A 121,896-nucleotide genomic window follows, 5' to 3' on the forward strand; every position below is an offset into this window, starting at 1 on the left:
TGGAAGCCACATTAGCCTTATGGTGGTAATAAAATCTACCTTAAATAGACTCTTAATCTCCTAATCCTAATTCTAGCAATCTCTTCCTCACTTATTTCCCAGCACAGTTACTGCCAACGAACTCAAACTAGTTAGTTGCCTCGTGTCAAACCAGGATCTGGCGGCCAGATGAATGTGACGCTGACCGCCAGCAAACGGGTGTCTAGGCCTCTGGCCCTGTCCCCTGGCGTGTGCTTTGTTTTGCCCTCACGTTTCTCTATCTGAACTAATGCAACCAAAATAAACGTCCTTTGCACAGTGGACTGCAGCTGTGTTTGGCCTTCCCTTGGTGCACACGTGAGCAACCAAACCCACCAACGACATCGTGGAGACATACAAAGGGGTTAAGCCATGCACCAATACCAGGTCACGAAGGTGGGAACCCACATAATATAGATCAGATCATATGAATGCTGAAGGACTTCTTATCAAAATGGCAATGTAGACCTTCAAGAATTAAGAAAAAGGCCCTGAGCCCCTGATCTCTTTGCCTGCTTAAGGGCCTGCGCACTTGTCACCAAGCCCCTCCCAAAAACGCAGCCAGGCACCAATGTGCTGAATTACCACGCACGGACCAGGCATGATCTTAGAAGCTGGAAGTGCAACTATCCAGCCACCAGGGACTATTAAAGTTCCATTCCCAGCAGCGCACACGTCAACCTGCGAACCGGCTCACTGGCTTTGAAATAGTTCCATAATTTTGGCATCTTCAAGGGCTTTCCAAGGATGAAGATGTGATGGATGCCAAAGGTTTAGTTAAAAGTTATGGGAGAAAAACTTATACTTGAGAACATCTATCCACTTTCTTGAGTTTAGGTTGATATGGACAAGAGGGCCCTGGTTCTGTTTTACAGAAGACTTCTAAGCCCTGGGCGACAGGGCTGTGGTTGCCTGCAGGTGGAGTCCTTCGGCAATGCAGCCAGACCCTGGCACCCTGCCCAAGTGCTCGTCCTGAACTGGCACCCATCTATTAGGTGAGTGCCAAGACCAGACACCTGGAGGTAGGACACCAGATTCAGCTGGCTAAGGGGTCAGCTGGCCCAATCTCCTGTCTGCACACAGGCCCCTGGCACAATCATGAGACGTGCAGATTCTCCTCAGACTCAGCTTCTGGGGACATCCATTCTGGAGCAAAAACAACTCTCCTCATCATTTGTGCCTCCCACTGGCCCTCAGTCTTTGCCGAGGATTTTCTTCAGTGCAAGGACAGCCTGGGGAGGAAAAACTCTGTCTGTTCCTCCTTATTCCGGAGGGAGCAGTTCTCACAGGGCCAGCAGGAACATCGCTGCTCTGGCGGCTGTCACATGCGCAGAGGGCCAGCCCCTGCCCCTCTCGGTGGTCTCTCACACACATCCTCATGGCTTCCACCCTGGTAAACACAGCCTCCTGCCCCTGTGGCTTCCAAGACGAGGAGGGAGTGCCCTGTTTGCTGAGAAAGCACAGCTCTGTCAGTCACCTCTGCTCGCCGCTCAAGTGTGAGGGGGAGCCAGGAATGTGCCAAGGCCTGGCAGCCCCACCAGCTGCAGCAGCAAGCAGGTCACCCAGGGCTTGGTGTCAGCAGGAGGGACGGGCCTGGAATTTGTTCATCACTGCTCACCTCCCGGGGACGGAGCGCACTCCCAGGGGCACCCGGGGCTTGGCCCCTGCCCGCCTACCCCTCAGCTGACCTCACGTGCCCTTCCATGTTGCTGGTGGCCCCAGCATGCCCACGAGCAGGCCCCAACTTTCACCTCGAGTACCCTCAAAAGGAGACTGGGGTCCCAAGAGGAAAAGGGGCTCATCACCCCCTCCTCCCACCTATCCCCACTCTTGATGGGGGATAAACCAGGCCTCCTTCCAGAAACTTTCCAGTTCATGCCTACATTCTTTTCTCATCTCTTTACTAAAAAGGCTTTCTCTGAGAAACCTCTTGACAACCACTGTCCTTTAAGGAAGGGGGATTTAGAAATGACAAGTGTAAGCAACCTGGTCAGGCCACTCACCCCACAGCAAATCTTCCCCTACAGCTCCCCAAGCCAGGAGGCTGAGGGGAGGACAAGTCCTGGGCCCAGCCCCATGGTTGAGGGTGTGGCATCTCAGGCCATGACCCCCAAGTGACCCCTGTGGGATGGTGGGGGAAGAGCAGGCTGGATCCTGCCTTATCCAAGTCATGGGCACAGTGAGAGGTGAAGGTGCATCTTGAGTTGGGAGGGGCCTTGGCAATCACCCCACCTCGACCCAAGGGCACCTCAGAGAGGCTGTGAAGGAAAGGGCTTGGAAAGGAGGAGGTTGGGGGAGATTTGGGAGGTCCGATGTCAGACGGGACCCTTGGGAGGGGTCATCAAATAGCACAGGGATTGGTGGCCTCCTCTCTGCCTCTAGTCACTGGACAGTTTTACATACATACCGGCGCTGTGCTGGGCCTTCTACCCACATTCAGTCCTCGCAACAGTGCTGGAAAGTACATAGCGTTCCCAGTTAGTAAATGAGGTAACTGAAGCTCAGAGGTGGGTCTCGGTTTGCTTAATAACTTCATCACTTAATGGGTCCTTAGTAACTGGTCCATGGTGCCAGGAAGCACATGGCAGGGTGCTCTCAACAGCCCCTTCTTGTCTCCTGAGGCGGAAAAGCAGCTCCTCCTCAGACCTTGGGCACCAGCTGAGGGAGAATGGCTGAGCCTGGCTCTCCATCTGTGGCGCTGCCCTGAACCAGCCCTCTTTGACGCTGGTGTCAGACTACGTGGCCTCACCCCGGCCTGCCCCACCCTGGTCTAGCTCCATTCACGTGCTCTGCCCCTTCCTTCCCCACCTTCCTGAAGTACAGTTCTGACAGCGGCACCCAGCTGCTCCAAAAGCTTCCACGGATCCCTGTTTTCACAGACTAAAGTCCAGGTGGGCCAGTCAGTGAAGCCCTTGTATAGTTAGGCAGCCACCTCTCCTCTCTAGATGTCTTTTGTGGGACACTCTCCTATATATACACTATCTCGCTCTCACACAGGATTACCTGCTGCTAAATGTGCTGAAACACTGGGAGCTCATCTGCCAGGTACGGGGGGTGTGTGGGGAGATGGGCGGGAGAAGACTTGGAAGGTGCACGAGCAGTCCGCCAGGCCGGGCAGATGGCACTGCCCACTCTCCACTGCTGTGGCTCTCTGCGGGACTCTGCACACACTGCCTCGGCCCTGGTGGGCTGTTCCCACCACATCGGCCTCCCTTGGCAGCTCCCCGAGGGGCACAGCACTGCTGAGTCAGCCCTGTCCCACAAAGAGCACAGCGCTCTCCGTTCTTACAAAGTCACAGACGCACAACCACTGCCACACAGCTCTTGCGCAACTTGGCACTGGCCTGGCAGTGTGTACTCAGGGATTTATCTGTGGCCACACCCAGGGCAGGTATCCACACATGTGCCCAAGCTTGGAGGGGTGGCAGCTGGGGGACCCTGGGCTCTGGAGAGGCTGCCATAGCCCTCAAAGGGGATTGCTGGGTGCAGGGGTTCCTGGGGAATGTACAGTGTGGCCACCTGCGCCCGGCTGAGGCCTCTTCCAACAGCAGTCTGGCCTCTCAGCAAGGCCACTCTCTTCACTACATGCCTTCATTTGCCCATGCACAACTATGCTTCCCAAAGTCACCGAGGTCCTGGAAGCAGGCTTGCCATGTGAGGGGCTAGGGACCACGGCCTGAGCTCCTACTCTGCCGCTGGCTCGGAGTGACTCTGGTAAAGTCCTTGTTCCTCTCTGGCCTCTGCTTCTTCACACATGAGATGGAAGCTAGGACTGGAATGGTGATTTCCCCACGTTGCTCTTGGAAGCCCTGTGACCACACTTGGGGCCTGGAAGTCTATCGGAGCTGAGCCTTCCTGTCCCTGGTGCATGACCCTGGGTAAGTGTTTCCACTTCACAGGACAGAATTCTGGAGCCACCCTTCCTTCCCATCCAGATATAGGGCCCCAAGAAGCTACAGAAAAGGAGGTCTGGGCCTGAGGTCAGTGGGCCCTCCGCCCTGGGCAGGGCAGGGTGAGCAAGGAGGGCTGGCAAGAGGAAAAGCCAGCCGGTCGGCATGTGGTGCTGGCAGAGGCAGGAGGGGCCGGCTCTGACCCTATGAATAAAGGAACCACATAAAAATGGGTCACTACTTCGGCCAAGTACCTGGCCTCTAGAAGACAGCCCTGATGGGATGGCAGACAGGGGACCCAGAATTGGCTTGGGAAGTCACCAAAACCTCAGGGGTCTAGGGTCCATGCAGGCAGAAGCTGAGTTGGAAGGCCAGCAGACATCAGGTCTGGCCAAAGCTCTCACCTCCCCGGGACCTACCAGGAGGCTCCTCGTGCGCCTCACCCCTTCCCACTCCAAGAGGCAGGCTGGATCAGTCAGGACCTGGTCAGGAAAACAGCCCTTAGCCCACGCTCAGTAAGCCATCACAGTGACATAGTTACAGAGCTGGAGGAGCTGCAAAGACAAGCAGGGAACAGGGATACAGAGATCAGCCTCCACGAGAGAGAGCCAACACCAACCCTGGGACTGGAAGAACAGCATAAGGAAGTGCTTCCAGAGCCCGGAAGCCAGGGTCATCCAGTAGGAAATAAAATAAGAGCCTTCTCAGGCTGCAGGAGCCAAGAGCACGGAGACAGGCTGATGAGTGACAGCTGGGGCCACGGAGAAGGCAGCTGCGCCGCAAGACAGTACCACCCAAGCCAGAGAAGGGAAGAGGCGCCCTTTCCACTCTCTTCCTCCTAACCGCCAATCTCCTGTCAGTGCCTCCCATTGGCCAAACCGGGCCAGAGCCAGGTGCCAAGGAAGCCTGGGAACTGTAGTTTGCAGGGCCGGCCTCGTGTTACTAGCTGACTGGATCTGAGAGTGAAGAGGCAAATGACAGCCGCATGGACACTCTCAGACTCCCACCTAGATTCCTACACTTCCAGATCCTGCCCACACTTCAAAGTTCAGCTAAAATCACCTTCCCTCAGGAGGTCTTGGTTGCCAGTTCTGGGCCAACTCTGATCTCTGTTTCTCTGGCCTTGATCTCTTCACCCACAGGGGGTCGAGGATGTCCCAAAGATGTCCCAACAGCTCACGCAGCTGAACACAAATTCTGATGTCCCTTTTTGCCCTAAACCCCTCAACTGGGCTTATTTCCAAGAAAATCTCCCCCCCACCACCACCAAAAAATAAAAATTCCTAGGTCATTTATTGGGAGTACATATGTTGTCGTTGCTGTGGAGTCACTGGACTAGATGTGTAAAAGGAAGCCAAGTGCTCCCACGTGACCTCATGTAGGCCCAGCCTGACCTCAGAGAGTAAAGTGATCTGGGAGCCTCCAGGGCCTCCAGCTGAGACAGACATTTTTAGAACAAGAGACCCATGAGGCTTCCACAGAGGGAATGACATTTACTTCACCCAAAAGGAATATGAGGGGATCTGGCTTTTCTCTTTCAAGGACCCTCTGCCCAACTGCCCCAAGCCCTGTCCCCTCCAGCCTCTATGGGCCAGCAGTGGCCTCCTCACTGGCCCTTTTCTCAAGCCTCTTTTCCCAATACTAGACAAACTCAAAGTTGCATTTTGAAAAAGAGTCCCAACAGAGATTTCCCCTCCTCTCACGTCTCTGCGCTCTCTCGAATAAACTGCAAACTGCACAGAGAGATGAGGCTGCTGAATGCTGAAGACAGCTCACACTGGGGACTTAGGGTTCAGTGACATCACACTGATAACTTGTAATAGGCCACAGTGGGAACATTTACACCACGAATATTGGCAAACACTTCAGACGAGGGCTTTTTTTTTTTTTTCCTGGAAAGCTGGTTGTTCACCTCTTCCAAGCACACCACTGAACGAGGTCTTTGACATTCTGGGCGCAAGCTGCCACCATCACCACCAACCCCAGCCTCATGTCCTGCCACCTCCTCGCTCCCACCCTCTCCCTCCAAACCTGCCAGGTCCTCCGGGCCTTCCCCAGGGCTCATGCTTTCCCCCAGGTGCTAGAAGGGAGAGGACACGGGCATGTTGCGGTCCTGAGTCCAGATCCGCTTTTGTGACCTTGAGGAAGTCGTTTCTCCTCTCTGGCCCCACACCAAAAGGCAGATAGCGGCACCAGGCTGTGAGGAGCAGGAGATGAGAGCATGTGTGTCACAAGCTCGGCGCATGCTCAGAAACAGAATTGCCCCTTTCTCTGCCAACAGAAATGCTCCCGGGCCTCAGAGTTCAGCCTAAATCTTACCTCCTTGGTAAAGCCCGACCTGTGAACCCATAAGAATTCACCTGTTCCCTTCTGGGCAGCCCATTCCCGGTGACCAAAGGCTCAACGACATAAGACCAGAGCCCTCTGCGAAAGCAGGCCAGGCGTGACTGCATGCAGCTCCAATGAGAAGCAGGGTCATATGACCGCTAACGCAGCCAGGTCCTCACCTCAGACCAGGTAATGTGTGCTCTCTCCCTTTCTAAGACCCTCTTGTTCAGGGCACCTGCAGGCACCTGCCCGACAGTGGCAGAGGGTAGAGGTAAGAAATAGGCAAGTGGCCTCATGTGAACCCTGGGTGAATCAGCCTCAGAGGGCTCACCTTCAACCACCAGCCCATTTTCAAAGGTGAGGGAAACTTCTAGAAGATGGCACGCCCGACAGCTCAGCCTGGTGCTGATAGCTAGCCAGCCCACAGGAGCTCTGCTGTCTGTAAGAAAGTCAATTCTCCACTCACCACTTCCCCCTGCCAGGCTTGGACAAGGTGCTGACCAAGCTGAGCAAGGCTAATGTCACTTAGCCCTCTCAGGAGCTCAAAACCCAGGGCTGGGCCGCACCCACCTGGCTTCCTGGCAGGAGTTAGGGAAGGTGGAGGGGGCACCCCGCCTTCCTGTGAGAGCTCAGTACATGCCCAGCGGCTGGTTATTAGGTGTCGTTATTCATCACTTACTAGTTGTGACCCTGGGTAAATTAGTTAACCTCCCAGGGCCTCAGTTTCCTCCTCTGTAAAGTGTGGGGGATGATAGTACCTCCTCCTGCGTAGTTATAAGCAAATAAGCGCTTCAAGCGGCGGCAGGCACACAGTAAGAGCTTCGTAAGTGTTAGCTATGGCTACTGTGTCCATCACCCCCATTTTACACAGAAAGAGAGAGCTTTAAAAGAGAACCCAGACAGACACAATTTGGAGTTTTTGTTCCGAGTCCCCTGGGGGATTAAATATCTTAGGGAAGCTCCATGCCTAAACATAAGCCTGGAACCTCCAGAAGGGAACAGGGCACCACCCCTTTGGCCTTGAGCAAGGACAGCAGAACAGGGTTGCTGATGGGGACTGTTTGAAGCCCGGTGCGGCATCTTCTAACACAGGTGTCCTTGTAACTCTAAGTCTTCAGCCTAACCCGGCTCAGACGCCACTTGTGGAGCATAAACTGCAAAATCTCAGGTTAACAAAGAACTTGTGACCATCCAGGCCCACAAACTCCCTCAAAACCTCAGTCAGGACACTGTTCGAACACCTCCAGTGATGGGGAATGCCACGCATTCTACCACAGGTATACCAGGAGAGAGGGGAAGGGGAAATAAATGAAGAAATAGGCTGAAGGCCAATCCTGCCAAGTTCTCAGATGAGCCTGAGGCAGGTCTAGCCTCTAACCTCCTAGCCGCTGTCCCCTGCCTGAGAAGTCTGGTCCTCTGGGATTGATGGCGCCTCTGGGAAGCCGGGCTTCGGTGACAAGGTGTGGAAACAGGCCAGCCACAAACCAACTGGTTCCACATCGCCAGGCAATGGGAAAGAAGAGAGGAAGCCCCTGGCCAGCCCAGCAGCCCCAGCCTGGGAAATCAAATCACCCAGGTAATGAGCCGAATTCTCGCAGAGACACCAGCTAATGAAGGCAGCACAGGAAGCCCCATGTCACTGTTTATACAAGTGGTAAAGTACATTTCAAAAGAAAGCAGGGAAGCCTGAGGAAAAGCCTCTGCCGCCCTCGGTAAATGATTTCTGAAAACCACGTTAATTTGTTTTCTGAAAGGTGTTTGAAGTCTCTTGGTGTACCCCTTGGGCAACTTTAATTCCTCCTCCTAATCCTCTATTAAACCTGATGCTCACCAGCACAGCCCGCTTAAGGGATTATGATTTTTATTCTTAATTATACAGATATATATTTGGGTCCATGTGCGTCCCTCTGTTTTTACGTAAACTAAAAAGGCACTGTCAGCCACACTTCTCCAAGATGCCCTGAATAGCGTGAGCTTCATTAAAGCACTAGGGGGACTTAAAATGAAGTTTAAAGGGTCAGAAGAGTATAATTTTAAAAATCAATTTCGAAGGCCTTGTAACCTTACAGATAGAGCTGAATGGGTTTGTGGGAAAGTGTGAGAAGCAAAGCTTGAAGAAGTGTGCCTGGAACGGGTGGGGGTGGAAGTGGGGGTGGCAGAGGTGGTAGGATCCCCAGGAAGCAGCTCCACAGTCCCAGTGGGGTTCAGCAGAGGACACAGGATACACAGTGATAATTATCAGTAGCAGCAGCAGCAGGAATCTCTTCTTCTTGAATACCTACTATGTGCCAGCTGTCATATTAAACTCTTTGCACATCTACACTCATTAAACTCAGAGGCCCCATAAGAAGGGTACTAGTAGGAGCCTCGTTTTTCAGATGAGGAAACTGAAGTATAGAAAGGTCAAGTGACTTCCTTAAACTAAGGTCCCACTGAAAAAATGGTAGAGACAAAAATAACATCAGTAATGGTGGTATTTATTAAGTGCTGGTAACATGCCAGGCACAGTAGCTCAGGTGATCAAGGCCCATTTCTCAGCAGCCGTTCCCCAAAACCCTTCTTGCCGGGAGGCCACGCTCCCTGGGGCTCCCTCCCTCCCTCCCCCTGGCTGTTCCTTCCCACTCGTACTCACTGCTCCCTCCCACATCTACAGATTGCACTGCCCAAGGGCTCAGGGTCTGAGTCCTTTCTCATTTCTCTCCGTCCACCGTCCCGTCCAGTCCTGCAGCTTTAAATACCACTGCCACGTCAGTGATGCTCCGTGTCTGTCCCCTGCCCCTGCCCTCCTCGCAGCTCCACACGCATGACAGCCACCTCGACGTCATCCCCTGCGTGTCTAACAGGTCTCTCAGACTTAACAAGTCCCCAGCTGCACTCCTGATCGCCCCCCAAGCCTGTTCTTCCTCTTCGTTCCTCTCCCAGCTCAGCAAACGGCTGTGGGGCTAAGGGAAAGAGAGAAGTCAGGCATAATTCTCAGCTTGAGCCACTGGGTGGACGGAGGACCAGTCTGCCAGGAAATCTTATTAACTCTACCTCCAAAACATACCTGGATACAACCACCTCTCTCCATGCCCACTGCAGCCACACCAGCCTACACCACCATCATTTTGTACCAAACCTCCCACGCTAGCCTTGTAACTGACCTTCCTGTCTTCATCTTTGCGCCCTACAACCCACTGTCCATTTGGCAGTCAAAGGATCTTTTTAAAACACAAATGTAATCATATCACTACCCTGCTTTCTGCCGTACTTGGAATCGCACCCAAACTCCTAGATATTGATCCGTATAGCCCCATCGAATCTGAACTCTATCTCACCCATGTCATGGTTTAACACTCCCTGCTGGGTTCCTAAAACCGGCTGCCTTGTCCACTCCGCAGTTTCCAAACACCAGACTTATTCGATTCCAGGGCCTTTGCACTTGCTCTTTCATCTACCTGTAATGCTCTCCCCTCCCCTCCCCCCCCCCCAATTTTCTCATAGCTGAAGCCTTGTCATGCAGATCTCAGCTGAACTGTCACCTCCTGGGGAAAGCTGTCTCTGATCATTCAGTTGAAAAGAGCTCTCCATCACACCGCCCAATTTTAAATCTCTACAGCAGACTTGTTACACTCCATGATTTTCTTGTTTATGTATATATGTGTACATTGCCTGTGCCACCAGAATGTAAGCCCCGGGAGGGCAGGGACCTCGTCTGTCACGTTCACTGCTGTACCCACAGCATCTAGCACGGCAGCTGCCTCAGACCCGACATTCAGTCACTGTGCCATGAATGATAGTTTCCTCCCGTCTCCTCATCCCTCCTCCCCTCGCCCCTCCCACCTCCCCAGGAGACCTGGCCTTTCCCACTAGGCCCAGCGTCCACATGGTAAAGATCAGTGTCCTGACTATGTCGGGGCTTTGGGTTGAGAATGAAGGGAAGAGAGAATCATGGTGGCTGTCTTTTTTTTCCCCAGCCTTAGTCACCTCCTGCTGCCCTGTGCCTTACGTGCCCTAGGCCTGGGGACTAACTGCTAAGTAGACAGCTTTGTGCTTGAGAACACCAGCACTGCAGTCAGATAGGCAGAGCTCAGATCCTGGCTCCTCATTTATGGCTGAGGCCCTGAGCAAGTCCTTTCACCTTTCTGATCCTTAGTTTATCCATCTGGAAAGTGGGAACAAAAAACCACCTTCCTCTTGGATTATTATGATCATGTGAGTGAGATGATCATTGCAAGGAGGGCCTGGCACAAAGCATGTGCTCGATCTCAGTGAACAATAAGTGGTGTTGATACTATTGACCACATCGTGGGATCCAGGACTGGGACCAGAGAGAACAGAAGCCCCACGTACATTCTTCCTGGAACTAGGCCAAGTGTGGCTAACAGATCTCGAGACTGAGAACCCAATGCTGTCTCTGCTAATTCTACCAGCAGCTGCTAACATCCTCACTGCCTCTCCCCCACATTCCCTCTCAGGGGAGTGATGAAGTCTCGAGTTTGTTCACGACAAGGTGGCATTACAAATGACAGACCCATTTATGCTGATACCACACTTAATCCTGCACTCTCCCCTGACAAAGGGCCAAGTTTCTCCCATGCATTGACCCCCTCCTGGATGCTAGAGGCACTGAGAGGGCAGATGACTCATGCTCTGTGAGAGCAAGAGCCAGGTCTGGGCACCATCCCCTGTCTGGGCACCATCCCCCACCACCTGCCCTTGGACCATGGTCTGGTCAATGGGATGGAGGGACCATTCACAGGATCCCTCAGGAAGGGACGGTGTCCCAGGCAGCTAAAACACAGAACCTCAAGAGAATAAAGATGAGCCACACACTGGGAATGCAAAAGACCTATCTTATAAAGAGCTGTTATCCAAAATATACAAAGAACTCCTAAAACTCAACAAGAAGAATATCAACAATTCAAATATGGGCCAAAAATCTCAGCTGACACCTTGTCAAAGAAGACATAGAGATGGCAAAAAAAAAGAAAAAAGAAAGAAAGAAAGAAAGAAAAGAAAAAGCACATGAAAAGATGTTCTACGTCATATGTCATTGGGAAAATACAAATTAAAATAACAGTAAGATACCACTGCGCCCTATTAGAATGGCCAAAACCCCAGAATGCTGACACCACCAAATGCTGGCAGGGGTGTGGAGCATGGGAACTCTCATTCACTGTCGGCGGGAAAGCAAAATGGTACAGCCACTTTGGAAGATGGTTTGAGTTTCTTACAAAACTAAATACACTCTTACCATATGATCCAACAATTGCATTTCTTGGTATTTATCCAAATGAGTTGAAGACTTTTGTCCACACAAAACTTGCACATGGATGTTTACAACATCTTTTTTCATAATTGCCAAACCTTGGAAGCAGCCGAGAAGATGTCCTTCAGGAGGTAACCAAATTAACTGTGGTGCATCCGGACAATGAAATATCATTTAGTGCTAAAAAGAAATGATCTATTGCATAACGCGAAGACATGGAGGACCCTTAAATGCATATTACTAAGTGAAAGAAGTCAGTCTGAAAAGGCTATTTACTGTATGATTCCAACTATATAATATTCTGGAAAAGACTAAATTATGAAGACAATAAAAAGATTAGCAGTTATTGGCAGGAGCGGGGAGGGAGGGATCAACAGGTGGAGCACAGAGGATTTTTAGGGCAGTAAAACTACTCTGCATGGTGGATACATGTCATTATACATTTGTCCAAACCCATACAATGTACAACACTAAGACTGAACCCTAATGGACCCTGGGTAATAATAACATGTTAATCAATTATAGGTTCATCAATTGAAACACTCTGTGGGGGAGGTTATGTATGTCTGGGGGCAGCAGATCCATGGGAACCCTCTATACCACCCCCTCAATTTTGCTGTGGATATAAAACTGCTCTAAAAACTAAAGTCTATTAAAACAGAATGAAACAGAAAAGCAACACCAAGCCTGGCCCCCAGGGTTCCCTTCTGATATGAACCTGGCAACATGTGACTAGGCCTCTTTTTACCTCCAGTCTACCAAGTAGCTAAACCCAGCCCTTATACTATAAGTTTTTTGCCCTACAGTTAGAACATTAAGTTATACCCCAAAACATGCAAAGTATGAGCTCTAATGACAGCCCTACTGATAAACCTTTGGTCCACTCAGCACCTCACTGCCAGACTGAGCCCTATAGCCTGGTTAGCTGACAGGTTGCACCTGGGCCACAGGAGCATGTCCAGCTCAGAATAGTCCTCAGTTCTCTCAGAGTTGTGCCAAGATGTCTGGACCCGAACCCCCTTCCCAGTAACCAATGCCATCAACACCAGCCCAGTCCACTCTCATGGTGCTTCCAGCCTGTCAAAGCCTGTGCGCACACCACCCACCAGGCTCTGCACGGCCTGGGGAGGAAAGCAGAGTAGGAACTGCTGGTCCATCTTCACAGATGGGGACACTATGACCCAAGGACACGCAGACTCATCCAAGGCCACAAAGAGTGGTAGGTTGAGGAGCTCAGCTCAGCATTATCCATTCATCCATCATCTGTCCACAGCAGCTCACACCTTAACCTGCTGATCTCTGCAGAGGCCGGCCTGGCCTGGAGGCCTCACCAAGCCCAAGCTTTATCCAAGGCATTTTAGCCTAGGCATCATAGGCTTATAATACCCCCTCCCGCCACCCTACCGCCACCCCCAATTCCAGGCTTGTCTGTGATCACTGGTCAAGTGTAAGCACTTGGGACACCTTCTCCTATCTCTGGGACATCCAGCACACAAGCCTAAGCCATGAGTGAAATGTGCAGACAATGGCCCCTGGGGTTATGGTTTGGGTTGCTGACCCTGGGATGGCTCAGCTGGGCCAAACGGCTCTGGTGGGAGTGGGAAGGGGCTTGTTCTCTGGGAAGACCTAGGCCAACTTTGGCAGGGTGAGACAAGGCGAGGAGACAAGAAGCAACAAATATTTGGAAGATACAAACACCCAGGAGATACAGAGTTTCCTTACCCAGTAGCTAAGTGCTTGAAGGTTAGGCAAAACCTTGATTGTAATTTACTTCCTTCCTAAACATGAGAGTCTCACCAGGGGTGGAGATGGCTGGACATTGGGCCCATGCCAGCAGGGTGGAGTAGACATATGAATGTCCACATCACCCACATAGGACTTCCTGGGACGGGGACAATAAAGAAGATCCACATAGGCAGAGTCTCCACCTCACCCTAGGTGCTGGGCTTCTAGGAAGTGCAGGAGGAATTTGTTCTATGCACCTCCCAATAGTAGGGGCTCATGCCACAACAGAATCTTCCTGGAGAGAGGACAACTACAAGCTCCGAGCATCCCTGAGCTCATCATACACGTGGAAAAAGCGAGGCCCAGAGAGAGTCAGGGACCAGCCCTGGTCACACAGGGCGCGGTGAGAGTGAGAGACGCTCCTTGTCTGTGCCGATGCCCAGGGTAGCACACGCCCCATCGGCGGGGCTTTGCACTCTTAGTTTTCCTTGGGTCCTGTGCAGCTTATTAGGTTACTGCAGACAAGAGCCCTTTGCTTCACCAAAGGAGCCTTCCTACGAAGCGTCCTCAGCCCCCTAAACACGGTCTCTCCAGGGCTGACGGCACATAGCAGAGCACAAGCCCACAGAAAGGACAGGAACATGGGTATAAAATTACATAATAATGTCTGATTCACACACAAAGTTCTCTCAACCATGGAGACCCACTGGGAAAAGTCAAAGCAAGATGACCAAAGGTTTGGTGGGTCTTTTAAAGCTTTGTTTAGTCAAAATGTTTGCTCTTATTTTAAAAACTTCTTTGTCGCAGATAAAAATTGTTCTCTAATTTGGTCATACATTTGGATTTCATTATTTTCAGAATGTATTCCAGACATCTAAAATTAAACAGATGTCATCAACCCCGTTTAGACCTAAAAGACTTGTAACCAAACAGTGACTTCAACCCCAATGCAACACCGACTTGGAACACTGTGTTTTAGTCATTAAAAGTTTTAAAACTCAGCTCCATTTTTCTCATTTCCTATAATGAGATCTCTTCCCTCTCCTTGAAATACGCCAATTTTTCAAGGGTCAGTGGAAAGTCAAACCGGGGAGAAAAGTGAATTTAAATACGAAAAAATGGAAGAGTGAAATACGAAATCCTTATCCACTGAAACCCTGACCGAGACACTGAACCCCCACTTTACCGCGAAGGAGGGAAAACGGTACGGGAGAAACCGTGTGAGCGCAGGAAGGGGATTTGGCTTCTAAAGCCTGAATTGTTTTATGGTTCCTTTTCTGACAGGGATTAGATTAGTGAGAATCCTCCAAGCCTGCTCAGTGTGTCCTGGGGACAGTTAGGAAGGAAAGACAATGCTTTCTCTCCTCCAATCCTCATCTCTGAGCTCACCCCCAAATGAATTTATTAAACGGCATAACCAGGTCAGAGGAAAGGGCCTGTGTGAGAGGCCCTGAATCCACAAGCAGGGGCACGTGGCCCCTGGGACATGCCTGGGGCGTGGGGGAGGAGTGCCGGGACGTGGGGCTTGCAGACTGCATTTGAGGTCAGGCCCATGTGGCCACATAACATCATTACATCAATTTCTTAAGCAAAATGAAAAGCATGAAATAGAGAAGGTGAGGAGACGAGTACAGAGACCAGAGAGGACCTTCGCCTCTCCCACGAGACCTCGGACAGCTCGGTTCTAAACAAGGAGGCAGAGCCCCAGCAATCAGGCCGCTGCCCCCAAGTTCACTCCCCACTAGAGAGAGCTGGCTTCTCGGCCGGGCCTGCTGTCCTCGGGAGCCCAAGTCAAACGGTGCAATGTCCACCCAGCTCCCCACGCCTGAACTAGGCTCCGGTCCCCCTTCTTCTGCAACCCACCCAGCCACTCCTCCGGGGGAGGAAGGCAGGGAGATGAGCTCCGAAGCCCTCGCCTGAGCTTCCTGAAGCGCACAGGGCAGCAGCGTGCCCCACCCACCCCTCCTGCCAGATAACTGTCCTCACTCCAGGCAGAAAAGCTCCTCAAAAGATGGGAAGCCAGCCTGCTTCCAACAGGTGGCATCCCTAGGGCACATAGCCTCAAATGCCTGTTCTGAAGAGGGGGCTCAGGCCCCAGACCCCGAGGAAGAACATGGCCATGGACTGGCTTCCACCGGGACTGGAAGGGTCCCTGTTGGGGTCTGTGATGCTCACCCCACGAGGAGAGGCAGGCAAGCAAAGGAACACAAACACAGCGACCTCTGCCAGAGGACAGAGGGCCTCCTGTGAAGTAGGCAGGAGAGAAAAGTGATGGCTTCAGAACGCACGAATGGCCCACGTGGGTCCTGAGTCGGACTCGTGTGGTATGTTCCATGCATGAGACCCCACCCAAACTTTCTCCCCCAAGTCCGCTGTAAGTTCACAGGTGTACTTACCCGCAAGTCTTGGGCGAGTCGGCGCCTCTGGGCCTGGATTCTCGCGTCTACACCTCGTGGATGATCTGTGAGGACTGCCTCTCCACAACTGGCAAACAGCTTCGCCCCCGAACCAAAGCTGGACAGATTAGTGCTGGCTGGCTGTCGGACGGCTCCTTGGAGAGGATGGCTTTCTTCGAGTTCATCAGTGATGTCTGCCTGAACTGTGGAAGGACAGAGACAGATGGCATTTAGTGCTGCTACGTGCCAACCCAGAATCAATCCATCTTGTTTCACAAATGTGGAAACCAAGGCCCAGGGAGTAAGGTGATCCTGTGCAAGAAGGTCACACATTAACACAGAAAATCAAGCATTAAAAAACCTTCGCACTAGAAAACTAGATTTTACCAACTGGTATATTTCAATCCTCAGGGTTCCCTGAATTTGAATAATGTTAGACTTTTCAAAGCACCTTTAACCCACTATCTTAGAATGAGCCCCACAGCCCTGTAAGGGGTGTATGCGGCAGGGAGAGACTGAGGTCAGACAGGCGAAGTAACACTCCAGCTTACACAGAGAGCCAGTGACAGAGCCTGTGGCAAGCCCAGGACAGAAACCTTCCCACTGGACCACCTGCCTGTCAAGGTATCATCTTCACCCATCAATACTAACGGGCTGGAGCTGCCAGAGGGCATTATATGTCTGAGATGGATACTCGGAGGCATGGGGGAAGGGCGGATGCAGAGAGAGAATTAGCTCTTCAGCTCACTACAGAGGTAGCAAACAGTGACAGTTTATTTGTGGAAACCACCAAATGCCCCTTACATCACTTCTGAGACTTGTAGGGAGAGTCAGGTGACTGAGAAGACACCATTACCACCAGGGCCTGTTACCCATACCCCCACAAAGACTTTCTGGCCAGTTAATGCCACTTGTTTGTCTAATAGGTGACTAACGAAGCTTTTTTACTATATACAGTACACTGAAGTCACAAACGGGACAAATTAACTGGTAATTATTTGCTTTACCAAAGGATTGTTTTTCCTTTACCCCCGGGTTCCCATAAATAGCGAGAGCCCTTCTACTAGCATTTGGGTCTAATCCTGTGCACAGAGACTCCGAGTGCCAGCCATTCAGAAACACGAAGCCACTGTTGGGTCAGCACTTGACAACCGGCCTGCACAAAGCGCCAAGCGAATGGCTCACGGCTGGTCCAAACGCCAAACCCGCCTGCAAAGCCGATCTGAGCGGCGAGGGGAGCTCAGCCGCAGAAAGGCTGGCACGGAAAGTGGGCGTGGGCCCGAGACAATCTCCGAAGGCAAGGCCGGAAAGGGCCCAGGCCTGGTCAGACCTCGGAGACACACACTCACGCTCCAGGCGTGGACAGAGTCCCTCCTGCATGCCAGGCACTAAGCTAGGCGCTGGGTGAAATAGGCACCAAAACCACCCACAGTCCTGCTCTCCTAGAGCTTGCAGTGTGGAAGGATGTCAGACCAATATCAGGCAAATAGCCATGCTTACGAATGTCTAATTATAAACTCACCTCGAGGCTCTGAAGGAAAGGAACTCTGGTTTAGGCAAGCTTTTAAAGCTTGAGGGTCAGGGGAGGCTTTGACGGAAGTAACCATTGAGTTGACATCTAAAGGATGAGTGACAGTTAACCAGGAAAAGACAAGGCAGAAAGTGGCCCAGGAAGAGGAGAGAGCATGTGTCTGTGCCCTAGGGTAGGAGAGAACATGGCGCATTGGAGGGACCGGAAGAAGGCGGCTGAAGTGGCTGGGAAACAGGGAGCCAGGGGCAGCATGACGACAGACAGGGGTTCGTAGAACACACCAGGAAACGTGGTCTTTATGCAGAGGACAGTGGGACGCCATTGGATTGGTTAAGCAGGTAAAGTGCAAGGTTTAGTCTGTTTTGCAGAGGCTCTGGGTGCTGAGTGAAGAAAGAACCTGGGAGACGGGGCAGGTGACTGCTCTAGGGTGGCAGCAGTAAAGAGAGACAGATATGAAAGGATTCCATAGCTATAGCATATAAAACTAACAAGACTTAGGGCTGGATGTGGGGCTAGAGAGGGGTCATATACGGGAGGCCTCCCAGTTGCCCGGCTGTGTGAATATATGGCCAGAGATCCATGCCCTGAGGTGAAGGACTCTAGAGGAGGTGCAAGGCGGGCATGCTGGGGTAGAAGGTCAGGGTGACACTTAGATCCCTGTGAGACAGCCAGATGGAGATGTGGAGAGTGCAGTTGAGTATTGGAGTTCCAAGGGAAGATACAGGCATGTATACCAATGTGACTCCTTTCCAAAGGACAAAGGACAAGTCAGGGATGCCCCACCTCTCTCTCTATAGCACCTCCCCCGTCCTCTCCGCCCCCCCCGCCCCCCGCCCCAAACACACACCAACACACACCCATTTCCTCCTCCTGAATCTTCTTACACGGTGATCTCATAGGGAGATTACAAGATAGATAGAGCTGCTTGCCACAGAAACCAGACATTTTCTAGCATGAGGAAAATCTCAGTCTTTTCCCCCTAAGGAAGCGCCAAGAGAAAATAAGCTTCAAATCGGGCAACGGGGATTAAGTGAAGACACTCTGGAGGACTTCCTGGCTCCAAGGGTGAGACACTGGAATGCATTAGTAAGCAAGAGTCTGGACCCTCCTTCCCCTGAGGTCTCTGAGATTGGGGTGGGCGGTTTTCTTGTAGATACCTGGAATTCTGCCCTGCCAAGAAGCAGGGGATTGGACCCAGGGAACCACTGAAGCTCCCTGGGCCCAGGTGAGTAAGGGCTAGTCACAGGAACCCTATACACTGGGAACAACTGCTCCATTCACCAAGCACTCCCCCGGCTGTAGCCATGGTGCTCAGAGGTTTTACCACATCCCTTCCTTTGATCCTCACATGTGAAAGATGCAGACACTGAGGCTCAGAGAGGTTAGGTAACCTACCCGAAAACACACGGGGAGGCAGGTACGCTGCTGGGATGTGAACCCTTGACCGACACCAAAGCCTATACTTTTTCTTCTTCCTTCTTCCGCATCTCATCCCTATTCTTGCCTTTAATTCCATCTGAGAAGAGCCCAGTATCAAAGTGTTCTTAGAAACATTAGTAAAAAATAAAATAATTTTAAAAAGAACCATCGGTAACATGGAACACAGGCAGGGCAGAAAGGTCTGTAAACAGCATTTCAGTACAAATTGTAACATAAATATATAATTATATTTTATTTGTAACTGAAATATAAAAGTGAGAATAAGTATGTCACACAACTGTAACCACAGAAGGAAAATTTGCTGCTCATTACCAGAAAAATTAACTGGGGGAAAAATCTGTAAGAAACAGAGCTGTGTAGAAATAGACGAAACGTAAAGCTTTGTGCATATCTTGAATTATTTAACACGTTTTGATAAAGTGCCTTTCAGAAACACCGTGGCCATGTGTACCCAGCATTATATGAGGGTTCTTATACCTTCCATCCTCCTATGAAAGAAATTCCTACTGATTGGTGAGAACTCTCATATGTTCTTCATCTCTCGATGATGCGAAAGTAGTTTCCTTATCTTTTGTCTTCATGATTCTTTAGGCTCCTTTCTAGAAATTCAACTTTAATAAGCTAGTTTACAAAGTTAATAATTTAAAGCAAAATATGCAAAGGATCTCTCACCTGCAAAGACACCTCTTTGCAAGATTTGAATCCTGCTCTCCGTGGCTGACCATGCCCCATGTCTGGAGAGTGAAAAGAGGACCCCTCTGAAGGGAGGCAGGTCTGCCCTGGGCTCTTCCGGAGAGGAGCTGCTGGCTGGCAGGCGTGAGCCCTCTCAGAGCACCAGAGTTGACCCAGCCTCTGCCTCAGCCGACAGTTGCTCTCCTGCCTCCAGGGTCCTACAGCCACCTGAGGCTGCTGGACCTTTGCCTCCCAAGGCCCTCAGCCAAACGTGGTAGCAGAGCACCCAAACGAGAGTCACACGGGGGCCTGGCTGCACCCTTCCAGGGAACCCCCCTGGAGGCGGCCCCACGCTGATGCCGGGCCTCTCCCTGACCCAGTGCCCTGTCACGCAGATACACACGTGTGTGCTCAGCACGTCTCCAGAAAAGCGCCTGATCGAAAAGAGTGCACGCGACTTGAAGTCTGCGCCTAGGCCTTACGATGCAGAGCAGGGAAACTGAGCCGCCTGTCTTGCCCTCTGTCCCCCACAAGGGAAGAGCTGGGAGCCACGGCATGCCTTCGAAACACACCTTTCTTGTCCTTCCTACATCACGGGAAAGGGGCGCCAGGGAAAAGCTGAGAAGCACGTGCTCATCTGTCCCCAAATGGTGGCAGAGGGGACAGCTTAGAGGCCTCTCTCCATAGTGCCCCTTCCTTCCCTTTTTGTCACCCCTGAGATTTCAGGTGGCTGCTGCCACGGGGCAAGACCCTCTAAAACAGGAGCAGGGTGTGGGGCGAGGCCCCCCAGCTGTGCTGAGGCAGCTGCCCTACCCGGGGCTGGAGTTTAAAGTCAGAGAAGGTCTGTGAACCATGGGTGCACAGTTGCCAGTGTGGGGGGGTGGGGGTGGGGGCTAGAAACAGCCCACCTAAGCCAGGCCTGGGGGACTCTTGTCACCAGGCTTCTCTGCCAAATCAAGAGCCCATTCTTTCCTGGAAAAGGGGCCTTTTGACTCTGCAGCTTTTACTCTCCCCATGTTGCCCAGCTATGCAAACAAAGGCATGTTTAGGGAAAGAATGGGCTCAGATTTAATAACCCTCAAATCGGGCTCCACATGTGGCTATTGTTAGGTAGATTTAAACAGCAATTATGGAGGTACCTCCTTCCTCCTCCGCAACAACCTAGGCCCTTAATCCAGCTAAGACCAGAGAGTTTAGGGTTGAGCTCACAGAGATGAAGGTACCAGCTTAAGCAGGGGCTGCTCCAGGCTGGAACGTGGACAATGGCTCTCCCTAAATTTACTCCTTATTGCCAGCAAAAAAGGGGGGGAGGGCAGAAAGGAGACTGCCAGGCTGAAGTCTCCAGGATAATTCAGCTTCTAGAGAATTCACATGGAAAGTCTGCACAAATGAATGGATGAGCATTCAGAAAGAAAGGCTCCCATGGAAGCCCCAAGCTCGGGCTAATGGAAGCCTCGGGGGGAGGCAGGTTCCTCCTTCTAGAACACTGTGGCCCCTCGCCCTGCTCCCTCAGCTCCACGGACGACAACCCAAATGCCTCAGCTGGGAGTGCAGGGTTGCCCATGGCTGACCAGGGTAGAGAATTAGTTCCCGGAGGGCAACCAGGGGAGACGGGCCCACATTCGGAGGAAGGGCCCAGTGCCTCAGGAATGCCATGTGCATTCCCTCGCCCTGAACCTTTGCTGCACTGGTTCTGCTGCAAGAAAGCCCAGCCCATCCTCCAGTGTCTGAATCCCTCCCTTCCTGCCAGGTCCAGCTTCAGGGTTCCCACCGCCTCCCTGGAGCCCAACTCCCTGGTCCCCCATGATTGCGCCCACACTATCTGTACAAGCTCGGGGTGTTCACGGTGCAGACAATCTGTTCTCGGAGGCACCAGATTCCCTACCCGAGTTGAGAAAAGAGGCGCAGAAAGACAGACGGCCGTGACTTCTCCCTGCTGGCCAACACTGGCTCCAGTGAACCTCCACTTCAAAAAGGAAGCTCTTTCTCAGGGTCCCGGCTGTCAGAGAAGTGAGCTCTCCACACGGCTGAGAGACCCTTGCTGGGGGTGTGGCGGGACACCGAGTGCAGACTGGACAAGTGATCCCCCAGCCCTCCCGGCCCCAGAGGCCCATGACTGTCTGATGACTCAGCACCCCTCTCTAGGTGCCCATCCTTCCAAGCCTGGATTTTCTCTTCCAAGTTTTCGAAGTCCTGTTTGGTTCTGCTTTATCACAAAATAATAATGAAAACCATTTGGTGTCGACTATCGTCTTGGATAAAGGCCAGTTTTGGGTCAAAAGAGGTGAAAGGACCACAGCCAGCATTGGAGCGCCTCCTCCCTGCCAGGCAGGTACCCTGTGGGGACAGACACACACACACCTTCACGCCGAGTCTGGGGACAATGACTTTGGACAGCACAGACCTGGATTCTAATCCTGGCATTACCACCTGGTGGCCGCGTGACCCTGGGCAAGTCACTTCATTCCTGAAGTTTCCGTTTTCTCAGCAGCAAAGTGGCAATTGCAATACTATCAAGTTTACAGGTTGTCATGATGACCAAACTAAATGACCTCATGCGGTAATTGTCAAAGTGTGGTCCTGGGGCCAGCAGCACCTGGGAACTTGTTAGAAGTGCAGATTCTCTGGCCGCCCCACTTAGATCTACCAAATGGGAGCCTCCGGAGGTGGGGCCCAGCCCACTGTGTTCGTACAGCCCTCCAGGTAACTGGTGCACGCTCGAGTTTGAGAATCACTGAGCTTCGCGTGGAAGGTGCTTACGGACAAGCACCCGGCAAGCAAGCTATCGTCAGTATTTTAGAAGTCGCCATCTGACTCTCCCCTTTCCCCGAGGATCAGAAGAGTTAAGTCACTTCTCCCAAGTCAAACAGCTGGAACCCAGGCAACAAGCCTCTGGAGGCCGCAGCCTTCCCTCCACACTCTAGCATCTTCCATTTAAAGCCCAAACCTCAAAGCAAACTAAGTTCTGGCGGTGGCCTCCACACTGCTAAACAGAGGGTAGCATGGCTCACAGCTACCAACGCTTTACGTAAACCCACAAGGGGAGCAAAGAGACTAAGAATGGAACCGAACCCTCCAAAAATATCAGGGTGCAGCCTCCCTGGCCAGAGATGACTCCGTTTCTCAGGCATAAAGAACATGGGGTACACAAACCAAGGGCTCCCCAGGACGAAGCTATGGGATGCTCTCGGGAACACCCAACCTCTTCCCGGCACTAAACGTAGTTATTTGAGCTGTTCAGGTAAAGGCGTCTCTTTCCTTAAGTATGTTTCAAACATGCGACGAAAAATACAATCATAAGCTGGTCGGGAAATGTCATGACTTTCTCTCAAGGACTCGATTTCTCCATCTGCATTGCGGGAAGCAGTGAGCACCCAAATGCTCTAGTGTTCAGAAGAGCTGTTTCTCTTTCTGCACCTGCAGTTCAGGCTGAGGCCCGAGGACAGGCTCTCCCTGGATCACACTCCGCAGAGTCTGAGTGTACTATGCACCTACTGTGCGTGGAGCATGGGCCACATCTGCAGCCAGAACTTAAATAAGCCCGAGCCCGAGGCCGGCAGGCGGAAAGCGGTCTGGTGGAGGGCGGTGCTGGTATCCGGAACACCACCGCACGGAGAGCTCATGGAAGCCACTTCCACTGCTGCCGTCCTGCCTCTGCGCGTCACCACACATTGCAGACCCCTGTGGGTTCTTCTTTGCTTCCAGGAGATGATCCAACTAAGTTTAAACTGCCTCAGCACTCAGCACAATGCCTGACAAGTACGAGGCCCCCAATAAATGCTTAGGAGCAACTGCGACAAATGAGCCTAAAGTGACATTCTCAGTGGACCCCATTCGCCCCCACTAAACCCAGCTGCCTCATCAGAGGCCTTTAAGCTCCTCCGTCCACCAGACTGTCCCAGGGCCTGCACTCGCCTTCACTCGCCACACACCAGCCATAATAATAGCTTTTAATTCCGTGAGGAAACCAAGCTCTGCCCCATCGCAGGGCCTTTGCATATGCTCGTCTCGCTTCTGGAGTGCCCTTCCCGCTGTTCTTCACGTGGCAGAGTCCTTCTCAGTCTTTAGGGCCTCAGCTCACAAGTCACCTCCCAGGCAAAGCTACTCTGTCCAGACCAGGTCCCTTCGTTACCCTCCATCTCCCCTTGTTTCTTTAACAGCACCTTCGCAACCTGCCATTATCTTTTAGTTTCTTTACTCATACTGTACCCGACTGTGTTCCCCCCTCCAATGAAAGGTCAATTCTGGTGAATCAAGGATGGTGTCTCTCCTGCCTCCCCTGTATTCCCAGTGCCTGGCACACTGGGTTTGTGTGTGTGTGTGTGTTTAGAATGGGTAGGTGAATGAATGAAATGAGTTTCAAGAGAGAGAAAGAGAAAAAAACAATAATAATAATGATGAAAAATGAGTGAGGAGAATGTCAGTGTCCTCTGGTTGCGGAAGGGGTGGGTGCAGGCTGGGCAGGCCCCTGCCTCCTCCCTCACAGAGCCTGGCTGGAAGCAGACGAGACTGCCGTGGTGGCTTTGGACCTAGCGGCAGGCAGAGAGTGGCACCTGAGAGCTTGCCACAAATTGATGGTGACATTCTGTCCTGCCTGTCACCTGCTACCCCCGAATTAGGGCACCTCAAATAGCCAGTGGGCCATGACCACCAAGGGTGGGCTGGGGACCGAGCCCTAGGGACCCTTCACTGCCAATTTGTACCTTCTCGAGGTCATCCGTGAAAGTCGTGGCCGGTGGCAGGAGATGAGAAAGGCACCCAGGAGAGGGAACCAGATATCGACCATGTTGCCTCCACCAAAACAGGCCGCCCAACGGGAGCCTGGTCTCCTCCAGTGTTCCCTGCTCTCTGGGTGGGGAGCACCCACAGAGAACATCAGGCCCTGCACCCAGCCCCCCGGGTAGATCCTAGCCTGTCTTCCCAGTTGGTGAGTTTCTCTAGGCAAATGTGTGCCAGACTGAGCTAGATCATCATTGGAACTTTTGCCTTTCATGGGAGTCTCAGCTTCTCCTTCCCAGCCTTATATTTGAAACAAGTTGTGATGGATGGTCATGCTAATAGGAAGACGAACAAACAGCTGGTCACCATTTATTTATGCAAAGAACCTCATGCCGAGAGCGACTTCTACATACCACGTACATGGCAACTAAAAACCATTCTGCATCATGCACAGGCCGGCTGCGGGTGGCTTCCCACGGAACTGGAGTCCACACTCCCGCTTCAGCTTCTAACGCCCACGAATCCCATGCCAAGGACGAGGAAGGGAGTTCTTTCTCCTTTCCTGCCCGCCCATCCTCACTCACTTGTGGCCTTAGACCGGAGTATTTATACAGCGCAGCCAGCAAGGTCCATTAGTGGGGTGTAAATAGCTCTCAGCTCTTCAAAGGCCAGAGTGAGCCATTCTGTGAGGTCTGAGTCAGCCCTGCCAGGGGCTCAGATTTCCAGCTTATTCATCTTCCTGATAATTTCCATAAAGGGCCAACACTGCCTTTTTGGTATGCTGGGCCCACTGACAACACCCGCAGTGGGATTTTCACGAGAAATTGGCATTTGCCGAGCTCCTACTGTATACACAACTCTGCTCCAGTCACTCTGGGAAGGAAATAAAAAGCAGAAAACACATTCGTGATTTTTCTAGGGATCAAGACCCAACAGATAAGATATACCGTGGGTCAAATCATACAAAAACCCTAAGGAACCAAGGTCAGAGTGGCATCAGGGATTGCAGGGTGAGCCAGGAGGAACCTTGGCCTGATGGCCAAGACATGGCCCTTGCTGTCAGAGAGCCTGGGGTTTGAATCCTCTCTCTGCCTCTAACTGTGCGACCTGTGACAAATGGCTTATACTCTCTGGGCCTACGTTTCCTCAACTGTAAGATGGATTTAAGACAGTAATAATAAGCCTCCTGTGAGGACTAAATGAAATAGTGTATGGAGAGCACTTCACGTGGCGCCTGGCAGAGAGCAAGCACTGAGGAAACATCAGCCATGCTTTGTTGTAAGGGGAAGCTTTCCGGAAAAAAAGCGCGTTTTGAGGCTTCGGAAGCAGAGAGGGACATAGACTCATTCCCTAGCTTGTCATCCCGCTATTGTGGGGTGATGACGTGGGCACATGCTGCCTGCCTCTCTGATCTGAAGTTAGAGAGAAGGACCAGCTGCTGGTCCTTCAACCACGGATAGAAAAATCCACTCCCAAGCGCCACTCTGTCTTCCAGGAAAAAGGAGTCAAAATCCCAGAGCAAGTTAGACCCATGGAAAAGACTGCCCAAAAGCACAGGGCCAGACAGTCCTTGGCTGGGGCAGCCTGGTCACTCAAGGCAACTGAGTCCGCGCCACGGCTGTGGGTCAGACACGGGGTGATGGGTGCAGGGGGACCACCTGCCTCTTGGCGCCACTCCCATTGGCTTGGCTGCCGGAGGGAGCATGGAGGAGAGGAGCACAAGGCTTGTACCCTGACAGGGAACTGTCACTGGCCTCTGTCCCAGACCAAAAACCCCTACTTTCCTGGCTAGACTCTAAGTCAGAGTGCAAGAGGTAACAGCTGCAGCTGTGTGAATCTTTACAAAGCACTTTCCCACCCTCTAAGGACGCCCTCACAACTACCCTGTGGGACAGGCGGAGCAGATATGATTATCACCTGCAGTTCGCAGATGAGAAATTGAGGGTCAGAGAAGTTAAGCAACCAGCCCAAGATCACAGAGAAAGGCAGTGGCAAAGCTGGAACTCAAAGCCAAGTCTTCCGATGCCTGATCCAGTCTTCACGGCATTTCTCATCTGACTCCTCCCCTACCAGTCCCAGCTGCCAAAAAGCAGGACGCTTTGGACAGTTAAAGTATATCCTACAACACAAAACATCTTTCGACCAAGCAGAAGACTCCGTGGGCGCAAAGGACATATTGCATATGGCAACTTCTCAGATGTTCCCAAGATGACTCGCGATCTCCCCAGGTGAAGACAAGAAGGTCTCAAGAGGGAAGGGATTTAGGTTTTTGTCAAGAGAGAATGGCAAAATAAACCATAGTAGAATACCATCAGGCAGACAGACAGGCAGACACACAGAATGAGATTGATCTCAATCTACAGGCATGGAAAGAACACCAAGATACTGATGAGTGGGAACCACCCACCAGTTGAACAAGGCAGGCTACATAACCCCATGAACATTAAAAAAAAAAAAAAATGAAAACAAAACCACATATCGTAGATTCATACACACATGCAAATGCACAGAAAAACATCTGGCAAGACCCACACTCCGCTAGCTATTTTCCAGGAGCCCCTGCAGACCCGCCTCCAGACGCCACCCTGCATGCACCCTGGGAGGCTGATCTGAATGAACAGCACCAGGGAGGCGCCCGCCTTCCAGCCGGTGGTGAGCTGGTGAGCGCTGTAGCAGGAGAACAAAGGAGTGGAAGAGAATGAGATCGGACTGTTTATTTTCCCAGTTCCCTCTCTATGGGGTCTCCAAACACTGGCCACATCCCACAGGTCACAGCTCCTTTTCGAGGTGCCCACAGCTTTCTCTTTCCAGGTTCCAGAAAGGTGAGAAGGGCTTCCTGGTGTTGCTAGTCCTGGTGCTGTGCTATGGTTTCTGGGTTTCCTTCCCACAACTGTGTGTATTGTCCCTGTATTAAAACCTCCTCAAATTATCCCACTTAGAATGGGCCATCTGTTTCCTAAGACAAACCCCAAACTGCTAACAGTGGTTAACTGGGGTAGAAAGTGGGGGAAGACGGGGCAAATACAAATATCTGAGGTTTAGTCAGTTGAAGTCATCCATAGACTTTAGCCTTTTCAGTAACTATGTGCTGCGTAGTTGCTTTTCATCGTGAAATTTTCAAGCATAGTCAAAAATAGAGAGAATACTATAAAAAGGTCCCAGCTTCAACGACCATCAATTTATAATCAATCTTGTTTCAACTATGGCCCCTGCCATTCTCCACCTCATGCTGTTTTAAAGCAAATCCAAGACATCATATCATCTGTGATGTTTTAGATTCATAAGGAAACACTATTTCTATATTGCCTGGGTAGTTAAAAATTAATTAAAAACAAAGGAATTCCTAAAGCTAGAGAGGGAGGAAATTCTTCCTTGCTTTTAGTTTGTGTCCCAGTCAAGGCCTTTCCCCTCCCTTCTGTCTTAGTACCATGGCTCAAGCTGGACAGGTGGCCATGCTGGAGGCCTGGTTAGCACTGAATGGCCTTGTCAAACTGTTCTCAGTGAGGAGGATATTATTAACACAAAGCCACAGGAATACCTCCCACCTGAGCATTGGCTTTTGGGTTCTGCTCAGGCTAATTTTTTGTTTTTGTTTTAACTTTTTACTGAAGTATGACTATGTTTGTGAGTTTCATTCCATATTGCTACATATAGTTGTAGACTGTTCATTTTCATTGCAGTATAGTATTCTACTGTGTAATTTATACCACCTTTCATTCATCCATTCTACTCGTAATGGGAATTTGGATGCTTTCTGGTTTGGACCTATTGCAAATGGTGCTGTTAAGGACATTCTAATTTATGCCTTTTTATGCTCAAATGCATGCATTTCTGTTGGGTATATAACTAAATGGAATAGCTGGGTCATAAGAAGGCATATCCTTAACCTTGAAAGATACTGACAGTTATCCAAAGTGTATGTGACTTTTGGTATTCAACATCTTTGCCAACACCTGGGTATTTTCTGGGTTTCTTTGTTTGTTCCACTTTAGTCATTCTAGTAGATGTAATGTATCTCATTGTGGTTTTAATTTGAATTTCCCTGATGACTGATGAAGCTGAACACTGTTTCATGTGTTTTTTTTTTTTTTTTTTTGCCATATGGATATCCTCTTTGATGACGTATCTTTTCAAGTCTTTTGTAGGCTGTCTTTTTTCCTTATCAGTTTATAAAAGTTTTCTATTCTGGATGGAAATCATTTATCGGATGTAGGTTCTGCAAATGTCTTCTATTCAGTAGGATTGCCTTTCCAATTTCCTAATGGTGTCTTTTGATGAAAAGAAATCTGTAAATTTAATATGGTCTAATTCATCAACTTATTTTCTTGTCTGCCTAACAGGTTTTGTATCTTGTTCAAGAAATCTTTGCATACACTGCTCTCAATTTTTATGAAGATCCTTTTAAGGGGAAAAAAAAATCTATTGAAAATTGAGTAAGAAAAGCCAATCTCCTATTTTTTGATTCTCCTATTAGCAGCCACTTGTAAGAACCAAGGCTCTTCTCATCTATAAAGGTGAGAAGAGAAAACAGCTCAGACTAAATTCATCTCCACCAAGAGAAAAACATAAGAGCTTGGAGTATTTTGTGGGTTTTTCTTTCTTTTCTTTCTTTCTTTTTTTTTTTTTTTTGATGCTGAAAAATAACTACAGAATACTTAACCATATGCCAGGGACCAACAAAGATGAGAGCAGGGGTTCTTGAGTCTTAAGGAATGGTAGAAAATACCAGCATTGAAACTGAAATGGCTTCCACGGGATAAATGTTTTGAGGAGGAGCAATGCCTTTGGCTATGGGAAGAGATCTCCCTTCTCCCAGGAGAAGTTTACAGCTTATCCTATATGAAAATATTTCTAAAAACTTCCACCAGGGGGCACTTCTCCCACTGAAATTCATAAGTGAAGTGATTAACACGCTTGGCGTTATTACAGAACCAAATATATTAAAGAATTAAAAATTTTTTTGTTGAAATGACAAAAGTTTCTTTGAAAAGCAATATTTTACTGTTTAACAGCAATAAGTCTGGGATGTAATTAATGGTGGCTTTCTAAATCCAAACGTCTCCTCACATCTAAAAAATAAAACAAAGTAAAAACAAAAAATACGAAACAAACAAAAAGCCAGCATCTACAAGGTGAAAAACACCAAGCCTCCACCAAAAAACCTACAGATGATCCTGGCCATCGGCATTACTAGGCATTAGATAATACTAACTATGAACCTCAATTACTCAATTACACATGAGCACGAAATTCCAACACAGCACCTACCACTGCTGTAAGTCTGTGGGTATAGTGCAGAAAAGGAGAGTCTTAAGAAATTCCAAGAAAAAAAAAGGACAGGGGGTAGAGGAAAGAGATGAAGCATAGTCAGAATCATCCCGGAAAGGAAGGACAAGTGCAACGCTAAATGCAAAGTATTTGTCATTCATACCTTAATAAAGCTGAAAAACATTCAATGCAAAATAATGAACATGAGTCTGAAACTTAGTGGTCCACGATACTGGCTGCAAGGAAGGTGAGTCGTGTCAGGGGTAGCAATGTCAGAGGGTAGCAATATCAGAGAAGTATGGCTCCTGGGAGGAGAAGGAAATAGAGAAGGGGTATTGCCCCTTAGAGATATGACAGGACAAAAAAAGAAGAACGTAGGAAGGGGAAATTAAGAATCCTGCAGAAAAAAAAATTTTTTAAAAAGAGAAACGAAATACACCAAGCCTCCCCTCCCTTCTGCCACCACTATCCATTCAATAAACTGCACTTCACTATACTGACAAAAGAGAGCACTCTTGAAATGGAAACCTCCCCCCTTCCACCCCACAAAATGCCCGAGTTGGGGTTAGAAATTAGACCGACTCCATACTAAGCTACTATAAAAAAAAAAAAAAAAGATAACATTTGAATCAAGACATTTCAGCTAATGAAAAAAATTTCCCCCACCAATCAACTATGAAGCAAAAGAAAACTATAAATATTTCAAACTGAATTGACTATTATAAAATATGCATTTGAAGTTTCTTTTTTTAAACTAGAATCACATATAAAAACTGAGAAGAGGACCCCCCAAAAAAATCAGGAAGACTGCAATGGGAGTTGATCAAAGTCAGGAAAAATTTTGAAGAAAAGTCAAAACTATCTCAGAAATGAATAATAAACTACAAGATGATCAAAAGAGAATTGGTTCAAATGAAAATTTTAAAAAGAGACACTGAAGAAAGGTAATGGAACAACAATAACAACAAAAAACAGAATGAAAATGAGTTTAAAGAGAAGTTTTAAAAAATCAGAAAGTAGTTGAAATCAAAGGTAAGCAAAGAAGGTCCAAAATATGTATAATTGGAGTCCATGAAGAAGGAAATTAAAACAATGGACCTGATATACTGTTTAGAAATACAAAGAAAAGTTCCCAGAAATAAGATAAATCCTAAAGTAACATACTGAAAAGGCCCTCGAAACACTGATCTGGAATGGTCAAGTCTGAGATGGATTCTAGTAAATGTATCCTGTCAGACACTAATAGATGTGTCCTATTAGACTTCAGTGACAAAGAAAAAATCCTCAAGACCTCCAAGAAAAAAGATCAAAGTTTTATTTAGGTAACAAATTTAGGCTGACACCAGACTTCCTAAGAACAACATTTAGAACAGTGCAAGAGCGAAGCAGTATTTTCAAGACACTCAAGAAAAGAGTACAAGCCAAGGATTTAATATCCAGGCTTTATCCGACCAAGCTTTACCCATCTGAGAGATAACTTGGGGAGCTTCAGCAACAGGAATGAGGTTGATCATTTAATATATTTGACTACATAGAGCTAAGAGTAAAACAAGGGTACAGTCATTGTAACAGAAGAGTATACCAACGTTACCTGTTCTGACAAAGTAGAAAGAATATAACTTTTAATAAATTGTAACAAAGGGGAGAGAGAAAGGGGAAGTGGAACATGGCCACTGATTATTGCTTAGGTAAAGGTGGGGGTCAAAGGGTACCATTTAAAACTGATGAACCAGGTAGTAAATGTTTAAGAAAAGGGGAGCTTAAGGGCAGTATCAAAGGTATAAATACAAAGGCAACCAACAGATCAAAAATACAAACCAAATTCTAAACACCAAAAGGGTTTTAGGCAACAATGAAACTGCATCAGAGAAAGAAACTCAGTTAACATAATATATACAGTCCTGAACCAACATCTCAGCATGTTACTTAATGGGGAAACCTTAGAGGCATCCCACCGAAGTAAAGAATGAGTCACAGACACCCACTTATCCACTACTAGCACTGTACTGGAAGTCCTGACCAATGGAATGAGATGAGAGAAAATGATAAGAGGCTTGAGAACTGGAAAAGAAGAAGGAAAGCTAACTCTGGTGCCTAGAACATGACAGTGTTTCTGGAAAACCTGAAAAAAATGGCGAAACTCAGAAATTCTCAGACTCTTTGATCTCAGAACAGACATTCCTTGTTCATGGTCGGGATATCTCAACATCATTAAGAAGTCTGTTCTCCCTAAGTTAATGTATAAACTTAAAATGGACCCAATAAAATTTTTAACAGGTTTTTTTCTATAGCTGGACAAGTTGATACTAAGGTTCACACAGAAAAATTAACGTATGAGAATAGGTAGGAAAACATCGAAAATAGAACTAGCCCTGCCAGATATTTGTAAATATTGCAAAGCCTCTAAAATTAAAACAGTGTGATAATGGTACATGAAGAGACAGACAGACTAATGGAATAGACACAAAGTAGAGAAATCAACTTTGGATTTTGAATGCAGGGTATTGGTACATTGGATTGACATTTGGAAAAAAAATAAAATTAGATCCATTTCTTACAAAAATAAATTCCAAATACACTAGAGATCTTAGTGTGAAAAACTAAATTATGCTTATACTAAAAATCAAACATGAGTGATTTTTTTTCTATAACCTATATAGCAAAGCTTTCAAATTATGAATCAAAATTCAGATAAAGTCAAATAGAAATTTGATAATTTTGACTAAAAATTAGTTTTTCAGTTTTGCATGGCAAAAAATACCACAAGGAAAATCAAAAGACAAATATCAAACTGGGAGAAAATATTTGCAACAAGTATCACAGCTAAAGGGTTAATCCTAAAAAATATCCCCCAAAAATCTTATAGACAGGTAAGCAAAGTCATAGACAATTCACCAAGAAGGCATAAAAATGCTTCCGAAACCTACAAAAAAACTATTCAACTTTACATATAATCAGAGAAATGCAAATTAAGATTTCTCTGAGATACTACTTTTCACCCACCAGACTAGCAAAAATTCAAAATCTGGACAACATACTCTGCTGGCAAAGCTGTAAGGAAACATATAAGCTTATACATTATTGGGGAGAATGCATACTGTACAACCCCTATAAAGAGGAATTTGGCATAGTAACAAAAATGCATATTTAATTACTTTGACTCAGCAATCCTACTTCTAAGAAATCACCCTAAAGATACACGTCCAACAAAAAGAATATAGATATTCACACATAAAGTTTACTCACTGTGCTATAATATTGGAAACTACCTAAATTCTCCAATACAGGAAATTCGTTGAAAGTAAACTGTTACATATGTACAGTGGAGTAATATGCTGCTGTAAAAAAGAATGGGAAAGATCTCTATGAACTGATATGGAGTGATTTCTAGAATATATTAAATAAAAAAGCAAGATACAAAAGTATAGAGTATGCTACCTTTCATATAAGAAAGAAGGGGAAATGGGAAAACATACATGTGTTTGCTGATTTAAAAAAAAAAAAAACTAGGAAGGAAAACCCCAAATAAATTAAAGTTGGTTACCACTGAGGGATAGGAGACAGAGTGAACAGGATATGAAAAAGAGTGACACTTTTCTAAGTATATTTTTTTGCATAGATTTAGCTTTTAGAAGTATGTTAATATTCTACATAATCAAAAACAAAATTAAATCAACAAGGATAAGAACAAAAACTAAAATTGAAAGCAAATGGAAGTGAATGAACGGAACTATATTTCGAATAAATCTAATCATTAGAAAACATTGGACAAACCTAAATTAAGAACCACACTGCAGAGGAAAAGAAATAAGAACTAATCTGAGCAATTTTTGAACAAAGTACACTGACTATATACCCTAAGCCTAGAGGGAAAAAGAGCTGCGGACTTAATCATAAACTCTTTTTAATTAGGTTTGTTTTCCATAGCGGTATGAGTGTAGCAATTTTTAAATGATTTTATGTATGTTGTAGGATTGAGGATATATATAAATGTGTGATATTTCTGGGAGAAGGGGTCCTCACTCTGGAAGGAGAGAGATTCAAATATGGGATGTAGAGAAGCAATGAAGAATTCGTGGGGGTGGAATGGATTTTAGGGTAACATCACGGAAAAATGTGTGTATGTGTATATCTATAACTTCGAACATGTATATTATATATACACGTGTATAATATATATAATATCAAATGTGTGTATTTATATATTTCAAAGCTAAGACATATGAGTATATATGTGCATAATATAGATCTCCTAGATTTTAAAGGGTCTTGAAGCAAAAACATGCCAATAGCACTGGGCATACCTGGTACCTAGATCTCATTCCCTAGAAAAAGAAACCAATGTTCCTTAGGGAAATGGCTGATTCCAAGACTAGGTCAGGGGCAGGACAAGGTAAGCCTAGAACATCTTGTTAATGCCTGAAAGTAAACTCAAAATAATGATGGTAGCATATCCAAAGGATGCCAAGCTTGAAGGGGATCTCACTGGCCACATTTAGGACAATTTCAAAACCAAAATGCAGTAATACATTATTACCCACTAAGTAAAATAGGAATCTATGAGACTACGCTGATGAGACAGCAGCAGAAAAAGGGAGGGGAGGAACAGAAGGAGGGGAGGAGGGGAGGAGAGGACAGAGGGCTCTTCACGGAAAGAGAATGCCAACCGATAAATGCTGAGAAAGTAGAGGCACTGGAAATTCAGCATTTAGTGACCAACATATTAAAGCCTGGTTGGGGCAAGCATCATTGATGGATCCTAATTTGGGGGTAGGGGTGGGATGGACTTACATAAGGAGCAGGATATTTGCATATCAAAGTGTATCCCCCACAGAGCAGTTATTAGTTACAAGGGGAAAAAAAGTAACTGTACAGTGTAGTAACCAGACAACACTTTGACCAGTAGGTCAAAGTTCACATCGCCCTCGCGGGGCAGATAGATAACATATGCCTCCAGATGTGACATCCCGAAAGGATACAACAGTCCAGTGGGGAATGTGCAATCTAAATCTAGTCATGAGAAAACCCAAACTGAGGAACAGTCTGCATTCTGGCCTGTTCTTCAGCAAAACATTAGTGTTTGGAAAGACAAAGTAAGGCTGAAAGGACGGCAGAGTAGGGTAAATGATGCAGGGTTAAGATCAGCTACTGAACGGCAGGTGTTCCAAGGGGGCAGCTGTCCGGGGCCCGGAGAGGGCAGCCCCAGAATCATCAGCTTCAATCTGCCCGAAGAGTAGGTATGACTTAAGGGCTCCCAGACTTCTTTTAATTTATTTTTTAATTGTTTAACTACAGTTGACATTCAATATTAAGGGCTCCCGGACTTCTATAGTAGATGCACTTGGCAAGAACACAGGACCTCCTGGAGAAGCTTTGGCCCTTGTGAAGGCCAGAATCAAAGGGTGTGGTCTCCTGACCCTCAGCCAGAATAGACATGGCCCAAAGGGCAAAAACCCCGAACTCTTTCAAGCTGGGGCTCAAAGACCTGGCTACAACATGGCTGCAGATCTGGCTGCAACCCCAGGCCTCAGCAAGTCCCTATAATAATCCCCCCAATCCCGGCCAGCCAACAGAAGCTGTCAGCAGCCACCCCAGTGACTCATCCAGTATAAAAATGGGGGAAGGGAGGGGAAATGGGAAATGAGTGATCGTTCATGTTTAGATGCATTTTTCTTCCTGGAGATTTACTCTGGATTACTGCATCTGACACCACTCATAGACACTGAGAATGGCTTTGTGCAGTAAACAAAAGTAAAATGTGACAGTGCTTTTATTTTAGGTTCTTAAAGATTTATTTAGTGGGATTATATCTGGCATCAGGACGCCCACGGCTCCGTCAGATTGCATTGGCAGAAGACAGGACAAACCAAGCAAAATGTTTGCATTTTCCATGTCTTCAAGTTGCTGCAGCAAATCTGAAATGTCACAATGTCCTCTCCCACGGCCAGGTGAACACCGAGCGACTCCAGTGGGGAATGCAGAAGTGAGGGAGAAAGAGAGAAGAGGGATCATGGGAACTCGGGGAAAAGGACTGGACACTTGTGACGATAGCTTTGTCATCTCCTTTAGTCCTTCCAAAAGTATTTGTTCCTATGCTTTTGAAACTCATTTGAGGTCAAGATGCAATTTGGGTTTAAGCTAATAACGAGGGCTTTGATTGCAGAGGTCTGCTTATTGGGGTCAAAGCAATGCTCAGCTGCCTATGCCGAGATCACACAGAGAAGAAACGCAGGGCTGAATTTTATCTCTACGTTGGGGGTGACCTGGAGCATGGCCTCTCCCAAGGATTAAGTGGCTAATAGCAAAGACACTCGACAGCCAGAGCAAATGCTCGCTAAGTGATCGCTTGACAACGAACGACCAAAACAACTGGCTCCAAGTCCATTTCGTCTTCTCTTTCCTCTGCACATAAACACTACGACGAATTTCCCAACTGATAATCACAGAGGATTCCAGCATTTTACAAAAAAAAAACAGCCTTATCAGCTCCAAATCCAAAGTGCCACTCCAGCCTCATCACCTCTCAGCTTTCTGAACCAGGAAAGCGTCACTGTCTTCCTGAGCCGCTCAATCTTCCAACCAAGAAAGAGTGCTCCGACTTAAAAGCCTTTTCCACACACCATGTTTTCTTCTCACTGGCCTCTGGCATCTGCTATCTCAGGACAGGGAAAGTTAAAGCAAATGAACTTGCAGCAGCTGGGGGAGGAAGACTAAGCGGGACTCAGGGCCAGCTATAGAGATATAGCTTAAAGCTGCCGGGGTGAGGGTAAACAGCCACCTCCCAGTTTGGCGATGATAGAGAATTACCGCCAACAAAAATATTTTCTCTTTATTTGTCACAACTCTGGAGAAAGGCTTGGAATTCCAGAGGCATAAAACTGGGGAAATAGTCCATGAATCGGTCATTTGCCCCCTTGTCCAAGTGGCATACGGAGGATACAGAAGAGCACCACCACAGTCAGTGACCGCCGGGTGGGGTTGCCCAGGGGCCCCAGGAAACCTGTTCTTTCGCTGCTGAAGGTGAGCAGAGAGTTGGCCCTGCCCTGGTTCATCCTCCCAGCCAAGGAGCTTAGAGCTTTAACAGCCTCATAAGGATGCACACCAGACAGGTGGCCCCCAAGTTCCCAAGGCAGCTGCATAGCCTGGTTTTAGAACACTTTGTGGCCACAGAAAGACGTGAGCCCATCAGAATTCCTCTGGAGTGCATGCAGTTGAGGGACAGGACAGCCGGCTCGCTGGTGGCCATTCAAGGCACAAAGGCAGGAGCCGGTGGTGTCAGGTGTGTTTAAAGTTTGTCTTACCTTTGGGCCCCGGATACCTGTGTGATGGACATTATTGTGGGAAGGCGTATTCAGCCAGTAATGTATTTGTGTCAGAGTGGCTGGGAATGAAAGGGAGGTGATGGCGGGGAGGCTCTTTTGTGCTCAGGGTAAATAACCAGCTGGCTACAGCTTTTTCTTCTCTTCGTGTTCACAGGGCCGGGAGGACTGGAAGTTTACTGACTTCTCCAACATTCCTCCTTCTTCATAAAATGTGAGTCCTGGCTAAGGAGGAGTTCTCTCTCTCCGTAGCTGACCAACCTGGAAGATTACACTGAGCCACACGGCGGTTCCCAAAAGCCCAGACTTGGCATAATGAGACTTGTGACTCTGGGGCATTTCTCTGTACCGAACTGCTCCAAGGGCAGCTGGCACCCAGGAGGAAACAAAGAATTTCTTCTATGTTAAATTATGAGGTGAGCTGAAAAAACACAACTAAATCACCCCTAGTCCAGGGCTCACATGAGCCCCTCGACTAAGAAAATAGCTTTTCAGGGTTGGGTTCTCGGTGGCCACTTGACCTAATATCAGAATCCCTCTTCATGACTTCAGAGACCAGAAGCCAAGAATATGACAGCCTTAGATAAGCCAGGAGACAATCACCTAAATACAGGCACCCCAGACTTTCAGGACCAACCCCTCTCTACAGAGTGGATAAAAGATATTGGCATGAGATGCAAGTCAGCCAGATGGAAACAACTTGGCCGGTGTTGGCAGACTCAGGGCTCCCAAGCGGTCCAGCCATGCTGCTGAGCAGCATCAGGCATGGGCGCCCTGCTGGATCTCAGACACTGTGTTTAGTGCTCTTGTGGGCAGGGTTGGGAGCGACGAGCCTTTATGTATAAAACTACCATGGAATGAAAAACGCTGCGTCTCCAACTGGGTCAAGGGCCGGTCTGTGGGCCAAGGGCAGCTGTGATTCTCAGCCCTCTCCAGCAGGACGTGGGGAAAGCCACAGCTCCAGACCCCTCCCCAAAGGAGGAACACGAGCATCACCACTGCGCACGTCCTCTGCCCTCGGTGCTATTAAACCGCATGTGACATTTTCAAAGCCAGGACTATTCTGTTCCTAAGACTTCATCCATTCAAGACCCGGAAAGAGGTTTAGTTTTGCCCCCAGGCAGTTCAGAAACATGGGTGCTGCACTGCTTTGTACCAAAATGCCCCACGGAGCCATCAAACCAGAGCCCTGCTTTGTTAAAGGCTGCCTTACAGAGCCATGTGCTTAGGTGAGCCAAGCCTGTCTGGGGTGGGTTCCTAGCTCAAGGGCCTAGGAATCCACTCCTCAGAGAAGACTCACTCACCTGTGATCTCTGGGGATGGCTTATTGTGCAATGAAAGGTCCATGACTTCCAATGAGAAGGCACTGCCCTCCCCTACACTTTGAAGCTCTTACACCTTTCCTTCTGACCTTGGGCTGAAATCCCCATCTGCCCGTCCATCCACACCCTGGGAACTCCCCTATGAAGAAAGGAGTGAGAGAGGCCTGAGCAGAGCCCTCTGCCCAGCTGCAAGAAAGCCCACGTCAGGGAGACTCACCTGCATCTCCCACTGCGGTTCATGCACAGTGCACACCAAGCCTCCCAGATGCCACTGCCAGACGAAAACCCAGGGCAAGCTGTCTTCTGCCCTCAGAGACACCTTCAACCCTCGACTGGCCCATGGCTGCCTCAGAGTTAGGGCAATGCCAGGACAGGAAGCCTCCTGGCAGGGCCTTGGATATCACACTCTCGAGCAGGTTGGCTCATCCTGGCCAGATAGGGGCTAAAGAAACATAGGGGGGCCAGCTGGGGGGGGGGGTGGTTGAGAAGACAGCCTGTGGGCCTTGGCCAGAACTCAACGCTGTGCAAAGAAGTTAACAATTCTAGACAAGGTTTGGAAGCCAGGCCTGCCGGTCCCACAAGCGCGGCTTCTCTCGGCTTCACCACCGCTGGCCACCAACAGGTGGCAGGAGAGCTTTGGGGAGCGCTCACCTGCAGACCCCGCTGGCCAGGCTGCCGCAGCCGCAAAGGCCCGAGTATGGCTCCAACACAGGGGACAGAAGAGACGCTGGGGAAAGAAGAGCCAGAAGATCGCGGGGAGCAGAATGGGCATGTGGGGCCAGCCAGCGGTCTCTCCTTTTAGCCTCTGCACAAGGAAGGCGTTCCAGGACTCGAGCCCCACCTGGGGGCCAACCTGGGCCTGGAGACGCCAGCCCCGGGCACAGGTTCCCCCCGCGCCTGCCGTGCCCGCGCCAGCCTGGCACCCCCAGGCAAACCACAGGTCAGGGCCAGTCTGATCTGGCCTTGTGCTCTGTCCACCAGTGGGTTTAGAATTACTTGTGCAAAACAAGAGTCCATCACGGGAAGTGGCTGATGGAGGTGAGAGTATGCTCAGACATACGGGTCCTGGCTCTCCTCCGTACCCCTTCTGTACTTCTTGCTACAAGCAATGACGATAAAATTACGTTTTTTGAGGTGTAGAATGGTAACAGAGGAATTTTTCCTCTTCATAAAGGACATTTCCTGCCACCAAATTCCAGCGCTAACAGAGGGAACCCCTTCAGCAATGCCACAGCACTTTGCTAAGCATGGCCTCACACGTTACAGACAGTGAAAGGAATCCATCATGGTTAATTGGTTCTGCTCTGGTCAGAACTGAGGTCTCTAGAAGCCTCCCATATACTTTACAATTTTAAGTTTGAGAACCCTAAACTAATGATGTGAAACTAATGTAGTGTAACGCCGAGTGCCCTCTCTGCCAGTAGGAAATAATTTCTGCCGTGCCTCTAAAAACCAGACCAAACCAAACAAATAAATCAAATGATTTTACAATGTGGAAAAGCCAAGAGCAGCCAGGCTAGAGCTCTGTTTGGGGGCAGCAGGCAGTTTGGGCAGCTCGAGTCTCGGCCACCGGTCCTGGAGCAGCTTTGCTTGGGCTTCGGGGGGCGCCTGCAGCTGGGAGCGGCATTTGAGCCTCACTCGGGAAAGCAATCTGGGCCACAAATTCAAAATGACAGTTTTAACAAATACGATTTCAGCTTTTATATTTGGATTTAGGAAGGGGATGATGGCCTTACCCCGAATCACTATTAAATAATAAGCTTATAACATATTTGCTGACGGCACTATGGACCCTGCTTCAAATTAATTTTAAAATGTGCTGCTGATACGCTTGTACTGAGAAGGAAAACAAAGCTGGCGACTGGGAAGATTTAGTCAAGGACCAAACGTACAGCAACGTACACAAAGTGGATCTGCACTTTTGCTACCTGAATGGTCAAAGACGCATTTAACATTCAAGCTGGTTCTTTCAAGCTTTACTAGAAAACATTTTTTCCTAAACTGATTAGAATATCATTTCTTTTTAATTTTAAAGCAGCCTCGAGCCCTGACAATTTCAGCTTCTCAGAAGCGTAGACATTTTTTAATGCATTTACTTTATCATGAAATTGCAATGTTTATTAATGAAAGAGAATTGGCTGCATCTGTCTATAAGTTTTTAATATCCACCCGTCATTTGACCAATGCAGAGAGCAAATAAATATTTCCCCACATGTCATTTTTTAAATTTCCCAGAAACAAGCATTCCTTTATTATCTGTGACCTACTCAAATGAGAATTATTGTTAAAGTGTTGCAGGTTTACATACCTGCTAGAGTGTTTAAAGCTCAAAGCACTATATTTCTCAGGAACATTTTTGTTGAGCTTAAATACAGTCTTACCTGCCTATCTTGTATTATTTGGGGTTGGGGAACATATATAGCTTTGGCAAAGATAAACAGGCTACCATAAAAGAGGGAAAATAAATTAGTAAGGATGCCTTCGATTGCAGCAAGCAGAAAGCACCTATTAGCCTAGTGCTGGAAAATATTCGTTTATTTTGGAAAATGCACACAAATAAAGGGCCCAACCTGTGAGGATTAAGTAAAGACTCAAATAATACAAACAGCTGCCTGTTGCCCCACATCCGTGTTGGGCTTCAAGGGAAAGGGAAACCCAATATTCACACAATATGGGTTTGCATTTAGTGAAGAAATTAAGGTAACTGGAATAAACTCGGATGTCGTAGGTCTACAGATTATTTGTTGCTCACTTGTCCACCAGAAGGAGAGTGTCTATGGAAACCTTCTGTGTGTGAACCTCGGCATTTCTGAGAAGCAGAGGGACAAAAGAGAAGCCTTCCTCGCTGCTGGTTAGAAGCGATTGCAGCTAATACCTGACCGCTGCTGACTCTCTGGCCATCCACCGCTTTAACATCGGAAGCGTGTGAGCGGCCTTCCAGATGCCCACTATTAATTGCACGCTCTTTGATGTGGGAACGTCGATGGAATCTACAAAGGCATTCACCTAAGGAAATAATGCCTCCTGAAAAATTCCCAAGTTGCGGACTGCTGAACGCTGCGGATTCCCCTCTCTGTTGGCTCACCTTCAGGGGCGCTGTGAAAATACTCTCCAACCCCGGACATTTTGCCAGGGGTTTCGGCAAGAAAAAAAAAAAGAAAGAAAGAAAGAAAAGAAAAGAAAAAAAGAATTTCGAGGCTTTTCTAAAACTTCTCCTTCGCTTGGGGGAAAAAAAATGACACGATCGCTCATTCGAGAAATCTCTATGTAATTAACAGCAACAAATTTCTAAAATGCTGATGGTTCGAGGATTTGCATGAACAGAACTATAAAGAAAGAAAACAAGATGGGGCTGGAGGATAAGGAAACAAAGGTTAAACAGTTCCATTGGACAAGTGAATAAAGGCTGCCTCGTTACAAATACGTACACCTCACTGATGTTTATTTTCTCCCAAGAGACAACTTTATTTTTTAAAGGCTTATCATGAGGGAAATTGCTGACGATAGGTAAATTTCTTTTCTCAGGCAGAACTCAAAGAGAGAGATTGTTATAACACGGTTTCTTGTGTGCAATTTCAAAACAAATAGACTTTTGTTTTTACAAACCATTTATTTGGGGGGATGGATTTGAAGAAAAATTTTCCTTTGCAAAAAAAAAAATGTATAAAATGTATGCAAAGCTACATGTTCAGATTACTTGACCCACTGCCTATCATAACATCTTTACACATCTCAAGGATTTAACGTAGTGAAAAGAAAGAGTAAAGAGGGTTTGAAGGGGCAGCCTGGCGCGGCTCGCATGGATGGCTGCTTTCCTATGCGGAGCTCAGGATCACATCCACCCCAGAACTATTTGTTTATCATGAGAAAATATTTGAGCCATCAAATATTGAATTCTTTCACATTTTGGGGCAAGGTCCTTTTGCCATCTGGAATCAGGTATGTTAGTGAAGCTTGTATTTCCAAATATTAGATTTTCTATCATTCTGTGAAACTCTCTCAGGCACAGAACTGGACAACCTCACCTTTCTAAAAATAGAGATGGAGTAAGACAACAAATAATGAGAATTTTTAAAGAAAAGGAAGTCTAAAGAGTGAAACTGAAAAAAAAAATTATCACGCTGTGTTTCTTTCTCAGAGTTCAACTAAATAACCTCCACCAGATCTATAAAAAACGATTGGGTATTTGCTATCTGAAATGATGCACAATTAAAAGTAAAGTAAATATTTAAAATAATCTTCCTGCTCAAAAGAAGAACTGGAAACGGAAACATTTATAGCCTGGAATCTTGGAATCTTGATTCTTCTACTCCCATACTTTACAGGGATACAAAATAAATGTAGAGATGGAGTTCCTGACTATTCAAAGATTCTCTCGGTCTCTATGTGTACAAGCCCCACAAACGTACGATGTACTAGCTCAGTATAAATCCTCTGAGTTCCCAGTACATCTAAATATGCACAAAATTAAAATCGAAACAAGGAACAACTCTAGTGTTAGTCCTTTCAAAATACTAATTTAATAACTCTCCAAGAAATACTGTTTTAGGAAAGGCAACCCAGATGTCGGCATATAAAAATTAAGCTATAAAGTGCCCTTCAAATATATTTCAATCATTTTTAAAATATTTACATTTAATAATGACAAGTTTTTATGGCAAAGGAGAGGTAATCACATTTATCATTCATGGAAAAATGTAGTTTTAATGGCTTGTGTATTGATTTGCGAAAGTGAAATAGTAACCTAAAATATGTCATTGTCTTTTTTTTTTTTTTTTTAAATTCTGTTCGGCAATTTGTTGCTTCTGCAAAAGGAAGATATGAAATGCTAGATGTGCCGGTGTCAAGGTTGAGAAGGGTGGCAGCCATTGTTTAAAAATATTCACGCTCACACATTCTCCCCTCTTTTCTCAATGTCTCCTCCTATGCTAAACTGAAACCCCAAGTATTTGTGCTTTGGGGGATAATTAGAAGAATCTTATCAGACTTTTATGGCCCTTCCTAATGAGGCTATTTATTTGGCAAACATTAGCCAAAGGATTAGTAACACCTTGATACAGACCTTATTGAAGCTTCTACCCCCCTGCCAGCTAAACACAAAAGCCTATCTTATCAGCAGCACAGGGCTGGTGTAGGCAAGTAGTGGCTTCTGACAATTCACCAGGGGTCAGCCTTCATTAGTCAGAAGTTCTGAGACCAAGGGCTGAGGCAAATTCAGGTTCGGCAAGTTTGAGGCCAGCAACCCTGACACAACTCAGGGCAGTGGGTTGCTGAGAAGATGGGAGGGGCAGGAACTCGAGAATCATCCAGGTGCATCTTGGAAGAAATATCACTGACATTCAGCATGCAGTCACCCCTAGGAAGGACCCAGGCCTCCAAATCCCAGGGGCCTTCCTCTTTACCAGGAAATAGATATACTCCAGGGATCTCAGGAAGCAAAACGAAACAGGCTTTCTGTCCTTGTCCATGCCAGCTGAGAACACAAGTCAAAGGGAACTGGTTACCTGTCCTCAAATACCTCACTCCTAGCTCATGCTCTCTTTACTTTGATGCTTTAACATACTCTCAGGGAAAGAGTATTAATTTGATTAAAAGTGATTCTAGAAGTGATCTAAGATGAATTCATAAATAAAATGCTCTCACCTCTGGCAGGGAGGGCAAAGGGCTTTGCATGCCTGGACGGAGAAGTCCTGACACATTCTGGAACTCTAAGAAGGGCAGACGAGAGAAGTAAACAAACGATTCGGGCCTGCTTTTCAAAATCCGCCAACGTGGAATTCCCAGTCCAAGGCTTCTGACTTCATTTTGGGCCACCAGGCTAGAGGGGACAACCTTGAGGTGGGATGACAGGGGTTAGGATTGCAAATGACCTAAGGTAGATAAATATTTGTGAAACACTTTGAGAGTTAATGAGCTACACAAGCACCCCGGCTACAGAAAAGGCCTCCATTCTGTCACTTAGGAAAATTTTCAGGGGAGCTAATGTTTGAGACACAAGCCAAAGTTTGGCCTGAAGGAGCAGACACCCATACAGGACAGGCTCTGGGTGGCAGAAGATTCCATAAGAATATTCTATCATGAGTTTGCCTCAAAAGAGAGGAATTTCTGAACTCGTTTCTGCCACAAACGCACAGCCCCTTCTTCGTTGGTGAGCCTACCTGTGAGTTCTCTCTTGGAATGCCAGGTCGTCGGTCTTTTCTGGCCAAGCCATTGGACCCCCAGAATAATTCGAGAGCAAAATAGCTAGCCTGGGAAGCTGTCGCCCCCACCCCCTCCTGAGGCCCGATCTTGACAACACCCAATCCTTGGAAGAGAGGAGGGCTGAAGCTGTCAGCTTGGCCTCACTCTCTTTGTCTAAGACAGGCACCCTAACCACAAAAACAACTCCTGCGATTGGCACTGCTTCCATCGCCATAGCAACTGGCACTTCTAGAAAGGCTAACACATTGGTTTGGGACTCACAGCCAAATTAAAATTTCCGCAGCTCCATTTGCTCCTCTCTCGTCCCTTACCCCTCCTCTGGGACCTTCAGGAGCTTGGGCCCAAGGCGGCTGGATGACTACATGGCAGCGCAGGCCCACCGTTGCTGAATTCTGCCCAAAGAGTGGCGATACATGAAGGCCCCCAATTCTGAGACAAGTGAGCCCCCACAGTCATCCGCTGGGCTTCTATAGCAACAGAATATTTGTTAGATAGAGGTCTCCATAGGGAAAGGGAAGCAGGAAGGGTAGTTTTACAATCCTATGGCAAAAGAAGCTGGATCAGTGAATATTTAGGCCTCATGTGGCCAGGGAAAGCCAAGCTGGGCTCTGCTCATAAGGCGCAGCAGGCTTGGACACTTGGTCATTGACACTGGTAGGTTGGGGGAGGAGAAAGGCCTTTACGGCCCCTTCCGCCCCAAGTAGCCACACTGACTAGATGATACTGAAGTGCAGACATACCCTGAGCCCATGGATTTTGGCAGCCACACAACCTGACACCCAGAGCCCCTCAAACACTACTTAGCTTGATTGAGCAGGCAGGCTTGTCTCTAAACTCCACTCTGCCCACCGCCTCCCCACCCCCGCCACCGCCACCACCACTACCACCACCACCACACACACACACACACACACACACACACGTATAAGGAAAGATTAGGAACGCTCGGGCCCAGGATGCAGGGGGCCGGCAAGGATGTGAAGAACAGCTTGGTCTAAACCTTGCCCTCTTAGACACGTCTTTGGCCGCGTCACTCTCACAGGCTGGGCGAGACATCTGTGCCTGACGGTCTGAGTCAGTAACAATTTGTAGTGAGGACCTATTCTGCAAACTAAAAGCGACTGGAGATGGGCTATTAGCTACAGCTCTTTTCATGTGGGATTGCTTCTACTGGCACTAATACGCCATCATTTGAAAGCCTTAACCCAAACGGACGGGCGTCCGCCCAAAGCCAGGGCTGCCTGGACCCAGGCCGCAGGCTCCATGTGCTAGCTATTACCAGGTTGTTTGGTCCTGTCCCCAGTCAGCATTTGTTGCTGCGCGCTGAGAAACTGCTGTCAGGAAATGTTCTTTTCTAAATTACATAATTAGGGTATTGGGGGGCGTAGTGAAGGCAGATTAGGGGCATCACTTGTTCTTACTGCAAGCTGTGATTCAAAGCACATAAGTAAACACTTAAACTACGTGAATGGTTTAATATTGGTTAAACAATGATCTCTAAGACCAAACCCTAAGCATGGTAGGTAGAAGGCGCTGGAAGGGGAAAAAACAAAGAGTCTGCTTAACAGTGTGCATTGATTTACAGGAAAGGGTGCACTTTGACCTGACAGATCAAAATCAGGATTTGGAATGATTACCTAAAATAAAAGTCCTAGGGTCCCGCCCCCGCAAGCTGATGGTGGAGCTGGGGGCTAAATGGTCCGGGTCGGGGGTCAAGTTCTTCCCTCAGAAAGACCAGCTTCTCACCCACACCCACTTCCAGAAATGGAGACTCGGGCAAACTGCCGGCTCAAATTGCGTTTCATTTATTGTTTCTAACTACGGGCCACGGACTTCAACTTGATTAGAAAATTGTGCTGACGCTTCCTGTGAAGTGTATCCTGAGCCTTCCCGAGGAACCTCGGAAGGGAGCTTTCTGCACGCACCCGCTTCCCCCCCTCAGCGAACCAACGACGAAAGGCATTGGGCATTCGCGCTGCTCAGCAGCGCCCTTGGTCACGCATTGCGCAGGCGCCTGGGCAGGTGGAGGGCAAAAGCCCAGGCAGGAGACTCAGCAAAGAAACCGCTGCTGACCAGCACAGGTTCTCAAAGTCACTGAGTGGCTCAGAGAAAAGCTCCCCACCCATTTCCGGGACCATCTACCCAGCTGGTCTCAGGGTCTTTGCCAGGGGGAGCCCCAAAACCACTGCTGGCCTCATGAACACGCAGACCTCAGCAGCCTCTGTCATCTACCTTCCTCCTGTTGGTCTTGTGTGTTCCTTCTCTCTCTCTCTCTCACCTGAATTCAGGGCAGGAGACTGCCAGTTGAGTTGGGAGAAGGTTACCAAGTAATAATAATCCCAATAATAAAAGCTATTGACAGTGTTTTAAAGCTTACTCCACAATGAGCATCTCAAACTTATTATTCACCACACTGAGTAATCACAACAACCCTTTGTGGTGGGTATTACTATCTATGCCCATTTTCAGATGATGAAACTGAGGCTTAGTAAGAGCAATTTGCCCCAAATCACACAGCAATTTTATAAATTTTATTTAACGAACACATAACTAATTTTGTACCGGGTGCTGTTCTATACATTTTATAAATATTAACCAATTAAATCCTCAATGCAACTTTGAATAACAGATACTATCAGCATCCTCATTTTAAAATGAACATACTGAAGCACAGAGAGGTTAAGTTACTTGCCCCAGGCCACATAGCCAGTAAGTGACAAAGCCAGGATTCTGACTCCAAAGCCCAAGTTCCCGACCTCCTCACAGGACTGAACGCAGTCCTTAACAAAAGAAAGGAACGAACCCATCTGCCTTACACAAAGTGCCTCTGTGAAAACGAGCAGCAGACACTGTGCTGATGGGGAGAGAGCACTGGTCTGAGAGTCTAGAGGCCTGGGCTCCAGCCTCAGCTCTGTTGTGTGGTGACCAGTGAAGCATCTCCCCTCTCTGGGCTACACTTACTACCTGGAACCTAAGGTGACGGGAGCCCAGGAACCCTCCACAGTCTCACACTCAGCCTCTCAAACAGAACGAGGTGCAGGTAAGTCTGCAGAGAGGCCTAGGAGACCAGGGAGCTGGGGGTGGGGGTGGGAGTTGACCTTCTCCTTCCCATTCCTCCTCCCTCCTCCCCTCATTTTCCCCCTTGAGCCAAGCCTGGGGGAATTCTGGGGAATTCTTATTCACTCCCTTCCTGCCTTCCATGTACACAGAGGTTCAGGCTCTCAATTGAACGTGCAACCGCCCCAAAGATGTTTTCATCTCTGTGGAATCTCCAGGTGCAGGATACAGAAGGAGGGTAAAAGGTGAAAATCCTTCAAAAATAATTTTCTTCTCATCTATATGTTCGAATATGTCCAAAGAATAAAAATACATCCCTCCCAAACACACAAACGCACTGCCATGAATGGCTGAAGTGCTGTCATGGAGAACCCATCAGGAGGCCTTGGACAAAGCCCCCCAGCTCAGCCGCAGTGCAGCCCAGGGCCTCAGAGCCCCAGAGCACTTCTCAGGGTGGGGCCAGCGGCTGGCCCTGGGGTCACCTGGGAACCTCCCTGCTGTGCATGTTCCCCGTGGCTCAACGACTCTGCTGCCACCCCCCAACCCTGAGCAGTCCCAGACAGCTGCGCTGGGCCACGAGTTTGGGTTAGCCGCCCACCATACACCCCTGATTATTTGCAGGTTCTGTATGTGCAATTCGCCTACTCCCTAAAATGTATTAGTAACCCCAAAATCAATATCCCGCACTTGCATGGTCACACGTGGACATGCGTAGAGCAGGGGAGTCATCTGACCTGCACCGTCCCAGCTGAGGTCAAACAAGGGGACCTTCTGCCTTCCTGCTACAGTTCTGTACAGTAAACAAGTGTTCCCCCTACTACGTGCTCCATATTGTTTGCGCTTTTTGTTGGTGATTTTGCCGTTTAAAACACCATCCAGGTGAAGAGAAGTGCTGCCTAGTTTTCCTAAATGCAAGAAGGTTATAGTGCTATTGACCACGAGTTTATGGATAAAGAATCAAATATATATATATTAAATAAAGAAGGCGTCTTTAAACAGATAACAAGGTTACGTATAGATCAGTTGAAGAATATGTCGTGACCAGAAGCTCACAGGAACTGAACCCTATATTTCCCCAGGAGTAGCAGTTCAACATTTGCTAATTCAGTGTTTGTGGGAACTTTCTAGAACATAAACACCGCGAACAACGAGACTCAACTGGGGTTTCATTCCTCCTGAAGATGGCTTAAGCCAACGAGGGGATGTGAGATTAAAGGAGATACAGAGCCAACCGCTGATGTCAGCTACTCTTCACGCAGAACTGCCTTCCCAGACCAGGCCAGAGCCCTGTTACCTCATAAAGCCCTGTCATTGTCTTTGATAATAGAGTTTAAAATAGTAATAATGGCCGTTAACACCAATTGAACACTTACTGGGAGCCAGGCACATAGTAAGGCCTTCACGTTTACCACATAGTACATCGTCTAACCCTCTTGTGCCTGTGAAACCTGGATGGTGTCAGGCGTGATGCCCAAGGGAACTCGTGCTGCCACAGAAGGCAGTCAGCACCCTCACTGCCCTGGGGTCCTCAAGGAGAAGGCTGGGACTGCCTGGGAAAAGCCACTGCTCCAAGGATTTATAGACCATTTTCTAGCTCTGCGGTACACAGCAGAGGATGGAGCAACCAGGGACTCAGCCCAGGCTTGAGGCAGTGGCCTGAGAGGGCAGCTGACCCGTCCCTAAGCTGGGCCCCCCAGCCCACTGTGACTGAGCCCTGGCCTTCTGCAGGGCACTGCCGCCTTTTTGCAGTGGACACCACACTGACTCCCCTACTGTGACAGCCACCGGTCAGCTCGCCCGCTCCATCCCAGTCTAGCAGAGTAGACGGGCGCAGAGGCCAGCCTGGGTGCCAGATCTCAACTTCAGCTCTACCCTAGCTTCCCCACGTGGCCCTACACAAACATCTCAGTTCGCCAACCTCTATTTTTTCCTGTCCATAAAGTGAAACAGGAACAATTACTCTCCCAAGTGTTCACATCTACTATCTCACAGATGTAGGAGACACACAGGCGGGGCCTATAAAGAACACAGAGACAGTGATAGTTATTGTTGCTAATAAAATTAGATGAATAAAGTCATATGCCCTGGATGCCAAAAAGAAACAAAGTAGCAGCATTAATCATCTCATTCTTTTTTACAGTTCTTTACTAAGGGAGGACAGGGCTCCTCAAAAGGAAAAGGCAAATTCTCAAAATATTCCTGCCACTGAGCTTCCTGTGGAAAGAGGCATACAAGGAATTCACTGACCAGTCATGGGTGCTGGATACTCACAGGCAGCGAGAGTGAGAAAAGCTCAGAAGCAGCCCTGTGAAAGGTGAGGAGAGGGAGCAGCAGGCCCCTCTGCAGCTGGGCCTCGGACAAGATGTAAATGGAGCTGAGTGGTAGGAGGAGGGCCCGGACAATTCTCTCCTCCTGCTGCGAGGTGGGAGCTGTCACGCTGAAGTCCCAACAGCCCCACCTGCCTCTCAGCTGCTCCTGCCGGAAGCTTCCCGGGGCCCAGGCTGGGACAGCAGGAGCCCAGGTAAGCCGCCCCAGGTGCAGAAGTGACCTTGGCTGCAGGAAGTCTTGTCTCCTCCTGTAGCTAATTGCAGCCGCTGCAGAGGAGCCGACCTAATTACACAAAACTATGTGGCTCCCACATTCCTGGGCCACCAGGCGCTCTCACGGGAGATGCAGCCCCTGACTCCTGCTCTGGCCCCAGCCCCTCACTGGTTCCGCGGAGTCCCCGAAGATGGCCTCCCCTTCTGCAGCTCTCTAAAAGTGCGTTGAGGCTGCCCCGGCGGCAGTTCCGGCCACTCTCCCTTGCCCGCCTCTGAGGCACTTAACCCTCATCTTTGTCTAATGTAAATATTTAATCCTGTACATTTAGGATCTGCCCATCACCTGCCTCCATGCTGTTCTCTGCTTATCCAAATGGTTTCACCGTCAGACCGAAGAGTAAGGATAGGACTCCAAGGGGCTCCCCAGCCCTGCAGAGCTCCCCACCCAGCCTGGCAACCGGCTAACACTTAACCGCCATCCATGAGGGGTGACAGCCTGGGTTAGTGTGTGTGCTGAGCTTCGGTTTTCTCATCTGTCAAATGGCGCTAACACCCTCTCCCTCCCAGAGTTTCTTAGAAATTAAAATCCAACGTGGTGCCTAGCACGTAATGGATACCCTGCGGGCATGTATTGGGTTGAATCGTGAGCTTCGGATCCGCTGAGCAAGGATGGGCCAGGACCTTTCACATCTAAGACGCCTCACGCACCCACGGGTAGGTACCCGCCCCCGTCCACACTAAGAGACTTCCGCGTCTGCCGGCCTGTTCCTGCCTCCTGCGATGCGGGGCCAGGACCTGGTAAGCAGCACAAGGGAAGGATGAAACGGGAGCAAGTCTTACTTGGCGCAGGGGCCCATCTCCGTCTGAGAGAGCTGGGGCGGGGGGTGCACAGAGAAAAGGAAAAGCTGCGTGTGGGAGGGAACTGCGGCGGGAGGGCAGAGGCCGCTGTGTGCTGCTGCGGCGCAGGACAGGGTCTCCCAATAGTCAACTTCCCCTCAAAGGACAGTAAATGCCAGCTTCCTCACTACTTCTAGTGCATGACTATGCAGAGACCCAGCCGTCTGGGGCCCCGGGGCTGTGAGGGCTACACACCCGTCATCTCCTTCAGTGCTGACTACACTCCTGAGGCATATTTTTGTCTCCATTAAACAGATGAAGAAACCGAGGTTCAGAAAGTTTAAATAACTTGCCCAAGGTGACACAGCGAGCGGGAGTCAGAGCCTGGCCTCCCCGCAGAGCGTCCTCCTCCAAGCCTGTGCTCCAAACCACTGGCTCTTCTTCCATCACTTAAAACAGTGGGGTGGGGGGAGGTGCCCACTGAGCAACTAACCCCTGCGGTTCTTGAGGAAATGCTGCCTTATGACTTCATCTCCCTTCCCTCAGCAAACGGGGTCCTGAGCCCTCACAGTGCAAGGGCGCTGGGCCCTGTGAGGACCTGAGGAGGAGGGACAGGATGGCTGGAGGAGCCCCTTGCCTAGTAGCCCTGTCCTGGCAGAACCAATTCAAACACAAGAGTGACAGCGGGGTGTGACAACCACCAGGACCAAGGGTGGTGTCCTGCACAAGCATAGTTGTGCTCTGCCCAAGAGGGCTAGGAAAGCTAGGGAGGCTTCTGGGAGGAGGTGAGCTATGTCGACCTGGAAGGATGAGTAGGACTTAAACGAGATGGAGATCTGGCAGAGGAAGCGAGACAGGCAAAGGCGTGGAGGTGAGAAGCACTGGTTTCCACTGGAGGGGAGGAAGGGCAGCTGGACTGCCGCGGGCAGGGGCGCGCCGGCTGAGATGCAGGGCGTACGGCTGGCCACATGCGTGCCGGCCCACTTCCAAGGGACTGGGCGAGAAGTCAGGCTGTCCTTCCAGAAACGACAGGAAGGGGCACGACAGACGCTGGCCTTCACAAAGCAGGAGTGAGATGAGCAGAGCCGGGCAGGGACCTCCCTCCGCCCTGAGCTAAAGGCTCCTGGGGTAGCAAGGGCGTCTCTGGCTTCACCTCACCTAGAGCCCCCAGGCCCTTCTGGAAGGGGGAGATGCAGACCATGAGCCTCTGAATCCAAACTAATGTTTCTTTGGGAGACCCAGTGGAACAAGACTGTTTATTTCAGAGCAGGGTGGGCTGAGGTGCCCCACACCCCCATCGCCACACCCACCACGGAGGGAAGCATGAAGACGCCGCCAACAGCCCCCGAGGTGGGGCAGCACCCCCTTCCTCAGTGCCGCCTTGCCTGGTTCCCGGGCCAGCCCCCATTCCACTCCCAGTGTATCTTCCCAAGGCCTGGCCCCTCCAAGGGGCCCCACCGGGACTGCTAGAGGCTACCCATCAGCCCGCCTCGGACTTCCCATCATGTCCCCCGGACCCTCCGGGCTCTCCGTCCCCTGCCTAACCGCTGCTTCCCCTTCAGGACTCAACCTAGATGTGACTTCTTTCAGGAGCAATCTCTGATACCACCCTCCTCTGTGTGCCCACAGCTCTCGGTATTTCTGAGGTCAGAGGGCATCAGTTCACCACTCCCCGTTTCTGGCTAGCAATTCTCGCAGGACTGTGACCCTGAGGACAGAGGCTGGTTTAGCTTCTTTCACCCAGGCTAGATAAACACCAGTTAGAGGAACAACCCCACTCCCTCAGACACCAGTTCCTGACCTCTGGACCAAAGGGGCCCCATGCCGTCTCCTACCTAGACCGTCAGCCTCCAGGGCATGATGCCCAGCATCTCTTGCTTCTCTAGTGCCTGCCCGGGCCACCAACAGTGCTTCACACAGCAGGTTCTTCCTGAAGTCTCAGCACCAGAATCCCCACACTGCACGTACACCCCGCCTCGGAAAGCCCCTGCTAGCTCCCAGCTGACCAGCCTCCCTGGGAGGGGCCTTGGCCTTGAGGGGGAGGCCCAGCCGGGGCTGAAGGTCCAGGGCCGCTCCTGCCCCGACTTCACAGAGCGAGCCTGTTGTCACCTGGCTCTTCTCACATCCGGCCCAAAGGCCTCTCCTTTGCTTCCCTGGTCACTTGGGCCAGGCCCAGATGCAAATCCCTCACACTACCCTGAGATGCCTCTGGCTCTCACAGGCTACCATCCTGAGGCCATCCTCAAGCTGATACACTTGATCCCTTTGCCCTCGTGGACCTCACAGGGACCTAGAGGGGCTTTTGACCAGGAGAGCATGTCTCACATTGGCCCCCTCCACTATGGGAAAGTTACTCTAGAAACTTCTGGCCAGGCCCAGGGAATGCATGCAGAAATGGGAAAGGACCGTTTTCCTTCTAGTCTTGGAGACCCAGAGAGAAAAGAGGAGACCCTTCTGCCAGGGGTGCGAATTCCCTCTGCAGCTAGCCCTGCATAAATCTGCTTGGGTCATTCGCAATCCTAGTCCCATCACCCGCCTTCATGTTTCGGCCATGCTCTTTCCCTCTCACCTGGAGTGCCCTCCCCACTCCACATCTGAGGCCTATACCTTCCAAGACCCGTTTCCCAATGTCGCCTCCAGGATGCCCTGATGCTCTATACTTGCCCATACGAACCTTTCCTTCCCCATCATCCACTCAGCACTGGAGACGACTAGCCCACCTAGTTAGGGCCAAACTTGATTGTTCCATGAGCTGCGAGCTCCTCTGAAATAAGGGACATACGAGGGATAATTCTTCAGTGCACACCCCGCCCCGCAATAGAGCCCAGAATTTTTAAAGCTGTTCTAAGTGACTGAATATATGAATGAATGAATGAATGAATGAGCGAGCAGATGTTTGGTACATATTTAAAAATTCAAAACTCATTAAAAGACATTAAACACATTACTTTATATGTAAAGAGCTCTTATAAACCATTAACAAGAAAACACGTCATGAGAAAGAAAATTATGTAGACAGCTAATTCAAACAATAATGAATGTAAATGGCTAGTAACTATATTTAGCATCTCAGGCGATCGAACGATGCAAATTAAAATATTTATCTCATCTCCAGTAAAGCAGAGGAGAAATCTAAACTCTAAACGCCTGATAGCTGATGTTGGGGAGAGTAGAGGGAAGCGGACGCCCTCAGACACTACTGGCGGGGCTGTGCGTTAGTGCGAACTTTATGGGAGGCGACAGCAAAGGGTCTCAGGAGCCGGAGAAACACAGGCACGTTCTTCAGAAGCTCAACTTCAAAGCACTTAGTTGTGCCACAGAGAGCTGTACAGGTGATGTTTGTACAAGGATATTCATCACAGTGTGACTGATGAGGGCCAACACTCCGAAATAACCTATGTCACCAACTACGAGAGTCGTTTTGAAAACTTGAGTGCATTCACACATGGGCCACCGTGCAGTCCTCGCTAACGATGGTGTAGAACGTGAAAGGCTATCATACATTGAGGAATATATAGCAATATGTACTATTATGTGTTGCTAAGTGAGAACAAGTTATAAAAAGGGATCATACTGTTTTTGTAAAAAATATATATATATATATTCATATACGCACACAGAAAAAGGGACTAAAAGACTCCAAAATGTTAACAGTGGTTACCTCTATTCTGTTTGTTCCAGTTTTTTAAAAGTCTAACATACTACTTATGTAGAGTAATACATCTAAATCAGTTATTTACTGATAGAGCTACTGATCAGGAGTCAATTTTTTCAATAATATCCCCAGCCCCACCCCTACCCCATTTCTCACACATACGCGTGTGCACGCACGCACAGAGCTGACACCAGGCATGTATCCAGGCTTGTTTTGATCTATTCACTAAGCGATACAATACATTGCACCCCAGATTCCTAAAAGCCACCACCTTTACAGGAAGCCCGCAGCAACCGCCAGCAGGCGGTAGTAGCAGACAGCTGCCCTCTGGAGAGTGGCCTCCGACCACAGGCTCCCAGGGAGCCCCAGAGCTGCATGACGACAAAGGTGACACGATGGAACCAGCCACGGGTGTAACACAGCCAGCAACAGCATCGGTCTATTAACTGCAGCATTAAGTCACTTAGGAACTGGTGACGTCACCCATCACACTGAGGCCCCATAAGCACTTCCCTTGGGTCTTCCTCACTCCCTGATGCAGGGCCAAGGGGGCGTAGAGTGGCTGTTGACTCAGGCTGCTGGCCCAGTCAAGCCCCAAAACAGGCGAGAAATGGACAGAGATGCGGGGCTGACCCCACGCTGGGCACGAGGGTTGGCATCTCACATGTAACAACCCTCACAGAGCAGCTTAGCGAGGAGATGTGAGAACCCCAGCATTCTCATCTGTAAATTGGGGACGTGAAGCGGTTCTCAAGGTCACACACGACTAAGAAGCCAAGCTTAGTTCTGAACTCTGATCCTCCTGCTTTGTCCATGATCGTGCTCTTCCAAGATGACAGGACTGACTCAGTTCCCCAGGCACGTGACCCAAGCCCCTCAAAGCTTAGAATAGAAGCTGGGTGAAATACACAAACCCAGGGCCAACTCCTCCCTCCCAGCCCTGGCCTTGCTCACAAACGGAAGAGCCTGGGGCTGCCCCCTGACGACCTGCACTTAAGATGATATCGTGAATCAGGAAAACAGTGTCAGGAAGCAGCTCACCTGGCCCAGAGGCTGTCAGTTGCCTGGCTTCATCACAGCACAGTGGACTTGTCCAAACTATCATGGGGAAGCCTGGCGCTGCTGGAAGGACTGGCCTGGGTGGATGGTGCTAGGCGGGGGAGGGGAGAGAAAAGGGGGGCCACCGTGCAGAGCTCCACTGCTGAAACCTTGAAGCAAAATATTTTCATTCATGAGTTTGTCCAGCCTAAACATGCATCTAATCCCCAGGAACTGACAGTTTGAAACAGCTCCCAGGCGGGAGAAAGACAGAGCACTCAGTTCAAAGGCAGAAGGAATCAGGCTTTACTGCTTATGGCCCAGTGACCATCCGGAGAGTCAAGGAGTTGCCTGGGCTTACTATCCTCAGACCATCCAGGGAGGCCAGCTTCTTAAAGAGCCCAGGGTCCCAGCATCATCAGCTCTCAGTCTCCCCAATCTCCTCCCTACTAGGAACCAAGTTCTCTATCTCGAAGGCAAGTTGGCTGGACCAAGGAAGATCTCCATAGATCCTTCTGGGGCAGAGTGTTTACAGTTCAGAATTTGTAATCTCTTCTGGGAGACCAGGTTCCCTCTTTGGTCCCTGCTTGATTGATACTTTTCAGAAAACTGTCTGGTAGAGCAAGCCAGCCCCTTGAGAAACTAATTTTGCACGAAGGTAACATTAGGAATACATTTGCCCATAGTGGGGTCTCTTCCCTCCAATTCAGCAGAAACCACCTCTGAATCTTCTGGATTTTTGCAGCCCTGTTGACCTTTTCCTAGCATCCTGGTGGTGCTACCAGATTTTATGGTGAGCAAACTGAAACAGCTGGATGGGGCGCAAGATTTGTACCCAGGGGGAACTTCACAGTCCTGTTTCCTACCTTCCTGGCTTGCAACCCCCCAGTCTGCAGCTTTCTTCCTAGGCTTCCAGTGTCCCGTGGAGAGACACAGAGGGTCCCAAAGAAGAATGGGTGCTACACGCGACTGAGCGCCAGTGTTGCCCATACCACCAGGCACAGGGCGTTTCACAGACTCTATGCTAACACCCACTCCTCGAGGGAAAGAAAGCCCCATTTTACAGATGAGGAAACTGAAGTTCAGAGAAGTGAAGGAACGTGCCTCAGATCCCACAGGTAGCAAATGAGAGTGTCAGGACACGGTCCAAGGTCCACGTGAACCTAGATACAAGATCCAGGCAAGCCCAGGACCTTCTTCCTCCCAGGAAGTCCTACCTGGCAGCTGTCTGTTCTCAGGTGTCCAGAGAAAATAATGTGCCTCCAGGAAAGAGGTCAGCGGCCTCAGAAATGGCACTGTGGAAGCCAAACCTGGGTCTGGGTGGCCCCCTCACCTCCCGCATCCTTTCCCATCTTGAGCAGCCCTGTCTTACCCACTTGCCACCCTGCTCTGGTCCCCACCCTGCCACGTCCCCATGGCCTTTCACCCCTTCAGAAACCTCCTCACTCAGAGGAGAGGTTAACTTACCCTAAAGAAATGATGTCCTAAAAAAAGCATTTTGGGCACCATGAAGGTGACGTTCTGGGACTTGCCCCCAAACTATAGGCCCTACGAGAACTTTTACTTTGTCTTTGTTTGAAGCCAGATTTAGTTAGTAGAAAGAGCTCTAAATTTGGAACCAGAGCCCTAGGTTCCAGTTCCAGCTCTGATTCTGATCGAGGGGGAGTAATTTCATCCATCTAACATTTTGCTCATTTGTGAAATGAGGATGACAGCTCATGACGTTGGTGAAAACACCCCACCACAAAATGAGGGATGGCCACAGTGAGGATGTGGGCTTCAGCTAAGCTGCTAGAACTGGAGACTGTGCCCTGAGGTGCCCTGCCACCCCTCAAAGCAGGGTGGTGCTGCTCCCCAGGTACGCCCGGGGCTCACCTCCTCCCGAAAGTGGGCCCACAGGGAGGAACCCAAGTCATGGTTCCCCGGGGGTTCTTACGGTCTTTCTGGCTACTTGCCGATCCTGCTCTGGGTTACTGAGCTCCAAGGTGGGCACGGAACTCATGGGGTTCATGGAGTGGGAAAATGTGGCACAGTGGTTATGACGGGGCTTTAACCCGGGCCTGTCCAATTCTAGGGTTCCAGCTCTGCTCTGTATTATCGGTGCCACTAGAGCAAGTTACTTCACCACTCTGAGACTCAGTGTCCTTGCATTTTAAATGGGGATACTAGTCACTACTCCTAGAACTCTTGGGAGGACCAAAACCACGTAAAGGTCTTAGCACAGAGTCTGGTGCATGTGAGCGATGTGTGTCCAATAAATGGTAGGCTCGACCCCATCGAATTCTGTGATAGCCTCAGACCTGAACGAGGGCCAGAGAAGGGTCTAGATCAGTGCTGGCCAACAGTGATATAAAGCAAGTTACATATATAATTTTTAGTTTTCTAGAAGCCACATTTTAAGAAGTAAACAGATAAAAATTTAATAATATGGTTGATTTAACCCAATATACTCCAGATATTATCATTTCACTATGTAATAAATATAAGAAGTTATTAGTGAAATATTCTACTTTTTTATGTCTTTGAACTCTGGTGTTCATTTTATGCTTGCTTATAGCACATTAATTTAGATGCTAGATTTTCCTCAGAAATACTGGATCAGTATTTAGGTCTCATAAAATTTACATTTGTAAAAGTAAATTCCCATCCCCAAGTCGTTCCAAAAACACTTAAAAGTTTTGAGTCCTTGGATCTGCCTTTCATAGTTTTCTCTCTCCTCCCTGCTAACAGGCTATACTTGTTTTTTAAATTAAATTTAAATTGATTAAAAATTTTAAATATTCAAAGTTCAGCATCTCAGTGCCATCGGTCACATTTTAAGTGTTCAAAAGCCTCCTGGGACTAGTGGCTACTGTCTTGGATGGTGTGGGTTTAGGTGCCCCAGGAAAATGAAATCTTGGGAGGACCATTTGCCCAGGGACTTCATCACAGCAGAAACGGGCTAGTCCTACAGGGCTGGATCCGTGGCACCACAGAGGCAGGTGACGCCCTGAGGGCTCTATGCAGACTCTGCTCCACTGAACCTCCTGTTCCCCCAGCTCCCTCCCAGGAAATGTCCCCCCAAGCTCCCCATTGTGCCAATTTCACAGCTGCCTTGGCCAGGAGAGGTCCGTCAACACTCAACATGGATATGCCTCTGTTCACTGCCTATGTATGACTTTGCTGACAAACAACAATTCTTGAAACATCAAGGTAAAATGATGAAGATGCTTATTGATTTGCTAACTAGCCTTCTCTCTGAAGACATGAGCCAATGCCGGATTGTTTCTGTGTGAGTGCTACAGTATCCGGCTCTGAAGAGAGGAGGCCCGAGCCCAAGCTAGCAGCGGCAGCCTGCGAGCAGAGGAGAGAGAGGGAATTGTAAAAGGCAGACTCAAGGACACAGAAAGGACCATTTGTACAGGGCAAACAGTGGACCCCACTCCCAGAGGCTGCCCCCTAAATCACAGCCCGGAATAGGCATGACGACAGTCAGGGGTTACCACGAAAACCTATCGCACACTCTCTTGCCTTCAGAGTGAGGGAACATGGAACACAGTGAATCATTATGGAAAGACTTCCATGCAGGATGAGAAAAGGAAGCTATCTAGAGAGCCAGGAGCTGCCCATTTTCCAGGAAACCAAGATATGACAGTTATGAATACACTGAGAGATGTGTCTACATGTGTATCTATTTTTAAACAAACAATAAAGATTTTTAAAAGGATACGTAGATGATTTAAATTTGGTTGATACAACTATTCCAGATATCTGGATACACTATGTGCTTGTTTATTTACCTAGTATTTGATTTCCCCAGTAGAATGTAAGCTCCATGCTGGCAGTAGTTTTTATTTTGCTTGCTGCTGTATCTCCAGTGCCTGGCACTCAGTACCCTGGAGGGATGGATGGACTTACTCCAAACGCCCCCTAAATTCAACACCTTTTGACTATTCTATAAATATTTGTTTTCCCATGGGCCACCTGCCCAAAGTTTTGCACCAAACACATTTTTCATGCAGAGAACGTTCTAGATGTTCAGCGCTCAAAAAACCTGTACGTTATTTGCTGACCCGTATCAGGCTCCAGACTGTCCACAGACAGTATGGTACCTCTGTCTCTGAGCCACAGTAAGAAGGAGTCGACAGAGCACAACTCTCCGTCTGGGAACCCCAGGTATGCGGCTGTCAGCAGTACACTCCCTTCCTCCCCGCTTCTGGGCAGTTGGTCTCTGGACTTAAGTGGAGAAGAGAAGCAGCCCCAATTCTCCCAGCCCCTCCCCTGCCCTCCACACATCACCACAAGCCGCAAACACCTTGCGGCCACAGAACTCTTTCTTTTATCTCAAGGAGTAGAGACAGGGCTTGGCGGGTCCATGTGATCTGCATGTGGAGGATCCAGAAAATGGAGCTGCATATTCGGCAGCACTTATACCTGTGTTTAATTTCTGCTTAATAGGTAAAATGCTCTACCTAAAGACCAGCTGACTGCAGGACACACATTTCTGTATAAACGACTCTGTTAGGGATGTTTCCAGCAAGCAATGACCTCTCTGTGATGTCCATATTTATATCCGCATTACACATGAATCTCAAAACACTATTCATAAGCAGTTAATACTCTGTGATATAAAATATTTACATCTCAATCAAATTTATCCTGCATAGAGAAGCCCTGATTTACTAAGTTGTTAAATCCACAGTCATCAATTGGTCATCCCAGCTAAACAGAAAACTAAGGAGCTAAAGCAAGCATCCTCCACTCAGCACAGGCTGATGGCTTTCCAGCCTGGAAGCATCAACACCCCCCAAATACCTTCTGCCTCTTGTTCTTCCCTCAGTGGCAGGACCTCCATCACGGCAAAGTCATCCTCCTAGCATGGAAGCTGGAAGCCTGAGAAACTCCATGGACCGTCCACCTTCACCCCAGTATTGGATTGTTACATCATTTTGAGCTGCAATGTGTCCTCGGCAAGCTTCCAGGGTACCAAGGTGGGAAGACAAGATGTGTGCAACCTGCAGAACTTACACCACCGCCAACCAAGCACCCAGTAATTCCAGCTCAAATGTCACCTCCCTTGTCAAACCCTCTGGAGCTGTGCCCACGCCATCTCAAAAGGCAGCTGGACCACTGCAGCCAGTCACCCTTGGTGCCTTGCTCTCACACCCCCACGTCCAATCCAGCAGTAATTCCTAGTGGCCTCCCTTCAGCATACACGCAGATTCACCCCTTATCATGACTTCCACTGCCACTCTGCTGGTCTGACCCATGCCTGACCTGGAGGATCACTGTAACAGCCTCTGCTTCTTCCCTGCCAGTCTTAGCACAATAGAACAGCCAGAATCATCCTTTTAGAGTGTAAATCAGATGTCACTACTGTGCTCAGGAGCCTGCAATGGCTCCTCGTTCCACTCAGAGTCGAAATTCCTCAGGGGGATTCTCAGACGCCATATCGGCCTCTTCACTGTTTTCATGCCATGGGCCCCTGGCAGTCTGGGGAGCCAAAGGCCTCTGCCTTTGAGAAATGTTTGACATGCATAAAAATTACACAACATGACAAATGAGGCCAATCACACCGAAACAGTTAATTTTTTAAATTTGTTACATAGTGGTATGTGTGCATTAAACCATAAGATCTTGCAGCTACTGTAATTTCAATCTCATGATTAACAGAAACAGTTCACGGTATCTAAAATAACTTCAATGCGTAATAAAAATATCTGTAATTTCCACCGTTGATAAAGTGACAGGTTTCCCTGGTTCTGTGGGGTTTTGGCCTACAACCATAATTGAAAAGTATGCTAAATTTCAGTTAAAGGTTAACAAAAACGAAGGCGTAATTTTCCCCATCCAAGCTGAGCTGCCATCAACTCTATTCATGGGGGCCCAAGGATACTGGGATAGGACTCCGGTTCGACATTATCCTCAGCCCCTTGCCAACTCTCCGCTCACTCTGCTGCTCCTTGCTGTACCCACTTCACTCTAGGCCCACTGTCCTCTAGCTGTTCCTCAAACACAGCAGACACATTCTTGCCTTAGGGTTTCTGCTCAGGATCTCCTCTCTTTCTGGAAAGTCCCTTTCCCTACCTACAGAGGTAACTTCTTCATCTCCTTCACATCTCTAATCATATCTCCTACCCTCTTATGAGATGTCCCTGTCCACCCTCAGCACTTCCCAAACCTCCAGTCTGCTCTTTTTCTTTTTCCTGTAGCACTTATTACCTTCTAACATACCACATCGTTCTCTTATTTATTATAGCTGTTATGTATTCTCATTCCTTCTCCTCCTCCCTCTCCCTCCACCCTCCATCTCTCTCTCCAAGACAGTAAGCTCCTCGAGGACAGGGGATTTTATCTCTTTTGTTCAGTGATACAGCTCTAGCTCCTAGCACAGGGCCTGGCAGATAACTGAAACTCGATCATTTGCTGGATGAAAAATGAATGACCCCTCAGTGGTCTCATTCTGAAGCTGGTCAGTATCCTCTAATTCGTCCTTTCTCACATCCAAATCTGACCACATCGTTCCTTTCCTAACACTTGTCAGAAGCCTCCATCACTCCAGCGGGGAGGGCGAACTTCCTTAGCAGGAATCTGAAGGCCCCCCACATGTGTTGGTCCCTGTCCACCTCTCTGGCCAATCTCAACCTTTCATCCTGAATGTCCCCATCTCTCTCTTCCCCCCTCTGTTTTACCATTTTGAAGTCTTGCATTTGTTTCTGTCTCTGTGAGACCCCGTATGGTTCAGCTCACCTTCAGGTCTCTAGCATCCAGCTCCAGGCCTGGGGGCCAGCTAGCACCCAAGGGCTGCTTAATGGATAAATGAATGAATGAACCAGTGACTGGATCAGGAGCGGAAGCCAGCCTGGCTGCCATGCAGGCAGCAGGCTCACTGATACCAGGCACACACCCTGGGTGCGGCCCATCACCCTGGCTCCTGACTTAGCATTTCACAGGGGACCCACAGAAGCTGGTTCTCAGTTTGAAGAGATAATCCAGCTAATAACAGGATTAGTTCAGGCACATCCCCTAAACCATACACTTGAAACCTCTACCTGGGCAAATGTTTGGCCAGCCTCTGCCAGGATCCCTACCCTCACCAACCACAGGTCGTTCCCCATCATACACAGCTCCTTAGCTCTGCCAAGCCTCCCATGGGGCCAGAGGCGGGGGCTTGGAGATGAGCGGCCTGCTTCGGGAGGCCCTGGCATCCCCAGTGCCACAAGTCCCCGCTGCACAGCCCTGCCAATCTCCACCCCTGCAGCACCACCTGCTCTTACCTATGCCAAGAAAGGCGATTACACAGGCACCGCAGAAAAGGAGACCCCAAGAGGGCAAACATCAATGGCTCTAAGCTAACAAGTGACATGCAGTAGCCTCTGGGGAAGTGGGCTCCAGGACTATGCCAAGCCCACATAGGGCCAAGGAGCTTCGATGGCATCAAAGGTGCCCGTATTCAAAGGCTGTGTCTAAGAGAGTATCGACCTGGACCATTCTGGCTTCTGCTACCACCTACACTCCCTAATCTCTTACTGGCTCCCTTAAAACCATAACCTAACTATAGAAGACCCCAACCACAGGGTGGACAGCTGCACAGGCATTATGAAAAGGCTTACAGGTGTGATGTTAGCCATGGGCCAGGCAGCAGAGGGAGCTGAAATGTTCAAGGTTGGGGCGCGGGTCAGGAGAAGCAGCCCCGAAGGAGTCACAGAAAGTGTGATGAGACAGAATTGCCAGACTCCAAACCCCGTCCCTCATTATTGTCCTGATTCTGCCACAGCAAGACCGCGGACAACTTAAACCTATCAGAGATGTGCTGTCCAATATGGTAGCTGCCAGATGCACGTCACTAAATTAAATGAGCATTAATTAAAATTAAACTATTAGTTCTTCAGTCATACTAGCCACATTTCAAATGCTCAGTAAGTAGCCACATATGGCTAGTGGTCACCATTTGGTCAGCACAGATTTCCTTCATCAAAGGTGAAGTTAAATTATATAATTGCTATGAAAAAAAAAAAAAAGGCCAGCACAGTGCCTAGCAGATAGTAAGAATTCAATACCCTTTGCCTTTCCCATGAGGTCCAGTCACTCCTACAGCCTATCACTAACTCATGCTGCCTCCATGAAGCCCTCTTGGGTAGCAACTGCTCAGTCCCGCGGTATGCTTCCTCAGGAATGGAAGCTGGATCACCATCCTCTTTGCTCTCCAGTGCCACTTCACAACTGTGATGCAGTCACCCCATTTTACAGATAGAGAAATGGAAGCCCTAAGCGGATAAGAAACTTACAGCCAGGAAACTGGATGCTCACAAAATCTTTGAAAGAGCTAGAAACGGGCTGTAGGAAAAGACTCCAGAAAGACCTCCAGAACTCCATTGAGCCTACCTGACAAATATGAAGTCAGGTGTGGCTGACAGAGTAATGGCCTCCCAAGAATATCCATGTCTTAACCCCAGAACTTGTGAACATTTTACATTTTGCGGAAAGGGGAATTAAGGTAGCAGATGGAATTAGTTACAAATTGGCTGACTTTAAGATATGGAGATTATCCTGGATTATATGGCTGGGCCTAATGTAATTGCAAGGGTCCTTCAATGCAGCAGATGAAGGCAGCAGAGTCAGTGCTGGAATGATGCCATAAGAGAAAGATATGACCAGCTATTGCTGTAGTAAGGCTATATGACCTCCAAATGAGAGATGGCAGTACAACCTTCAAAATTCTCCGGGTAAGAAGCAGACTGATAAAACTCATCTGCAGACACATGCTACCCTTAATGGAAAAGGAAGGATGACTCAGGATGGAGCCAAAACTCACAAAGAAAGCCTTGAAACCAAATAGAGTTCGCCCAGCTGGATCTCGGCAGTGCCTGGGACCGGTGACTTTTTTTCTTTTTATTCTCTCCCTTTTTGAACAGAAGTTTCTATCATTGTTATCCTATGTCTGTTCCATCATTCTATTTTGGGAGTAGAAACTTGTTTATTGAATTTCACAGGTTCAAGATGGAAGGGTCCATGAGCCAAAGAATGTAGGCAGCCCCTAGAAGCCGGAAAAGGCAAGAAAATGGATTCTACCCTAGAGCCTCCAGGAGAAATGAGGCCCTGCTAATACCTTGATTCAGCCCAGTGAGAGCCATTTCAGATTTCTGACCTCCAGAACTATAATAAAGTTGTGTCGTGGTAATTTTTTTTTTTACAGCAGCCACAGGAAAATGCCTACTTTGGTAGCAGAAGCGGGGAGAAGTTTGCTTCCTACAAGAATGGAAGTGACTTTGGAATCGGGCAGTTGCACAGACCGGCAGAATTTCGAGGAGCATGACAGAAAAAGCCTAGAGTGCCTTCAAGAGACTATTAAGAGAAATACGGATGTTAACGGCTCTACTAGTAAAGACTCAAGAGGGTTAGGGATGTGGTAGGGGAAACCTAAATCGCCACAGAGAATACATTGTTGTGAGCAGACTACTAGCAGAAATATGACTATTAAAGGTGCTGCCAGCGGGGACTCAGAAGGAAACAAGGAACCGTTAGTGGGAAGTGGAAGAAAAGAGGATCCTTGTTAAACAGTGGGGGGAAAGCTTTCATGAAATTGGGCCCTGAAGTTATGGGGAAAGCCGACCTTGCACGTGATGAACTTGTACATTTAGCTGAGGGGGATGCCAAAGAAAGTGTTGGAGGCGTGGTCGAGTTTATCTTTGCTGCTTAGAGTAAAATACAGAAGGAGAGAGAGAAACTGAAGGGAGAACTGGTAAACGAGAAGGAACCAGGACTTGATGATTCGAGAAATTCTCAGCCTTCCCAGATTTCAAAAGCCACTAATTATAAGAGATTCTCTGTCAGGAAAGCATGTTCTAGGGTAAAAACTGAGGATGTGGCTGAACAATCGTATGCTAGTATCTCAAAAAGTTCAAAAGGTCAGAGTAGTCAGTTACACTACAAGATTCTTTGAAAAGATTAAGTATGTGACTCACAGATCCCCTCAGCCATCTCAGCCGGAACCAAATTAGTGATGAGATTATCTAGGAAAGACCTGTGGAGGAGACCTACAAGGTTCTTGAGAATGTTATATCAACAGAAACAACTGCCGATTTGTACTAAAGGGAATGGAGAGGGGACAAAAATGAAAGAAGGCTGTATGACCTCTAAAATTCTCCAGATAAGAAGCAGGCTGATAAAACTCAGCTGTAAACACATGCTACCTTTAATACAAGAGGAAGAATGACTCAGAGGGTGGAGCCAGGAATCACAGAAGTGGCCTTGAAACCAAATGGAGTTTGCCCAGCTCAATTTCAGAATTCCTTGGGACCAGTGACTGTTATCCTATGCCTGTTCGATCATTGTATCTTCAGAGCAGAAACCCTGTTTACTGAATTTCACAGGTTCATAGATGAAGTGAAATGGTGCCTCAGGATGGACTATTCCCAGAGCTCGCTCACACCTGATTTCATAGGCAATCAAGAGAAGCTGCCACTGCAACTATTGACTTCAAGAACACGCTGCCATAGTCGCAATCCAGAGGTATGAAAGAGCTGTCACTGCTACAACTGCCTCTAAGTTTTCTGCCACTACGTACCAAGGATCCTCTTTCTTCCAGTTTCCACTAACATGTTCTCATATTCTTCCGAGCCCTCAGAGGATGCTTAGTATCAATCCGCTTCACCTACCAGCCATTCATTATACTAGGTATCATTTCGATTGAGCCTCAAGGCAATCCAATAAAATAGACCCAAATATTATTCTCAATTTACAGATGAGGAAGATGAAGGTCAGAGAAGTTAAAAGTCTTACATAAGACCATATAGCTAGGAAGGAAAAGGGATAAAATCCAGGACTGTCTGAGTTTAAAGCTCTTCTTAATTATCACATGTATGTTAGAGTCATCCTAGTCCTTAAGGTATCCAAAATATAAGGTAGGAGATAACTGAGTTCCATGTTTAATGGCAAAAAGTTGCACAAAAACAAACTTGATGGACCAAGTGGAGGAAGTAGAGGTCATTACAATAATAAATAGCCCTTGAGTACAAACTACATATCGGGCACTGTTCTAGGTACTGGGGATACAGTGGTAACCCAAAAATACATGGGTCTGTAAACAATTATAATAATAAAGGGAGCCACTTTAAAATGGAGCTGGAGCTGCCATCCCAGAGGAACTGCCTTGTGTATCTTGTGCTTCAAACCTTTGGACTGTTAAAAAAAAAATGGCAAAATAACCTTTGGACTGAGCCTAAAGTAACATCATGCCCCAAAAAACTGTTTGCAAAGATAACAAGGAAACAGATACTGTGACTACCAGATTGATGACTACCACACTGAAAATTAAAAACACTGCTTAAGATTAGCATCACTATGTTAGCTTATCTGCACCAATAGAAATGCCCTCTTTCTAGTAATGTAATTGTTCCCATTCCCTTTCTTGTAAATACTCCTTGCCTTTGCCTCCTAATCAGAATATCATTTGAGTTTCTTTTGGAATCAGTGATTCCTGAATAGCTATTCTTTTGATCTCAAATAAATGCTTGTTGCCTCTCACTTTGGGCTTTCATTTTTAGGTTAACAGGCCCTTCCCCTGCCTGGATGCATTCATAGTCTGGAGTTAATCAAATAATCACACAAATGAACTCAGAAGTATAATCATTGTGAGAACTAGTAAGGAGAGAAAATCGTTGTACCAGCAGAGGATATAATGGGAGATCCAGCATTCAGATCCTTGCTGGAAGTCAGAGAAGGTTGCCTTCGGGAAATTGCAATTATACCAAGAGACTTCTGCTCTCATAAGAGGAGTGAGCTAATATGAACTGGCCTCTCACAAAAGACACAGCAAAAACCCTGAAAGATAAATAAGTCATGGAGATGTGATCTGCAGCACGGTGACTACAGTTAACAATGCTGTGTTGCCTATTTGAAAGTTGCTAAGAGTAAATGTAAAAGTTCTGATCACAAGGAAAAAAACTGGAACTATGCATGGTTACAAATGTTAACTAGACTTATTGTGGTGACCATTTCATATTATATACAGATATCGAATCATGGTGTTTTATATCTGAAATATGTTGTGTGTATTAATTATGTCTCAATGAAAAAAATAAAAACCCTGAATATTTTTGATCTTCGAAAAAGAATCAAAAAGCTAATGAGATCATGAAGAATTACCAAACCAAAATCTACAAATAGAAGAGGATATAGAAAAATAAGGATTCAAAGCTGCTTTTGCCCTGAGATCATTTTCTGATCCAGAAGAAACAGATGCAAAGTCGAACTAGAACTGTGGTTACCTTCTAGGATGAGAGACAAAAGTTGAAACCTAGGTCCCACCCATGGTAGGGAGTTTAATTCTCCATACAGTAAAGCTGAACCTCTAAAGGGCTTCTCCCTTAAAGTGAGGGTAAACCAGAAATAAACGAACCCTCTGTGGGCCTGTGGCTCATGATTCAAATAAACTAAGCATTCAAGGAATGTTAAGTTTGAAGTAACTGGTAGCACTCCTAAAACCTAGTGGAAGCAAATGAAAATCTTTTCCAAAAAAATTGTCCCTAAAATAGTTTTCAAAGTTAATGACTAGCACACGGTTGAAAATAACCAGACACATAAGGAAATAAGATGCCATGAACTCGACAACTGAAACAAATTCACAAATACATCACATAACACAATCTTCACACAATCTGTAAGACAATTATGTTTATAATATATGAAAATCAACAAAATGGAAAATATCTATAGGGACAACTGTTCTAAGAACTGAAGAATTGACAGGAGTTAACTAGGTAAAAAAGGCAAGAGAGAGGGGATGTGAGAGGAAAGGACTTCCCAGTAAAATGGCTGGTAGGCTCCATGCTCTATCCTGCCACAAAGCCTCTGTATGTTAGATATTGTGGAAACAAGCCAGCATGGCTGGGTTGCAAAAAACAAGGAGTAGGGGCATAGTATGACACTGAAGAACCAAGATGATTAGGAACAGGACGTTGATAAGCATTTTGGTCTGTCCTGAGAGCAACTACTGAAAGTTACCACTGAAGGACCATTGAAAAGTTTTAAACAGAAGTTGAAATGGACAAACAGGTTTTCGAAGACCTGTCAAGTCTCCTGCCTGGCTCTAAAAAGACCCTTTCTCCTTTGCTCTCTGGGAACTCAGTCAACAGCCTTGAGATCCACACGGAGCTGATACTATTGCCTTTATTAAGCAGATGGTAACAGCGAGACCCTGAGTCAGGGGTCTGTCTTGAGGGACCAGCTAAGTAACTTAAGTCTGTTTGGGCTTATTTTATTTGAGGATGCAGTACAAGAAAAAAAAAGTAGGTGGGTCAGTTCCCATCAGAAGGGTCCTATTGCCTGAGACCAACTAAGTTTCAATATCTATATCTCTAGATAGTGTCCCAGCACCATGGCCTTGGGCAGTCTGAGGTCCTGGCTAACATGAGTCATGTGGCCTCAGCAGCCAAGGCTCTGTGTGTGTGTGTGTGTGTGTGTGTGTGTGTGTGCGCGCGCGCGTGTGTGTGTGTGAGTGAGGGTGTGTGTGTGTGTACGCATGCACGCATACATGTGTGGATGCATAAAAAGAGGGGTGAGGCAAGAAGAAGGGCAAAGAGTTTCATCCTCAATGCTGAACTCAGAAGTGCAGTGTGGCTAAGGTTTCAGGGGAATACTTGCAACCCCACAAACTGAGCCACATTTTGTGGGAGGACAGACATATCTTTCCAGCAGCTCATGAAGCACCTCCCTCCTCATGCCAGATGAGAGGTGCGGAGGATACACTGACAGCTCAGCCGCTCCCGCCCACTCAGCATGCACCACCCCTGGGCCACCAGGCCTTTGTTCCTGCATGCCAAGGAACCCCTAGACTTGCCCCTCTCCCCAGAGTAGGCTCACAGAGAATCATGGGCAAGCTGTGACCCCATCAGAGACCAGTACCCATACCTGTCCTGTGATGAGCCTGCCAGAGGTACCCCCAGGGGGCAGCAGGCAGACCACTGCCAGTGCAGGCACCCCTGGCAGTGGTGGGACCTTTGAGGGAAAAGTTCATTTCATCAATCAGCCCATTGTTGGCCTGCCAAGCACAGGCTCGTCCTCCCCCAGTGTGTCAGTGCGCGCTGTTGACACAGATGTCAACTGTCAAGGGTGCCCTCCACCTCCCTCCTGGGGCGTCCTGCAGGCCCGGCACAAGGCCCTCTGTCGCAATGCTTCCCACTGGCCCCTTGCAAGAACCAAGATTGCCACACCTACGGAATTGCCAAAACTTGACTGAATACTTCATCACGTGGATTGGCCATGGCGGCTGCAGCTCACATGGACAGGTATGGCAGATACTTGACTGTTTGCCAGATGACAAATCCCAACTGAGTGAAACCTGCAGACTTCACAGTATCTGCGGTGCATGCTTCCTCCCGCCCTCCCAACAGAAGAGGCTGGGGCTAGCTTTCCGGGGCCCATCTCCAGGAAGAAAAGGACCTCGTTTCCATAATCTGAACATTTGTAGGCCTAGCCAGCAGGCTGAAATCACAGCATTGGCTGAGCAGCCCCCATCCCCTTCAGACCCATTTCGAACCTTTCTCTGGAAAAAACTGGGGAACAGTAGACACAATGAAAAATCTAAGCAGTGAGCCTGCACTGGCCCCCAACCCCATTCCTGTTCTTTACTTGCCCCAGTGGACCTCAGGAAAGAGGACAGCTATGCCATGGCAATCCACAGGTGGGAGAGGCCATGCAATTTCCAGAGCATGATAAAGATTCTAGAAATTCACTTAACGCCAGGTCCCAAGAAAAGCTGTTAGAACTCAAGGGAAATACATGATCCATGGCTAGTTCACTCCAGAAGCCACTGTGATTCTGCCATGTTGTTTGTCATGTTTGTGGTCTCCAAAAATGTCCCCAAACCATGGCTAATGGCATGGGAAAGATATGAGAAGGAAAATAGTTGGGGGCCATTCCTAGTGAACTCCCAGTCTCGATGTAGAAAGCACGTACACACACCACACACATCATAGCACAAGGCGGGCATGTGCCCAGCGAATAAGCCAGTGTGAACCCTAAGGAGGAAAAAGCACTGTGTGCTGGAGTGGACAAGCCAGGCAGGTTCCCAGGGAAGCTGGGTTTGTTCCAGGTTGGCCAGGTTGGACCTAGGAAGAGCCATGACTTAAGAAATTGGCAAGAAGGAATGAGCATAGCGCCATGTAAGGACTTTCAGCCTGGAACCACAGACTGGTGGAGACCTCCCAGTGTAAACCTCCATCACCGTTCTTGTTCAGGGAGGGAGACTGAGGCCCAAAAGAGAAAAGGGGATTCTCCAAGAGCAGTCAGCCAAGTGGTGCCCCCTGCCAGCAGTATTTCTCCAGGGCAGAGCCCCACACTGTGTTAAGGCTCAGCTCCAAGGCCAATGTCCCAGCCACCACCAAAGGATGCTGCACCAGTGTACGCTGGGCTTTTGCTCAGAATGTGCTGTTCTGCACAGCCAATAGCACTGTCCTAGGATCAGGTAAGATTTTACCCCTGGAGCCCAATTCTGCAGAGCTATAGCAAGGGTTGGGGAGAGGGGCAGGCATGAAGGGCCAAGCAGCGTCCTGGCCTAGCCCAGGCCAAGATCAGTTGATAGTATAGGGTTTTAGGTCTGCTAATTTTGAAATATCTGTGAAATAATTATTTTGAAATCTCATTCAATTTTGAAATTTCCCCACGATAAAACCAAATCTGGTTTGGATGAGTTGACACCTTGAGCAAAGGTGGAGGATGTAGTAACCAGTCTCCCTGTCTTCATGACCTTGGGGCTGCCTCCATTAGCCCTACTCTGCAGTCTGGCCGCGGGATGGGAACTGGCACGGTGTGGGGCTCTGCCCAGCAGAAATGCTGCTAGCAGGAGGCAGCACGTACAAGGTAACAGCCCAGGATGCTCAGGCCCCAGAAATCCTCCGTCTAGCACTGTATGGCACAGTGGCACCAGTGAACGCATTACTCTTGCGGTCCTGACATTGTCATTCTAAAAGTCCATTCAAGTGCCTAGTGCCTCAGTTTACCTGTCGAATGAAGTCAGCCCATGGTTTCGTCCCTTTGAGAAGCTCCCCAACTTGAATAAAAGCATTGTTAGAGAAGAGCTCTGAGCTCCACAGACCGCCACGGCCTTGGCCCCTGACCTGGGTCTACGCATGGAAGACAAGTATACGAGGGGCCCCAAGCCACGGGAAGCTTAAGTGGCTTTCTTTTTCACTGCAGGGAGCAGGTGCCCTGGCAGCTCCCATGGCAAGCTGCAGAAGAGCATGTGGAAAGCTACAGAGCCGAGGCCACCAACCCTGTGATCTAGGAGGTCCTTCAGAGGGCACATCCCCCCAGCCCCAGCACATCTTGAATACCAGGCTGACACCAAGAACGATCCCCAGAGGAAGACAGTAGTAGTAGTCTAGTGTGCAAGTGCAGTGAAGAACATTCTGGAACAGCCTGTTTTCTGAGTCAAGATTTCTTCCCTGGGACAGAGAAACCAAGAAATCATTGATGACCTACCTGAGCCAGGTAGGGTGAGACCTTTTAGGACTGGTGTAGATGAGCTGGAGGGAGCAGTGGTGGGTCCCGCCATAAGATGCCATAATTGACAGTAGTCTTTACTTTCTACTCTGATGGAAATTTAACCATTTTTACACTGCAGCAGAATGCACAGCTCTACCAGTTGTGAAACATAAGTCATCATTCAGTAGGTACACTGAACAGTTCAATCATGTACCTCCAAGCACTACTGAGTGCCTACTAAACAGCAGGCATAGGACCAGAGGACCCATGGGACCAGAGGACCCAGGGGGCAGGCAGGGACCTTTCCACCAGAAACAGAACAAACAGAACACCCTCACATTGTGCCAACCTCCAGTCCTCCAGCCCTGCTCTCCATCATGGACATCACTCCTGAGGCCAACCTGAGGAAGATCCACCGAGACCTCAGAACATGGTCAGGGGACCAGGGTTCTGACCTAATATCAGCCACATGAGGATATTCAACTCTCCAGGCCTCAGCTATCCCATCTGTACAATGGAAACAAAAGGAGGTGCCCTGAGTATCTCCAAGAGCCAATAAGAGGGGAGCCTAAAAACAGAAGTGATGCCCCTTATCATAACTGTTCGGTTCCTTCTGCAGAGGAAGGGAGGAGGACGGGAGGGGGCCAAGGTTCTTAAATCTGTCCTCATGTCCTGTCAGTCCAGTTACTCTAAACAGGTCTTCTGGCTGGGCCACCACTCCTTCTCTCACCAGAGCTGTGCCACAGCCCGAGTTGAGAGCTAGTCACCAGCTCTGCCCCAGGCAGAGGCAGGAGAATGACACAGCTCAACACCCCGATTAATCCTGCTCAACTTCAGTGCTAGCAAAGAGTTGGGGGAAAGACACAGGTCTCCACTGTGACTCATCTGCAAACAAGATCATCACCCATAAGACCGGGGCTGGTCTGACCTGGAGGTGACTCCGAGAGTTTGAAGGAAGGCCCTCTCTCCACCCTAGAATCTCTCTCCCAACATCTACTATGGCTTCGGTTCTCACCATTAGAATGAATTTCTTTGGATGCTGGAGACTTTTAAAAGCTCAGGAATTTCCTGTTAATAATTGTTAATTTTTTAGCCCATGTGCTAGTCATTGTTTTAAACCCTCTGCATGGATTAACAAATTTAATCCTCGTAACAAACCTATGAGGTGGGTATTCTTATTATGCCCATTTTACAGATGAGGAAAGGGGACTTGGAGAGATTAAGAAACATACTCAAGGTGACAATAGCTAGCAAGTGGCAGATCCAGGAACTGAACCCAGGCAGCCTGATTCTAGAGCCTTGACCTTCATCACCACACCTTTCTCCAGAGGGCACCTGGCTTAGGAGAGTGGTTTACAAACCATCTTCCAAAGAAGCCTAGAGTTGCACAGTGGTACTTTGGGAGCTGCCAAAGCAGGTAGAAAGAGTAGAGGGATAAGGCTCTGGTCCTTGCCCCTGTTTTGACCAAAGCAGCTTTCTTAGGAAGAATCTTAATTTTAAAAAGACACTCTAATTTCATTTGTAAAAATGGATCCCACCACCAAAAAGTTTTGAAATTTTCTTCTTTAGGAAATCCCCAGGTTACACCTTAGAGGACTTCATTCCCCGGGGCCTTCTGATTTGAGAGATGATATACAAGGAAAGTCAACAAGAAGAACTTGGAAGACTTCAGAATCCAGCTGAGAGCCATCTAATTTGGGGGCCTTTGAAATCAAGAGTCCCTAAGCCTCTCAAGTCCAGAAAAAGCATGATCGCAGGTCCGGAAATGTAAATGGCACCAGCAAATGGATTGTGGAAGCCACGCACATACTCTCTCTCTCTCCCTCTCCCCTTCCCCCTCCCCCTCTCCCCCTCCCCCCTCTCTCTATATATATACACACACACATATGTATATATATGTATATATATACACATACATGTGTGTGTGTATATATATATGTGTATATATATATACATACACACACATATATACACGTATGTGTATATATATATATTTTAGCTGGTCCTCAGCAATTAACCCAGATGGGATGACCTATGAGTGGTCTTTGGTCCCTAGTCAGCCACATCCACATATTAGGCATTCTGGAGCATCTACCTGGGAGCCATGAGCCCGGGAGAGGGCTCAGATATGTGTGTCCTCCTCCCTCCCCCCCCCCCGCCCCCACCTACCAGCAAGCTACTGAAAAGCAGAGACGAGTCTCTGACTCCCTGGAAAGGAGCACAAGGCCTCATGTGCAAAGGCTGCTGGACAAATGTGTGTGGGTTGGCTACAGAGGGCCACCTGCAGACGCTGACCCTGGGAGCAAGGAGCTGCCCATGGCTTGGCACCAGGCGGGCCAGGCACTCGAGATCTGCTCGGACGCACGGCAGGTTGGCGATGTTCTGTCAGTGCTTCCTATTAATCCGCATTGGCAACTGCTTCTGCTCCCAAGAGAATCCTCAACTGACAATGAGTCTGGGTGGACAGAGGGTCATGGCTATGGTGGAACTCCAATCTCCTCTCCCTTCCTATGGGATAGTGGTAACCAAGGAAGATAAGGCAGGGCTGAGATCTGTCCAGGGGAAGGAGTCAAGACCACCTCTCTCTTCTCAGCCCACTGCTGGGGACACAAAGGACCCTGGAGCATCACGGACAAAATCCCAGAAGACTTTACACTGTTCCCAACTCTTCCCTCTCCTGCTTCTCCCACCTCCAGGGAGCCTCCAGAAACCTGTCAGCCAGAAACTCTGGAAGAAGATCCAGGTTCCTCCTGCCTGCTTTCTCACCTCAAACCACCCACCCCAGACAGAAGGCGTCAAAACCTGGGGACAACAGGTGACATGTGGCTAAATGGTTACCACGCAGGAAAAAGACATCGGAGTGGCTTGTTCAATGGCTACGACACAGTGCTCCAAAAATGCCCTCCCTTCCCTGTGACTCGGTCACTTCCTGGAGGGCTGAGGGTCTCCCTCCCTCCACCTCGGGCCCTCACTGATGAATGACACTCTGATCTGAAGGGAGTTTGTGCAACTGTGTCAAGGCAGCTGTACTGTGCAAGAGTCAGAGGGCTGTCTGGTTTGAAAATGAGGAATGCTGCATTGGGAGGGTTCCACGCTATGGAAGGTGAGCCCTCTCACCCCGACTACTGCTCCAATCACCCCGCACAGAAGATGAAACCTCAATCTTATCTGCCCAAAGCTATCGCAGGAGTCAGCTCAGAGGACCTGAGGGTCTCCGGTCAAATCCCCAAAGTAAAGAAAGGTCAGCCGTGGAGTAGAAGACCCCAAGAGGTCCGTGACACCAGGCCTTGCTGTCCTCAGAGAGTCGGCTTTGCTCTCATCTCCCCCACACCTGCAGCACCCTCAGAGCAACCATGTGCCCCTCAGATGGCACCAGGTAAAGATGCTGAAGACACACCCCTCCTCTGTCCGCATGAAGGAGCCCCCTTCCTCAACCCAAATGAGGGCCCCCGCCCCCCACCACGGGTGCCTTTCTCTAACACCACACTGCCAATTACTCCCAATTACACGATGTGACAAGGTTCTGGGGCCGGAGCACTTAACCCGGGGTCCTGCATTATGCAATGTTTTTAATCCTCTTACTTAAAGTGGAAAACTGATATGGCACTCTTGAGTTCACGTGAATGACTGGAAAAATAATTCTAAGAAATAAAAACACTGCCATCAATATCACCTTACAGGCTCCCTGAAAGGATTAAAAAGATGCATAGTTTGAATTTTCAAATGCCCTTTGCTGAACTCTCCTTGAGCCTTTTCGATGCAAAGCCTCCTAGGGGGGAGAGGGACCTGGACAAGAGAGCGGTTCCTTTGTGGCTCTGGGGTGAGCTAGAATCCTGGGGCCCACCAGTTTGTGCCCATGGCCACAGCTAAGACTGTCTGAGCACCCCACGCTCCTAATGCAGCCAATGTGCGAAGGCTGGTGCTCCTCCGCCCATGCAAAGCCCCATCCCTCCCTCATCCCTAAGGCAGGTCCCACCTTCCCAAACTTGGAAAGATCCCCAACTGCCTTGCCCTATAGACTGTCCAGCCCTTTTGGACAAACCCACAGGCCACAGAGATAACCCCACAACAAGGATTCAGAGTCCCTGAGCAGCTCATGACCTGACAAGGTAGACAGCCCTTGCACCCGCATCGAAAGGTCTTTAGCACACAGTGGGCTCTGTCCTCTCTCTCCATAATGAGCTTCGCTATCCATCCTTGCCAGGCTGCCATGCCACACTGAACTCACCTAAGGCCGCCTGACACTCCAGTTGCCACCTAGCAATAGGTGGTCAGGTAGGCACGCAACAGGGCCTGCCCTCCAATACCTACACCCCAGCCCAGGGCCTGGGCTTCGGATGGGAGGGAGCAGCCTGATACCAACAGGTACAATTACAGTGGCTGGGCCCATTAAACCTTGGGAATAAAGAACTGGCCTGGTAATTACCCCTAATCCTCTTCGAGCCTTTGTCTGCTAGCAGCACTGCCATAAGCCTAATGGTGTAAGATAAGTGGCCAGACTCTCCAGTCCTCCCCAGAGCTGCCTCGGGCAGGTCTAGGGTGGGGACACTCAAGCCCACCAGGACGCCATTCCTAAAAGTCTCCTTTGACAGGACCCTCCACAAAGAGGCAGTCCCCATAGCCCCCATAGGTCCATGGGGCTATAAGATGGTGGCAGCCCTGGAAGCCGGAAGGACTTGGAGGATTCCGGATCCTGGAGGGAACTCGTATTTGGCCAGAAAGTCTGGGCAGGGAAGTCTCATGACACCTGGACTTAATAGCCATTTCCATAACCATATTCTGGTCATGCTCAAACATAATTCCTGCCCACAAAGTGCTGTGAACAGGATGCAGACTGAGATGTTGAACGATGCACCGGTACAGTGTCTGGCCCTCAAAACTTATGAATGAATTACGTGTCTGCCACAGAGGACTCGGAGGCCTTCAAGGGTGTTGGCCAGCCTTCTGCTCTTAATAAGAACCCTAGAAAGTAGAGGGAGCACTTATGACCCTGGACACATAGCATGTCCTTGACCTCTGGATCCCATGGCCCCACTTAGCACTTGCATCTTGAGTGGCAGGGGTCACGCACTCAGGAGCCCCGGGGTGCACCTCAACAGGAGAGGACATTTCCAGCCTGTGCACATGCTCATTTGCCTAAAAACACAGTCTTCCCAACCTCTTAATCTCTTTTAATAGAGACATAGGTCTTTAAAGAGGGAAATTCCTGGGAATTGTTGCCAAATCATTTTTCTCTAGAGAAGTCAGAAATTCAAATTTGGGGTGAACATTACCCAATTTTTAAACATCAGCAATTAATTCTAATAATTTAAAACACTGGATGAACCAATCACACACGTCTACAGGCCGCCTGTTGGCGAGCCCTGCCATCTTGGATTTGTCTGTTTGGGGCTCCCCTACTCCACCTCAAACCAAGCTCCCAGAGATGAAGAACCACATGGCATTAATCCCTATAGGCCTGGCACTTAGCACAGAGCCTGGCACATGACAGGCGCTCATTAAATGCTAGGTAAATAATCGAATGAATCAATGGTGAAGAAACTGAGGGCACAAAGGTTAAGTCACTTGTACAAAGTGACCCGGCTGGCAAAGACAAGGCAGAGATGAGCGGTGGAACTCAGGCTCCCAGCTAAGTGTACCTGCCACCACTCCAATGTTGCCTCCATCAGTCCCAGTCTATGACCTTAGGAAAAATAGCTCATCTTTCGTTCTGTAATTCTTTGTTATCCATAGTCGGAGTTTAAATTCAGGTGTTTCAAATTCAGGTGTTAACTTTTGCAAAGCGTTCCCCGCCCCACCCAGTAGACGATAGCTGGGCTGCAGACCCCAGCTGGGGACGCTTAGACCGTGGGTTGGATGCAAATGTCTCCAGGCCTTAGCAACCCCACAACTCAGGAAGAGAAGTCCCTCAGGAGGAGGATCCCCTCTCTGAACCTATGAGGCCCCTTTTTGTCCAGTCCTCTGAATTCTGGAACCACCAGCAGAATATGTAAATGGAAGCCTTAGACAACACAACCCAACAGCTCCCGCCCCCAGGGGCTGATTCAGCCACATGGCGCTATCAGCTCATGAGGACAAAGCACAAGAGCTAAACTTGCAGTTAACATAGTAACTCGAATACTGCTTGTTCTAGTTATATACTGGTGCACAGCAGCATTACAAACCCGCAGAAAAGGTGTTTACAGGGGCTGCAACCTCATCTCAAGGCTCAAATGGAGAGGGATTGAGTTCTTCCAATCTTACGTGGTTGTTGGCATAACTCAGTTCCCTGCAGGCTGCTTGACTGGGGGTTTCTTACTGGGCTTTAGCCAGAGGCCACCCGCAGTTCCTAGCTGGTTGTTTGCTGGAGACTGCCCTCAGTTCCTTGCCATATGGACTTCCCGTGTCGCTTCATCAAACCAGCGAGAGGAGGGCCTCCTAGCAAGGTATGTTACAATCTTACGTAAGGTATGGAAGGGACATCCTGTCACCTTTGCCACATTCTATTAGTTAGAAGGAAGTCGCAGGGCCCCACCATGCTCGAGATTGGGACGAGGCATAAATATCGGAAGGAGGAAATAATTGGGGGCCACTTTTTAGTGTCCTCTACATTGCCCAACATGGAGTAAAGAATTTTTTATTGCATAAATCCAACCTCAAGAAGCAAGCTGCTGTGTGCACAGAAACTCAGAAAGGCAAGCGAATTAGAGGTAAGGGGTGTTTCTGAAAGCAGAGGTACAGGTGGAACAGAAAACAGAATGGTTGAAGTGTTTAAAATGAGCAGTTAGGTGACCCCTGCCCTCTGCCATGCTTCCCTGATGCTCATCATCCATGTACCTTTTTCTCACCCAAACTTTCAGAAGACAGTAGCTCTATGCTCTGGATTCAGGAACACAAAGCAAAACTGAGGCAAGAAGTGAGGCACCTTTATGAAAACAGGGATTCTATGAAAATTAATACACCAAACAGCCAAATCCCCCAGTTCCCTTTCTCCTTTTGGCTCTAAGAGTTGCATGTGTCAGGCTAGAACATTCCTCCTTGGAACTAACCAGCCCATTAAAAAAACTCCTAACAATACCATTATTTGAGGGTCCCCATCAGAGGAGCTGGCTCCTATCCAATCACATTACAGTGGAGCCTATCAGTCAACAAGTCCCACCCATGCTCAGAGGACTTCCAAGCAGCATGCTGGTACCTTGTCTTAAATAGGAGCCAAGAATTATTAGACATTGCGGAGAGCCTCCGACACAAAAGGTGGGACTACAACCAAGAGGAATCAGAAGGAGCCCATTGAAAGATACGATTTAAGAAGCAAAGGAAAACACCAGAGAATTTACAATTAAATCTCCAGCGAAGTAAGAAAACATAAAGCCAAATATCAAATAAAAATTGAAAGCTACAAAGAACAACGAAAAACAAATCGGGCGATCTAAGAAATTAAAAATAGAAAGCAAGAGGAAAAAATCCAATAGAAGTTTGTAAGATAATGTTGGAAACAGAGTCTAGGCCAGCAGTTCTCAAAGTGTGGTCCCGAGACACCTAAGAGTTCCTGAAGTCCTTTCAGGGAGTCCATAAAACCAAAATTATTTTCATAATAATACTAAGCCATTATTTGCCTTGTCCACTATGTTGACATTTACATCAACGGTGCAAGAGCAGCTGTGGGTAAAATTCCTGGTGCCATTAACAGAAACAAGGCAGTGGCAGCAGACTATACTAGTAGTTACTAGATTCTTCATCACCATGCACTCACGGTAAAAATAAATGGCAAGAAATATTTTTCTGGAAAATGGACCAAGTAAAATTTTTCAATTCAAGGAAATCAATGGTAATGTTTGTATTAACAACAAAATTTAAGTTTTCAAGCAAAAAAAAAAAACAATTTTAGGAAGGTTAGCTACTACCATAAGCTTAAGAGCATACTTTTCTGTTGAGACTGCTGGTGGTGATGTTTATAAATCTAACTGATATTATATAAAGAAATGTGTTAACCTTTTAAGATTTGTATAACTCAGTAAACTAATATTTGCCAAATGACCCATGAATGATATTATAAAATCAGACATAGATAAAATCCACTCAAAGTACAAGACAGATCAGTGGATTATAATGTAATAGAGAATTCACTGAGAAGATTTCATATTCTACACTGAACCTTGAAGAACTTATCATTATACAGTTTCAGTGTACTCTCAAAGGAGAATATCTGCAGTTATCTGAAAAGGCAATTAAAAATACTCCTCCCTTTTCCAACTACACATCTGAATGAAACCAGACCTTCTTCATATACTTCAATCAAAACAACATAACATAACAGATCAAAAGAGAAACAGATGAGAATATAGTTATCTCTCTTAAGCCACACATGAAAGAGAATGGCAAAAATATAAAACAATGTCCCTCTTTTCACTAAATTTTTTCTTTGAAAAATATATTTATATTTTTATAACTTATGCTATTTATGTTAACATGTAATGGCTTTATTATTTTAACAAAATAATAATTTAAATTTCTGTTCTGATTTCTAGTACAGTGAATACCAATAGGTATAATTCATGTAAACAAAAGCTCTTTGGGATTATCAATGATCTTAAGAGTGTCAACAGATCTTGATACTAAAAAGAAACCTGAGATTTATCCAAAGAAATCTAAAACACTAATTTGAAAAGATACATGCACCCCTATGTTCACTGCAGCACTATTTACAATAGCCAAGATATGGAAGCAACCTATGTATCCATCAATAGATGACTGGACCAAGAAGAGGTGGTACATATATACAATGGAATATTATTTGGCCACTAAAAAAAGAATAAACTCTTACCATTTGTGACAACATAGATGGACCTAGAGGATATTATGCTAAGTGAAATAAGTCAGACAAAGACAAATACCATATGATTTCACTTACATGAGGAATCTAAAGGACAAAATAAACTGACAAACAAAATGGAAACAGACTCATAGATACAAAAAACAAACTGATGATTGCCAGATGGGAGGGGGTTGGGGAGGCTGGGTGAAAAAAGGTGAAGGGATTAAGAAGTACAAATTGATAGTTAGAAAACAGTCATGGAGATGTGAAGTACAGCAGAGGGAATAGAGTCAGTAATACTGTAATAGCCGTGGATGGTGCCAGGTGGGTACTAGGCTAATTGCGGGGATCACGTCATAAATTATACAAATGTCTAACCACCATGCTGTACACCTGAAACCAATATAAAATAATATTGAATGTCAATTCTACTTGAAAAAGAAAAATTAAAAAAAAAAAAAGAACCTGAGAACGAAAGGTTTAAGAACTATTGGTCTAGAAAGTAAAAGGATAAAAATTAGAAGATAAAGTTAATCGGAGAATCAGTTCAGGAGATTGAACACACACACACACACTTCCAGAGAGGAGAAAATAGATGGGTAGAAATTTTTATTAAATAAATAATACAAGACAAATCCCTAGAGCTAAAGTTTCTAGATTTCAAAGCATCCACCAAGTGCCCAAAACAATGCATTTTTTAAACTCATACTAAGCAATAGAAATGTGACATTTCAATGCCCTGGTGATAAATGGAAAAATCTTTAAAACTTCTTGGTGGTGGTGAGGAGTGCCACGGAAATGGTCGCTGTCTAAGGATCAGGACACAGAATAACACCTGACTTATTCATAGTAACAAAGGAAACTGTAAGACAATGGAACAATACCGCCCAAGTTTCTAAGGGAAAGAAATTTCAACCTAGAATTTTATATTCAGCCAAACTATTAGTCAACTATGAAAGTCAAACAGATATTTTCCGACATGCAAGATCTCAAATTTTTTGCCTCCCGTGTACCCTTTCTCGGGAAAGTACTAGAAGGTATGTCCCTTGAAAGTGAGAAAGTAAATGAAGAGAGAGAGAAAGGCATGGAACTCAGTAGGCAGGTGATCCCACAACACTCCCTGGATGATGGTGAAGGGAGAACTCAGATTAATAAGTACAAAGTGATAGTTATAAAAATAAATAGACACAGGGGCTATTAGCAGCAGTGCCTCGAGAGCAACCATCCAGACTGAAGAAAAAAAAATGGAACGAAGGTTACCTGAGGCAGTCAGAAAATATGCCGTTTAGTCAGAGAATAGGAGAATAAATAATAGAACACCAAGTAAATAGAAAAGCAAATCAGTGGCATATGTACCTAATTCCAAGGAAAATAAACAGTCTTAGAAAAGAAAACATGATCATAGTACACTCCACGGATATATTTACACCACTGTGAGTATCTGTGCAGTTATAACCTGGGTGCCGCCATGTTTCAGGAAGACTAGGAAAAGAGACATATACATGTGTGTCTTCGGTCAGAAGAGAATTGGCACAGGAAAACTTAATCCCCATCTTCCAGGATCGAAAGTCAAAAAATAGGAAAGTTGAAAAATCAAAATTACAACAAGAAAAAAAGATAATATAAGCATATGATTTAGGAAGATGGTAAATACCAAAAAAAGAAAAAAACCTAAAAGAATTAAAAACAGTTACCTCTAGAAAGCAGAAACCAGGGATGGGAGGCATGCGGCAGTGGGCTGCTGCTTTTCATTAGAGGCTTATTACTGGTTGGCTATAAATATATATTCCTTCGATAAAAATAAAAGTTAAATTAAAAACTACCCAGGCTCCAGAAGAGCTAAACTCCCCTCCTCACAGTCTCAGCCTAATAAACATTCCTTGAATTTTTACTTGCCTCTACCCCATAAGTACCAGCCAATTTTAAGTACCAAGCGTATATGGGGCCAGCCAGTTTTAAGTACCAAGCATGGTATGATTTGGGAGTATAGGAAGTTTGGGTCCCTCTATTCAAATGTGTGACCTCTTGCTCCTGTAGCTAATACTAAAGCCACACCAATAAGCCCTGTCATTGTCATCACTGGATCTTAACACAGGGCCTGGTTCACGAGAAGTGCCTATGAGCATTACACCACCCAGTGAACAAGGCGCTATTATCTATTCCCTCTGTCCAGATGCTCAGAAAGGCCGAGAAGCATGGCCTCCTCCCTGGGGTCAGTGGGTTGCAGAGCGGGAATGTGAATCTATCTAGGTGCTCAGCATGTCTCTCAAACCCATGTTGTACTTCTGAGCTAACTCTTGTTCCTGCCCCACGGGGTTTCTGTACCTCCAACCTCAGAGGGTCACTTGCTCTCAGGACAGTTTCAGAGGTCTGCCCATCATGCCAGACACCTTCAATAGTTCCAACGTGTTGAGGGAAAGCTGAGACATTGTCCCACTGGAGTCGCATCACCGTGAGAGGGGAGGAGATAGGACAGGCATCATCCTACTTCATCTGACAGAGAAGGAAACTGAGACCAGGGAGAAGAAAGGGCTTGCCTGAAGTCATATAACAAAAACCCAGGCGGCCTGACTCACCGAGCCTCCCTTCTGCTACGCCCCACGGAGTCCCCTTCCTTGTCCTCATTTAGGCACTGGGGTTGGCCTGTTTACAAGGAAGCAAAACTATTCATGGGGTTCCAAAGTTCAACTTTGATGTTACTCTTCAGGAAAATGATGGCCAGTAGAAGCAAAACAGACGTGAGGACACTTGGTGGGTTGTAGGGGGTGGCGGGAGGGGTAGGGGAAGCGGCGTGTCAGTGGAGCTTGGTTGCAGGGTGCCAAGGCGTTCGGGCTTGGGGAGTCTGCTATGGGAAAGCTCAAGAGGGCAGACACACACCTGGGTGTCAAAGTGACTCACAGGCTCTGAGAGAAATGGTTGGCTTCTCGGAGGGGTCCGGAGCTGTTATCGGGGACTCCAATGGAGCTGGGGGCATGAGAGGGCACAGAGGATGATGGCACCCCCATGGCAAGTATTACGTCATCTCCCTTCCAAGCTCCCACACAGGAAAGCCCAGCTAGGCTCGAGGAAGTGTTTCCCCAACACTGAGTAGGTTAAACTGTGCTAGAAACATCCTGCCCAAGAGTCTTTCCTGCAGCTGAAGTCACATCGCACACAGGGCTGGGCACAGAGAGGATCCTGGTGGATGCCTGCCGCATGAATCTGCAAACCCACAAAGCCAGTCGCTGCTGTGTGTGGCAGCGAGCTGGCTCTGCCCACATTATAAGAAGTCTGGCTTCTTTCTAAAAACACGGAAATGGTTCCATGGATACCGGCAAGTGTCCTTTCCTTCTTTCAAGGCATGAATGGTAAAGTCTCAGAATCAAGGAGGTTCTACAGAGGATTCCCTTCCCCCCACGGAAGCCCACAGCTTAGGATTCTAGATCAGTGCTCCTCAAAGTGTGGTCCCTCCAGTCAACAGCAGCAGAGCAACAGGGAACTTGTGAGAGATGCAAATTTCCAGGACCCACCCAAGACCTAATGAATCAGAAACTCTGAAGGTGGGTGGGGCCCAGAAATCTGTTTTAACAAGCTCTGCAGGTGACTCTGACACAAGCTAGTTTGAGAACCAGTGCTCTGGATAAAATCCCTGCAAATAAGACCTCTGTACAAAGCAGGCTTCTTTCTCCAACCCCCCCCCCCCAAAAATAGCTGATGTCATAGTCATTCATCATTAGCATTGAATTCCTCCAAAATCATTTATTCAGCATCTGTTCTAAGCATATCTACATATATCTACATAGATGCCTAGTATATATAATATATATAAGGGGAAAACATAAATAAGCTCCTAGCTCGAGACAATTATGTGCGTTTGTGTGTTTTCCCCACCTGTTCCCTGAGACCTTCTAAACTCCCTGAGCATGGGACTCAGCTGGCTCTGGGACATGGGCCCACCTCGAGGGGTTTGCCCACAGCCGTTGTTCAGTCCACGCTGGGAGAGTTGGGAGCTACGCCAACCATCATCTGGCTGGGCCCCAGGGCTTACAGTCCAAGACTTGTCTGAAACCTCCATCTCAAGATGATCAGTTCTTCCCTCCCGGACATTTCTTGTTTCATTCCTTGCCCTCTTCCCGCTCCACAAGAGTCACATCATATGCAAAATGGCAGAGTGCATTTCTCCTGCCCCACTCTGGTCCGCAGCTGCTGATTGGGCCTCTGAATCTGGCTCCTCCCTCTCCTCCTCCCTCTCCTCCTCCCTGACTGACCTCACCTCATCAGCTCCAAGATGCTCGGGGCACCTCATTGTTCAGGGTGCAGCACTGTGCTTCCTTGTTCCCTGTGTCACACAGGAATTGGTTACGGACCATGGAAATTTAAGGACAACTCAGCCCAGCCTGTGCATTCCAGCCGGGTCCCCCTAGGAGCATGCCACAGGCAAGCCCAGCTGGAGACCTAGGCCTGCAACATGCACCCCTCTGAAAGCCTCATGAAAGCATTCCAGGATGTAATAAACCCGTCAGGCCCTGGCTAATTTATATCTAAGTGGATGATTTCCCATTTTTCAGAATGTAAATGTTTAGATTGCAGCATTCCCCTGCCTCGGCATCCGGGGTCCTGGCACGTAAATGGTGAGATCAGCCGCTTTTCCACAGGGATCCTTAGATGGAAGAGCCACAATGCCAGCATTCGCCACTGGGAAGAACTTCCTGCTCTCAATAGCGCATGTGCAAACCTCACCCCAGACGCTGTACACCAGCATTTGCTCAATGTCAAGAAATCTCACTCTTGCTTTTACAGAGAATGAACAGGAGGAGAAACGGAGTGCTCTAAGGCAGAGCTGAGAGAGCCGAGAGCAACTCGGATTAGCTAGGTGTTCTGAGACGTTGTTCCTTTTATACTTCTTTCCAAAATGTTTCTCATCTGCTCTGGCCTCAAATACATTTTATTAGATCTTTGCACTGTATAAACAGGCAAGAGATGTAGATTAGTGGGAATAAATATAACACAACAATCCAAGGAAACAGTCCAGTTTGGATGACGGAGCCCCAAGTATCCCACTGCCCCTTCTGTCCAAGGCTGCGTGCACTAACCCATGAGACTTTGCCGGCTGACACGCTGGGTGGTCCTTCAGCAAGGACGGTCCCCAGCAAAGAGAAGCCCCGCCATGGGGACCACAAGCCCAGGGAATCGCCGATGTCTCCTTGTGTTCCAGACATAAAATAACCAGCTCCCCAAAACCAAGGGAACTCCAGGCAGGCGCCCCCGTGACAAACCCCTGGCATCCAAGGACTTCCGCTACTTCGACCAAAACACACCCATCATTCTGGCACCACGTTCCATGGACAGAGGTTGGTTAGTGCAAGTGTGAGCCCTGCAAGCCACTCAGCCTTTCTCTTTCCTCATTGTCAAAGTGAGGAGGAGAATGTCTGACCCTTCCTACTGGCAAAGAATGATGCAAGAAGTTCAGAAATGCTGCAGGGGAGGGCTTGAGAGTCCTCGAAGGAAGCCTGCTTTGCCCATCCGAGGAGGCAGCAGAAAGCTGAGCTTCTGAGCAGTGGCTGTGCCATGAGTCACATGGGCCGGTTCCAGTTCAGCACCTCCTGGCTGTGTGTCCTCGGCCAAGTTGCCTCACCTCTGAACCTCAGCATTTTTCACTAGTAAGATGGAGGTGATACCGTATCGATCTCCTAGATTGTTACTACTAATTAACATGGATTGAGTATTTACTGTGATAACCCAAGGGGCAGCCAGGCAAGATTAGAGTGGACTGCACACCTGGCTGAATGATCCACTCCCTTGAGGGCACACTGGCTGAACAGTGGCAGAAGGTGCTCAGGCAGCGTTTGCGACAATGCGTTCCGACATGAGAGACCTGTGGTGCGTGGCTGGGCAGAAGGCAGACAAACCAGATCTGCTCCTGCACACAAGCGATGGGCCCTGACCCACGGAGGGCCTGTGGCTCTCAGCTCGAGCCAATAACACCCCCTTTATCAGGAGTAACAGCAGTGGGTGGTTGCGGTAACCACCGCTCTAACCTAAGCAACCTCTGTACCCCACACTTGTCCTTGGGACCCCACAGCAAAATGAGGAGTCAAGCCCATTTGGGGCTGCCCCTTCGCAGTCATGGCGCCTGAGCTTCGCCAGGTCACCTGAGGACAAGCCTTTCAGGCAAATGCTCAAGAGTGAGCCCAAGTTCCATCCCAGCTTTGCCCCAGCTCTGAAGCTCTCTGGAGGCTGGCCAGGCTGCCAACAAGCATCGTCCTGTCTCAGGTCTCTGCAAACCAGGCTTTGTCCAGCTTCCTGCTCAGCCCCATTTCCCTTCCTGGTCTGGGCCAAGGGGACAAAGGATTAGCAAGGACCTCCCCACCAAGCCCAATCAGACGGTCTGTGTAACTGCCCCAATACTTCCTGGCCAGCCCTGACTGTGCATCAGAAGCCCTCCTGCTCCACCATGGGGCAACCGGGCTAGAAGTTTTTATTCTATTAATTTTCATCCTGGTAATTGGAAGCAGCTCTCCTCGGTGCCCCTATAGGATTTAATGAGCTACATAACATCATATTTCCCACTGAGGCAGCTTAAATCTACATTTCACCCCAGGGATGCTGCCGCCCCATCCTGCCCCATGAATACCAAGCTGCCTCAGGCCTGAGGCCCTGCCCATAGCCAGCATTTGCTCCTCCCTGAGGTCCAGCTTCCAAAAAGCAGGGCCAGGAGCTCCAGCCTCCAGAGAGGCCTCAGATAAACCCCTTGGTAGAAAACAGTAGAATCCTCTTTGGACCTACGTCCACAGTAAAGGGTAATAAAGACATTTATGTGCCTATAAAGCAAAATTCCTGCAAAGCCTTTCCATCTCGACATGCCACATGCAATAAAATGACTGCTGCTCGCACACAGACCTTACGCGTGCCAGGGTCTACCCACACACACTGCACCCAGGAGACACCCATACCCACCTGAGCTGTGTATGTATGGGGGTTCAAACCTCACCGTGGTACCTACTGGCTGAGAAACAAATATGAACCCGTCACTTCCTCTCATCGAGCCTTATCTCCCCACTGTGGAACATGGGATAACACCTGACAGTTGTGAAAACCCAATTTGAACATTTTCATTCATTCAATCAGTGAACAAACACCTACTGAGTCCCTACCCTGTGCCAAGCTTGCTCTAAGAGCAAGATACACATGCCAACTGACAAGACCCAGGCCCTCATGGCACTTCCATTCTAGTGGCAAGTAACAAATAAGCGAACACACATTTCAGATAATGCAGAGTGCCATGAGCACAGCGAGACAGCGAGCCATAGCAGTGCTGATTCAGACTGAGAATTGGGGTCAAATGAGTTCACGCCTGTGAGCAACATACAGCTAGAAATATATCTACTATAATATGCTGTATTAACATGTTAAGAATTATAACTAGTTATGGCATTTGATATCCTATTATCCTGGGTCACTGAATTGTGAGGGACCTGCAAGACCCAAAAGTTCGAGCAGCCTCATGTGAGCTGTCACTACCACTCATTATTGGGAATGATTTCTGGGGGGCTCAGCCTGGATACAGATTTATATCCCTCCCTCCCAAGTCCTCCTGCCCCCCTGAGAGTGAGTCTGTATGACCCTCCCCATAAGGGCCAGGACATTGTCTGTCCTACCCAGTGACCAGCTCAAAGTACGTGTTATGAATGGGAGACAGAACTAAGCCAAGGAGATGCTGCAAGTGCTGCTGGCCCCCAAAACAGACCCGCCCAGAACTCAGGGGCAGAGGGAAAGAACCCCACTTTGTCTATATTGACAGTAACACCTCTCTATTTCCTGCTCTGCAGGACTGTATCACCCACCTCAATAACCAGCTCAGACAGTCCTTCAGCTCACCACACCCCAGTAACCGGGGCGATGGGCCAGATCCACGAATCCCATCCAGCACCTGAGACAATGGAGGTGCAGCGAGGTCACCCAGCAGTCACACGGGCAGAAGCCTGCACCAAGGGAGAAGCCTTGACCCCCTCATATCTCACCTCTTGCAGCATCCAACAGGTCTGTCTGGACCAGGATGTACAACTGGCCTTCTACTGAGTGCTTAGCCCCAGGCGGAGCACCACAACTGGCATGGGGACAAAGCAGCACTGATGTTGCCATCAGAGGCGAGGTGGTGGCTCGCGCCTTCGTTCTGCGAACTTCCGCGGTGCACGTCCTAGATCAGCATCACATGGTCCCCCTCTGCGAGAAGTTATGCAGCAAGGGTTTGCTGAAGGCCTGCTGAGAGCGAGAAGCTGCAGAGGTGGAAAGAGAGGTACTGTTGGGAGCAGGGGTGACCAGGCTGGAGGGGGAAAGAAGTAGAAGAACACGGTTGAGGTTAAGGCAGGAGATGGAAGGGCTGGAGCCGAGGCCTGATAATGCCGACTAGGGCTTGGCTGGGTGTGGAGGGCCAGGACGCAAGCGCTCAACATTAGCCCAGAGTGAGTAAGTCAGGAGACAATGTGGTGAAAGGGAAGTGACCTTTCCTGAAGCCATAGGCAGGAGGACTGAGTCCCAAGGATCAAGAACAGTAGCCTTTGCATAGAGCCTGCGGCACGTGGCTCACGGAGCACGTAGCCAAAGCTTCCCACTACATACCAACAATCTGTCTTCTTGGGGGCACCTCCTCCTCCACCTGCCCTAGGGGTCACTCAAAAGTCCAGAGCCAGGTCCAGAACTGCAAGGAGTCATCCTTCTGCCATGGAGACACTAGCCCTTTAAGGAGAACAGGGTGGCTGCTGCCCTCAGGAAGCTCCACGAGGACATAGGAGTGTGGAGACTCCCAAGGGCACGTGGCCAGGACATGGTACAGTCCTGCCCAGGTTGCCCAGACTGCTGTGGAGGACACAGAACAAGTGTCTTCACACATGGCACAGGCCAGGTACCATTCCCCTCCCATCTGCAGGGCTCCAGGCAGCTGGACAAAGCTGCTCGGCCACACCTTTGAATCGGTTTAGGGCCTGGGCACCCATCAGGCCTTAAACCCTTAGACCATACCCTTGGCATCTGGGAAACACCTAGGGCCCTAACACTTCCACTCAGCCCCTTGGTGGCTACCTCATGTCACATCTACCCCATTCAGCAGTAAAAGCCCATCAGGGAGCTGGAAAATCTAAGGCTTCCACCTGCTCTCTAAACTACAAGGGGGTGGGGGTCATGCTACTTCTGCTTATACACCTTCAGAGCTGGAAAGTGGCCCCAAGGTGTCTGGGTCCCTAGATGGCCACTCTGACAAACAGAAAGTGCCTCCTCACTGTGAACTGACATCTGTCTGTCCATAACTTCCATGAGACAACCTGGGTTCTGCCTGCTGAGGACACATGATCAGACAACCTCCTCTCTACCTGAGAATCCTACAGCTGCCTGAAGACGCCAAGTCCCTCGTCATCAGTAATCGCTGACAGGGTAGCGGCCACGTGCCGGAAGGTGAGTGAGGAGACAGAAGATAAGAGCCCAGCCTGCTTGCCTGGCAGTAAGTGAGATCAGTGCTCCCGCAAAGCTGAGCCAAGAACCGCAGGAGCACGGAGGAGGGTGCCGCCAACATTCAGCGGTCACCGAAGGCTTCACTGAGGAGGCCACGCTCAGAGTGGACCCGAAGTCACCTCACAAGAAAGAGTATTCCAGGTACAGAGAAGAGAAGGTGCCCAGCAAGGCCCAGGACTGGTAGGTTCTAAGAAGGACAAAGACCAGGGGCCAGAGCATGATAAGCCTGGGAGCCCCTTTCCTCACCCCAACTCCACCCCAAGTCACCTGGTCCAAGTTTCTAGCCCTCCCTCCTGGGCTCCTGGCTTCTCACAGCCTCCTGATCAGCAAAGGTCCTCTAGGGGTAGAAAGCTTGCAAAGTGGTACCCAGTATGCATGCATGCATGCATTCATTCATATTCTCTCTCTCATTCTCTGTCTGTCTGTCTGTCTGTCTGTCTGTCTGTCTCTCTCTCTCTCTCTCTCTCTCTCACCTGCCAAAACTCACTGGGCTATCATTTGCAGTCTAGGGGGCCTGTCCAACCAGTCATCCCTCAGCTCACTGGACTCTGGTGTCACGTGAATTGAGATGGAGTGGCACGGAATGGCCCAAGTCCCCATCCTAGTAACTCTCTTCTGACCTAGAGGAGCCATAGCAGCTACTCCAATCTTTGCATACGGAGCTGGCTAGGGGCATAGTTCCCGCCCTTGGAGAGATCAGTCTTCTGCCAGATTCTCATGCAATGACACCACCACCACCCCCTCCCTACCAGAGCCCATTCACTCAACAAATGCTTATTAAGCTCCCACTCCATTGTCAGTGCTGAACAAGTACATTCGAAAGTTTCCACCTTTAGGACATGGCAATACATCCCTGTACCCCTCACTCCTTCCAGCCCATGTATTCATCGAATAAGTATGGGGGCCCATCTCAGGCCAGCACGGTCACACTCACTGGCCTTCACAGCACTGACTTTCTAGATAATATACAAGTAAACAAGCATGATAGGTGCTACAAAAAGATAAACATGGTAATGTAACCCAGTGATAGTGGGGGCAGGACAGCACTTTAGATTGGGTGGTCAGGAAAAGTCTCTGGGAGGTCACCTTTGAGCTGAGACCTACATGACGGGGAGTTTTTTCCACACAAAAACCTGGGGAAATAGTGCTTCAATAAGAGAAAACAGAAAGTGCAAAGGACCTGAGGGAGGTGTGAGTGTGGCTCATTCAAGCAACAGAAAGGCCAGTGTCGTTGGTACTTAGTGAGCAAGAAGGTGCTACCTTTAGAAGCACTTGGGTTTTGATTCTAGGCTAGGCATGGGGGCTCGCCACCCCCTTTACCCCTCTACTGCCATCAGGATGGCCAGGTTATGCTGCAATAACCAGCAAAACCCCGACGTCTCAATGGCTTAAACCCACACAGGGCTACTTCTTCTTTACACTACACGCCTATCACGGATCGGCTGGGGTCTCTACCCTGCCTGGTCCTCATTCTGGGGCCTGAGAAGACAGATCAGCTACTCTCTGGAATTCTGTGCTGGAAGGAAAGAGAAAATCAGGCTGGCGACATGCTGAGTTTTTACGTGACCGCACTTAACATCAAGGGGACAGCAGAAAAGTACAGTCCTACCATGAGGCCAGGAGGATAGCCAGACGCATTTGGTAGGCAGGACTCAGGAATCCTGGGGCCAGTGGTGACACAGGCCTGTGATCTACAGAGCATCATCACTGATAGGCACCAGTGACACTAATGAAAACAGACTCCGCTTGGCAATGGGAGCGTAGGTGGGGCCCTAAACTGTACCTCTCTTCCCACCCCACACTGAGCCTTCCTGAGTCTCCTGCTGTGAGGTGACCAAATCATAAAAAGACACCTCGAGACCCTGCACGTATGAGATCCATGTCTCCGACTGCTCTCCCTTGCCCAGAGAAGCCTCCAAGTGCACTGTGCAAAGCCCTTCATGTGGCAGAAGCGAGTCTGAAGCAGCAGCCTGAAATAAGAAAGGCATCTTGTTTCTCCAACTCTTCCTCGAAGACTCTAAGTGTGCTCCCTTTGCTCTGTTCTCCCTCTACATGGGCCACCAAGGAGAGGACCGCGAATTCTGATGCAACCATGGCGCCTCTGGGTGAGGCCAAGAAACTTCCAAAACCATAAAGATGTCCAAACATTGGCCAGCTTCCTCCAAACAGACATAAACTGCCTCGCTCACATCCGGGCCCACCGCACCCCTCCGTGAGGCCTCAGGCAGCCCGTCGCTGCACGGTGGTGGAAGTGGGGACAGGAAAGAGGGACTCAGCCCCACCCAACCACAACTCCCCCATGGCTCCAGGAGAAGGGGTGCCTTTGATGGTGCCTACCTTTGCCCCTCGGCTGAGCAGTGACAGGCTACACATAGATCCAGTGCCAAGCCGCCCAAATCCAGTTATTTTTAATCTGTTTGTTTATCCCATTTCAAGCTAACTCTGTGTCACCACTTGTTATCATAACAGAGAGCACCTGGACGTGTCTCGGAAAAGCAACAAATAAGCTTTGGAGAGTGCTGGGGATTGCCAGGAACACCAACTGTGTTTCTAGCCTGATGCCCTAGTTGCGACAAAGCAGATTCATTTCTTCCCTTCACATAAAAGACCTAATCCCTATAAGCCAGACAACAATGGCTGCCCAGCCTCCCAAGACCTGCCATGCCCCTCGTCACTCATGTGCCTGGTGACGGGACTCGCCCGGTGACTTCAGCCTGGCACGGGGCTGAATGCAGTTACTGGCCAAACACCAGGTCCAGTGATCGGCACGATTTCCCTCCCCTCCATGTGTCAGCCTTGGGCCAATCTGTCCACCAATGGCCAGAGCAGCCGGGGATCCAGACAGTCTTGAAGGGCAGGTAAGTCGGTGACGTGGTCATCTATTTGGACAGGCCAGGAGGACGCACTAATCTTCCTGACCAAGTCCTGCCAAACCCGTCCCCTGAGAAGCCACAGACAATCGCAGCAGGGCCAGCCTTCTGCTACCATGGCTGGGTGTTACAGGCCACACAGTAGTCCCCAGAAAGGCTGGCAGGAGTAGGTGCTCTGGCGGCTGGGCTCTCACTCTGCCCAGACTCATGTGGGGTCCCAAGACCCAGCTTGCTCTCTCCATCACAACTTCCATCATCACCATCAGCATGATCACCATGGCTCCCATTAGCTAAGCACCTCCTATGCCCCAGACCCTGTTTGAGGCTCCTCAGACAGCGCCTGAAGTGATCTCCATGGTAACCCTCATCAGCGTCACATTAGACCCGTTAAACATCTGGCCTTGGTGACCATCTGAGAAGCAGCAGAATCTGAAGCCAATCTCTGTGACTTGTTGTGTCTGGCTCTCATATCTGGTTGAAAGAAGAAAGGGTGACAGGGAACCCACTGGGAATACCTCTCCACCCAGATTTTACCAGGACTCAGGGATCCAGGTCCAAGCTCAGCCAATGCCTCTCCACTGAATACCTACTGCATGCTCGACATGCACGAGGCACCATACAGGAGACAAGCCAGGAAGCAACAGCCGTCCCTGTTCTCGGAAGGGCCTGGCGGACAGCCCCACGCCTGATATGAGAGGGAGCCCAGAGGCATCAGGCAGAGGCCCTGTTTTCTCCATGCCTACTGTCCTCCCCAAACCAGGCCCTCATCACCTCGGACTCTCTTAACAGCCTTTGAAATAGTCTTTATGCCAGTCCACCTCCATGTGACCAGGTGACTCTGATCATGTCATTTTCCTGCTCAAAAACCTTCCATGGTTCTCATCCATTCATGTGCCAGTTACTGAGTGCCCACCGCATGCTGGGCACTGTGCCAGGAGCTGTGGCTGCAGTGGCAGGCAAGACGACAAAGCTTGTGTCCTAGTTGAGGAGACAACTCTCGCTCTCCAGAGTAAGGGCAGACCTTCAGCATCTAGAGGTAGTAGCTCTGCGGTCAGACCCATGACTTCTAGTCTCACATCTGCTACTCACTGCACGTATTGGCTATTATTACAACTACCACTGCCACTATGAGTCCCTTAAGCCCAGAGTGACCCATGGGAAAAGAGAGGTTAGTGTGGCCAGAGAATGATTCTTTGGCAGTGCCCTTGACCTCATTCTCAAGGGATGAAGATGTAGAGCAAAGAAAGAGGAACATCCCAGGAGAGAGCGGATCATACAGAGGCCAAAAGGCAAGAGTATGCCTGGGGAGACCGGGCTGTCAGATGTGGGTAGAGGACTGAGTTTGGAGAGCAGGTGGCAGGACCAGTCACCTAGGTGGACTTTGTTCTTTATTTGCTGAGGCTTCTAGGTGGGCAGTGCCACACTATAACTGCTGTGAACAAGGAGACATCAGCCAAGGAGCCATAGCGGTCAAAAAAGACGAGCTGGGGAGACACTGTGGTCAGGGAAAGGCCTTAGCCAGGGAGTGCTGAGAGGCCACGCTGTGGTAGGGCCGGGGGCACGAAAGAGGGCAGCACATGGAGAACAGGCCATAAGGACTGAGAGCTCACAGGGCAGAGGAGGAAGAGGAGGCCCGCACATCAGATAGACCTGTGCAGGCTCACCCATCATGTAAGCACCACAGCATAGAAAGCTCTGGGCAGCAAGGGTACCCCAGCTGGGAGCCTGACAGCTTGGCGACAAGTGGGTGGCCCATAAGCAGCTGCCCCAGCTCTAAGTCCCAAGGCCGGAGAAGCTCTGAAAGACAGCGAGGCCTCTATCTCCCTGCCTCCAGGTAGGACTTCCTGCCAGCGCAGGCAGGGAGAAGGCTGCCCCCTCTTCTTCCCTTGGTCTAGGGGCCTGCTCCATTTCTCCATCACCGTGGGAAAATGAAATCACAGCATGTCCTCCCGAGCACTCCAGACAGACATCTCCTTCCTCGCCTGACTCTTGGCAGAGCAGCCCCGCCAACCCTGCTCCAGATGTCCTCCACCCCTTCTCGACCGGCACGTGTAGCTGAGTGAGCACTGGCGACAGGACCCTGGAGAGCGCTGGCCTGCCCGGGAGAAGGCCACACCAGCACTCACACAGCACCCTGCTTAAACCTGCCTCGGGGCTGAGCCTGGCCTTTAACGTATGGAGAAGAGCTCAGCTACCCACCATTTCAACGCAAACCAAAACTGGCACCAGGTACCATTTTTTTACCAATCAGATTGGCAACAATCAGCACGTTTGATACCGCTCTTTGCGGGGGAGGAAAGCCACTCTCACCTCGTTGGTGAGAGGAACCTGGTGCAACCTCCTCGCAGGGCAATATGGCAGAATCAGTCAACGGCAGGAGGTTAATTGCAAAGCCCCAAATGGGGCACTGGTCAAAACGACACGCGGTCCGGCTATATAATATGGAATGATGCAGCCGTTGAAAAGAATGAGGCGGCTCCGTATGAGCTGATACGAAACGAATGCCAAGATGTGCGGAGCATTAAAAGGAAGAAAGCACTGGGCATTGCGGCACGTAGAACATGCTGCTATTCATGTAAAAGAAAGTTTGGGGACATCAACTATATTCACAAGCCCGACTGCCATACGCCTGACGAGCACATCTCCGTGAGGGAACAAAGGATGCATGGGAAACAGTGGTTGCCTCTGGGGAGGGCGAGTGCTGGCTGGAAACAGGTGAGGGACGCAGCCGTCGTCGTCTACCCCTTTGCTCCACATACCCTTCGACGGCTTCACGGTATGTCCACGGCACCTTAAGGAAACCAACACGCAAGCTCTCCTCCGGGATGGCACTTCTCACACCCGAGTCCACCTGCGTTCAACTCTTCCTGCCCTACCACAGGTCACTGGCAACTGCGCCCACATGCTGCTTTCCCAACGCTGTGCCTAGCACACAGGTGCTGGGCAAAGGGCAGGGTGGGGAGGCGCCAGCACTTCCAGTTCCGGGGTCTCCATTTCTACCCGGCAAGCTGGCAGAGGCCAGAGCTTGCCCTCCCACCCAGGGGAAGGCCTGGGGAAGGCCGCCAGGCAGTGGGCCAGGCCACCAGCACCCTACTGTATTGCTCTACAATGAGCAGCCCCCACTCCCCAAAGCACACTCATGAAGGCCAATGCTGTGTCCTGGAAAGACCCCCAGGGCAGGCAGGGCACCTGCACAGTGTCCACAGAGAGCTGCCTGTGGTCCCGGAACGGCCTCTGTTGACTAATTTCTGCATACAATTCCACCCAGGATGAGTCAACAGCAGAGCAGACAGGATTGTCCATAGGCTGGCCCCAAAGCTGTTGAGAAGAGTGGGAAGGCAGGGCCCTGGGTGCCCTAGCCACTAAGAAATTGGCCCACCCAGGCTACCTCCATCTGCAGGGATTCCTGTGAGAATCCCGCAGGCCCTGCCACAGGCTCAGCCACCTGGGATGGGAAAGGGGGCCCTGCTCCTCGGCAGCCCCCCAGGCTGTACCCTCACTCTGTCATGGGCCTCCACTCCATCGGCTGAGCTGGACTAGGCTAGACATCAGATTCCAGCCAACCACCCTCCAGTGGCTACCGATTACACAATGCCATCATTTATCAAGCCCTGTGTCCTCCAGCAAGTCACCGTGACCTGGCAGTGGGCCCACGGGCTGACCCTTCCTATCCCTGCTGGGTACCTGCCTGAACAGGCAAGATTTTCCAGACACTCACATGCCTCCCCACCACTGACTGCCAGGTCGTCTGGGGCCAGCCCTTTCGTTTCTGGTGCCTCAGTCTCCTTGCCTATAAAATGGGCTCATGACACCCCTCTCCCAGGGCTCTATGAGGATGGGATGGGCTCATAAACCCAGGGCACTTAGCACATGGCCAGAGCTCAGTAACTGGAGGCTGCTGTCAGGATTCCCAGGAAATCCGCCCTGTTCCACCTCCCAGGGCCTTCCATGCAGCACACAGGCCCGGGCAGGGAAGGGCAAGAGAAGGTCCGAGAGGAGGGCAGCTCCTGCCTGGCCTTGGCGCATTGCAAAGACCAGTAGCAGCGCCTCCATCCACACCTTTGTTTGTTCTCAGTCTCCTCTCCCCTGCACGGCCTTCCCATCCCAGCCCTTGCTCCTGGAGCAGCAGCAAATCCTTGTCAGCAAACAGCACATTAATTGCTTCTTGGCCAGGTTTCAAATGATATCACAGAACTGGGCTGCTCAATTTGAGCAAATGGAAAGTAGGAAGGAGGGGCGCCCGGCAACTGGCGCAAGAGCCCGGGGTGATGGGTAGCTCCAATTACTAATTAATTGACTGCTCAGATGGAACGAATCTGAAACCCCAACAGGTTGGGCAAGTGAGCCCTGGGCTCCCCGCCAGCCCCTTTCATCAGAAGAGAGCAGAGCTCTGGTCTTGACCACCTTCGAGAGGGGGAGCCCTCGAGTCCTGCCGCCCATGGTTCAGAGGGCGAGCTGGACCAGGACGTCCCTGGACCATTCACTCAGTCACTCCTGCAGCCAGCACGTGTTACCCTCCCATATATATCACCAGACTGTAAGCTCCAGGGCCAGGGTACTCAATGGTAGTGTCCACAGTTGCACCCCAGTCCTAGCCAGCACCTGGCACGAAACAAGAACAAGAGTTACTGGATAAATGTACACTGACTAAATCAAAGAATGAATGAAATACCGAATACCGAGCATGGCGCTAGGTTTAGGATACAACACTGAACAAACTTAACACAGGTCCTGGCCTCATGGAGCTTACATTTTGGTGCCAGGATTGCTGTTAACCAAATAACCAGACAATTAAAAATGATATTGCAACCACGGTATGTGCCATGAAGAGGTCCATAAGGCAAGAGAATGAGGACAGTGAACGTGTCCCCGACAGGGAGGTCAGGGACCCGAACACTAACGGTGAGGAGGAGCTTGCCACCATCGGAGTGCCAACCCGGGGTGTCTTCTCCCAACCCCATACTCCCCAGGCACCCCCAACACAGGCACTGGCACACCCCTCACCACAGAAGACCACCCATGTGGTGGCCTCAACATCCGCCAGGCAGAGCCAGGTACTGACTGGGGAGTTGTTCTTGGAGAACTGTGCCTCCAGGGCACTGCCCTGCTGTGGTGGGGACTCCCAGCACGAATGTACACACAGGGCCTGGGGATCCCCAGACCACGTGGGGCTCCACACGCTCCAGGCACTTTTCTACACAGCCAGGCCCTGGTGACATACTGCGAATACCCAGACCGCCATTCCCAGGTGAGGTCTCTGGGCCTCCCAATGCCTGAGTGTCCAGACGTGCTGCCTCACCCACCGCTCCGCCACCATTCACTGTGCACTCCTGGAAAAAGAAGGGTGCACTTCCAAAAAAGAAGAAAAATATTGGGGTCTCAGCCCTGCGCCTTCCTAGCTGTGAGATCTAGGAAAAATTACTGAGTCACCCTTTGCTGTAAGATGAAATAAAACTGTCATCAGAGGAAGAGCCACCATGTCCCATATACAAAAATATAGGCACTCAGGCCGCTGAGGTTGACCACGGATGACTTCCTTTGCCAGTTATTGGAGCGGGATATGGGAAACCACCCTGGGCCCCCATTTCTGCTTCTCCCTATAGTTCTTTCCACCTGTTCCACCTTTTACTGCCCCAAGAGTGTGTGTGTGTAACTCCCGCCTGCCTCCTCCTTAAACCAGAAATCACGTACCCTGGGTCCAGGGTCCTTTCCCACCCAGAGCTAATATTTGGAAAGTGGCAAGTCATTTTGAAATATTATCTGTATCAATATTAATCGGTGATGACTCCAGAATTTCCATAAGATGGGTTTAAAGGTGGCTATATGCTCAGGAGAGGAGCTAGGAACTTGTTAGAAACACTGGTTTTGCACAGATTGTGTGTTTATGCGGGGTATCTCTGAAAGGCGTCAGTGGAGATGGGGTGCAGGGGGGTCGCCCTCAGCACTACCAGTTATTGACAACGGCCATGACCTCCACCACTGACTGTACCGAGCACTGTGCCAAGTGCTTCACACCCATCAGCTCATTTACTGCTCTTCTTAACCAATGAGGTATTATCTCTATTTTATAGATAGGTAAATCAAGGTTTAGAGAAGCTAAGTAACTTGCCCAAGATCTTACAGCTGGCTCAGGACCACAGGGAAGACTTGAACCCAGGTCTGTCTAATGGCAAGTCCTCCACTGCTGTTCAGTGCAACTGTTACCCTCCTGGACTTGCTCCCAGCTGCCCCGTGCTCCCCTCTAGGACACCCGTCCCACCCACTCGACCACCCAGGCCGCCACACCAGTCTGCAGCTGGAGGGCTTCAAACTTCAAACTTCCCGCAAATGGATTTCTGAGCAGGGTCTTTTTTTTTTTTCTTGGCGGGGAAGCTGACAAAGCTGCTCGTCTTGGTTCCTGCTGTCTAGGGCTTTTGAAAACATTGGGGGTGGGGGGGGGGGGAGAGACCCACTCAGGAGGTGGCGGGTGCTGGCTCAAGTCTGGGTCCCCTTGCTTGGGCCCCTCCCCCAACTGAGGGAAGTGTGGGGGCTCCCAGATTCCCCTCTGAGGAGTGTGCTCCCTTTCCTGACACACCTGACAGATTCTCTTGCACAGACGCCAGCCCAGCCCCTGGGACTGCACCGCACAATGAGGCCGCACCTGTGAGGAATGTGTGTAAATCCTGGGGCTCTTCACAGGGCAGCCAGATAGCAGGGAGCAGCAGCAAATCCCAGGATAAAAGCAGAAGCTATCCTGTTGACAATTCATTCGCGTTTCTACCCCAAATCCATCCACAACAGAACTGTTAAGCTCATGTTTCCTCTCCTGTTGCAAACAATTGTAAAAATGATTGGTATCTGCTCTCAGTGTAGAGCCCAGTCTGCTTCATCCCCAGGCTCAATCTTTCTAGAAGGGCACATGTGTGAAAAACATGCATTCTCCGGAGGTGCAGATAATAGTTTCTCTTAGAAACCCTGATCCCTCAGTCCGGAGAAGAGAAACGCAAAGGCTGGCCAACATATTGTTGACTTTCTGCTGCAGACTCTGGGCTGGGCACCGACCGTGGAAAGGCTCAGGACTGTTGTCTGGAGACTGGGCTGTCCTGTCTCTTGACCTCCTATGTGAGTCTCTCCTGCCTTTGTCTCTGGCTTTAAAATTTCTTCTCGAAGTAGAAATGGTATTGGGGAAGAGGGGTGGTGAGGGAAAGGGTAAGGAAGAGAGCCCAGATGGAGCCAGGACACATGGTTCTGACCCTGCCTTTGACGCTGACTGGCTATGCCTTCTGGAGAGAGCCTTCGCCCCTCGGGGCTTTGGTTTTCTCATCTGGACATCTGGAACAGATGAGCTCCAAGGCCCCACCCAGATGACATCCCATGAGTGAGACATGCAGATTAAAAGATATTTAAGCCTGAAAGCACCCAAGTGCCCAGTGCTAACAGTCTGTCCCCAGCTAAGCCAGGGAGCTGGCATCTTGGGGGAACTAGGCTCCAGCTAGATGTTTCCCCCCGGACTGCGGGGGTTCACGCAGATAACACAAAACATCTTGTTTAGCTTGAAGGAACCCAGGATTGACATAATAATACAGATTTTTTTTTTAAGTTGCTATCTATAATGAAAATGCCTTCCATTTTTCTCCATATCCATCTTCTCCCTTTCTTCCGGCAACAGCCTTAATTTTATTGAAGGATCCATCCTTCCCATACTTTCATTCCACACAGAGCACAGCACAAGCCCATATCTGAGCCAATTGGTACATGGCCTTCCCCTGGCCAAGCACTTGGTTCAAGGGAGAGCACATGCCCAAAGCCAGCCGGAGGACCTCCGCTAGGAATGCTGGGACAACGTTTCTCCATCTATCCCACTGGACCAAATTAGAGAAGATATGAAGGTAGAGCTGCTGTACATATCTTTTAACAATGTGTGGACAGAGAATAGAATGAACCCTAAGAAGAGGATTAAACCCTACCTAGAGGAACCAAGAAATAAACCCTGTCGTGGAGACAGTTTGGGTGCTGGATCAAGCCACACCTGATTTACGCATGGACTACTCAGAGGATAATAAAGAAGCATCACATGTGATTCCTCACATCTCTAACCCTTAGCTGACCGAGATCAGAACAGGCCCACAAACACATCCAGCCGATTCTGCAGGTTAGAAATGAATTCACTCAATCATTTATTAAATCGACAAATATTTATGGGATGTCAATGCTGCACCATAGACAGTGATCAAGGCGCATTGCCTGCCCTCGAGAGCCTTCAGGTGGGAGGGGCGCAACCCACAGACTGGCAGCGTTGCTGCAGTGTGACGACAACCCTAACAGAACTACGGAGGCCGTGGACACGCACAGCCTCTATCTGATGAGGGGGTCTCGGAAGGCAACCCAGGAGGTATCTAAAGGCAGCCATGTGCCCTCAGATTTACAACCAACAAACCCTTCACTCACTAATTTCGGCAGTCCTCAAAGCGACCCTGCGTCAGAAGCTGGGCAGCAATTGCCATCCCCATTCTACAAAAGAAGAGACAGAGACCAGGAGTCAGGGAATGAATGTTCAGGCTCCCACAGCAAGTCTGGAGCTGAGCAGAGTGGGAAACCCAATCTCACCCCATCACATACATCACAACATCCTTTCTGACTTGATGACGGCACAAGACCCCAGAGACGGTGTCAGTAGAACAAAGACCAGCCATCTGCCCCCAGAGATGTCAGGGGTCCCTCAGAAAGGTGCCATGGGGAGTCGCAGGCAAGGCACACATCTCCTGGCCGGAGACAGGGTCCATGTGCCTGCCATCACGACTGCAGCCCTTCTTGACATCCCATCACAGACCCGGGCCAGGCTCCTGAGCAGGGTTTCATCCTCACTGGGGCCCCTGGTGGAGGGAAAGCTTTCCAGAGTCACACACACTTCACACAAAAACCTGAGCAGAGTCCTGATCAGTCGGCCATATTTAATAGGGCCTTTGAGAATGGCAAAGGGTCTGTGGCCAGTGACCCAAGGGGCAGGGCTAAGTGCCAGAATCAGTCTATCAGAGTCCTCGCTGAGGGCAGTGAGGTCCAGGTCAGGATGAAAGGAAGTTCTCTTTTGCTTTTATTTACCATAATAGGACAAAGACCAAGAGAAAATGACAGCTCTTAAAAGAGAGTAACAGTGTGAACTCTGGAATCAAAAAGTTCTGAGTGCGAGTCCATTTACTAAGCTGTGTATTATGTTCCTTTAAATAATATTAACAACGAGTAATAACAGTCACTTAAGTTTTCTGAAACTGTTTCCTTATCTGTAAAATGAGATAACTCCCACCTCCTAGGGCTCACAGGTAGTACACGTGACATGCAGAAGGGTGCAGAGTGAATGGTGAACTAACAAAAGTCAACAAAATGAAACGACAGCCTACTGAATGGGAGATGTTCACCAATGATGCATCTGATAAAGAACTAATATCCACAGCATGTAAGGAACTTATACAACTTAACACCAAAAGACAATCTAAAAAATGGGCAGAGGACCTGAATAGACATTTCTCCAAAGAGGAAATACGGACGGCTAATAGACATATGAAAAGATGCTCAGGGTCGCTAACCATCAGAGAAATGCAAATCAAAACCACAATGAGATATCACTTCACACTCGTCAGAATTGCTCTCATCAATAAATCAACAAACAAGTGTTGGTGAGGATGTGGAAAAAAGGGAACCCTCGTGCATTATTGGTGGGATCGCAAATTGGTGCAGCCACTATGGAAAACAGTATGGAGGCTGCCAAAAAATTAAAAGTAGAACTACCATATGACCCAGCAATCCCACTTCTGGGTATTTATCTGAAGAAATCCAAAACACTAATTTGAAAAGATATATGCATCCCTACGCTCACTGCAGCATTATTTACAATAGCCAAAATATGGGAGCAACCTAAGTGTCCCTTGAGAGACAACCGGGTAAAGATGTGGTATATATATACAATGGAATGTTACTCAGCCATAAAGAAGAATGAAATCTTATCATTTGCAACAGCATGGATGGACCCGGAGGGTATTATGCTAAGTGAAATAAGTCAAAGACAAATACCATATGATTTCACTTATATGTGGAATCTACGAAACAAAGTAAACAAACTCATAGATAAAGAGACAAAACTGATGGTTGCCAGGTGTGAGGGGGTTTGGGGGGGGCTGGGTGAAAAAGGTGAAGGGAGTAAGAAGTACAAATTGGCAGTTACGAAATAGTCACAGGGATGTAGAGTACAACACAGGGAATATAGTCAATAATAGTGTAATAACTATGCATGATGTCAGGGGGATACTGGAGTTATGGGGGGTCACTCTGTAAGTTACACAAATGTCTAGCCATTATTCTATACACTTGAAATGAATATAATGTTGAATGTCAACTGTAGTCAAAAATTTTTTTAAATTTTTAAGAAAAAAAAAGCAGGAGAAGTGGTAATATAAGGAGCAGTGCTATCTTTTGATTATTATTACTATTCCCACAGAGATGGCCATTCTCTGTCCCCTGGAGAAAATATACAGAGCTGTAGAATAAAACTAGAAACACACTAATTAAAAACGAAAGAGAAAGAACCTGGAGTCTAGAATGATACCCTCCAAACAAAGCAAAACGTGAGGGCAAGAGCATAATTTCACAAAGGCAGCCCGTGACCCCCCAGAGCTGCAGAGCCTGTGGCTGAAAAGCTGCGGTGCCGCTCACCCCGCTTGTGTTTTCCCATGCAGCCAAAGGGGGACCTCTCCCACGGGGAGTCTCAAGGCCAGGGCTCAGAAATCTAATCCTCTCTGCCTGTGAGGGGATAGACCCCAGGCTACTCAAAAGGGGCCTCCCGACACTCTCAGGTCACTCATCTCATGGCCCTAGGACACTGCAGTGTAACTGTCCCCTCAAGTCCCCTACCGCCCACATTCTATCAGGCCAAGGGTCAGGAGACCTGGTAGGTTCTTCCACGTGAAGCCCTTCAGCCTTCTCGAAAGCAGGCCTGGCTGGCCATAGTGCCAGCCTCCTGGGGGCTCCTCCTGAGGATGTCACAGCCCCGTAACTCCTGTGGCTGGAGGAGGGCAGGCTAAGGTCAGCCTAGTTCCCACTGGGAACATATTATTCAGCTGCGGGCCCAGGGCAGGTGACAAGAGCAGGCCCTGTGGATATTAACTTAAATTCACAGATCACACGTCACCAGTACCTGGGTGGGCAGGCTGGAGCCTTTGTGGACCCATAGAGCTGAGCAAGGGACTCAGGCTCAAACACCTACCTTGTCTTGCCTCTTCTCACACTTTCCCCAGAACTAGTGGTTTCACACTCTGGGCAATCTGGAGTCCCAAGGCTGTCCTTCTCCTGGTCCGCCCTCAGGCATCTCTCCCTGAACTTGACTGGAGCTCCTCGGGCAGCAGCCCCACCCACTTGCCTCACACCTCCCCGGAAGGTACCTGTTCCTCAGCTCAGAAGAAACCCCAGGTGAGTGTGTTGAGCATCTTCTCCACACTGGGCACATCTAGCACCAAAGCTGACCGAGTACGGCCCTGTCCCTCAGGAGCTCACGAGGAAGTTGTGGCAATATCGACAACTCCAACAACAGCACAATAGTTGCCACTGAGTGTGCCAGTCACAATGCCAGATGGGTCTCATGTTACACCTCATGACACTGCAAGGTAAGCATTACATTCCCCATTATACGGATGAATAAACTGAGGAGTCAGAGAGCTAATGGATTCCCCCAAGGAGACACAGAGAGCAAGTACAGAGCCAAAGTGGAAACCCAGGATCGTCTATGCAAGACTTTGAGCCTGGCTATTTGCATACCACCTTTGCCATTGTTTGCTCAATATCTTCCTTTAAATAATACTAACAACAGTAATCAACAGTAAAAATAGGTAACATCAATTATCTGCCAAGCACTTTTTAAATGCTTCCCATACATTAACTCACTTAATTCTCACAACAATCCTAGAGGAAAAATCTGTTAGGATCCCTCAAGTAGGAAAAGTAAGCAACAAGCCCAAGATCTCATAGTCTGTAAGCGGCAAAGCCAGGATTCGAAGCACGCAATCTGGCCTCAGAGTCTGGCTCTTACCAGCATACACCACTGCCATCCACAGAGTCAGGGTCTCACCCTTGGTTCTGCTACCTAAGAAATCTAAAAAAAAAAAACTAAAATCCCACGTGTTGGTTAACATCCTCTAATGTACATCAAACACAACCACAACTGTTAACTTCAAAAGCAGTTCCCCAAGGGGCCTCCTAGAGCCTTCGCCATCGTGGGCACCACTGCTCATGCACGGACCACACTCCGAGAAGCCCTGCCACGGTCCAGAGCCAGAGCAGGGCCCCCATCCCTCTAGTGCTGGCTGGACAACAGCCTGAGATTGGGGATCCAGGGCCCCTGGAGAAGGACAAACAGCAAGGCAGCAGAGACGTGGGGGTTTGGATCGGCAGCTCAGATGGAAAGCAGGTCATCAAGGGCACCTAAACTCCACACCCGGGGGATTAGCCATGCAGAGGCCATGTCTTAGAAAGTACACAGAGGGGACCGGGGTTGCAGGACTACCCCTTAGCTCCTGCCCTGGCACCTCCCCCAGAGAAAGTCCCATCACCACGCACCTTCTCCTCCAGCCATTTCCCTTTCCCTCCTACTGTTTCCATGGCAACAGAAGATGATCTTTTTTTTTTTTTTTGGTAAATACAAAACTGTTTTTCTTTCTCACAAAGGTCACCTAAAATGAGACACCCCTGCCTGTGCTTTACCCAGGTATTTTTCGAGCCTTGAAGGCCAGTCACCACCTCACCCACGCCGACCTCTCCACCCCCATAGCTGAGACATGGTGTCACCTCACGCCACAAAAGGCACCACCTATGTCCTTCCCCAGCGTTAACGCAGCAACACCGATGGGCCCATTTCAGGGAAACAAGAAATGGGACGCTTTAGCAAACACTCCTGCTCTTTCTCCCTCCTCCACTGTTTTCTGGCTCAGAAACTGCACTGGGTGGTCCCTCCGGTCATTCCTTGGGTAGCAGATAGCTCCCAGGCACACAGGACAGGTGACTGGGCTGCTCCCGGAGAAAATCGAAACCCGGTGAAGTGGGAGAGTGCACTGACGCTGGCCGAAGAAAGGCGTTCAGAGGCAGGCAGCGTTATGCGTGAAGCTCGACAGTTTCCGCCATCCCCGGACGCACCTGTGGCGCCTCGTCAGCTTCAACACTGCTCGCAGCGCGCTGGGCGAAAGCCGTGTCCGGAGCTCTCCGCCCAGCACTTCTCACGAGGACGGTTTACCCCCAACGACTGTTCCCCCAAGGAACATTCATCCAGTGGAAGGATCGGTCCACTTCGATCGACTGTCCCCGATTCCCGCACCTTCTAAAGCTCTAGAGGTTTCCTGGGCAATGCCTTCAAGCAGAAAATGCTCAAAACTGGTTCTCATTCCGGCGTCATGCCCACCACTCCCTCCCCCATCACACTCCTCTGCCCTGGCCCAGCCTGGGCCTGGAGAGACATTCTGTCTCTTCCTCGCTGGGATCTCACACCACGCGCACACCCGGCCTGTCCAGAGGGCTTTCAGCTGGTTACTTCTCAGACATGAGGCAGCCATATTGTTGTCTGTTTTTAAGATAGGAATAGGTAATAATGGTAGGGGCGGGGTACAAAATAAGAGCTTGACACGTTCAAAAGCCTTGACATGTTTGACAGCAGAGTCAGTGGGCTGGGGAGGAATGTTCTATGGTATCTATTTCCTGGTGAGTGGCACCCGGAAAACACCCAGGAGGAAAGGCACAGAGTGGCCTCCATTCAGTCACTTACTTCTTGCTTCGGCTCTTCCTCCCACGTTGGGATGAGGCTCTTAGCTTCGGCCGGGCAGAGCTGGCCCCACACTTTCCTAAAACAGCCCGCTGGAACGGAGCAGCAGCAAAGCTGAGTCCCAGACTCTCTACAAGAGAAAAAAGCCTGCTCAGCCACAGGTTTGGACCCTGACCTGCTCGCTCCGCTCAGCACCAAACAGCATCCTGTCCATTCCTCGGCACAGAGAGGAAATGTTCATGTCAGGGTCTTTGGCCAAGCACCAAGACCCCAGGGTTCAGCCCCAGCGCCCACTTTATACTACCACAGTGGCTACAGGCACGTGTGGGGCATTGGCCTGTCTGGGGACAGAAGCCAGCTCACCACTCTGGCTGTTCAACCCAGATAAGCTGTTATTACCCACAAAGATGTGGCTAATCATATCTATCTAGACTTGTCATGAGGGTTAAATGAATTAATATTCCCCAAGGGTACCTAAACAGCTTCTGGCATTATGTAAGCACTGAATTAGCTTTATGATTTTTAATATTCAATTTATTATTACCACTAGCCCCCAAAACACAGTCCCTGAAACAAATGGCCTCTGAATTTCTGAAGTAAAATCCTGACGTCAGTCCTACTCACATGGTACTTTAGGAACCATGACTGCCCTAACTTCATCTCCCTCTCGGCCCTGCCAAACCCCTGCCAGCATGTCACACAGCTCTGGGCACACAGCTGCTGCCTGGCCATGCTGAGCTGAACCACTGAGGTTCCAGGTCCCTCCCTACCCCTGCAAACTTCTGGGTAAGTGTCCCTTTATCTGTCCCCTGGAAAGTGGGGCACCAGGGCCTATATGTTTCTGCCATCTCAGGAAGCCCGTAGAAATACAAAACAGCCAAGTGAGGAAATGAAACTTTAGGGAACAAGATGGTGATCATAACCAGAGCCATGGGGATGAATCTGAAGTCTCCCTTCTTCACTTGGAGAAGTCTCATGGCTGTCTCCTCGCACAGGAGACATAATTAACACAAACTGACACCCCAGGAACCAGCACGCAGCGTCGGAGAGCCCCTCCACCTCTACAGACCTATCACGTGACGAATTGTCCCAGGAGCACGGGGCAGGGGCTATGCAGGGGTCACCCCCAGAACTGCTTCCCCAACCTGGAGAATTCCAGAAGAGACTGCGAGTGCCCACACGTCCACACCCTGCAGTGGTAACAGAAACGGAGCCTGCCAGTGTCAAGGCCCCACATTTGTACAGACAGGCACCTGAGTGTTTACACAAGGCCTGCGAGCTCTTTTTGCATGATGCAAGATGCTAGCAGCGGCCTCAGTTTCCATTGCATAAGGATTCCTAGAGCGAGACCACAGGGACCCACAGCTCTCTTTCCACCAGGAGATGCCACGGCAAGGGCAAGCCTTTGGACGGAGTGAGCCTCTTGTAAAGCAGCCTGAAGACGACCACCCTTAACAAGAGACCTCTCTCCCCTTCCCACATCCCTTTATGAGGGCTCTTGCCACTAATGAGCCTTCAAGTGGAAGCAAACTTGTAGAGAAGGAGGAGCTACTTTGAACTTTCCAGAGCCACAGACTAGCTTCTAGAGCAGTGAAAGCCCAAAGGTGCCAGGGACATGAAATCAGGGACTCAGATTCTGAGAGGCGTCCTTGCAGCTAAGGGCTTGACCTTAACCCTGCTGAACCCTCAGACCACACGATAGCTACTAAGAAGTGCCAGTTAAATATGTTAAACTGAGCGATTGCAACGAGTAGAACCCAAGTCTTTGCCATTTTATTCAAAAATGTTTACTTCATGGTTCCCTATTAAGTATAAGCAACGTCCCCCTTGTATATATTTGACCACATTCACACAATGTGTTCCCCATCAACATTTGAATTATGGGCACAGGCCCTGAAATGTTAGTTTTGTGCTAAGATAAATATTAGAATAATATTCACTCTGCTTTTTTGAAGTAATCAACATCACAATTTGTGATTGAAGAGCAAAAGCACCATTGGCTTTATTAAGGAACAAAAGGATAACAAGCGATCCTCTTGGGGTCACAGGGGCCCCCTGGAACACATTCGCTGCCTTTGTAATCATTTTTATATGCTGCCGGTGGACCGCACACCTTCTCTGATGGCGCTGGGCAAACTCCCTGAGCCTCTGAGCCCCTGGCCCTTGTGAGGACGACAGTGTTCCTGGTATGCCCCGTACCTACCACCGCTAACTCCATCAAGGCACAGCTGAAGCCCCAGCACCATCGCCAGACTCAGCCTGGGCTTTCTGATGACTTCCCACGGAGCACAAGAAAGAGGAAGAAAGGGAGAGAAGAGAGAGAAGGGAGAGAAGGGAGTGTTTACTTGCATATCCCCCTCTGATTCTTAGGCGGTCACAGTGGCTGGAAAAAAGATTGGTCATCTGCTCACATGGCCCTGTGCCTCTCACAGGTGGTTCAGACCTGAAGGCCTGCCTCTGTGAGCTGATGAAAGCAAGAACCACTGAGGGGCCAGCTCAGAAATGCAGCACACTCTGCTCTGCCACAGAAGATCCACACGACGGCCATATCTGAAGAAAGCTACATGGCTCGAATCCAGGCCACCCAGAGTCAGCAGCCCACCCCTGGTTTTGGCAATTCTGATCTTTCTGGTCATTTTGGAGCTCAGAAAGATATCTGCGGAAAGTGAGGCTGAGAGAAAGTGAGGCTTACCCAAGATGGGGTGGCTGCTGAGGGAGATCTCCTCGTGGCCCTCTCCAAAATCTGTGCATCTTATCTGCTCGAGGCATCTGTGCCTGTGGGTTGCATCCCTGGAACTTTCTCTCTGTGCTCTGGGAAGCTTGAAAAACTGGGCCCAGAGTCCGTCATGAGCAGAATATCTTAGAGCATCTCAGGATCTCAATTCCCTGAAGTGTTCAATAAGGGGACCGTCCTAATTACCATTATGATTGTTGCTGCCCCCAAGAGAAGTAGTACATCACAGTCCCTTCCAGCTGAGCTTTCTCTCTTTCCCTGATGGTTCTTTCAAATTACAGAGCTATGCCCAGCTGAGAGCTATATATCATCTAGGAAGCATCTGCTACCTTGGCCCCCTTCTTCTCAAAGCCCCTCAATACTCCAACCCAGTGTCCCAGATCCCCTGAAACCTGACCGAGAAGGCACTGCAGAGCAGAGCTGGGCTGCTGATGGTGTGCATGACACTGGTGGCTTCTCCTTGCCCTCTGAACATACTTGCTCTCCTGTAGGAAAAAATGCGATGTGGCTGGATCTGCCTTGGAGCGCGTTAGGTTGTGATAATTTGATCTCCATTCAATTATTCCTATGAAATGTATGAGAACACTGTAGCTGGCAGGCTGGATTCTTGTGAAGAAAAATAACTGGGTTTGTTTTCAAACTGGAAGACATCTCAAACCAAGGGATTCAAATGAAGGAAGCGACTTTAGACCTTGTCTTCTTTGGCTGTGCTTTGCTCAAAAGAGAAATGTGCCTCATTTACCAGGATTCAAGGCCCAATCTGATGATGTGCTCAGCATAAACCCTGCTAATTAAACTACAACTGCCTCACTCTGAACCAGACAGGGGGGTCCGTAAATTATGTTGCCTTGAGCTCCCCACAAATTGCCTCTCCCCAAAGAGGGCTTCTCCATTTGTGAAAACACACCCAAAGCAGTATGTAGCATTGAGGTCCTGGTAATTGTCCCCCCGCCCTCCTTGGTGTGGCCTCTCCCACCCACCCACCAGCAGAGAATAATGAGCGGCCAAAACTTGGGGAGGCTCCACAAACAGGGCGAGGAAAAGGGTTTGTGCTCCAGGATCCAGGTCGGCCGGCCGGTCTTGCTCCAGCCGGCCCGGAGTGCAGGGGAGCAGTGGGGGGGAAGGAGGACCAGAACCTTCTCCTAGGTGTGGTCTCCCTGCTCCACCTTGGACATACTTCTCATAGCCTAAGAGCCACGCTGGCAGATAGTGACCTGGACAGTGGGCAGTCAGTAGGTCCTGTGGGAACTGCACACTGCACAACCACTGGGATGCCGTATGTGAATAGCTGTGTGTGCTACTCAGAACCCCAGAGTGGAGGCCCCAACTCTGCAGAGTAAGTAAACCAGGCAGGAGTTCTGGAGGAAGAACAGGAGTAGAATGACCCTTGGGACTCTTGCATAGTTACCTGTGGAGGGCCCCCTGCCCGTGACCTCCACTCAGGTCTCCCTGCTCCTTCCCCACACCCCCAGGGTGGGCAAGGCGAGGGGAATTGTTCCGGATAGTGTCTCTGCCTCTCTGTATTCCTAGCACAAGTTACTATTTTTCTGCCCAAACCAAAGAAAAATCTCTCCATCATTTCAGCATTGGGAGTGGCCCCCATTATGTGCAAGAAATCCCCCCAGGTATAAAGGGAGGAAGATCAGCAAGAGACGTGCAGCAGGGAAAGTAGAAATGCAGGCAGGCCTGGGATGGGAAGTTTGCAGAGCGCTAATCCCCCAGCACCAAGGGACTGATTTTAACAAGGCAGGCTGTTTGCTAGACGCTTCAGGTTGACTCACAAGTGCTGTTGTGGCAGGCTCTTCTGCTTTGTTCTGTGTTCAGAATTTTCTCATTTCGGGCTTTCTTATCCAAAAATGACTGCTGTGAAAACCAGCCCGATCTTAGACAACTCCTCAATTTAAGGGACATGTTTTACACATCACTTCTCTGCGCTATGCTGCCACTCAAAAAGGCAGGGCGGAGAGGGTGATTTCCAGCTAACTCCCCGAGCTGGGGTAAGGTCCCTGAGGAAGACGCAGTGCTCCTCAGCTGAGGAGAAGGCTGGGTAATTGGGCTCTGCAGCTAGGAAAACCCAGCAGGCCGCAGGGGAGTGCAGGCAGGTCCCTCCCCACCCGGCTTTCTCAAACCTCTCACTGGATTTGGACAATCACTATAATAACGGACATGGTTGAGCTCCAGGCAGCAGGCACTGTGCCAGGCAGTTTACATGCACCATTTCATTCTCACAGCAACTCTGAGGAGGGCACCATTATCCCCTCTTACAGACAAAGAAACTGAGGCTTAGAGGAGCCAAGGATGTTGGCTGAGGTCCCATAGATGGCCACTGATGGAGCTGGGTCTCCAACACAGGGCTGATTCCCAAAAGCCCATCCTTCAGCCCCATGCCTCCCAGGCTGTGCATCCTTCTCCTCTGGCTGGGCTTTGGGAGACAGCGGGTGCAGGGAGCCAGGTTGGTAAACACAGAAAAAGAAATTCAAGTCTGCTAGGTCTCCCCGCTTTCCTGGTAAGCCAGTCTCAGCATGTTACTGGGAGGGTAGATTCCCAGGTGTGCCATGGACAAAGCTGCCACAGCCCGTTAACAGACCCCAAGTCAAGTTGCTGTGCGAGACTGTTCATGGAGTCTGAGGGGCAGTGTCTGGGGTGGTGCCTGAAGCAGCTGGGACAGCAGAAGGCCACTCCTCTCTGCACCACCCAATCATGTCTACCCGAGTGCTAGAGCAGGCAACAGCCGGCTGGGCCACTTTCTGAGTCACAGGGGGGTGTGGGTGACGCCAGGAAGTCGAGCCGAAAATTGACCTTCTCCCTGAGGTCACTGCCAACAGCGCTGGTCACACGGCAAGCCCATGGCTTAACCCCTTTCGAAGTGGGAAAGGGCAACTGGATGGGCATGTGATGTGACCAGCATTGGAGTCCACCGATCCGTCCTGCCAGCAAGGAAAGCCAGCACCACGTGACAGAGGCCAGCCCCAAATGCAGGCGCCCATTCTCCGGCTCTCAGTCACTGGTACACTGGGATGAGGCGGCCACACCTTCCCCAGCCAGCATCACTTCTTGCAACCCCCCTAGGTAAACACACGCCTGATTGGCACTCGCTTTGAAATATGAATCTCTGAGATGCAAACCCAGGGTTGTAAGCGATCAGACTTTGTTAATTTTGCCAGGCATCACCCACAGGACCCAGCACAGCTCCTCGGGGTGTGGCCGCCATCAGCCAAACCAGCCACATCTGCTTGCATTTCATCACCAACATGGTAAAGTTTGACTTTCAGGTGACCTTGAAATTCACAAACTCCAGCAGGGGCGGGGGTGGAAGTGGGGAATAGGAGCCAAGTGAAAACCGCTAAAAGGAAGCAGAAATAAAACAAGCTGGGGCTGCCCTGTGCCCCCCAAAATTAAAACCAAATGAACATATCAAAGGGCACTTATCCCAGCTATTTTGGCTCCAACACTCTTCAGCTTTAATCAAGTCCCTGGGAGACGGAGCCTCAAGTGGCTATAATTTCCTACCTGCCTTCACCTGCACAGCTTGGGCCTGAATCTGGGAGTTATTTGGGATGGATTTTGCCTGAACACACAAACCCTTCCATGATGCCTCCTTAAGCCCGGCTCGCTGGGCCCTGACGGAGGACATCTGCCAGCCTGGGCTGCCCAAGCCCTGAGGAAGGCAGCAAGATGAGAGGGAAGAGTTTTGTCTCCCTTTGGGGTATCTGGAAGCCTCCAGAGAGAACCTCTACCTAGGCCCTGACTCTGACAGACTAGGTCCCTTGGACTGAAGACATAGTCACCTCTAGCAGGAGCCAGGTGCCAGAAATGGGGTGTTGACTGACAACTGCAGATACACCTCCTGGTTCATCCAGAGAGTCAAGGTGGGGAGCACACACAGAGGCGAGAGGCCTGCCTCTCAGTCCAAGCCCTGCCTCTCTCCCCGTTGCTGTGAGACAACAGGCTGAGCTTCATTCCTTTCCGAGCCCCAGGCGCCCCCTTGGCCGAACAAGAAGACTGGAAAAGATAATGAGTGACACACAGCTTTTCCTAACACTGTTACACATGTTAATAGAGAAATGTAAATGCAACTTTTCACTTTGCAAAGAACCTTCGATCTGGCCTAATAAGATCATCAGGTAGGATTGTGCAGGAGCCTGCTCAGAGAGGCTTGCTGGGCTGCACAAGGCCACTCGGCTCACAGGTAGTAGAGCTGGGATGAGACTCAGGGCTGTCTGGCTCAGCCAGCCATCTGCGGCGTTCCACAGTTCTGCGATGCCTCTGGAGGCCTTTCCAGCTCTGGCATTCACACGTCTACTCAGACTTTGTGATGTTTGCTCCTGGGGCATCTCCCCAAGAGAAATTACAGTGTCTGTTCTGAAGGAAACCCTCAGAGTCCCAGAGCAGAGGGAAAGCATATGAGAGAGGAAGCAAGAGCAAGCGAGAAGCACGCGAGGAACCAGGTGCCAAGCTCCACCCGCCCCACCTACAAGAAGGAAACGGCTTTGAGCACTTAGTGCCTACTACATACCAGTTGCTTTCCAAGCTTCATCTCCTTCCCTCCCCCCACTAAGTCTCTGAGACAGGAATTATTATCATCCCCATTTTACAGATTTTTCTGACAACCACACCATTGCTTACCATGTGCCAGGCACTGGATGAGACAGCTGGGGCTCAGAGGGAATCAGGCAGGTGCCCAATGTCCCATCTCAAGTTGAAGTACAACCTCAAGCATACCAATGCCATTTGTGGGTCGACTCCCGCAAATACTCCACTTTTTCATTCTGGGCTGACCTTCCCTAGAGGCTGCCTTTTTAATGCTGTGTTCTAGTCCACAGCATGGACTACGTGCAAGGAACTCCAGACAGGTGTTTGTGGGCTCTCTAGCCCCAGGTGGACTCCATGGCCGACTACAACTGGCCTGAACTCTGCCACAGAGTGCAGAGGGATCACATCAAGTTCACCTGGTATTCAGCTGGCCAGCACTGGTGGCAGAGGCCCGGCAGAGCATCATGGCTCCACGGGTCACCTCCTATCCACAGCCCGGGGCCCCGTTAGCGGGCAACCCCAACCCAGCATCCATGGAGGTCGAGGCCAGAGCAAGAAAGGCCAGCCCCAAAAGGTTTGGGCCCCCTCGCCCCTCCTCTGCAGGTCTTGCTTCCCCCATCTCCGGTCTATCTAACCCCTAACGGGCAGCCCTGAGCTGCAGCCAGACGAGACATCTTAGACCCTCTTCAAAGAAGAGCCAACACCCAGAACAGTCAAGTGACACATACTCTCAAGGTTGGCAAGACCTTCAAGTTTACAGAGTCCTCACCCCTAAATCCAAACCTCTGCTACCCTCAAATGCAGCTCTGTCAGGAATGGGAATACAGATGTTGAGGTCGATGCTGCTCTGACCTTGACCTCTGCAGGTGTTTTCTCATCTGTAAAATGAGAATATGAACTGGGCAGATGGGATTGGGTCAACCAAGCAGTCAGCCTCAGGGTGGAGCTGGGAGAGGACCGGATACACAGGTGAGGAAGAAAATTAGGACACCTGTGAAGGAAACACGGCTAGGCACGCGGAGGGCTGGACTTGCCGGTGGGGCCTGGCACCGGCACGTACTCGGTGCCCCATCGGCACTGATACACGTCTTTTGCCCAAAGGGGCAAAGACAACACAAGGGAAGAGAAAGGTGTGAGGCAGGCTGGCAGCGAGCTATAATTAAGCACCGACCAAAAACACATGAGAGGACAGGGGAGCAACCAGATGTGCGAAGAGCAACGTCCAGCCCTGTGGTGCCCATAGCTCCATGGGGCGTCTCTGCCACAAAGGGTCTTGAACCCTACCCCGAGGTTCATTTCCAAAACCCCAAGGCACTGTCTGGCTCCCAGTCAAGGAAGTCCCTGTACCAAGCTAGTCCCCCATTTGCTCTGCCCTCCTTAGCCAGCTCTGGCTTCCAAGCTGCAGTACAGGTCCAGCAGGTGTCTCTACATACTGGGGTCACCTCTGCCCAGCTCCAGGACAAACCCCCACCACATTCACGGAGCACTTCTGAGCTCTCCAGGTGCGGGGTGGAGTAAGGGTGAAGACATGGTGGGGAACAGGGATCCTGTTGATCATGAGAACTCTTAGGGACCCAGGAGACCTCACACACACCAAGACAACCACCCCATCAGGAGTCACTGCCAGCCCTTCCAGGGTGGCTGGCTAGACAGCCTTGAGCCCACAGGGATGGGACACTGTGGAATGACCCAGAGGAAGTGGAAGCCAGTTCCCCTCGCCCTATGCACCCTGTGCAAAGCATGGCCCCTGTGGCCCCAAGTAGAGCTCTGTAGGAAATGGAACAGGTTCAAGTCCAAAGCCTGCCACTTGCCAATCATAAGGCCCTGGACCACAGCTTCCCTACCTGTCAAATTGGAAGTGGGGACATGCACAAGGTTTCTGTGAGGAATGAGGAGATAACGGGATCCTCTTGAGGGTGCAGTGGGACCCTTCGCTTCTCACTGCCTGGGGGCAGAAAGCCACTGGACCTGGAGCGTCATGCTGAATGGTGCTGTTCCCCTCGCTAGGGTGAACGAGAGTCAAACCAAAGACTCTGCGGGGCCCCTGAGGGCGGGCACCAAATGTGGGGAGACCCCTGGGCAGGATGGGGGCTGGGAGAAGCATCTTTACCTGGGTGTCCCCAGGACAGGATTCCCACTTTGATTAAGTTCCCTTCTGGGGAGGAGGAAACGACCCCTCTCTCCTTGACCCCCAGCAGACAAGGCCGCACCAGCAGGACCCACTTCCACAGCCTGCAGACCAGGGCCACCCTGTCACAGCACAGGGTGCTGCCAATGGCTTCGCACCGAGCGGGCAGCTCCGCAGCTGGACGGCTCCTTGACAGTTATTGGCAGGGCCTCCCTACCCCAGGATGGGGTGGGGGAGGGGAAGAAGGAAGAAAAGCCAATTTTGTTTCCCAGGGAGAAACGATTGCTGACAGCTGTCCGTAGGCAAGCGGAGGCGCGTGCCCACGTAATCTAAACTCGAGCCGCCCAGGTCTCCCCTCAACCCAGAAATGAGCTTGTTAGAAGAGCCTGGATCCCGGCCGTTTCCCTTGACAGCTTCCTTACCCTAATACACGCAGCAAATTGGCAACCTGTCCTCGGGCATTTGCATCCCGCGTCCCTAGAGGGAGATATCTCTATTATTCTGTTTTGGATAAAGGAGGCCATTTGAGATGACAGGTAGCAAACGCCTCTTTAATAAACCACGCAAGCAGCCAGAGAGAGCGAGGCAGTGGAGAGGGACTTGACAAATAGGTAGATTTGCAACCCGGGAGCATTAGTGGGGCCAGGCAGAGCAGTAAGCAAGGGAATGTTGGGGCTGTGAGATAAATCACCCCTTGTTATTCTGATTTAACCATCACCCTGCTGGAGGCCCTGTCTACCACCTCCAAAAGGCAGACTCACAGATGGCTTCTGGCCCCAGATTTGCAAGCTGCTGCTTGATTCTCCGAGTTCGAGTTCATCGCCTGCTGTAGTGTGGCAGAACTTCCATGTCAGTTTGCAGATCCTCAAAGAATGGTCCCTGCCCTTCTCACATCTCTATCCAAGTCTCTATTATTTTCTCTAATAATCCCAATTTTAAGAGAAATAAACATTTACTCAGCACGAACCATGTTTCTCCACCGTGTTGCCCTACGACACAGACGCTTGTCCCCCTCTCTTGTTTCATTTCTCTTGATGCAGCTTTTCATTTCTCAGCTTCTCATTCAATTCCCTCTCCCTAGTTCCTAGCTTCTCCCCACCCTTAATCCAAAGGAGCTGGGGCTAAGACTCTGGGCTCTATCCAGTGATGTCCTGACAAATGTTTAACAGCCAGCTTGCTGAGAAAATAAAGAAAAGCCTAATTTGTAGTGTTTGCTGATCTCTATGGTATAAATACTCACACAGGCTGTTTCAAGCTTCCAACAGGATGTCAACGAACTCTGAATTGGGAATAAATACGCAACACACACGAGCTGGCTTCAGCACCTTGCTGATTCTGTTTCTCCTGAGTTCCATCCTCTGCTGCTCAGCCGAAGGGAAAATACTTCCAACCCTGACTTCTGGACATGCACACACACAAGTCTCTTCCCCCAACCCCAGACACACTTCCCCCGACACACAGCTCCTGCCTGGTGAACAAGAAGGCTTCCGCCAGTCCTGCACCGAGAACTCTTCACCTCAGACAATCCAGATCATTGCCCCATCACTTCAGAACACCTGTGTGATCTTGGGCACGTTCCATAACCACGCTGTGCCTTAGTTTCCACACTTACGTACGAAAACCCTCTCTCACGAGGAACATGAGTTAGCTGAGGCAGTGCGTGGTACAGTACCTGGCAGGTGGGGGAAGCTCAGGAATGCTGCTGTCCTCCTCCTCACCCACTGACAAAGCCGTCTGGGATGTAACCACAGTAGAACGCTTCCACTTCTTACTCAAGGGACCTGCCACACCGCTGAAGGCTGCCTGCACAGGACTGTGGGCTCATCTGGTTCTCGAGGGCAAACAGACCCAGTGTGGTTGAGGCGAGGGTAGAACCAGGACCTCCCACCACCCCTTCCTACAGCTCCAGCTCTCCTTATGAGGCTTCGGCGGGGCTGCTCTCCACCTCTCCGGTGGCTGCACATTGGAATCACCGGGGGAGCCTGACAATCATTCAGGCCAGGTTTCCCATCCACTCAGAGTCTGATTTAACAAACCTGGGGTGCTGGCTGAGCATGACGACTTTTTTTTAATCTTTCCAGGTGATTCTTATGTGCAGCCGAGCCTGAGAATAGTGTGAAGGCTGAGAGCAGGACTCCTCAAAGTGGCAGCTGAGCGTGAGTGTCAGCGATCAGCTGTTGTCCCAGGCAGGCTCTGGCCTCAGACCACATTTGCATGCATTCTGCCTGGTGCCACGAGTTCCAGGCCCAGCGAATCTCTGTGACCCGCAGAGACCATGTCACAGAAGGGTTCCAGCAACCAAAGGGGCACAGGACTAGGTGGTCTGTATGGGCTCCATCTCTGTGCAATCCCCTTGTGCCCACCTCAAATGACTAGGCTCTTTCCTGCTCCAAGACCCAGGCAAGGCTGTGGTCATGTAAGAAGTACTCTTGGGGATTATGTGTGCACAGCCAATGTGATGGAACACAGTGGCCTCAACTAAAGGCAGCAAATACATGTTCAGCTGGGTGGCCAGCCAAAACCCAAAGTGTCATCTGCAAAAAAAAAAAAAAAAAAAAAAAAAGGGAGTGGAATCGCTATCTCCCAACGTGTTTTCTAGAGAATGCTAGTTCGAAGTGATATCTGTCAGGATCACGGGAGGGAGCTGCTTAGATTCAGATACATCTCCGGGAAGCTGGATTAGAGAAAGCTCAATCAGTTTCTTTACTGCATGACTTCTCAGTGTCTTGGTATAATGTGCATGAAGAACCTCCAGGAAAGGAGATAAGACACAGTGCTTCCCAAACTTATTAGACCACAGAACCTTTTCCCACCTAGTATCTCCCAGGACCAGCGATCCACAAAACATGTTTGGCAAAGGCTCAGGAAAATCCCATGGCTAACCGGCCCAGCCTGCCACAACATCGGGCCTCAACCTTGATCCATTCATGCATTATGTCCTGTCACAAGAGCCTCCCTGTCCCCGTCTGCACCAAAGGACAGTCACCAAGAGGAGAAGCTACTCTAGAAAAACAGGAGGAACACTGTAAGGCCAGGATCCACTCCAGATCCTACGAGGAGGCTTGGACAGGCTTGGGCAAAGCATGGATTGTGTAAACAATATTTGGGGACTTTTTAAACATAGATTATTCACCCAATTAACTCTAATGGCCCCTCAGAGCTGAGAGAGACTATTGGGTAAACATATGGGGCTGAATGTGGCCTCGGCCCCAAGATTTCCTCAAAAGATGGGTTTACGAGTCTCCCATTAGAGCTCCCTCTGGGCCCCAGCTTGGCAGATAAGTTCATTGCCCAGAAAGGAGTTTTGACCTAAAATGTGAAAAGTGTAAGAATAAAAAGAAGGATCCAGCCTCCTTTAAAAGCAGGTAACTCTCTGGGTACCGATTTTATATATTTTTTCATTTGCCATAAAACATACATTATATGACACACAACATCTGGTAGCCTCTGGTAGCCTAGCTCTTTCTTTCCCAATAAGAGGAGAAATTATAGATTTCTCTCCAACAGCCATTTATGGTCACATATTCTAAATGTTTCTCACTAGATACAACACAGCTATGTCTGTCTCAGTGAGGCGGTGGAAGCCCCACCCCCGCTGGCCGTCCCTGAGACCAAGGAGACTAGGCACACCAGCCCCAGCATGGAGCCCTCAGGAGAAGCTGGGCTTCCCTCAGGACGTGGGGCCAGACGCCAACACCCCAACATAGAGAGCTTTGGAGTCCAAGAGGACATGTCCATGGTCAAGTCTGCGGAGAGACGGGGGACTAGGAACTAATTTTCCAACTTCAACCAGAAACAAGTCTTCTGGAATCTTCTTAGGCACTACAAGGCCACATAGGAGGCCCAGAGTCTGAGGGCCCATCCCTGCTTCAGGAAGCTTACACACCCGTGGGGAGGTGAGTTGAGGGCTGATCTTCCCTCAGCCTCAACCCACTCTCCATACATAATATATCCCATTACAAGAGCTAGAATCCTGGGAGTCACTGTTTTCCTCCATCTCCCTCCCTGCTCATGTCCCACCCATCACCACACCTACTAACTTGACCTCTAGAATCTCTCTATGGCCACGATCAGCCAAATTTCTCCCTTGGTCAATAGCCCATCCTCACTGGTCTCCCAGCTTCCTCTCTGGTCATGCCCAGGCCACTATCTGCTTTCTGGGATGCAAATGTCACCATGTTCCACTTTGGCACAGAATCCTTCCTACTGCTCGTAGGATAAAGACTTTAACACAGCTCGTGACTGATTGGGTCCCGCTCGGCCTGTTGCTTCCCTCTGCCCAGAACTCTCTTCCCTCCTGTCTTTTCCAGGTTACCTCTCACTTACTCCAGAGCTCAGCTTACATGTCATTTCTTCTGGGAACCCAGGATGGGTTCTCTCAGTTCCTTGGTAGCAGGCACCCAAACAAAAATTTGTCCCGGTGTCCGGTACTTGCACACAGTATGTGTTCAGTAAGTATTTGTTGGACCAAGGGCTTCACTGAGACAAACAGCCAGGGGTACAAGGCATCTACAGGCCTAGCATTAAGAATGATAGTTGAAGCAGAGACAGAAATAAGGGCAGGCACACACCCACTCTTGATTTCTGCCTCCCAACAGCCCCGTGAGGTCAGTGCTGTTAAGCGTATTGTAAATCGGCCTATAGAAGTAACATGTTAAGCCAGGAAATGGTGAAGCCAGGATTTGAACCCACATCTAGCTGACTCCAAAGACCTTGCTCTTTCTCCTGCAAGATTCTACTCAAGAGTCTAATGAGGATGACTGGGGCTCAGTCATACAGACAGTAGAGAGGACAGGAAGGGTCCAAGCCAAGGAATCGGCATGAGCGAAAGCATGGTGGCATAAGAAGGCCAGTGTGCTCAGAGAAATGCAACGGGTGAAGTAGGGCTGGAGGAAGTTCTAGAGAACAGAATGCTGAGGGCCAGAGCAGCCCACAGAGGCCAGGGAAGGAGGCCGCTGCATGCTGGCCTTAGGAGCCTGGGTGTTATCCTGGACTACAGATAGCATGACCTTACACTCAACCCCATGACAGAGATAGTCACCAACTACTCTGCTGCTAAAAGTAGGTGAGCCCCATGTAGGCTTTTGAGCAGCATCACGTCAGCAGGCCCGGCACAGAATGGACAAACAAGCAAATGAAGGCAAGCACCACACACTTCTCTCTCGAAAATGGGACCTGGCTGTGGAGAAGGTCTGGGCCCCAGAACAGTTCTTGAGAATAAACCACATCCCACTGCCCCATTCCAAACCCCCAGCGCTCGCCTCTAGGAAGCCTTCCAGGGCAAGAGGGCGGTTAAGTTCTAACCACACTCCGCTTAAAGCACCACTCCCACACCCTGCTCCTCTCACCCACTGCCCACGTGTGCCTTCTCACTCCACAGTAGAATGAAGCGCTGTCAGATTTTTAATGTCAGATCCATATTATCTCATTAATCCCTATTCCTCAATATTTCTCTGGCCCGTCTTGCATTATACGGCTCTCTATTGCATTATAACCTCCTGCAGGGCTAAACGAGCCCACTTCATGCCTTTGAATGGCCACTGGCGTGTGCAGGCAAGCACCTCATGCCCGCTTGTGCCTGAAAGCCTTTCAGTTTGTGTCTATGTATTAGCTAATTCCAAATCCACCAGGCGGCCAGCATTTCCTGAGGGTCTACTATGCACCAAACACTCGTGAGAATACAAAAAAAAAATGGTGTGAAATACAAGATCGGGCCCAAATCTTCCTCCTATCCAGTCCTAGGAGCTCTTAGATGATTGTATCAGAAGCAGAACATATTTCTTCCTTAGATCCTCACTCGAGCAACAAGACTGCATCTCATGAAAAACTGTAACAATACAAGTGATAAGGGAAAGTTTGAGGGAAGGAGTTCTCAAGTTAGTACCTGCTTAAGTGCCATGTGATTGACACAG

General features: G+C 49.2%; 1 long non-coding RNA gene across 1 annotated transcript; it reads right to left on the reverse strand.

Moving 5' to 3' along the window:
- Window positions 1–15,614: 15,614 nt before the first annotated feature.
- LOC118605612 lies at window positions 15,615–117,767 on the reverse strand. Its single transcript, XR_004952232.1, has 3 exons — window positions 117,657–117,767; window positions 106,593–106,719; window positions 15,615–15,811 (listed from the first exon to the last, which is right to left on the reverse strand). It is a non-coding gene; the product is annotated as an uncharacterized LOC118605612 (long non-coding RNA).
- Between the last annotated feature and the right edge of the window lie 4,129 nt (window positions 117,768–121,896).

The sequence above is a fragment of the Rousettus aegyptiacus genome, unplaced genomic scaffold, assembly GCF_014176215.1.
Source record: "Rousettus aegyptiacus isolate mRouAeg1 unplaced genomic scaffold, mRouAeg1.p scaffold_m13_p_7, whole genome shotgun sequence".
Lineage (NCBI taxonomy): Eukaryota > Metazoa > Chordata > Mammalia > Chiroptera > Pteropodidae > Rousettus > Rousettus aegyptiacus.